The sequence below is a fragment of the Gymnodraco acuticeps genome, unplaced genomic scaffold, assembly GCF_902827175.1.
Source record: "Gymnodraco acuticeps unplaced genomic scaffold, fGymAcu1.1, whole genome shotgun sequence".
Lineage (NCBI taxonomy): Eukaryota > Metazoa > Chordata > Actinopteri > Perciformes > Bathydraconidae > Gymnodraco > Gymnodraco acuticeps.
This window is the reverse complement of record NW_022990106.1, coordinates 247,853-392,031: the sequence shown is the minus strand read 5'-3', so window position 1 is coordinate 392,031 and position 144,179 is coordinate 247,853. Positions and strand designations below refer to the sequence as shown.

At 40.1% G+C, this 144,179-nt stretch overlaps 4 protein-coding genes across 10 annotated transcripts; 1 reads left to right on the top strand and 3 right to left on the bottom strand.

Annotated features, from left to right (window-relative positions):
- Positions 1-50,350: 50,350 nt before the first annotated feature.
- Positions 50,351-72,581, bottom strand: suclg1 (succinate-CoA ligase GDP/ADP-forming subunit alph). Its single transcript, XM_034216459.1, has 9 exons — positions 72,319-72,581; positions 69,791-69,891; positions 64,179-64,295; positions 63,798-64,010; positions 63,463-63,520; positions 62,816-62,899; positions 58,838-58,989; positions 54,603-54,791; positions 50,351-50,767 (listed from the first exon to the last, which is right to left on the bottom strand). Exons 1-9 carry the CDS (start codon positions 72,350-72,352, stop codon positions 50,741-50,743), a joined length of 975 nt encoding a protein of 324 aa, XP_034072350.1. The 5' UTR covers positions 72,353-72,581; the 3' UTR covers positions 50,351-50,740.
- A 1,015-nt stretch (positions 72,582-73,596) lies between these two features.
- cisd2 (CDGSH iron sulfur domain 2) lies at positions 73,597-77,973 on the top strand. The gene is made up of 3 exons (XM_034216457.1): positions 73,597-73,876; positions 76,235-76,449; positions 76,622-77,973. The coding sequence occupies exons 1-3, from the start codon at positions 73,774-73,776 to the stop codon at positions 76,709-76,711; spliced, it is 408 nt and encodes a 135-aa protein (XP_034072348.1). The 5' UTR covers positions 73,597-73,773; the 3' UTR covers positions 76,712-77,973.
- si:dkey-162b23.4 (sodium/hydrogen exchanger 9B2) lies at positions 75,905-102,126 on the bottom strand. 7 transcript variants are annotated; one of them, XR_004568983.1, is made up of 14 exons: positions 101,981-102,126; positions 100,255-100,568; positions 99,271-99,472; positions 98,840-99,010; positions 97,818-97,960; positions 96,912-97,039; positions 95,616-95,791; positions 95,147-95,253; positions 92,219-92,368; positions 91,875-91,983; positions 90,751-90,887; positions 79,951-80,134; positions 78,161-78,258; positions 75,905-76,308 (listed from the first exon to the last, which is right to left on the bottom strand). XR_004568983.1 is itself a non-coding variant. In XM_034216449.1 (13 exons), exons 2-13 carry the CDS (start codon positions 100,435-100,437, stop codon positions 79,488-79,490), a joined length of 1,782 nt encoding a protein of 593 aa, XP_034072340.1. In that variant the 5' UTR covers positions 100,438-100,568; positions 101,981-102,126; the 3' UTR covers positions 78,290-79,487. The 7 variants fall into 7 exon arrangements, 6 of the variants coding, with proteins under 6 accessions (XP_034072345.1, XP_034072340.1, XP_034072343.1 ...); XM_034216449.1 differs by lacking the exons at positions 75,905-76,308; positions 78,161-78,258 and adding an exon at positions 78,290-79,540 and having other exon boundaries at positions 79,912-80,134; XM_034216452.1 differs by lacking the exons at positions 75,905-76,308; positions 78,161-78,258 and adding an exon at positions 78,290-79,540.
- Positions 102,127-102,153: 27 nt separating this feature from the next.
- bdh2 (3-hydroxybutyrate dehydrogenase, type 2) lies at positions 102,154-112,253 on the bottom strand. The gene is made up of 10 exons (XM_034216455.1): positions 112,153-112,253; positions 110,093-110,190; positions 108,427-108,505; positions 105,442-105,538; positions 104,299-104,407; positions 103,904-103,964; positions 103,640-103,753; positions 103,299-103,357; positions 103,113-103,205; positions 102,154-102,708 (listed from the first exon to the last, which is right to left on the bottom strand). The coding sequence occupies exons 2-10, from the start codon at positions 110,162-110,164 to the stop codon at positions 102,655-102,657; spliced, it is 738 nt and encodes a 245-aa protein (XP_034072346.1). The 5' UTR covers positions 110,165-110,190; positions 112,153-112,253; the 3' UTR covers positions 102,154-102,654.
- Positions 112,254-144,179: the final 31,926 nt, after the last annotated feature.

Genomic DNA, 144,179 nt, shown 5'->3' with positions numbered 1-144,179 from the left:
AGATCGCTAAAAATAAATTCACTTTTACAAGATGCCTGTGTGCTTTGTACCAGGTTGTAATCATAAAAGTGATCATACCACTTGCTCGTTCTATCGCTTCCCGTCTGATGAAAGGACCAGGAGTCGCTGGATCAGACATATCAGGTAATATCATAGGTAATATACATGTTGTGCATGGAACATAGTCAAGTTAGCTACCTAGCTAGTAGCGACGAGTAGCGAGCACGTTAGTTAGCATTACATTACTTAGCCTTGTCATTTTTAGTAGCCTTACCATGAAGTTATTATTTTATTACATGAAGTAAACCAAAATGTTAAACAGTAACCAAACATGATGGTAAGTATTTCGTGAAACTTTTGAAGAGTAGCCTACTGCGCCCTCCACCGGGTGCTAAGGAAGCAGTTCAGGGAGAGTCGAAGGCAGGCATGGAGCTTTGCATGACATTCTTCTGGACGTGTTTCATTGTGATGACAATCTGTTTGTTGGAAAGACAGTCGTTGTGTGCTTATTGAGAGAAAATTGTTAGAAGAGATAATTATTCAAAGTGTTGTTACTTTAAAGTGTTGTTACTGACCTTTTTCTCTTTACCTCACCTGTAACTGCTGAGACGTTGAGGAACATGCACACTGACCTGCTCTGGCAACCTGATTTCCACTGTACGTAATAGTATTTGGTTATGATATATTATTTATATACATCAAAGGCACAATGCACCCCCCAGAGACACACATGTATTGAGTGTGATATTTTGCATAGGTCATGTGAAATCATCTTTACATACTAGAAAACTGTAGGAGCGGCAACTTGTTTTGAAATTGAATTTTTAATATCCGATAATAAAGTTGATCTGTTTTCTTTATTCTTCTCTCTTCCCAGCTCCATCACCATTCTCTGTTCCTGCAGGTCCTGCTTGCTAATCAATGCTCATATTTTTTTACACAATTACAAATAAAGTCATTGTATTGTATGACATGAAGTTGTGCTTCATTCGGAGTCAATCATAAATTCATTCTGCCTTCAACTGCGCAATGATTGTGGACTGCACCGACATCCATGTAGCTGCCCCCCAGTAAGATGAACCAAGCAAAGAGGGTCCCCATCATGCCCAAGGACATCCAGCTGGCCCGCCGCATCCGCGGAGAGAGGGCTTAGACTGACCTGAGACCAGCACACCCAAACACAACAGCTCTTTTAAGAGCCACATACATTTTCAAAGAGTTGCAATCCTACGTTATTATAATGATTAAACTGGTTCATGTATCACTTAGTTTACTGAACCTGGATGAATGAAAGAAATGAGTGAGGTAGTGGTTTACTGAAGTTACAAAGACATTAATATATGAGTAACAGGTCAGTGTAAACACAAGCTTCTGTCAATTATGGATCATTCAAACTATTTATATAAAAATATGTAATAAAGTTCTAAAACAAGTATTCGGTATATTCCTTGATAGCTTTTGGAGAAGGTTGTTTTTAAGTTTACTAAAATCTATCGTTTCAACTGTTTCACTTTATAAAAAGGGAACAGGTGAGTAGAGCATCATTGAATTTCTTATTCTGTCAGTAAATTATCCAAATGAATGTTTTTCATTATTTTAGTCAACCCTAAACAAATTGATTGTACCTTTTAATGATGACCTTACATGGTCGGCAAAGTTAAATTAACTTCAGAAAATTAAATCTGTTCTGAGAAAAAACTAATAAATGTTTAAAGATAGGAACTTGCCATCCCACTGAAAAACAGTCCGTAGAGATTTAAAGGCGTAGTTGTAGTTCAGTCCAACGTTTCATTTGGATTCATTTGACAACAGTCAACTATTTTCATAAAGAATATATATATTTTTCAAAGTCAACTTTATTGTCAATCTTACTCAGTTTGAGAGATCAAAAAGACGTTTAAATACAATTATACAATTTACAGATATGTATACAAATATATATATCCTATATACACCATCATGTATAATGATGGTGTATGATGTAGAAGGAAGTGTGGTAGATAACAAGTAAATATAGAGTTACATACAGATCCATGTTACAGCAAAAGATGGAATAACTAAGAAGCACGCAGTATAATAATAATTACATGCAACAATTAAATAACTGCTCAGCATCTCCACCACAATCCCAATCTGCTGTGTCCTGTTTTCCTCCCCTCTGCATAACACCCCATCACACATACGAAACACAACGCAGAGTCCGAGGGTGTTAAGAGTATGTTTATTGAAATGTCCTCCTCTCTACTGGCCAACACAGGGAGCATATGCTGGGTGTAGAATTGTTCCAGGAGGAGGAGATTTCCATGCCATGCAGGGTCTTTGGGGATGGGGATGATGATCGCCTCCTTCGTGGTCCACACAACAAAGTAGCAGAGACTCCGGTCTGTGATGTGCAGCTGCCCTTGGACCTGGTGCCAGTATGGGTGATTCTCCTTGAGAATATATGACCCACCCTCCTCACGGAGACAGAAGGATGGTAACTGGACTGCCTCCGTGATGGTCATGTTCCTCTGGCTGTGTGGACACTTCACCTCCAGCAGGGCAGATGGCTGCACAAGTCCATCGGGTGATGCTCCCAGAACACCCGACTCACTCACAAAGAGACCAGACTCGATTCGAACACTGTCACTTGATAGGCCTCCACAAAAGCCTTCACCCCTTCGGCCTCGTTTACAACCCCCCAGTTGACAGTTGGCGATGTCTCTGGCCAGTGGGTTGTATGTCTCCTCTCGCTGATGGTAAAGTTGAGACACCGGCTGGACTACTTTGGAAGTGCCAGGCTTCCTCCACTGGCACTCAACATCTGTGGAGCTGATCTGCCACATGGCAAATATTGCCAATGCTGCAGCGTGGCTGCATTTGTACATCTCCTGTGCACAATCACAGACAGCGCTCTGTATCGCGCCATCGTCTCCCATGCAGATCTGTAAAAATAAAGTAAGTACCATTTGTTAGCATGCTATAATAGATTGAATGAGCAATAATACAAGGATGGTCCGGATCTGGGGGTGGGAGGGTTTATTTTTCCATAGTTTTGTCCTCTTGTCTGTTGTTATTGTTTGTTTTTCTGTATTTTTTGTAATTTGTGTTGTATTGGTTGTGATTGTACATTGTATTTTTCTAAATGTGTATGAATACGTTTTTGAAAAACATTTGATCAACAATAAAAAAGGATTTGGTCAGGATCTAGACTCAGTGTGTAGTTTATTAATTAATCAATGCTCTCTACATTAGGAAAACACATACCGGTGTACCAGAGGGAGTCACACACAGCTGTGACTAGATAACCAAAATCCTTGAATCGACACGCAGCAAATATACTCAAATGACACAACGAGAAAAAGGAGATCACACATACAGTATAGTCGATATAAAACTGGCCGCTTCAATCTGAAGAGCAACTAAAACAAAACACGGGAGTGTACCTTGTTCTTGTGAACACTAATGTTATCCACAGCATACACAGAGACCACGAAGTTCTTAAGGAGAAAACTAGTTGCTAAAACAAAACACGTTAGTGTACCTTGTTAGCTAATGTTAGCTAGCTGACATTAACGTTACACATTGCACTCATATTACTCACCGAAACCTTGTAAAGCCGGTCCCGCATGCTGGCTCTTACAGAACCGACTAACTCCCCTTTCATATAGGTACAGCTCTCAACGTGCCCAGACTTGTAGTGATTTTCACCTCGTAAAATACTTTTATTCTCATTCTGAAAGAATGTGGTGAAATGTGCTAACGTGACGGCCATCTTTATGTTGGTGACGCGTATTGTGCGAGACGAGAGACCTGTAGTTCACTGAGCGGTTTCACACGAAAAAATGTGTAACTTCACAGTTTTACGACACATTTTTATTTTTTTGACTTGCAAAATGTTCTTTTAAATTGACAAACATCATATGTGTCATTCGTGGCACAATTCAAACGGGATCAAAAGATAACCTTTCTCTCTCCATTGACTTCAATGTATAATTTTCCGCTTCCGGGGTCCCATGGAGGCTTTCGGAAGGGGAGGGACTTCGCCTCTCTATACAGTCTATGGTGTAAGCCCACAGTATATAACGCGGCCACGCCTCCTGCCTGTCATCCTTTTCTCTTCAGCGAGCGAGCAATCACTGACAGAGAAAGTAAAACGTTTGAAAGAAGAAGGAAGAGTTATCATACCTTCATGGAGTCGCCACTTCTAGAGACCCGGGGGCCGGGCCTGTTCTTCGTGCCCTGGCTTAATGGCGGGCGCCGATCCCCACCATCTCTGTTTCGAGTGTTTGGGGGACCAGGATATGGCCGAGGCGGTGCCATTCACGTTCGCCATTCCAGCGGGGCGGATGGCTCTGTTTGCCGGGAGGAGGATGACGAGGACTTCTCGTTATCGGGCATTTCCGGGTCCGTCGTCCATGGAAGTCCACCGCCCAGGTCTGTACTTCCCCCTAGGACTCAGTGATTCTCGAAGTGTGGTTTGCGGACCTGAGCGCCCTCTAGTGGTCCATGAGTATATTGGTAACATTTCACATTTGAAATAAATTAATTAATTTGAGTTTTCCGCACTCTCGTGCGAATATTTCCGCGATTGAGCGAGCTTAAGTTTCACTTTTGATTGCATCATATAGCCCAGCCAACACCTTCATCACACATGTAGTCACTTGTTTGTACCATTTTCAGGCGATTTGTAATCTGTTCTAGAAAAACGATGTTTTGGGATATTTGTGGAGTTAGGTGGTCCGCGAGTGTTTTTTTATTGTTTAAGTGGTCCTTGGTATGAAAAAGTTTGAGAAACACTGCCCTAGGTGATGACCATGGCGGCGGAGAGTGGCAGCCCATCTGCTCCCAGCAGGCAGCAGGCTGGGCAGAGAGCCTCTGCCCTGTTGCCGCGTGACAGGGCGGTTGCAAATAAACACGGGTGTGTTGGGCGTCTCGCTCATTGCTCTTCCGCAAGATGCCCCCACTTCACCGGATCAGAGCGATTATTTGGCCGCAGCATCGGACGAATTAATAGCTTGGTCTGCGGTGTGGCCGCCGCTGCTTGCCGTGTGATGTCCCTGGGGGATCACGCAGCATGGCACTTTCCAAAAAGACTGATGATCTCCTGGGAGCCCCCAGGTCTACGGAAGGGCTCTTTGGATCAATTTCCTTGGTCACGTGGATGAGGAGTAGTCGCAGCTTGGCGTATGCTGCTTCTTGCTCATCCTCAGAGGACAGAACACTGTCCCACACTCGCCGCCCCGCTGTAAACTCCAGTAAAGGAAGCAGCAGGTGGGTGCGCTAGTGAGTGGAATAAACCGCAGAAAGTGCTGTCAAAGCACTGTGCGGGTTCAAGAGACGTTATTGCCGGCGTGCTGTTGTCAGAAAACACACCTTGCCTAGTGTTATAGCTCCGATTTATGCATTTCACCGTCTGTGTGACACGCCGTGTTACGCAGAGGTGACACAGATGATGGTGGGCCAGCCCTGGATGGTTCCTCAGGTCTGGGGAGCATTGTCTCAGGAAGTGGGTGCAATAGGGGCGTTACCCACTCTGGGCCAACCTCTCCAGGCTTGGCTCCTGCAGGGAGGTGGTGCTGTCTAACAAAGTTATTCAGACTATCCAGGCAGCAAGAGCAGGATCCACCACAACCTGTTACAGGACGAAGTGGTTGGGATTCCAGCGGTGGTGTGAAGAAAGGAATCTAGAGCCTCTATCATGTACATTGGGCTCTATTCTGTCCTATTTACAGATACTGGTGGACAGGGGGCTTGCTCATTCCACAATTAAAGTGTATGCAGCAGCCATTTCGTCCTGCCATGAGAGATTTGACGGCAGGTCAGCCTTCAGTCAGCCGCTTATGACGAGGTTTTTGCAGGGGGTCAGGAGACAGCGCCAGTGGTTCATGCCTCCTCCCTGCAATAGGATCTGCTGTTGATGCTGGAGGCTCTGGTCACAGAACCATTTGAGTCTCTGGAGCACTGTCATGGTAAACAGCTTTGCTGCTTGCCCTGACTTCGGCCAAGGGAGTGTCCGAGCTGGCCGCTCTGTCGGTGCACCCGAGTTGCCTTTTGATCCGGGGTGACCGTAGCGGGGAGACACAGACCGAACCCCTCCTTGTTCGTTCAGATCGATGGCTATACAGTTAAACAGCTTTATTCTTCCACCCCATATTGTGGACAGGGAGGCTAAATTGCACCTCCTCTGCCCGGTGCGTGCGCTGGCATGTTATGTAGGGCGCACGACTTCCATTAGGCGCACTGAACAGCTGTTTGTGTGCTTTTGGGATGGTGTGGCCAGTAAAGCTCTGTCCAAGAAACGCCTGACAGGATGGCTCTGCGAGTGCATTTCACATGCCTATGGACAGGCGGGGAGAGCCTTCCCCACTGGGGTCCATGCGCACTCTACACGTGCACGGCTGTATCAACAGCCTTGTTCAACGGCGTGAGTGTGGAGGGCATATGCACGGCGGCGTCTTGGTCATGCCCCTTCATAAGGTTTTATCTTTTGGACATGTCTGGCTCCTTTTCATCGTCTGTGCTTGCTGGGGCAACACAGGACTGGTGAGGGGGGGGGCTGTGGGTATACCTCAGTGGGTATCTGACCCCCCCCCTGGACATAATGCACTTATGTTTTCCCATGCTCCTTAGGGACCAGGGAAACATGGTGTGCAGTAAGCCCCATACAGGGCTGGAGGGCTGCCTGTGGGTCGGGCGGGGAGAGCCTTCCTCACTATTTTCCATGCACACTCTACACGAGGTAAGCGTCTGTGAGTGTGCTCTATCCAAGCTGCGGCCCCGACTTCTCCACGGTCACAACCGGCTGAGAGGAAGTTGGGGTGTGGTGGCTGTTAACCAAAAGTCGGTCAGGGGAAGTGTGATGGGTCAATGTTGTTGAACGACAGGGCGTTTCTCCATCAGGGCTCCACCCACTGTACCCATAGAGTCCAGTAGAGGGCTTCGCCTGTGCTTACAGATGTAGCACCTCATTTCAGACAGTTTGAAACGCGAGGGACGTGGCCGGCACGGGTTCTGCCCTCGCTCAAAGGAAAACCTCCAGCATGACTTGAGACCGCCCCCTTGATAAATAAATGTAATTATAATGAAGGCAGCTGCAATGGATCATTGATCCACCAGGGGGTGCAGTGGGGTTCCACACTGGAGCTCATGTGAAATAAACTCTGACACAGTAGATTTATGTCTGGTACTACTGCATAGCGGATCTTTGTTAAGATCCATATGTCACAGATAGGATCATACTCTGGGCTAAATAAGAGACATGTAATAATTTATAAAACATCACTATTTAACAAAATAATGTTGTTTAGTCCACAACTACTGTACAAAAAACATCAGGAAGCCCGCCGGCTCCAAAAACGAACGAGAGGAAATGCAGCCCGGCTCTCGATTTGTAATCCTAATGTAATCATCATCTTCACCACGATCATTTATGTTCGCCGAATTGACATGAAAGCACTGACAAATATGAATATACTGTAGTCAACTTCATTAAAACGTTATTAACGTGCCTAAACTCAGTAATTCACTAAAAATATTTATATTTTAATGGAGCCTCGTCAGGCAGAACAGGATCTTGATCAGCATGAAGGGTGTTATTTTCCCCATAATGACCAAGTCGCTGCACATTATCCCGCTTATTACATGGCCACATTCTCAACAAAGTAACGACAGGACTCCCAATATTAATTGAAATGCTTTTATGGATTTAGAAAATGTTTTTATTGATTTAAAAAATAGTTTATCATGTATTGATTTGAATTGACATGCATCCGCTAAGAAAAATAGTCCGTTGTTACCGTTTTTTAAACAGTCTGAATGAAACGGCAGCTCTCAGCCTAATGGCCCATCAGCCACAGCTCCCCCCCCTTCTCCAGCAGTTAAGTTAACTGTAGGTTACTCTGAGTGACAAGCTTACAGTTAGTGAAGTAACACTTTTTTTTTGTGAGTCACGACCTGGCTGTTTCATTCTAACATAACGCTCCAAATGTTATTGTTTCCACTCGGACTTCAATACAGCTAAAACAATGTTTGGTTTCTCTCCGTCTCTTTAGTAGCGCGCGCAACTGAAAGTCTGAGAGGGTGAGGATTGTTCACAGAAAACAGAACACGAATCGACAACTCCACCCTCTGCTCACTCCTTTCTTGTAAAATACAGGTCCAGCCAGGCAAAACAGTGCACTTCTATTTCCCGCACTACTGTGACAGACCATGGGGCAGGGTCAGCCACTAACATAACATATGAACGTTAGTTTTTAACTGAAATGATCAAATAAAGTCAACATTTCACAGTGTTTACAAACATTGACCATACCGTTCACCAGCCCCTATGCCTATGTATGTTGCGAACTCTTTGTTTAAAACTAATTGGCCATCGGAATGTGTATGTCCCTATGTCCCAACCCCCCCCCTGGTGATCTCTCTTCTCCAGCAGTCTGGTTTGTGTTCGCATATTTATGCTGTCGCAGTTTCTGTTGTATCGCGCATTGCCGGAAATATCAAACATTTAAAGGTGGGGTAGGTACGTTTCAGAAACCGGCTCGAGTGCACTAAAATTTGAAAGTACACAGCCGAAAAGAATCCGCCCCTTCCTTCAGACTTCCTTACAGAGCACCTCCTCCAACACACATGAACGCGCAATGCACGCCCAATGAGGGCACGAGATACATTTGTGCGTGCGTGAAAAAGGTTCCCCACCCCTGCTGTAGACGGTGTGAAAGCACCTATTGTTTTAAATAATGGTCGGAATGTGAGCCTTCTCAATTACCGTGGGACAGCAGAGAACTCTAAACAAAAATGTTCAATCAATAAATAAATACATCTTATCTTAATAATATCTTCATATTAATAGTAATAATAATAATAAATCATACAGTATGTGTCCGAAAGGGAGCAGGAGGAAGCAAACACCAAAAAAATATTACAAAAAATATACTGCATATTAAAGAAAACGATTGTAAAGGTAAAAGTATGAGCATAACAAATAAAGAAGTGTAAACATTTACATTATTATTATGATTATTTAATATATAAAGACTATATATTATTGAATTACAAGATTAGATATACTTTATTTGATCTAAAATATTGATGTTTTTTCGTTATACTGTAGTAGCCTGTGAAAACCATAACAAATATGTGTTCAAATGCTCTTCACTAAAACACAAATGGGGCGAAGCCTGCGAGCTAGTTCAGGCAGTCAACTCGAGCACTTATGCTGCATTCATACATAACGCCCCCTTGCCACTCTACAACCAACCAAACAGAGTCTCCTTAATATGCCGCTCTATTTAACCTGCCAGATCTCTCTCCATGCATTGCTTGCTGCTGCAGAGACCTCTACGTCGCTGCTGCTTGCCTGCTGCGTTCACTTGCTATTGCTGCGTTCATTTGCTATTGCTGCGTTCATGTTCCTGCTGCTGTGTTTCATGTTGCTGCTGCTTGCCTGCCGGTGCTGTCCTTGCAAATGTCTATTGCAATCTCCGACTCTGGAACCGAATCATCATACGCAAGAAGCCGTAAGAAATGCCTCATTCCCGAAACACAGGCTAGCGCAGAGTATGGTTCAGACCCCGCTGGAACGAGCCACAGCACGACACTAGTGCTGTAGCGACGCGTCGACGTCGTCGACGCGTCGACTTCAAAATATCGTCGACGACATATTTCCGCGTCGACGCGTCGCCACCATAGACTGTATGACGCCACACACACACGTGGGTCACCCAAAGCAACAAGCAGTTCGCAATCGCACTTCTAACACAATGGAGACTGAAACGGCTACCAACTCCTCCTCACAGGATTGCGCACGAAGCCCTCAAACGAAAACATCTCGCCCCAGGTCTTCAAAAGCATGGGAATATTTTAAAGTTAGTCCAAAACGCAAAGATATTTATATATTTATATCTCACTGAGACTGCTGCTTGACCGGAAGCAGCAGCTAGCTGTGGTGGCAACCATTAGCAGCTAGCATTTGCTCTCCGATTTAAAATGGAATTATGGATTATAAATTCAATAATTTTTTTATACATAGACGTTAAAAACCTATGGATTAACCGATTCAGCCGCGTTTTTTCTCATTTTAATGCCATTGAACACGTATTTTGATCAGATTGACAGCTACGGCGGTGAGACGATCTCCCTAGAAGCTCTGTGAAGGTACGTGTTGTGATGACTGTATTTGCTTCCCCTGTCGCGAGTCCGGATCACTCAGTGATGATACTATGTACCTACATAATCTGTGGAGTCTCAGCTTTAATCGGATATCTTGTATGTGCAGCTACGATAAGTAATAAAGGTACTTTTATCTTGAGTTCTGTGCCAATGTCCGTTAGCATTTTTTGCTCAGGGGTCATTTAGATGCTTCTTATGAGACTTGTGTTTTGTTTTGGTAAACATGGTTTGTATCGTCAGTTAGCTGAGATTATTTCCGTTAATCTGGTATAACACATTAATAGGTTCTTAAATATTAAGATCTCCTGAGACACAGTATCGTGAAAAAATTTTTTTTTACATTACGTTTTTTTTACATTACGTTTTTTAGGAATTGAACAACAGAAAAATAATCGTTCGATTAGTCGACTAATCGATCAAATAATCGCCCGATTAATCGTTTTCAAAATAATCGTTTCCCCCCAGCACTACACGACACACATTCAGGTGTCCCTTCCGTCCTCATTTCGAGTAACTTTTAATATCCTTTGGGCCAGAGGAAGTCCCGAGTTCTACGCCAGCTCCGGTAACAACCCCTCTCTTGTGTGTCGGTCGGTGGGTATTTAAACACCAAAAAAGGCAGGAGCAAGCTGACTCCGGCATTCCCAAAGTACCTGCCATCCTGTCCTACCTTCTCGAAGTAAAATCAGCGCTTGAAGCCTTTAATTGCACGATATATTCCCGTGAACAAACTCGAATTCCTCTGCCTGCAATGTAAACAAATGTTTCTACTTCCGCGTTCAGCCACGTTGTGCCGCTGATGTCACACTCTCGAGGATTCTGGGAATTGGAGTCCCAGAACCAGCCACGAGTTCTAGCTTCCTGCCCCCTGCAGCAACAGTTCCTTAGGAATCGCATCTTGGCAGGTATATAATACTATTCTGCATAAGCAATGTTTTATTATGGAAATATTTGGCCTGCAGTAAGTCATATTTGAGGCAATTATAGAGAAGTTGTATGTGTATAAGTATTTATACTAGGCCTACTATAAATCAATGAAATAAAAAACGGAAATAAATTAATAATTTCCATCACGTGAATATGAAGGGAAGCTCGATACATGTTTGACCATCATTTTAGACTTCAATCTCCTACAGTGTATTTTCTATGAATACCATGAATTATTCTCTGCCAAGCGGCCATGTACATTTAATCACCTACCAAAGAAGAGTTTTTCCTTACAGGAATTAAGCTCTACCTGCAATATCTTCCCCTCGCTGGGTGTGCCTTAGGAGGCTTCATGCTGCAAATCGTTTCCAAGCTCTTTCTAATCACAGATGTTCGTCAAATGACCTTATCACAGGCTTAAATCGAGGTTTCTTAGCAGGTTAGGCTGGCTCCCAGGGACCCATGTCTGTTGAAACCTGCACTCAAGACTGAAGTTTGCACTGAAGGAGCCAGGAGTATTACACGTGCTGCTATTTAAACGTTTAAAAACACGACAGGCCCCTAGCCTAGTGCTAGGAGGAATTATTCTAGCAACGTTTCTTTATTGAGCCGTTAGTTCCTCATGATTAATCTGTTAAGAGTATTATTAACTACTAAAGATTTTTCCCGTTTCTTTGCTCCGTCGATGACATGGCAGGGAAAGCAGACATCCCATATGCCTTCTGTGGCATATATATTTTAAGGTTTTACAATCAAATGTGCATTTGGTTTCCATAGTAGCCCACGTTTCTTTGACACATTACATTACATTGCATTTAGCTGACGCTTTTATCCAAAGCGACTTACAATAAGTACATTCGACCAGGAAGACACAACCTTGAAGAAAACAGAATCATATAAGTACATCAGGTTTCATAGAGCCAAACATTTCAAGTGCTACTCAACTGGCTTTAGGTAAGCCAGTCCTTTATTAGTATAAAAATGCTTCGTTAATAGTTCTAACGCTCGAAGTGGAGTCGAAAGAGATGAGTTTTCAGTTTGCGCCGGAAGATGTGCAAGCTATCTGCCGTCCTGATGTCAATGGGGAGCTCATTCCACCATCTTGGAGCCAGGACAGCAAACCCACGTGTTTTCGCCGATGGGAACTTGGGTCCCCCTCACAGCGAGGGCGCAACGAGTCGTTTGGCTGATGCAGAGCGTAGTGCACGCGCTGGGGTGTACGGTTTAACCATGTCCTGGATGTAGGAAGGGCCAGATCCATTCGCAGCATGGTAAGCAAGTACCAGTGTCTTGAAGTGGATTCTAGCAGTTACCGGAAGCCAGTGGAGGGAGCGGAGGAGCGGAGTGGTGTGGGAGAATTTAGGAAGGTTGAAAACCAGACGAGCCGCTGCATTCTGGATGAGAACACCTCATCAGAAGCATTATGCTGGATTCTCTGCAACACCTGTAAAGCACCCCTTGGTGTCCATCTTTTAACCATTTCCTAGTTGTTAACTTTCCCAGATAAAACTTTTCAACAGCTAGGCCTACCTCTTTCAGAACAGGAACTGGAAGCCCTTCCACACGTCTAGAATTATCGGTATTATTCTCGATAGTGTGCTGATGCAAGCTTCACTGCCACCAGACAAGCTGTCCCGCATCAGAACAGCCATAATTACAATTCATGTTATTTATTTAGCGCCTTTCCAAATGTTCAAAGTGCTCTACGTTATACTACATATTAGACTTGTAATACATTCAATACTGATTACTGCCTTCAATTATGGTCTCCCACTGGTAGTCTCTCTAAAAGAGATGTTTTATATTTATAAGGAACAAGCGCTAGCCTTTCTGTTCAAACCTTAAGGCACCATAGTCTTAGGTCACGTTCACACCTGCTTGGTAAGTACTATTGAATCGGTCCTGTAGCGTTAACCCCTTGATGCGGTTCGTTGGATTGGTGTGGAAGCAGTCCGATACCTCTGCTCCGCCTAAAAGAGGTGGTCTCGGGTCGCTCGCTAGTAAACTCTGGAGAGATTCATTGCTGGTGTGACGTAGTCCGCATCAAAACATGGGAAACAAATATTTGCGCGTCATCGCTTGTTTTGCTATCTATGCTGTGTGCAACATCCAGTAACCTATAGGGTCATGCATTCATTTTGGTGACTGCTTACCTCACTGGTCCCCTGTGTACAGAGAAAAGGCAGTGGTACAATCTCATCAGAGCCACCTGTCATCGGTGAAACCTCCTCACTGCATAACGTCTCATTATGTGTTATAATGTTTTTAATGCACGTTGTCTGATTTATAATCCTATGCGCCGGCCGCAGAGTCTGTTGATGTACTCTCCAGATTAACAGCAGTATGAAAATAACCTGCCATGCTCCATGATGCAGGCTACTGTAGAAATTGCTGGGATCTGCATTTTATCTGCTTACTGTCCCGCCAATTGTTGAAAAAGCATCTCCGTACAATGACTTTAGTTTACAGTTCATAGTCTGTTTGAGGTTGCCTGGGTGAACGCAAACCCAACCTTCTGCAAATGAAACAATGTAATACATGTAAAGACGCGGACTATTCGGCATGAATGCAATCTTAGAGATGGCTATTGCTCAGATCTTTGGTCCTTAGCCCCTCTGCGACGAGTGGAAGGTTATGTTCATTCTTTTATAATGACCTTGCGGTGTCCTCAGATCCTCTCTAGTTACTTACAGATGCTGCGCCTTCTGCTGGTTCGGGGATTTCACAATGAGTGGTTTGCCCCACCAGCTTGCCATGCCCTTCGTTCAACCAAATGTCTCTGGATCTACACGTCAAGCCCCTCAAGGATTTCCCATATTCTGCCTCCATGATTCAAAGCATATAATTGAGCTTGGTACTTTATCTTCTTCTGTCCCAACCTCCTCTGTGTACTTATGCAATATCAAATCAAATCAAGTTTTATTTATATAGCACATTTATAAACGATTTATGGTCAAGCCAAAGTGCTGTACATATAATAAAATTAGCCTACAGTAGAGACACTTTACAGCAAATATAACAGCACAGATTGTTCAGAATATCAGTATGAGAAAAAACGACACCCTCTATCCTTAGATGTAGATGTATTCAATAGATATAATAGTTGTTCATGCATTAATTGTATTTTCATTTGAATCCTGCAATCTTCAAGTGCTAAGTATTAAGCCACGCTAGAGTTAATTAATTTGCTCCTCAAGGGCCTTAAGAAGGCACGTCCTCCACGCAATGATAAAGACTGCCTCTTAACTTTGCACCCGTGCAAAGGTTAATGTATAAGTTCAGGCAAAGGGTTTCACTATACATTGATAAACGTCAGAGGCAGTTGTTACAGCTTTCTATTGGTTTCTCAGGTGGTGAATATACACAGACCTCTCACCTTTTAATCCTCAGCATAATCTCTCCCTTACTGAATTAACTTTGGAGATCAAATATACACACTTTTTTGAAACATTAAATGTCTGACAGTTCTGTCTGGGGAGTCAAGGAACCCCGAATAATCATTGCTAAAACTAACACCGTTTTCTTTGTCCTTTATCTTCCATGCTGAACTTCTCGCATCATTGCCCTCTGACACATGGGTCGGCACCCATGTTTATTCGATGGCTGCAAACCCAACGACGAGGGTTCTCCTCCAAGCTGCGTGATCTCTACCTAATCTGCGACCTGCCCCCAGATCGCTATTCCCACTGTTTAAGAATCTGCACAGCCACAACCGCAGCTCTATATCCACCTACCTCAACCCTGAGTATCCTGGGCCGTTGGTCATCTTCTGCCCACCAGCGCTATATCATGCCTCACATGAATGAGATCCTTGCAGCACAAACAACCATGAGCTCTTGCACTATTCGATGATGAGTAACGTTCAAAGATGTATATCTGTAGAATTCTGTTATTGCATACCAGGTGGTTGCTGGGTTAGATTATATTTATTTCATTATAGGATATTCCCCTCATAGCTGCATGCTTGGGGGGGAAAGCTCATTGTCGCTGCCTTAAAGACCTTGACACAGCAGTCTTGATAGGTAGTATATTCTCCTCAAACCCGCGGTGCTGGGGGGGGGGTCGGCACTGGTCACTTCCAGGCCTACACATAGCAGTCTCTCTAGGTAGTATATTCCCCTCAAAGCCGAGGTGCTGGGGGGGGGGGGGTCGGCACTGGTCACTTCCAGGCCTACACATAGCAGTCTCTCTTGGTAGTATATTCCCCTCAAAGCCGCGTTGCTTAAGGGGGATGGCTTTTCGGGCTGTTCCCGGGCCTTCACATAGCAGTCACTAGGTAGTATATTCCCCTCAAAGCCGTGGTGCTTAAGGGGGACGGCTTTTCGGGCTGTTCCCGGGCCTTCACATAGCAGTCTCACTTAGTAGTATATTCCCCTTAAAGCCGCTGTGCTTAGGGGGAATGGCCACATGGCAGCTCGCCAGGCCCTCTACTTATCAGTCTTACATCACCAGCGTCAGGCTCGGGCTACGCAGTTTTGGGGGATAGTATCTAATCTCCACGCAGTTTTGGGGGTTAGTTATTTAATCATCACTCATCGTGCTATGTATATCTATGGAGTGATGATGCCCGAGCCTAGTCGCCAAACTCAACTATATGCTGCTTCTAATAAACATGTTAAAGAAACACGTGAGTTGTCTGACTGAAATGGGGCGAAGCCTGCGAGCTAGTTCAGGCAGTCAACTCGAGCACTTATGCTGCATTCATACATAACGCCCCCTTGCCACTCTACAACCAACCAAACAGAGTCTCCTTAATATGCCGCTCTATTTAACCTGCCAGATCTCTCTCCATGCATTGCTTGCTGCTGCTATTGCTGCAGCTACCTCTACGTCGCTGCTGCTTGCCTGCCCCCCCCCCCACCCCACCACCACCCCCAGCTTCCACCCCAGCTTCCACCTGTAGGCTCGGGGGTTAGTTATTTAATCATCACTCATCGTGCTATGTATATCTATGGAGTGATGATGCCCGAGCCTAGTCGCCAAACTCAACTATATGCTGCTTCTAATAAACATGTTAAAGGAACACGTGAGTTGTCTGACTGAACTGAAGTACTGAAAGTCCATGAAACTTGTCTTTCTGTATTTGTGAATGAAGCGCCTTCTCATGGTTAAATCCTGAAATTGAAAATCTGGTTTCCAATATTGGAAACATATTTAAATGCCTTAAATACATGTGCACTTGCTGGACATCTTTTCCCTTAACACTTTTTTAATGCATTTCTAAAGCTGTTTTCTCACAAGAAGTCTGAACCACACTGGAGAATTAAGCGTGCACATTGTGTGGAGTTTCCCTGTCCCACATCTTGTTTAAAACACAAGATTGTCAGTTTGTGTTTTACTGGACGTTATTCATTTAGAAAGGGTGAGGGATGGCACCAGGGTATAACATGCAGGAGGCCTGACTAGACACGTCGGCCCTTACTGACAGAAGCTATATGTATCTTGTCGTAACATGGACATCTGTGCTGCCATTTTTGAGTAAATTACCCTTTTTGTTCACTCTCAGAGGTTTGTTTTTACTCATCTTTGTACAAGGGGGCTGTAAAAGTAAAAATGTCAGGGTTGCAGTGAAGGTGTGAAACTGTCTTGTGTTTCTTCACACTTTTGCTTGCTTCTGCAATGTAAATATGTACTCTAGAGCATGCCAGTATATTACTACATCATCCTGATGTTAAATTACTCTTCAAGCTCACTGCTCATGGTAACCAGGATCTATTATATGGGAAGAAGGGTACTGACTAAACTGCATCAATGACTATAATATCATAATGTCATTACAGCAGTCATGATACTTTTATTTCACATGAAATGATTGTGTGAGTCATGATACAAGGGTACTACTTTTTTAAATCAGAGTACTGAATATCAAAGATATAACTGTGATATGTCTCAAAGGGTGCAAACAGTGTTTATTGTAAGCTTTAAATGCATCTGCAAAAGTTTTGTTTGATTGAAATCAACCTCCATGGTAAACGGGGGTTTCATGTTCACCCTGCATCATCTTTGAAATGGCGCCACATGTTCTTCATGTTTTTCGTTTGTTTCTTTTCATGATTATTTCAAAAGACACCAACAACTTCAAAGGCCCCTGTTGTCGGAAGACATTGTCTCTCCTTACCGTTGTGTCTCCAGTCTCCTGCCCAAACACAAATGGAATCAGATGAATTACTAAGGCGACAGGCAGCTGGCAGGAAGTGTCTCCAACAAGAAAAGACTACCATTAATATGGAACAGTTTATTTACACAAGAGAGTTCACTAGAGAGAGGTGAACAGCTTTACTCTACAATCCCTATAGCCTACGTTTTCTTCTTTCTCCATACCATTGTAACTGAATACATGGACTTTAAGTCTTCTCTAAACACCAGCTTTTCAGTATTTCACATGTGAGTCTTGATTGTGAAATGTCCCCTGAGACAAATGTAAAATGTGTGATATTGTGCTGTATAGATAAACTTTAATTGATTGATTGATTGATCGAAACAAGAGCTATGGCTTGAGAACATTTCAAACATTCACATATGAGGGTCTCAAATGTGTTATATTTCTGTTTCTTCTATGATTATTATTCCTAGATGCAATTATTGCAATACAAGGTCTTAATGAGTCATAGTTGCATGGACTTCTCTTCAATTTGGCAAAATCTAACTTTTTATACGAGATGCGGTTGCTTTAATGAATGGCAAAACACAATAAGTGCCAGCAATGTGCATTTAGGGTTCTATTAGCATCTTAGTTTTGATTCACTTAAGAAATCATATCAAACGCTCTACCCTAGAAATATAAATCATACAGTGCATCACTGATTTGTTAGTCATGTGTAATGTGTTCTCTGCTTGCTTGGACGATTTCTCATAAAATATTCTGTTATCTTGCTATTAGGAGGGGCATTAGTTGCATACAGATCATCAGATGGGAAAGGTATTTACATAAAATAACACAAATTAACATTACTACTTTTGAATAAAAGCATTTATAATCTTTGAAAGATACAGCAGAGCACACCAGTTGTTCAGGCATCACACTCTGCAGATTTGCTTTAATTTATGCAGCATAGTTTCTACTTGATATGAAAACCTTGAATGCCCCGCACACACACCTAATTTCACACACTTTCACACACACACTTTCTCACACACACACACACACACTATAGAGAACCCTCTTTACAGTATATGTGCCTCGCTTCTTGGAATTTAATGAGAAGGTAAAGTCTCTCACATTGCTCAGTGCTGCTCTGTTTGGCAACCACAACAAAATTATCGTTGAGCATGACAGAATAAATAAATCGCTAAAGAGGAAGCAGAAATAACATTGCAGTGCGGTGGGAGATATTGCCACCTGTGCACTTTCCTATGCTCCAACCCTGATGCTCTACGACTTGTGAGATATTTCCCGGCGGTGTTATGTAATGTCTGGACAAATGTTACAGGACATCATGTCTCACCTGCTATTTGAACACAGAAAAGGTGTTTCAATTACCTCTGCCTCTATTATTCTCCTTCTGTCCAAAAATACTATATTTTTGTTCTAGTGTCTATTATTATATATGTTTGGTCAAAGTCAGAGGCAAGGGCAAAGTTAAAAAGTATTTTTCAATTATGAAAAGTACCACGCTCATAATCAGTTCTACACATTATTCATTATCTAAAGCCGTTGTTATTTTGGCACTATCACATTGGCCATGGCAGAGCTATGACTTAGTGATTAATTATTATTTACCCCTTTGCAAACTGTTAACACATTTCCACCACTCTTTACTCATTTTACTGTCCCAACATGTCACGCTGATAATCCTTATATCAGCTGTCCACCCACTACCGCCACAGATAAATCCTTTCTTTCATTTATAAAATGTTATTTATCTCTAATTCTGTGGTTTCCACTGATAGGGAAGAACTAAGACAAATGGTCAGTTTGGACCTTTGCTCCACAAATGCCTGCATTTTTAAGTTTTCAGACAGAGATATTTATTATTAGCATCATATTAGCTTACTAGCAAAATGGCTTGCTGACGCCTAGCGATTTATTTTAACAATTCGTTAGCAGTACAGTACTATTGTTGAATGTGTCAACACAAATTATTTATTACAGACGTTAAAAGGAACTCTGGAGTATATCACTTGATAAACATTACATTACATTACATTGCATTTAGCTGACGCTTTTATCCAAAGCGACTTACAATAAGTGCGTTCGACCAACAAAATACAAACTTGAAGAAAACAGAATCATATAAGTACATCAGGTTTCATAGAGCAAAAACATTTCAAGTGCTACTCAACTGGCTTTAGATAAGCCAGCCCTTTATTAGTATATAAGTGCTTTGTTAATAGTTATTTCGCTCGAAGTGGAGTCGAAAGAGATGAGTTTTCAGTCTGCGCCGGAAGGTGTGTAAGCTACAGTACCTGCTGTCCTGATGTCAATGTGGAGCTCATTCCACCATTTAGGAGCCAGGATAGCAAACCCACGTGTTTTTGCTGATGGGAACTTGGGTCCCCTTCGCAGCGAGGGTGCAGCGAGCCGTTTGACTAGTTGGGCATTTTAAATGCAACAGGAGCATGTACACTTTAAGGTTTTGAGGTCATTCACTGTCCAGTGCAACACATTTATAATACTTTACAGATAAAAAAATGGCCCAAACTAATTCACAACTTACACCTGAGTGATTGTTGCTAAAAGATGTTAGTGCCCTGCTCAATTACAATATATAAAAAATGACACATGTATGACCAGTGCATTTGGAGTGTTTTCAATTAGTCCTACTGGATGCTATTGGTAGAAAACTGGAGTTGGTCTGTTTTGAATTGAAACACTGACCAACTCCAGTTAGTGCCAAACAAAGCCCCAGCTGCACAACCACCATTAATTAAATTAAATTAGAGGCGCATTCACATGCACATTGAGTGCTAGCTTTCCAAAACCCCTTGGAGAGGACCCCCAACAGATTGTTTACCTGTTTTCGGCCGACCGCGTTCAGCTTCACAGCTGTGTCCCCAGTCACCTGCTGAGGCAAGGAGAACAGTCAATGGAAAACATTATAGTCACCAATGTTGAACCAGTTCCAATTCATAAATAAATCAGCAGTTTAGTTTGCAAAAAGTAACAATGTAATCAGGTTTAAGAATATCCCTTGTGCCCCTAATCACATCCACAAAGGTTTTCACATTGCCACAATGCTTGGAATTGGTAAATAAGGACAAACCACCAATATTAAATCATGAAAAAGAGCAAGATATATTATTATTATATTATTTGGAAAACAAATATGGTAGAAACTGCAAAAATCTTTACATCTCTACACATCTTTAAAGCAGGCATAGGCAGGAGGTAAATGAACAATAAATGCTCAGAACAATGATGGAACCTACACAATGAAAAGGGACAACCGTAGAATGGAGACATTGGATGAATGGAACAAGCTTTGAATATTAAACAAATAAGAGAAATACATAATTGAGGCCATTTTCAAAAAAAATCCCCAAAATGTAATGGATAAAAACAATATCAGCCATGTTTTGTTGGTGTGTACACCTCGGCCTCAGATGAACTACAGTGATCAGGGCCGGCCCTAGACTTTTGGGGGCCCTAAGCGAGCTTTGGCTTGGGGGCCCCCCTCACTCTAGCGCGTTCTCACTACACACAACACGGAACCAACTTTTGTCTTATGATGTTAGCATAAGCACACATATTGTATAAATAAGCATGTAAACACTGTGGACCTAATACTCCCCCGGGAAGATTATTTTTTAAATATTGAAGTTAAAAGCATCAATCTGGTGCACTTTGAGAGCAAAATTAAGAGATCTATGGATACATCTCTCAACACCCATATGAAACAGATTTTTCTTTATGGATATTTTACAAATCACTCCCCTTTTAAACTGTATTCTTGATTTGTCATATAGTATTTCATAACTGTTTTTTATTTATTCTCTCTGGCTGTCCATCTCATAATGTTCACATAGAAACTAGCTGTCAATAGGAATATCATTCAGAAGAATTATAAGTTCATGCAAAACTCTGTCACAAAAAGAGGTTGCACATTTAAATTCAGGTGTTGTTATGGCAACGTCAGTGGCCAAACAGCCACATGTACTGCTGCAAATACGCAGGGTTGCCAACTCTCACGCATCTGGCGTGTGACACACGCTTTCACTCTCAATCTCACGCTCTCACGCTGCCCAAACTATTCTCACGCCAAAAACAAGATGAACCGGCGATCGTTTTTGGTTGGTTATTTACTATGTTGAGTTGACAGCTGCTCAAGCAGTCGATCCGCTCCCTCCCCGCCCCCAGCACTCTTAACAACGTTAACAGACAGCAGAGCAGTGGGAGCCGGTTGGTCAATCCCCGACCCGTATTGAGCATGCGCAGATCTAAGATCCAGTAGAAATGATAAAGAAGTAAAAGTCTGCTGCTTATTCATCATCATCAGCTTTATTTAAAGAGACTCTTGGTCCATTATTAAAAGACATACAACACTCAAATATAAATTAAAAAAGGCAGTTATACCAATGTTTCCACAGAGGTGACTGGTATCGTATAGCACTGAGACACAGATTTGAAAGCAGCATAATGACAGAGTTATGAGAAACATTCAATCAACAGATTAATTTGTACATCAGATTTCTCAAGAGAGCATGGAACGTGTTGACTCGTGCATTACTACACGTTCTACTAGGCCAAAATAGAGTCAAAGAGTATATGAGAGTGAGTGTGTTAATTAATATATTTGGAAGTTTGGAGTAAGTCTGTAGATTTGTTTGTGTGTGTGTGTGTTTCATGTAGGCCTCTCACGATAATTAATTGTGTTGGATACATTTTCCCAGAAATGATTGCGATAAACGATAATATTGTCGGCACCGTCGTATGACCATTTTAGACCACTGACATAATGATATATATAATAATAATTCAGGTACATCCTTTCAAACTGCTAGTCACATCCTCATGTAAATGGAAATGTATCGAGGTCAGAAAAGTTATCGAGTTCATTTTTATTTATCGTACGATAAGTCAATTAATTGCTTATCGCGACAGGCCTATGCACACAATAAAACAGTGGAAACAAACATGTGTTTGACATTCATTAGTGAATGAAACTTTGTGCCCTTTATGGTCTGTGTCCAATATTGTGTATTTGTATATATTGTGTATATATTCTATATATATGCTAAGGTCTCGTTACTGACACGATAGCAGTCATTTAGTGTGCATATGTGTAATTAAACCCATGATATCAAAATCTCACTCCAGCCAGGTACCCAAAGTTGGCAACCCTGAAATACGTTCAAACATGCTGTCTACACGTAAAGCAGTGGCAACTATGCCACCATTTCAGCTGACTTTTTCTCAGAAATACTGTCACATAACATCCATATATTTCAGTGCTAGGTTGATGCTTAGCTAAGCTAACTATGAAACACTTTAACTGACAGGACTCAGGATCAACTGTGTACTGTAAGGTAGCTTCTAGCTTCATGTCGAACAGTAAGTCAACATTTCCCAGAGAGCTTTCTTTGAAATCACCAGGTAACGCTAAAAAACATTACATTTAGATTGTATGACAAATTGTTTATTTAATATATCTGGCTAGCTATAGCTACTTGCTAACGGTTTAGCTTACCCCCGCGATTCAAAGTAACGTCAACGTAGATGTAATTTATGCTTTGCTTACATGTTCGCATAACTTGGAAGTTTACTGACATTTACATACCTTGTTTACCTGGCTCAAGTGGTAGCTCTAGGGTTGTTGTGTGAACCACCACTTGAGAATTGCCATCTTTTTTAAGAAAAAATGTTCTTATGTCCATCTTCAAAAACTCTGAGTCCGACTGACAGTTTATTTTAAACATTGTCACAGCTCACAGGATAGGTACCTGTCAGCCAATAAAACAGATGTTTATTTCCATTCAACTCTCAGGTTGGTCTGGTGTCTTGCCTCGGTTGCATTCACTGAACACGGGAAATGACATCCCTGCCATCCTCTCTAGTGTCATGATGAGGTTCAGGTAAAGCACGGTTAATGTATTATATGATTGACTCAATAATATAATACATGACTTTGAGAGTAGGCATATTAACAACATGTATTAAACATACTTATCACGGCGACGGTGTACTGAGATTATTATTATTATTATTTTATTTTTTTTGCTAGGGGCCCCCTAGTGGCTGTGGGGCCCTAAGCGGCCGCTCATGTCACTTAATGGGTCGGGCCGGCTCTGACGGTGATAACACAATGATAGAAGGAGGATGTAAAACGTCTCAGCAGTGACGAGTGTACACCAGAGACCACAGAGACATGTCTACTTGGTCCCCTAAAGACATACTTACCTTTGATGTCAGCATGTTTTCTCTGCTTGATAAAATACAGTATAGCGAGACTGCAAAGATCTCACTGTGAGGACACATTATTATAAATCAAAGTAGAGAGAGCAATGCCATTTTTTTTCCTGATGAGTTCATTGAATACCTTCAGCTGTTTGTTAGCATTGCAACAAACTGTAAATGAAAAGGAACAAGGTTATTGTGACGTTTGCCTATTTTTGCATTTTAAAGGTCCCCTATTATACTGTTTTTCATCAATATATTACAGGTCTCAGTTATATACAAAACATGTCTCTGAAGTGTTTGGCACGAAATACCAAACAGATCGTGTATTGTAGCATCCCATAAACCCCTATGTTTCAGCCCTGTTTCAAAAGTGCTGATTCTCTGTCTGTTACTTTAGATGAAAATAAGGAGCCACTCCCCACGCCCCTCTGAGAGAGATTTGGTTAAAAAGAACACAATGGTGCTCTAGGAAGAGATCGAGGTGATAACGTGGGGGGGTGTTACCTTGGTTGGTTATTGGCTAATGATTACACAAGCCAACACATCGTTATGACATCATAAAGTGGCCAAAATCTGATCAGCTCATTTTCAGACAGGTTTTTATATAAATGGATCAGGACAAAAAGTGAGAGAATATTTTTTCCTGAAACTTTCAGAATCTCTTTACACAGAGGAGACACATGTTTATGTATAAAATACATGACAAAGTGGATTTTGCATAATAGGTGACCTTTAAATCACTGACAAAATGTGTAACCCTTCAATTGCAGTCCAGTATTATCCTGTTAGTTCTTACTGAATATCTGCTAAATGCTGCAAAAGGCACCACTTTATTCACCAGCTACACTTTTTCTTCAGTTTGGTGCTGTACAGGTAGCATATAGCAGGTTTATCAGAGCTTTTTCACTGAAAATCACTGCCTGCTGCGGCTGGAAACGAGGTTGATGAGAGTGCGGAGAGTGAAGCAAAAGGTCCGTAGAGATGAGGGGAACTGCAGAGTCAGGTGGTAATTCGCTTCACACTGCTTCCTTTGGCTTTTAACTTAATTATAGCAGCAGCACCTTATAAATCAGTCTTCCTCAGTGCTCCATCGCTAGCACAGAGTTGGAAAATTCCTCAAGGCCCTAAAAGAGAGGAGTGGTCTTTCACTCTTCAACTTCAATCAAAGGTTGCTGAGCCAATAGAGCATGAGAGAAACTTTTGAAGTATTTTTTCTGAGAGTAGCAGCAAAGAATTGACCACAGAAAACCTGTCATAGTGAATTATCAGGAGTGTAGATCACATATTATGGCCCGTGAAGTTTACCTTTCCCCCAGGATGCTTCAGTCTGCCACGGTTAGTGTATCTCAAGATGACATCCTAAAGCCTAACTGAGGAATTGTTGCCGGTTCTAAATATGAAAGCCCCCCTGGTCTATAATGTCAGAACAATAGTGTAGTGAAAACACTGACTGACTTCCATGATGTCATTACATTACATTACATTACATTGCATTTAGCTGACGCTTTTATCCAAAGCGACTTACAATAAGTGCGTTTGACCAACAAAATACAAACTTGAAGAAAACAGAATCATATAAGTACATCAGGTTTCATAGAGCAAAAACATTTCAAGTGCTACTCAACTGGCTTTAGGTAAGCCAGTCCTTTATTAGTATATAAGTGCTTTGTTAATAGTTCTATCGCTCGAAGTGGAGTCGAAAGAGATGAGTTTTCAGTCTGTGCCGGAAGGTGTGTAAGCTATCTGCTGTCCTGATGTCAATGGGGAGCTCATTCCACCATTTTGGAGCCAGGATAGCAAACCCATGTGTTTTTGCTGATGGGAACTTGGGTCCCCCTAGCAGCGAGGGTGCAGCGAGTCGTTTGGCTGATGCAGAGCGGAGTGCACGTGCTGGGGTGTACAGTTTAACCATGTCCTGGATGTAGGAAGGGCCAGATCCATTCGCAGCATGGTACGCAAGTACCATTGTCTTGAAGTGGATTCTAGCAGTTACCGGAAGCCAGTGAAGTTAGCGGAGGAGCGGCGTGGTGTGGGAGAATTTAGGAAGGTTGAAGACCAGACGAGCCGCTGCATTCTGGATGAGCTGCAGAGGTCGGATGGCACATGCAGGTAGACCAGCCAGGAGGGAGTTGCAGTAGTCTAGGCGTGAGATGACGAGAGCCTGGACCAGAACCTGCGTCGCTTTCTGGGTCAGCTGGGGACGTATCCTCCTGATGTTGTAAAGCGTGTATCTGCAGCAGCGGGTTGTAGCAGCTATGTTTGCAGTGAAGGACAGGTTGTTATCTAGGATCACACCCAGATTCCTTGCAGTCTGAGTCGGGGAAACAACAGAGGTGCCGATGTTGATTGTTAGGTCAAGAGTGGGAAAATCTTTTCCCGGAAGGAAAAGCAGTTCTGTCTTGTCAAGGTTGAGCTTGAGGTGATGAGCAGACATCCACTGAGAGATGTCAGCTAGACAAGCAGAGATGCGTGCGACGACCTGGGTCTCTGAGCGGGGAAAGGACAGAATTAATTGGGTGTCGTCAGCGTAGCAGTGGTATGAAAAACCATGCGGGCTAATGACAGATCCGAGCGTGTTTGTGTACAGGGAGAAGAGGAGGGGACCAAGAACAGAGCCCTGAGGGACCCCTGTAGTTAATTGACAAGGGTCGGACTCCGACCCTCTCCAAGTAACCCTGTAGGTGCGGTCTTTGAGGTATGAGGTGATGAGGGAAAGTGCAGAGCCTGAAACTCCAAGTTCTTGGAGAGTGCGAAGGAGGATCTGATGATTCACTGTGTCGAATGCAGCAGAGAGGTCCAAAAGGATGATGACAGAGGAGAGGGAGGCTGCAAATTAGCAGTGTGCAGTTCCTCAGTGACAGCAAGGAGGGCAGTTTCTGTGGAGTGACCTGCCTTGAAACCAGACTGGTGCGGATCCTGAAGGTTGTTCTGATGGAGATAACAGGAGAGTTGTTTAAAGACAGCGCGTTCAAGTGTTTTAGACAGGAACGGGAGGAGAGAGACAGGCCTGTAGTTTATAACATCTGACGGGTTGAGAGTGGGTTTCTTTAGGAGAGGGTTTACTCTTGCCTCCTTGAGACTGTTTGGAAAGTGACCAGAAGTTAGAGAAGTGTTGATGAAATGGGTGAGAAACGGTAGAATATCAGGAGCGATAGTCTGAAGGAGGTTTGAATGGATAGGGTCCAGAGGACAGGTGGTAGGGCGGGCAGAGGTAATGAGGGTAAAGAACCTCACTTGGAGAGAGAGGGGAAAAGGAGGTTAGTGTGTGGGTGAAAGGAGGGTCTGGTGACCCAGCGGTGAGTAAAGGTGAGTCAGAAAAAGAAGAGCGAATATCATCAACCTTTTTTTTCAAAGTGGTTAACAAAGTCGCTTGACAGAAGGGAGGAGGGGGAAGGGGCTTTGGGGGGCTCCAGGAGGGAGGAGAAGATGGAAAATAGTTTTTTGGGATTGGAATTAAGTATGGGAAGGTCCAAAAACTTTTTGCAGCTCAATATACTCATTCTATTTATATATATTTATACTCTGCACAAGCATCAGTACCAAGAGTATTAAATACAACTGTACACTGAGGCACTGCTGCAACATACACTGCTGATCACATCACTCCTGTGCTTAGACCTTTACAGTGGCTCCTGAATTTACTTTAAGATTGCACTTCTGGTTTACAAAGCACAGAATGACCCGGCTCCAGTCCACATTTCTCACTTGCTCACTGTTTATCAGACGCAGACCTCTCTGATCATCTGGTGGAGGAATTTTTCGTTGTTCCAAGAATGGAATCAAAATCTGGCCAAGCGGCTTTCAGCCACTTTGCCCCGACGCCGGGGAACAGCCTGCGAGATGACCTGAGATGTGCCCCTAATCTTATCAATTTAAAGGGTCTGCTCAAAACATTTCTCTTCTGCCAGGCTTTTTATTAGTTTTTATCCAAAGCCCTTGTGTACGTGTGAGTGTGTGTATCGCACACATTACTGTGTGCGTGCGTGTGTGTGTGTGTAGGGGTTTTGGCTGGAAGGAGGCTGGTTTAATCTTGTGTCATGCATTTTGGACTCAGTATTTTACTTTGGCAGTGTTGTAGCTCATTTCAATCTTTATGTATGAATATAGCTGAGAATAGAATGTAAGAAAAGCATAAAAATACAATTGCAATTACCCCAGGTTGGACTATTTGTAGCCCTTAAATGTGGTGCTACGGCCAATTAGTTTAGCTTTGGGTAAATAGGAAAAGGAGGACACGGCTAGTCTGGCTTTGTCCAAAGGGTAATAAATCATGTATCCCAGCACCTCGAAAGGTCACAATTTAACACGTAATATTTGATCTGTGTACAAAACAAAAGTGTAAGGTCTGTCTGACTCATTGCTTGCCCTCTAGACTTGTTGTTTTCTTTGCTTGCACTAAAGTGAGGCACACACACGAAGACATCTGCAAAGAAATGTGTGGAGGCATTTTTAATTCAACACAAAGAGATTGTGGATATAGGTGACACTGTTTGTTATTTTTGTAACTGCATTACAGTGCCTTAGCTTGTCAATCAAGTGAGGCAGTGGAGGAACAACAAATGAACACAGCGTCAATCTACAGTGAATTTTAGGCTCACATTTGAATGTATTCAAACTAAAAACATGTTAATTTAAGAGTGTGACTTGGGGTATAAAATGTCATATGGCTATGTGTTAATGCAAAAGTATGTATACCTGTTGTCCTCTGGCCATTTAAAGAAAAAACCCTGCCATCATAGAGAGAGGTGATGAATCATACAAATGGGGACGCTCAGACAGTCTCCGCTCTTGCAGTTGATTGCACACACAACATGTGACGGATTAAGTTGTTTGAAGATAAAAAGCACTGACTTTAGAAGGACGTACTGAGGGTGTTTCAGATGACGTTAGATGATCCGAAAAAGCACCTTCTTTGAAGCATACAGATTATTATGTTGTTTTTGTGGACATTGCATTGATTCAGCTCTATAGGCTGTTACTTTTGCTATTGTTGCTTTGGATTGCATTACTTGGTGAGGTGTTTATGTTACTGTCGCCTGGAATGTGAACAAACACCACTGCAGGTTTGAAAATGCACAGGAATTATAGTGTTGTTTTTCCCCTACTTTTAGAAACACTGTCAGTGATTTGGAATTTGTCGTGGAGAGCACACACAAATCCATATGCACGGCTACTCATACCACACAAACACACATTGTTATACTTGTGTTAGCATTCACAACAGGAGCCTCTTCAAAATGTCATCAATGACAAAAGAGCAGCTCTACATTCATTTACTTATACAGTTTTAGAGAGTTAGAGATTATAAAATAAGCAAATAACAAGCGTTACCTCCACACTTAAGCAGAGTGATTCCTGATTATTCATGTTTTAAGCTGATGTTGGAAACCTGACAGATTATGAGGATGGCTAGGCCAAGATGAAGACTTACATTATTTTGGATAGATTTTTTGAGTCATGATTGATTCCCCTGGAACCATAATGAGATATATTCCATCTACTCTGTGATTGATTTAAACAACACTGTCAAACTCTTCCTTCCTGGCCAGTGCTAATTTAAAACAGATGGCATCACCCCTTTTTGGCAGGCGCTTTGGAACAAGCCAAGCCATTAAACAAGTGAGAGTATGTATACATTATAATGGTCTGCTGTGATTGTTTTTGTCCTCAAAGGACCCATTGACTACTTGTCAAATGACAGCAGAGGATATACAGTAGATGTCTAGAGGTCATACTATCTGAAAGGGCTCGCCAGGTGAAGCTCTGATCTTCCCGGAAACTTAAAATACAAAATGATTACGACACTTGAATTTATGCTTTTCAAGTGGCACCAGACCAAACACTTAAAGGTGATTGCATCGTGTTCATTTTGGACTAATTGGCAGATAAGAACCTGGTACATGATTGAAAGACTACCTGCTAATGACGATAAGATGCCAACAGATTCAAATACAAAACAGTTTCACAGAACTGGAATCAATGTCTTGTTGTTTTCACAGCAAACCTAAAAGGATAACTATAGAGTAAGGACAAGTCTCAAAACATTCACTTCTGTAGTATAATCATCCCTAATTAAGTCATGAGGGAAAAAATATAACTTTGAACGTTATCTCTGTCTTAACATAAAAGTCCATGCAAGCACTGTGCCATTAGCGAATGTACCGATAAAGGCACTTGAGCAGTCAGCCCTACGCTCACTGAGTCTGCCTGCATCTCCCTCTGGGTGAGAGCTATCTTGTAACTCTCTAGCCAAAGCAGTGTGATGAAGCTGGCCTGCTCAATGAATGCAGATACTGTATATTTACTCAGTGTTGCTTTGGGAAACATCAATCCAATGGGCGTTGTCTCCAAAGTTGAGGGATCATTGATCCACAAAACATGCGGAATAATTTAAGTGTAAACATTTTCCTGGCAGCGCTTATACCAGCGAGAGGGCAAAGCTTTTAAAGGGGAAGAATCTAAGTAAAGGTACAATTGGAAAGAAAAAAAGACGACACAGCAGCAACAGAAAGGGAAATACAAAATTATATATAATATATCATCATACTTTAATACAGTGCCATGTAAAGCTCCATGGTAAACTTAGCCTTGAAAATTGAATGTTAGCTCAACATGAGCATTATCTTATGAAAAATAATCCTGATTAAGGTTACTTTAGAGTAACTAACTTGAAATGGAAAAAGTGGCATTTGCGTAACACTAACAACCAGGGGATGACAAATCAATATGACGTACATACTGAATGTTTCAGAGAGTTTTTATTTCCTGCTGTTGAAGGCACTTAATGTCACACTGGGTTATGCAGGACAGGGGTTGGACCAAATGCAGACGTATAAGGAGGCAGCGGGTGAATCAGTGTTACTTGGGGGTTGTAAGAGAGGTTATTTGCTTTACTTATTCATTTATCGACTGACGAGTGGCTGTTTTTTTTAATAACTAATATTTTTACAAGTTGCCGCTATCATTTGATGTCAATCATGGTAATTAATTTCCGACCAAAACACACTAAGCTGTTTTTATCAAGGAATATATATATGTATTGATTGACCCATTTGATTGTACCATTTGATGTATCTGTAATATTTTACATTTTTGCGTGATCATCTTGCTTTGACTTGCATTTAAAGGGTCAAAGATTTAACAAATGATGATCAGTTCACTCAGAAAAAAAAACAGCGGTTAAAGTCTTTCTAAAGTTTGATGTTAGCAAGGTTGTCTCAGGCTCAGGAGATTACAAATTCATAACACAAAGCTGCAGGAAACTTGAAATATGTGGCCACTCTGACTTAAAGTCAGGATATCTCCATCTACTTTAATTCTGACTATTCTTTATTGAAATCTGTCTCTCGGGAGTTCCCCAACATTGTAGATTGTACATTTCTGCATCACTGAGAGAACATTGAGTTTGTACACTTAATTAAAACAACTTCATAAAATGTTTCCAGTTTCCTTCCTGGCCAAGCGACCATGAATCATAATGGAGCAACTCATTCCCATACACATCCACAGAGCTACAGTAAGTAGATGGCAGTCTCTCAAGTCTCACAGCTTTAGAGGAGAATAGTTTACTTGTATCAGAGAGAAATAACTTAAAGAGCTCAAATGTGTTAAAGATTTAACACATGCAGTCAGTCTGTATTTCATCTAAACTAAAAGAAGTCACCAGCTGCAGTTGGAAACACACTGACATTAGCTTGCAGAGACACACACATACTATGCCCACTGGCCAACATATTTTACTTGACTTCGAACCACCACAATTATTGCAGTTACTTTTTCCCTTGGATCTAAATAAAAAATCAAGAGATCGCAATGCATTTTTTATCTTCATCTCTGCTTTGATTGTTCGTTTACTACACAAATCAGTGCCCTGTAACGGAAATTGCAATTAGATCAAGCAATCTGATTGGTTCTTAGCCGTTATATAATGAGCGTATATCACGGGTAGAATTGTAGTTTCACAACATGTCAGTATCCCTCCGCGTCTGAGAAAAGCTACAACCGTTACAACTGTTACATGCAGTTTGCTTTTCAAACTGGGACAAGAAAACAGCGGAGAAGTAACGGTGCAGAAACCCCTCCTTTTTACGCAACGGTCCAGACATAGACATCAAACGGCAAACACATATTCAGTTGCCAGTTACTTTGGCATTAGGGCTGTCACGATCTGTCTGTGTTGTGTTTTGTCTTGTCTTTTTCTGTCTTTGGTTTCCTGTTTTATTTTGTAAAAGTGTTCACCTCCTGTTTTACCTGTTGGTTTCTGTCTGTTTTCCCTCCCTGACTGACTACCCGATTGTGTTTACCTGGTGCCTCTGTGTTTTCTCCTCCCTCCTCACCTGTCTCTTGTTGTTTGATTAGTCATGTGTGCATTTAGGTTCTGTGTTTTCGTTAGTCTTTGTTAGTTTCCTTGTTGTTGTTTTGACTGTGTTCACAGGGAAGAGTTATGTTTGTTTCTTTAAGCCTTGAAATAAAGGTGTTTTTTCTGAGAAATCTGCGTTTGGGTCCTGCCTGCTTCGCTCATCCCTGACAGAAGGAACTAACCAAGGATGGGCCCAGCAGATCCTTTTGAGTCGGAATTACTTAGTTTTTCCTCTTCTTTGGCTGGCTGTTCTGATAAGTGGAGGGGAGTGTCAGGAGTTCAGCAGTGAGAGGCTGCTCTGGCTGAGGCACACCAGATGGCTATGGAGAAGCCAGATTTAGTGAAATTCTTACCTGGCTGGATTTTAGATTTCCTCTCGGTGTGTTATCCCCTGCCTGCTAGCCCCAGCCATGCTGGCTCCCTGCCTCCTAATTCCCATTATGACACCACACGCATCGGTGTGTTCCGTCTGGAGTCAACCCTTGCTTCTGCCCCAGTTCCTGCTCCTGTCCAAGAGTCGTTCTTTGGAACACGTCTGGCTTTTGGAGGTCCACGGAGCCTCCAAAAGAAGTCGCAGGTCCAGGCTAGCAGCCCTAGCCACAGAAGCCATGCTTTGGGCTCCAGTACAGGCCCCAGCAGCCATGGTTCCAGCCCCAGCAGCCATGGTTCCGGCCCCAGTTCTGGCCCCAGCAGCCATGGTTCCAGTCCCAGTTCTGGCCCCAGCAGCCATGGTTCCAGTCCCAGTTCTGGCCCCAGCAGCCATGGTTCTGGCCCCTGTTCTGGCCCCAGCAGCCATGGTTCCGGCCCCAGTTCTGGCCCCAGCAGCCATGGTTCCAGCCTCAGTCCTGGCCCCAGCAGCCATGGTTTCGACTCCAGCCCCTCGTCTCCGGCCGACGCCAGCTCCCCGTGCCGTCGGCATTCCGGCCGACTCCAGCCCCCCAGTTCCCTCTCGAGTCACCTCTCGAGTTCCCTCTCGAGTTCCATCTCTAGTCCCTTCCCGAGTCCCTTCCCTAGTCCCTTCCCAAGTCCCTTCTCTAGTCCCATCTCAATTCCCTTCTCAAGTCCCTCCTGTAGTCAATTCTCTAGTCCCCTCTGCAGTCCCCTCTCAAGTCCCCTCTCCAGTTCCCTCTCCAGTTCCCTCTCTCGACCCTTCTCGAGTCCCTCCTCTAGTCCCTCCTCTAGTCCCTCCTCTAGTCCAGTGCTTCTCAAAGTGTGGTCCGCGGACCACTGGTGGTCCGTGAGCGCCCCCTAGTGGTCCGTGAGTATATTGGTAAAATTTCACATTTGAAATAAATTAATTAATTAAAGTTTTCCGCACTCTCGCGGGAATATCTCCGCAATGGAGCGAGCTTAAGTTCTGGCCCCAGCAGCCATGGTTCCGGCCCCAGTTCTGGCCCCAGCAGCCATGGTTCCAGCCTCAGTCCTGGCCCAGCAGCCATGGTTTAGACTCCAGCCCCTCGTCTCAGGTTCTGGTCCAGGCTCTCGTCATCTCACGCCTAGCCTACTGTAACTCCCTCCTGGCTGGTCTACCTGCATGTGCCATCCGACCTCTGCAGCTCATCCAGAATGCAGCGGCTCGCCTGGTCTTCAACCTTCCTAAATTCTCCCACACCACGCTTCCGATAACTGCTAGAATCCACTTCAAGACAATGGTACTTGCGTACCATGCTGCAAATGGATCTGGCCCTTCCTACATCCAGGACATGGTTAAACCGTACACCCCAGCACGTGCACTCCGCTCTGCATCAACCAAACGGCTCGCTGCACCCTCGCTGCGAAGGGGACCCAAATTCCCATCAGCAAAAACACGTGGGTTTGCTATCCTGGCTCCTAAATGGTGGAATGAGCTCCCCATTGACATCAGGACAGCAGATAGCTTACACACCTTCCGGCGCAGACTGAAAACTCATCTCTTTTGACTCCACTTCGAGCGATAGAACTATTAACAAAGCACTTATATACTAATAAAGGGATGGCTTATCTAAAGCCAGTTGAGTAGCACTTGAAATGTTTTTGCTCTATGAAGCCTGATGTACTTACATGATTCTGTTTTCTTCAAGTTTGTATTTTGTTGGTCGAACGCACTTATTGTAAGTCGCTTTGGATAAAAGCGTCAGCTAAATGCAATGTAATGTAATGTAATGTCTCCGGCCCTAACGTGTAAAGTTTTACAAGCATTTGTACCAGTGCTTTTCACAAGTAGACTCTTGCAGGCCAGAGTAGCTGGAGTGATTCAACAACAACACAAAGACATATGAGAAGTGATCAGGACGAACAGAAAGAGGAAAAGGAAAAGAGAGTTCACTGAAGAGACCAGGAGGGTCAGAGCAGGAGGAAGCTAGGAGGAGATGAAGAGACCAGGAGGGTCAGATCAGGAGGAAGCCAGGAGGAGATGAAGAGACCAGGAGGGTCAGAGCAGGAGGAAGCCAGGAGGAGATGAAGAGACCAGGAGGGTCAGAGCAGGAGGAAGAGGAGGAGATGAAGAGAGCAGGAGGGTCAGAGCAGGAGGAAGAGGAGGAGATGAAGAGAGCAGGAGGGTCAGAGCAGGAGGAAGAAGAGGAGATAAAGAGACCTGGAGGGTCAGAGCAGGAGGAAGAGGAGGAGATGAAGACATTAGTGAAGAAGAAGAAATATATGTGAGGAATAAAGAGGAAGTGTCAGAGAGAGGGCCAGAGGCAGGGATCAGGAGGCAGAGGAGACTCCAGCTGGACCACATGGTATGTTCTTATTCTCCTTACATATTCCATTACAGCAGCTCAATCTAGCAGCTCTTAGTATTGACAAATATTGATTGAAATGTGTTGCTGCACAGGTCACCTCTGAAGAGATGGGTGATTCATAATTAAGTACTTACAGTATGCATAATTCTGAGTATTCTCTGAATCGGGTGCCTTTTGGGTCTTTATATCTTTGAAAAATGAAACCAAAATGTTTGGTCATAACATCTGGTAGTGGACTACTTACATGTTCCCACCTCAGGCACAAAATATAAATAATTACTAGGAATTTCCTTGAAAAAATGTAACAGGGTTGAAGTTTTTGACAAAAAGTAGGCATGAGACCTTGTTTAGCTAAGATATGGCACCACATGGAAGTCAAGGACATTACAAAATTATAATATTTTGCAAAACTATTGTTTATTTTTGTAATAAACAATTATTTACTATTATTAATTCATACAACATAGTTGAAATGTTGAGCTTGTCAATCTTAATCTGAAAATACAAAAACTGAAATATAGGTAAGAGAAGAAACTGACACTTTTGTGATGTAATTCCTTCAATGCAGATCACACATGGACTGATCCATTATTTTAATAGGAGGGTAAATGGTATGGCGTGACGGGGTTGAAACAAACTGAGGGACAATATTGCAATTTCATAGTATTTTTTCAGAATGTATTTTTGATCAGTTAAAGTTGACAAGCATATGATTATATTAGCAGCAACATTTTGGGATAATTGGCCATTTTGATTTGTTAAATATTAATTTAATATGTAATAATGCTTAGTGAGGACATACAAATATGTCTGTCTAATACTAAGACAACCAATTTTAAAAAAACTAAATATATATATAATTTTACATTGTAATGCAAAACAACCTGTTCCATTAATTCATTGCTTTAAAATACATGTTACATTACATTACATTACATTGCATTTAGCTGACGCTTTATCCAAAGCGACTTACAATAAGTACATTCGACCAGGAAGACCACAACCTTGAAGAAAACATAATCATATAAGTACATCATGTTGTAGTTTCCTTTCATTTAAAATGGTTGAGGTAAGCTTGGGGACTCAAAGGACACATTAAGAACACTTGTGTTAGGGCATGAATTAACAATAAATAGGTTATATACAGTATAAAATACCACGTACTGTCCGCCCTCCCATGCCACCCTGGCATGACCTCTTGTCCCCCCTTTGCCCCCCCATGTCAAATGTTCTAGAACCGCCACTGCTGATCGGCATAACAAAAATGGCTGAACAAAAATATAAATGCAACACTTTTGTTTTTGCTCCCATTTTTATTGAGATGAACTCAAAGATCTAAAACATTTTCTATATACACAAAATAACCATTTCTCTCAAATATTGTTCACAAATCTGAAAAAATCTGTGATAGTGAGCACTTCTCCTTTGCTGAGATAATCCATCCCACCTCACAGGTGTGACATATCAATATGCTGATTAGACATCATGATTATTGCACAGGTGTGCCTTAGGCTGGCCACAATAAAAAGCCACTCTGAACCACACTTCCTACATGGAACGGTTACGGCGGGACATGTCCGGTTCGCTAGTCATTAGTAAAATGTCCCTGTGCAACATGTTGTTTAGTTAAAATATATCTATACATCTAATATGACAGTTTATAAGCATTGACAACATAGTTAAAGGATGATGTACTTACTTTCGTGATGTTGGGAAAAAGTGAATCTCTCGCTCACAGCGTCCGCAGAGTAGCCCCGCCTACGGAGAAGCTGATTGGTCAATTCTTGGCATAAGTCAATTTATATGGCATTTTCAACATTCTTTCTCTCCTCTTGTTATCCTCTCCACTGCGGGGATTAAGAGGAAGCCAGCATGCTGCTAGCTGACCCAATACATATTATAGGAGGGTGAGTGGAATAAATGTTGGCACACCAAAGAGTCCAGTGCTGCACGGTCCGATTTGTGTAATGTTATCTAATCAGAGTATTGCTCTCTATTCACTGTCTGATTTCCTTCAAATTGCTTTAGTCTCCAGCAGTGTGTGCAGAACACAGTACTGTATGTACAATTTGAATGCCATTATTTAGATGCAGGCGTCAGGGTCAGCAGAAGTGATATATTTATTAATGTCCCTACCTGACGTCAGCATTTTAGTCTCTTCCCACACACTGGCAAGCAACAAACTGTAAAGTGAAACAGAACCTCCGCACTGTGAGAAACACATTTAAATGCAGCATTGTGGATGACAGCCATTCTAATTAGCCCGTTTTTGTATAACACGCTAGAACACAGTGCGCACATTTTCCTTTGGTGGTGTAAAAGCAACCTTTTAGCGAGGAAGGTTCCAGGAAGTTCAACGAGAGAACTTGTTGTCTTTAAGGAAGGGGTGGAAAAAACACACCAAATGAGGCTCAGAGTTCACAAGATGTACTGCTGGAATTAGGACTCTTCTTTTGATGTTTGCGTTAAGAGGTCCAAAGATAATAATCCTCTCTGGGACTTGGGAGAAGCCTAAAGGTCCCATGTCATGCTTTTCTGGTTATTACCCTTCCCCTTGTGTGTTATGTAGCTTTGTATGCATGTAAACGGTCTGCAGAGTCACAAACCCTCAAAGTAGCCTACACCCTGTAGCGAGTAAAACTCTAACACAGAAAAGACCTGTCTCTGCTGCCCCAGAACGCCTCGTTGGGGACTTCTGTTTTTCCATTGTTTACTTCTTGGGTATAGTGACGTATTTCGGGTATAGTGACATAACATAACATAACAGCTCCGCAGATTGGTTCAAACGGAGCCGTTAAGTTTGGACCAATTCGCGGACTTCTTCACACTCGACGGGACATTGCGAGGCTCGCTGCTGCGAGGAGCGGGACATTGTGAGCTGGCTCACTGGTGTGGGGTCTGCGAGACAGCGAGACACCGCGGAACTCAGCCTGGGCCCACACACAAACTCCCAGCCAGGCTGCGGGTGTGTGTGTGTTTCGTGCTGGGTTTCGCTGTGTCTCGCTGGGCTCACAGGGAGGAGGGGGGGCAGGAGCTCCAACAAGCCGTTTAGGACAGAGAGTGAATACACATACTATACAGAGATGCTGTGTGAGAAACCAATGTGAGTTTGGAAAATTGCACATTATAAATGTATTTTAGTACCTCAAAAATTGAATTATGATCAGTAGAAATGGCCAACACAAACAACATGTTATTATACTGTAAGTGATGGGCAGGGCAGAAGTTCAAAAAACATGTTGTCTAGGTCCCTCATTTTCTTAACAGTACACAGAAAGGAAGATAATTACAGTGATTATTTCAACATAGGAGTGCAGTTATTGCTATAGTTTGGCAAAAATCACTGTTCACTGTTGCTCCGTCTGTGTTGCGTTCCTACGGCACATCCATTGACATTGATAATGAGAGTAATTTTGTGGACTTTATTTGTGTATCCCCATATGTCAAGGAAGCACAAGTCCAAGTGATTCCTCTCCCACTTATCTTAGCTTGTCGTTAACCTGTGTCCATGTCAACAGATAACACTGCAGGGATTTCAACATCCATGCATTCTGGTTCACTTAATTAACCTTCATGCAATTAGGTTTGATTTTTTCCCACTCCAATTGAACAACAATAGGGCTGGCTTGGAAACAAATTGCAAGCGATATCAACCGGTTGTTTTGGTCCACACCAGGGTACTATTACCGCGTTTACAACTGCCCAAACAAACCCCACCTGAGTTTGATTAAAAAGGCATAAATGTTGTGCCTGACAATAAAATCTCAGCCACTTAAACACACACACGCACACACACACACACACACACACACACACACACACACACACACGTACGTAGCTAGCACCTGGATGCTTCCCACTGCTCTGTTCCATCCTTACATTTTCATTTAATTTGTCAAGAGATGTCCCAAGGCTGCTATTGACTGTTCCCCAGGCTGTGACCTTTAATTCAGACGTGCAACTCTAATTAATCTGAGCAGAGACATATATTAAGAGGTTAAAAGTACACTTTAAGCTGGCAGCCTTCCTCTCAGACAAATACATTTCACACCGGGAGAAAGCACCTAAAGCCTATGTACATATTCCGACAGCAAACGTATGAATGCAATAGTCCCCGAGCTGAGAGCTTTAAGGAGAGCTTGAACTGATAATAAAGATTTAAATAAATGGCGAGAAGAACCTGTGCTCTATCTACGGGATATAATATCTGTGGGAATAGTTGGCAGAGAAATTCATGAGACAAATATTTGCACCAAAAGATAAAAGTAAAGAGCCAGGGATTTGAGTCCCACACCTCGCTGAGCACTGCTGGTTTGGTATTCATTTCCCTGGATGAGAGCAGATTATTCCTCTGTGACTCCAGCACATCCACTTACAGCCGTATTTCTAAAAAAACAGACCGGAATATAAAACTGGATACAACTTGCTTGCTGATTGATGGTGAGCGTGAGATATTCATGAGGAAAATGCACTGTCCTAAAACATGACGGTAGATCTACTTCAAACCAGAACATGCATTTTTCCTCCAACAGCCATTAATAAACATAGACAGCACTGCAAGGAGATGTCAGATGTGATATTGGAGTAAACTCATTTTGACAGCACAACTAGTTTTGTTTTTTTCTCTTTCCTTTTTTATTTATAAAGCAGGATTGGCAGGAAAAATAGCATTCACCCAATTATTTTTTTTTGATGAGATCTGGGGATACTTAAGTGAGTGTGAGTGATGGACTTAAATCATGGATGAATAACTGATGGCTGAATGAAAAGAAGATCTCTGAGCCTGTCTCGCTGCCCCCCCTCTCCTGCTCTCACTTGTTGTCCTCTCTGCTTCGAATGCAGCAAAGTATTTTCAATGAGTTACCATAGAGATGATTATTGCAGTTGCTGTTGTGAGAAAGTTGGCTCAAAACCCCAGAGATAGTAGCGAGCAGATATGCAGAGCAAAGGGAGAAAAAAGATAAATAAACAGACATTGCTTGGGAGCAAGTATGAGTAGGTTTCCTAGGGTCAGGAACATCAAGAACAGCCTCTACAAGAATTTTCAATTATATTAATATTTATTCGGCTTTTCATTTTGTTGGGATGGAGAATGTTCACTTCCTTGCTTATAAAATCTCACAGGCAAGGGTCATGTCAGGCCTTGGAGGGCTCGTCACCGCTTTCGTCCAAACGCCCTTGAGTAAGACACTTAACTGGGTTGCTCCACTGGAGCCACTCAGCGGTCAACAGTTGAAGACTGCGGCTGCACGGTGCTGCTCCCAGGCGTGAATGTGTGCAACTGTACCATGAATGTTAAGTAGGGCATGGTTGGAAAAGAGCAAGCACGCTCAGTTGACTTTCCCCTAGATAAACAAAAGTAAAGAAGAAAAAATCCAAAGCTGCTGTATTTTTTAAGGTACAGTATGTCATTTTTCAGCACACTGAGCTGTGAGTCAAAGGTTAGGGCTTACAAAACCAGACTGAATATAGACTCAAAGCTGACGTACGCAAGATACAAAGAGAGAAAAACATCCAAAGGATAAAGCTGGTGGATTCAGATATTTTGTAAATATAAAATCTAACCTCTGTCTGGTTTTGAATTGAGGTTATTCAAAGAAGTTGTGCATGGCCTTACATTATGTGAATGCTATGCGATGGATTTGTTTGCTGCTTGTCAACCCAGAGCAAAAATGTGTTCTTCGGCCACCATTGACCCCTGTTTCTCTCACTCTGTGTGCATTTTGTAGGCTATATATTACTTGTGGATTATGACATAACTAAAGGTTTGCTGTCCAATAATTTGATTAAATGCAGATACATTATTGATATTTACCAAGTAAGATGTATTAAAAATGAAATAATGAAGATCTAAAATAATGTTTGAATGTTTATTTATTTTTATATCAGGTGTCAAGTAAGCTATTAGCCTAGCTTAGCAGGAACACTGGAGTCAGCAGTGAAACAGCTATCTAACACAAAAAGCTTAATATTTTCACATAGTCATAACAATTTGTGGTTGAGAACATTTGACCAGTACAGAGACTGTTGCTCACAAGTGTACAGGCTTGCTGATGTTCACCAAGAAAACAGATACATCATGTAAGGATTAAACAAAAATAAACATGTTAGTTAGCTGACTTTAGAGCAGCTAGTAGGAATGTTCTGAGCTCTGGACAGGGCCAGGCTGTTTCCCATGCTTTATTTGAAATAGCTTTCCCTGGTTGTTAAATCCCACATTGCATTAATATACTTGGCTTGAGTCTTAATGCTAATAAGCTAATTACCATATTCATTTTATATTTAGCATATATATTTGAGAGTGGTATCAATCATCACATCCAACTTTCTGCAAGAAAAAGGCCTGCTATTTGTCCTTAAAACCAGGTAAAAGAGAGGCCAAGCCTTAAGTTAAGGGCTAGCTGTTACTGTGTTAATGAAATTACCGCAAACCAATGTCCATACAGTGAATGTGAGTGTTTTGCGGGAGACTGGGGGTCTAGGGCCAGCTTTAAAAAATAGAAAATAGAAAGAATATGTACAGTGAAAGACTATGAGAAAAGACCAACTCCACCTTATTAAATTCGTTTTTGGGGCAATAAAAAGTCATACAATATTTCCATATCACCCTGAGACACATACACTCAAACCACATTCCACCAGACTGCAGCTTCAGTTATAACTCAGGTATATTTCACCAGGTAACTCTGGGGTTATAAGAGTCCCTGTAGGGAAAGTGCTCACATTTTCTTCCTTTTGTTGGCATCAAACCTGTGACCTTTAAATCACAGGAGATTCTCACCCATCCTTTTTTCCAAAGTGTTGTGATACAGTACAGGAGCCTTTTCTTTCTTTGATTTTAGTCTGGCTATCAACTTGCCCTTAGAGACTCTCTAACATACCTACACTGGCACTATATTTAATAAAGGCACAACACAGAGAAAACCTAAAATCGTGTTAAGTCTAACATTGCTGGATTTGCTGTGTTCACTCTGGGAATGATGGATATGCGGCAGTGTGGAGGTACTCCACTGCGGGGATTGAGTGAGCTGAAGGAGGAGATCACTGCTTTTTTGATGAGACTCTGGGCTCTTATGAATCCATTAAGCTGCAAAATGCAACTCACTTCAATCTGCCTCTTATCAAAAGCACAGGTAAACCTACCTCTGTGCTGCGAGGAGCTCCGTGGGCGCCATCAATACATCAATCAAGACACGATACCCGGCTCGAGGCAGCTCTTACCAGTAATCATCCTCTTCACTCATCCTTTTTGGGAGTTACAATATCTTTTTCATCAGTGGGGCTGTGTTTATTGAGGCCCAGAGGGGCTCTGAAGAGGGCCGCAGGTGAAAGGGCTATGCTCGGCAATAAATGTCTGCAAAATGGCAACAAGTGGATCAATAAAACCATGACACAGTTAAACAGCATTCCTTAGGTTGCACAGATCCTTTTAAGGGCCGGCTATTTTGTTTATCTCGTTAAAGTTGAAAAATGAATGCATTTTATAATGTGCCTCGTGTTCTACAGCAATCAGAAGGCATCGCCCGGAGCTGCTAATCATGACACGTAAAGAGATAAATCCATTCTGCGGCTGCAAACAAACAAACCAATGCATAACTGAAATTGAAATAAACATTCAAGTTTTAGAGGAACTTATATGCATTACACATTCCTTTATGAACTGAGCTTAATGTAAGCTCTGGCAGGATATCTCTACAACATGAACAGTGTGTGTGTGTGTGTGTGTGTGTGTGTGTGTGTGTGTGTGTGTGTGTGTTGTGTGTGTGTGTGTGTGTGTGTGGTGTGTGTGTGTGTGTGTGTGTGTGTGTGTGTGTGTGTGTGTGTGTGTGTGTGTGTGTGTGTGTGTGTGCGTGTGTGCGTGTGTGCGTGCGTGTGCATGCATGCCCAGGCTTCTGCTTTGTGATTTTGCACAACAAAGGAATGAACGCTGGCATGAATAAAGATGATGAGACGATGTAATGTCGGGTGCAGATTGTGCATGAAATCATATCCAAGCACAGATGGTGTAATGGTTCTGTCAAGGCATAGTTCTGCTTTTTAGATTTCACATTCTTGTCAGCCCTGTTCCTATTTTAGCAAACACCATTTGTGGCTGACAAGGGAACTAAAGGCCACCCATGTTCATATCACAAAATGTACCCCTGCACACCAAAAACCCATCTCTCCTTGGGATTAACCCACACAGGCTGCCATTCCCACTGGGAGCAATCCTGATTAGGAGCGGCAGCAGCAACTGCTCGGACATGATAACCCAGCGTGTGATTCCACCATTACAGTCATTATATGGACACCAGCGGAGAAGCATGTGAACCGATTCCTCCCGCTCACCTTTACTCTACCGTGATGTAAAACTAGAATGCAACTTTATAAAAAAACACTATTTACAAAGGGTAAATAACTTGTATCTAAGGCCTATATACAAATGCTTTATAGATGAGTTAAAGCCATTAGTGGATTCATTTGACTAGCACTTTCAACAAGGAAAATCAAATACTTTACATAAGACAATAAAAGGCATTAGGACCAGACATAAAAAAGTAATATAAAGAGATGTATAAAATAGTCTTAAAGAATGCTTTTATCTGGTTAAATCCTCCTTAAGTTTCTCACTTTCTAATCGATAAAAGGTTGCAGGGTGTGCTATTATGTGTTTTAAAAAAGTCATTAATTGTTGTTAAATGGTTATAAATGAAGTATGCTGTTAAAGATGCTACTAGAGTGGTAATAAATGGACTTTTATTTGTATTTATGCCTGGCAGCCTTTGCCTGGACGTTAAAGGCCCTGGAAACGTATTTCATCAGCACCTTACTGTGAGCAATAGTGTCCTTTATGAAAACACAATTTTCGCTGTCAATGTGATAAGAGTTTTGGTTATTTCATAGAAGTAATTTCTGTATTCCTGCTTCTGAGCTCACTTGTTCGAAGCATTGCTTATTTAGTCATGAATATTTAATGTTTTGGAGAAGTACTTACAAATTGAAGCCAAGTTTTCAGGGGCTTTATGGGAAAGATACAGTTTTCAACAGCTTAGTTTTTTTATTTTGTTTTTTATGATTTATATCGTCACACTGTACTCCCAAGCAGCGCAAGAACAAATCCAGCATCTGACAGAAATAATCAGATGATAATGCAGGCTGACAGCTTTGCCGGATTAGCTACCACTTTATATAGAGTGAAGCTTGAAAGTCAGCACACAGGTACCAACTACAGTTTACAGACTTTCACATACCGTATCTGAAGTATTCACGTTTTTCCGGAACAAAGAGGGATCAGTTTCTACATTACATGAAATGTCTACATTACATGAAATGCAAAAATGTCAGCTTGTTTACCCTATGTTTGCACCAGTGTAGCTACAGTCACATTGCAGCGTTCTCAGAAGTTCTGTAATACAACATTATCATGATCATTGCCATCAGGCTATGAAAACAAAACCCAAGTTATAAAGTGTTATCAAATTAATAGTTCACTTTCTAACAATCATGATACTACAATAAGTGAGAATAAGTGAGGGAAACTCAAGTTTTGTTAGAAAGTGGTACGAAAAACAACTATAAAAGACTCCATTCTTTTTCGTCCTTGAAACGTCTCCAATAATATGTATGAATTTTTCAAAACATCAATTATGTAAAAGGAGCAGCTCTCTGTCTGTATGAAGTATTGTACTGTGTCTTTTCTATCATCATAAGCCAGACAAATACAACATTTCCTGTCTGAAGAAGAAACCAATCCGCAGCTGACTTGAAAACTTGAAAGGAGAATGGGGCTCCGTTCCAAGCTCCCTATACATCCGCTCCTCTGTCCTCATTCCTGCCCTCAATTCCCAAAGCAATCTCAAGTCAGTGGTTCTATTAAAACAATACTGCCTCATGCAAATTGCTACTGTCAAGCCCCCTGGTTTTATTTCTCGTCCTTACTGCTGTTCTCTAGTGCTTTAATGGAGATTGTGCCAACCAGGTTTTGCAGCATACAATAGGATCAATAGTATCTATAGAGCAATCTGACAATGATCGCTGGCACTTTGAGGCTGAAAAGAGCAATACGGGACTTTGAATGCATGAACACTTCATTTAGCACCGGTGCCAACAGAACAGGTAATTACAAACAGGGGCCACAAATCTAACCCGCAGCTATACAGCTTCCAGATCGCACAACTCTTTGGTACAGCAACATAATTATCCTAAATGGCAGGTGGCAGGCTGTGCTATTGATATGTTTCAACGGCAATGTTAATGACTCTTCGTACACAGCATGTTAGCTCCCACTCATCCCTGAACACAGTGAAGGGAAAAAAGCTCTTACCTCTTAACGTAAGATTTACCTTGTCGGTTTCATTAGCAACCATTTAATTAAACGACTGATTTACATGCTGGGCACTTTGGCACTGCTCAACTTCTCCTCACATACATTAGTCATAAAGTGTTGCAGTGTATGCAGGGGCACTCGCAGAGTACCCTGCTGAGTTCATTAGGACTGTCGTCTGCTGCGAGGAATATTCCTGTTTCTTCAACTCGGGTTGACTCAGCTGAGGCCAGCACTCTTTTAGTAATGAGGCCTGTGCTGTAGGTCTGTGGGTGGGTCTCAGTCGGCCATCCGTGCATTTCTGAATAAAGTTAGCTCTTTGGTCTGAGAGAGTAAATTGACAGCTCAGAGGAGGAAATGAAAACTGAGTATGGCTTTGTTATAGTGAGTGGAAATGCTAATTTTGCTGCCCAAAACTTTTTTATTGATAACTGTTACGTCCCCACTAGGGATGAGGAAGTGCAACACACACCAGTTGGAATTGGTAATAGTTATAAGTAGTTTTATTATAGAACAGGGTGAAACAAAATGGAAGGCACGCAGCCTGAACAAACAAAAGGGCCAAAAGGGCGCCGACTTAACTAAAGAACAAACGAAGGAAGGACTCTAAAAAAAGGAGCCTGTGTACATACAAAGAAATAGATAATAACGAACTAAATAGAAACTAAAATCCTCACTGTCAAAGTGGTACAGTCTAAATAAAGGAAGCTGTAAGAAAACACAGCTGAGGCAAAGTACAACTATCACACAATACTAACTACACAAAACTAACCTAATCGCGGCACAACTACTTACAATAATACTATTCAACACTGACCACACAAGTTAACCACTGTTTATCACATTTGCACACAACGAGAGCAACTAGCGAGAGGCATCCGCTCACACAGCAGAGCCTCCAGAGTGATGATTGTCCCCAGGCTTTGTAGTCATCTCCCGCAGGTGCGCGCCGGCTGTGTGCTGCAATTGAAGTGCGTCGGGCCCGGAGTGCTCCAATTACAATCTTCTGGAGGCGGACCAGGAGATTGCAGCCAATGACGTCAGGGCACCCGCACAGCTAATTTACATATAAGACAGGAGACGACCAGAAAGGCAGCAGCCGTAACAATAACAAATAGATATTTTAAAACCGAGACCGGCATGTAGGCAGAATAAATAGAATGATAGATGGTTTCAACACATCTAAAATAGCTTCCTGCTTTTTCCGACTGCAGCCCCCGCAGATCAGCATCGACTAGACGGATTGCTAATGGTCATGTCAGGAATTCGCATCCCAAAGGTCACAAAAGATGTCTTCCTTTCAATTGAACTTTTGCCATTTTAAATGCTGATCTTAGCAGCCAGCTATCTTCTTCTGACCAAAAGGAATATATCAAAACTAAATCAGTGCTGCCAAGTCCAAGGCAAGGCAAGGCAATTTATTTGTATAGCACAATCCATACAGTAATGCAATTCAAAGTGCTTTACAGGATCAAACAGAGAAAACACAATACATTGAGAAGAAATACAAAACACACAAAATAATTAATTAAAGGAAAGAAAACCATGTTTAACAGTTCAAAAATTAGAACATTTAAATTTGAAAAGCCATATTAAAAATAAATGTTTTTAGACCTGATTTAAATGATTCTAAAGTGGTAATTTTCCAAGGTTGAAAATGGTCATTCTAATTTTGTTGCAAAAAGCAATTTCCATTGATAACTCAATGGGAACAAACAGACTACATCAAAACAAACATTTAACCAACTCAATACCAATTACATTTTAAATAAAAACCTTGAAAGGTATTCATCACTAGCACAAACAAAATTATTTTTGAGGAGATATCTCATTCAGTGCAACTTTTCTTACTAAATGACTACATTCTACGTTCTCACTCCACTCTGAATTTATGTGGCTGCTATTTCTGCTCGACATATTCGGGTCGACGGTGCCACGGCGGGGTGCCACAGGTCGGTGTCCCTCTTCCTGAGAGGGGCTTTACGGCAGCATCCCCCTAGCACCCCGAGGGCTCCGGCTTGGGACCTGCCCCTGCTGCCGGATGCCCTATCATCTCCTCCCTTCGAGCCCCAGGCCCAGGTGAAGCTTAAGTGGCTGTCCTTAAAGGCAGCATTTCTGCTTTCCATGACCTCAGGGAAACGAGTTGGAGAGCTACATGCCCTCTCCGTGAGCGATACATGCCTGAGGTGGAACTCCGATGGCTCGGGTGTTGCCCTCTGGCCGAACGTGGCGTTCCTGCCCAAGGTGCTTCCACTAGCCCACTCCAATCGGCCTATCCAGCTGGCGCGCTTTAACGTCCCACAGAAGAACGGCACGCCTGAGTTGCTGTGCCCTGTGCGTGCCCTAGAGGCGTATATTGGTGCTACGGCCCATATACGACAGTCAGAGCAGCTCTTAATTTGCCATGGCGGCACGAGAAGGGGCTGTGCTCTCTCTAAGCAGCGACTATCCCACTGGGTTGTGGATACAATCTCACATGCCTGTGGGGCCAGTGGCTGCCCCCCACCATCAGGGGTGAGATGTCACTCTACAAGGAGCATCTCAACGTATTGGGCAGCCCTGAGAGGGGTGTCCCTGGAGACCATCTGCGCTGCGGCGTCGTGGGCATCGTCTGGCACATTCTCCAGATTCTACCGGGGTCAATGTCGCCACTCCCCATCCTTTGGGCTTGGTCCTGTTGCCGAGCTCCGCTGCTTCCAGCTAGGTAAGCAAGTGTTCGGATTCTTCATGACATGGTTGGTATAGTCATCCAGTGCTAAAAGCACCGCCTCTGGCGGTCAGTAGGGACAAAATAGAACGACAGTTACGGCTGTAACTACGGTTCTATGAGTCCCGGATGACCGCCAGAGTTTCCGGTCACTCAGAATTCTTGTGTGCTCGCGAGAAGATTCTGGGAACCGATCCACTAGTGACGCCGGCCTATGTAGCCGTAGTCACGTGGGTCACAGGTGACTTTGTTGTTATTAGGTACTCGAACTGCGCATGCGTGCCGATGGACATATCCAGTGCTAAAGCACCGCCTCTGGCGGTCATCCGGGACTCATAGAACCGTAGTTACAGCCGTAACTATCGTTTTCAAGCATCCATCCAATGTCATATTTGCAGGATAGGCCATAATTGTAACAGTAAGTATTGTTTTTGTCAATTTCATTTCAATATCACCTTTATTTTTTAGGTAGGCCTACTTCTAAAGATTTTTCAGCACTATCCACAAGTTTTAATGTTCTGTCGTAGTGAGCAGCTTCTCCATTATTGTGGTGCATTGCATTGTGGGACAATAGTGTCCTACAGTGTACACATGCCGACTTTTTTGTAGTGATTTTGTTAATTCCCACAGAACCAAGACTAATACTTGGCAACCCACACATGATAAAGTCAATATAAATTAACTCAAATGTATTATCCTCTTATAACAACTTGAGGCATGCAATGAAGAGATGAACGACCACCTTAGTGTGCTAAAGGTCTGATCTGGCATCGTGGGATTATATTATGTATATTTTTGCTTTATTCAGCCGAAGGGCAAACCCGAGAAAGATATAAAATGGAAAAAAAGGTTTCTTGTTTTGTGTGGCCTGTGGTTAGGTGCAAACACTGAATTATTCACTTTGTGGCTGGCTTCACCTGCTGCAGCTTCAAACCCACTTAATTTATGTGCTCCAAGTAATCACAACCAATACAAATGACTTTCCTTAAAAGGTTTGGTGACAGTTTTGAACCTGCAATTTACATATACACCTGTAGATAAGTGCACTAAAATTGTAAGTTAAACAAAAGACACTAAACACAACCTGAACGCTCCCTTTACATCTTTTGTACAAGTCAAAGTGAAGCAAAACCGCTTTGCAACTTCAGAACGAGGAACTTCTGAGCCTCTAAACAAATAAGCTTTCCACTGTCAGTCATTATGTTAATTCGTTAATGCAGATTAAAAAGTAATTGTTAACTGTGTACACAGAATAATCTGCCTTTGCTGACTGCTGTGGAACAGATAAGAATAGGCGGCAGTTATGTCCAGTGTAGGGCATTATATGCTTCATTACACTCTTTTGTTACTACTGTGCTCGTGTAAAAAGATTCAGCAGTAGCAGAACCCGCTGTAACCTTATCTGCCCCTTTATTTTCCCTCCACTCAGTCAAATTTCATCTGCAGTAATGAGGTGTTCATTTAACCTATGGCTTGTTCGTAGCACTTCGGAGGTTTGTCTTAATGAGAGACTAATCTGGACATTACTCACAGGCTGCATGTTGAGATGTCAGTGGTCATTAGCACATGTTGACCTTCTTCTTTCTTTTTCCATCTGTAAAACTCATAACATGTTAAAAATACTACCTAGAGTTCAAGTTTAAAAGCTGTGATGCTTAATAAATTACACAACAAAATAAATAAATCACATTTTGCAAAGATGTGAGACTTTCAATAGTAGTTACAACTAATTGTTCATATTGTCTGCGATATTTGCTAAATTAACAGATTTGACCATAACATTACAGAACATTGATTAAGGCCCATCACTATCCCAAATAAAACCAGTAGCCTACATCTTCTTCACGTTTAAACACTAAAACTAATTACTAAAAGCCTGTCCACACAGATAGTGGAAAAGCAAACCTCTCCAAGTAAAATATTGTGTTATTTAGATTCAGTGATGAATGACTGTAGCAATGCTAGCCAAGATGCTAGTCAGTCTCAAAAGCTTCTTTCCATTATTGATGTACTGGGCTGTTTACTCGTCATTAGCATTTTGTTCTCACTGTTTGTTTGATCTGGATTAAGGGGAATACAAATGTTGCTAAATGACAGTAAGAATGCTAAAGGGACAATAAACTCACACGCCTTCAACTCCTGTCTCATAACATTGTGGAGCAGTTTATTCTCCACCAGAGGAGGTTAAACTAGATTTTCCGCCTCCCAGTTGTATGCCTCCATCAAACAGTGGAGTTGCAGTTTACATCAATGCCTTTCAAATATCTCATCAATTTACAATGCCATCCTGTTAGTCAGCTGTGGTTGTTTTCAACATTGGCATTCTAATTCTTCAGGTATGTTTAAAGACACTTTTTGAGAGGTCACAGTGACTTTTGAGCATGGAAATCAGACTCAAATCCTTGAGTCTAAGTGCGCTTTTGTGCCAAATTGAAAGGAATTCCCTTCAGCTATTCATGAAATATGTCATTTAATAGAATGGGATGTATATAGAGATCTAGGAAGGGAAATACAAACTATGACAGCTGCATTATAAGAATAGTATAGAGCCATGACTATTTCCAAATGCCTTGATTTAACATTAGGGTGTAAAACGTTTGCAGAAAATACTAAGACTTATGGTATGAAAGAACCTTCATCTTAACACTAAACCTGGTTATATGTAATGGAAAAGCTTGTCATCATTATACCCACTCAACATCTGACACCTTTTGTCTCCCCGTCTGTTCTCTTAGATGTCAAGTTCATTAAAAGATGTAAAAAACTGGAGGCCGACAACTTTATGTAATAGTTAGATCACATCTGTTTCTCAAACGTGCCATATGAAAGGATCGAAACGACACAGCAGGGAAATGATAGACATATTTCTTATTCAGGTGGACAGCCAGTTAAATGAGTGATGAGCATGTCATAGCATGTGTGTACAGAACCAAACAGATCACTAAGGTAAGCATCATTTGGCTGTCATAATGTGGAGGAGGAACAAACACATCTATAAAGCTTTGTATACAACGACTTCTCTAGGATAGCATTAGGAGGACACTGTTTTTATTTTATTGTGTATGTGCAAGGTACAAGTTCATGGCAGAAATTACAATATAAACACTGCAAGTACGCATCTTGGTTGAAATAATGGCGGTTAACAGATGCTGTCGGGCATATCCACCTCCAGAATCAGGCTGTTCATCTCGATGTCAGGGTTGGGGAGGCTAAGAGGTCAGGTGCCTTCTCGCACAATTTACAACATCTTCCTCTTCTCAAACTCCTACAGGAGATGGGCAAGAAAAAGAAAGGAAGAATGAGACACAATGCAAAAATGAAGTGAGACAGAAGTGAATGATTTATTCATGCAAAATTCAGTCTCTGTTTTGATCCCATGTATCAGATTTGCTGTTGAGCCGGGGAAAGCGAGGCGGCTGGAGCTCTGGAGAGCCGGTTGAGTTTTTTTTCCTTCCTGGAGTGCATAACATGTTGCGCTGAACGTGTCAGTTAGTTCCAGTTGTCAACAGTAAAACAGCTCACTTCCTGTGATTAACAGAGGCTGCACATCTGCACAGATCTGATTTATGAGAGGTTACAGTCACTGTGTTTATCAGCACAGTCCAACCATGTGACTACAAATGAGAAAGCATTATGTTAGCCATTAAAAAGGATGTAGCTATTTACATATTCAATTTAGGAAATATCACGCAAACCGTAGGATGATAGAATATGTCGTTCCCCAAGAATTTCCCATTCCACAGGGGGAAAGTCACTTTAATGCAAATGTCATTTATCAGGTCTGCAGAACACACAAGCTCTCAGGCACATGTTGGCCCGCTCCTCGGCGGCCTGTGGAAACCTGGAGGACTACTGCCCCCTTCAGGAGGAAATATATTAGGAAGTGCTTGAGAGGCAATATTGGCCCGCACTAACCTCCACTTTCTGGGAAGGACGGAATAAAGAGAGAAGACATTTTGCTTTATAGATGCAGTGGGGTGAAGGAGAGAGAGGCGCAGGGATCAGTAATTAGGGATAAAGCTGTAGAGGAAATGAGCAAAAGAAGAGCAATGGGATGGCGAGACAGAAGGGGGAGGATGGTGTTGTGACATACGCAGACAGATGCTTTGTTAGTCCACAGAGGCAGACAGTAACTCAAGGGTAGAAGACAGGAATCATAGTGTGGATGTAAGGTGGCAGAGTTGTTTGTGACAGAGAGGAGGAGGAAAGACCCAGACTGGGATGCCTGACAAGTCAAGAGGAAGAGTGGAGGTGGGAGTAAAATGGAGGTTGCCACTCGTAAGGGCAGGTGAAAATATGTCTGAATAGAAACTGAAAGAAGAGTCAGATATTTACATGCTGGCAGACGACAGCCTTAACACACCTGGAACCAGATGTGTGAGGCATAAATAAGCCCTGCGAGCGCCGCCTTGAACTTTTGAATATATTACACAAACAGAATCTGGAGATTAAATGCGTACTGCTTCTGTTTGTCTGCTCCCATCCCAACACATGTGAATATTGAGCAGGATGGAATAATATTATTATCTGCTGCTGCGATTAGAAGCTCCAGATATTTTGTAAACAACTAAAAAAGTCACCATTATTCTACCTTGCATATGAATCAGGCTCTTCTCAGATGAACAAGTAGAACCACAATATGTTTTCTGCTCTCTTTTCTCTGCACTGAAAACTCCTTTGATATCACTGCACTGCATAATTCATTCAGTTATAATGTACTATTTTCCAGTTGCGTTGCATCTTTTTGAATAATCTTTTGTGACTAACATGACATGTAGGGTTATTTGGAGAACATTAGTAAAGCTGAAATATAAACAAAAAAACGTGTTTATTTCAGGACAATGATACATTTGTGCCAAATAAGAAGATTACCATTTGCACAATGTCTGTCCTGAGCTTATTAAAAATACAATGCTTTAGTTAGGGAGCTTCATAGACAACCATCAAATCTGCTAAATCACAAACACCCGAGTGACTGACAGCTTCATTTAGTAATAAACATTTCAAATCAGAAACAATTTAGTATATGTTAAGACACATAAGATATGAATACACTATATAGATACGAAACGTTTTTTGCATTTCCTGTGCCCAAGGTCCAGGAGGGATTTATTGTATTTTTAATTATCTCAGTAGTGACAGTGTAAATTCAACAGTTATTCCATGTATCCGTCTTAGAAATGTTAAGAGAAAACAAGTTCTGATGCCATCAAATATCATTTTTTGATCAAATGGCTGGAAGGATGAAACATTTTGAGACCGAGCAATGCTAGCTAAATGGACTGTACTGATATAGCGCTTTATCCAGTCTTTACGACCCCTCAAAGCACTTTATATATGTAATTCACCCATTCACACAGAGCAGTGTACCTTACTCTAGGAACTAACATACACACTCACACACCGTTGGCCATGCCATCAGGAGCAACTCAGGGTTAAGTATCTTGCCCAAGGATACATCGACCCACAACCTTGTTGATGAGAGCTCTCCCTCGCAGCCATAGTCTCCTCAGTAATTGGTAACCCTATCTCACATGACGATGAATTTTTCTGTTGTTATTATGAACGAGGAAACAACCGCCACTTGAAAAAAGACACAATGAATGAATGTATGAAGGAGGTTATTTCTTACTTTTTTTTTTTACCTAAATCCATCAACTGTAGCTGTAAGTATGATGCTTATACCTCTAATGGATAAGATGACGCATGTATCTAATGCGTCTTCACTTCTCCTGCAGGTGAGACAGCAGAGAAGCTCCCCCCTGAGTCGGGGGCCGCGTTGTTTCTCTCGTAATGCCTACTTGCTTCTATTACGGCAGCCAATGAGATTAACAGAGATGTATGAACACAATGTGCAGCAAAATGAACAACCACATTGCACGTTTTTCATCATTACACACAATGATTATGAATTAAACTTCGAGAACAAAAACGTGTGCAAATCTATATCGCCGTGCAGGAGCGCCAGCAGTGCTAATGAAAGTAAAAGATGATGAATGGGTGTAATACATGCTTTCACATTTTATACATCTTGTTAACAGTGCTTCCCCAAAGATAGATGGGAATAAAGAAGCAGGGCGCCAAGTCAGCCACTGTCAACATGCGATTATTAATTTCTGCCGCTCTCTTCTGCCTTTCTTTACGGCGTATTCAAAGTTCAATCTCAAATATTGCTACGACCAGAATATATTTTTTCGTCCTAAATTGACCCTCTTCAATTTGTAACTGCTTGGTGATGAAAGATGGTGCCACAAGTGACCAGAATCACAAGATATTTAATTTTTACGGTGTAATTACGATAATTACATAACGTCAGCTCTAATGAGCTAACATATTTCTCTGTGTAATGAAAGCATAATTAATCATATGATTGGTTTAGTTTATTTGTGTAAAATGTTACCATTATTAGTATAAATGTTTAAATGTCATGCCAAAATCATGTAACATCGAAAATGTAATAACACTCCAGACAGAAATTGAAGATGGAAACTGAAGTAAGGGAGAGGAAAAGAGATACAAGTCAGAAAGAGATTAGATTTATGGAGGAGGCCCACAAAAAAATAATCAGACCATCTGAGCCCAATACCTCTGGTATTTTTTGTAATGATTATTCAGACATGAACTCCTGTTGCCTTATTGTTTATTTAGATGTCAAAGATGTAACAGGAATGTTAGAGGAGGAGAGATTAATTATGATGAAAATATTACTCAGTCCGACGTAGTCAGATTGTCAATTTTAGGGTACAAGCATAACGGTTTTTTGGAAAGACCTTATGTCAATGGGAGTTAAACATTATGTAAATATTATCAGCAAAACATACTTTGAGTATCAAAAGTAAATGTACTCATGTATATTTAGATGTAATCTATATCATTGGATTATTAATACTCAATCGTAACCTGTAATTAAAGGTAGAAGGTCAGATAATTGTGTGGAGTAAAGAATTAAAATATTACTCTCTAAAATGTTGTGAAGTAGCAAAAATTTGAAATATTTAAGTCAAAAACATGCCGCTCATACTCATAGTACATAAAGTGTTGATGATGCCTTCTCTTTCAGCCGGTGTATAAATAATATCTTGCTGGACCGAAGGACTCACCTTGAAAATGGTGCTGCCCAGCTGAGCAGGGGACATGCTGACCACCACTCCAGCTGACTGGAGGGCTTCAATCTTCTCTTTGGCTCCCCCCTTCCCACCAGCGATGATGGCGCCAGCGTGGCCCATCCTGCGGCCGGGGGGGGCCGTTAGCCCGGCGATGAAGGACACCACAGGCTTTGCATTAGCACCCTGGACAAAATAGAGGGATACAAAAAAAAAACATGAGCATAAAATTCTGTGAAAATGGACTAAAACAGAATAAGATCCAGGGAAAGAGTGAGGATGTGAGTGCAGTTAGCACAGCGACAAAGTGTATGAGGAGGAAGGAAGGGAGAAAAACTAGAAATAGATGAAAACAGCGAGCATTAGCTTTCTGCACCTGCATTCTATTCATTCATAAGAAATTAAACACCCCATGTCCTCCCATTACAGATGATAACAGGCTTGTCTAACCAGCCAGCTCTGCCTCGGTCTGCATTATTAAAACAAAGGGTCAATCAAGCCATTTAATTGCATGGGTTGGTGTATGACCAGAGAGGGGCTCAGCCCCCTGCCACTTCATATCATCTCATTCCTGAGATGGTAATTAGTCATGCAGGCACTGATTAGCTCGGTGGCTGTCTGTGCTGCCTGCTCGCTGATGGATGTTACGTTCAACAGTTAAGATCATTTCCAAGGTGAAGAGAGCTAATAATTCATCTTCAGCAATAACACCATAAGCAAGACACACACACACACACACACACACACACACACACACACACACAACACACACACACACACACACACACACACACACCACACACACACCACACACCACCACACACACACACACACACACACACACACACACACACACACACACACACACACACACACACACACACACACACACACACACACACAACACACACACACACACACACACACACACACACACACACACACACACACACACACACACACACACACACACACACACACACACACACACACACACACACACACACACACACACACACACACACACACACACACACACTAGAACTGCGCCGCTAATGAGACATTAACACATGCACTGTTATGGGGAAATTAAAAGAAGGAATATCACTTTAAAGTGCTCTGAACACGTTGCAAGCATCTGTTCTGCAGCGGTGAAAAATGTAAGCACAAAACAAATTAGCACCGAACCTCGCTCAGTATTCAGGAGTCAAATCACGTTCTTGATAAAACAAACCACCCTCATGTGAATCAGGTCTTAAATCTACCTCAAACGAAAAGGGTTTTAATTACTCTATTAATCCCTGCCTCCCTTGATACTGAGTACTAACAATGCATACAGCGAGGGGAGTTATGCTATCATTCACTCTACCCGTCTATTGTTTTCCACTGTTAGCAGTTTGGATATATTACCTTAATTATGAGACCAATAGGGTAGTTCCCCCACCAACAGGCCTGTAGGAGGGCTTTATTATATGAACACAAAAACAGCACTGCTCCAAGGGGAGAAATTGTACTCCAGCTTAGAAAGGCAAACGGAGACAATTACACGGCCCTATACACATGACGGGTAGGCATGAATAAAACTGGCGTGTGTTCGCACACACGGCGCTCACCAACCCTTTTCTCCAGACTACATCCTGCGTTAGTTCTCTGTGTTGTTTCACAGAATTAGGAGGGCTTTAGCTAAGCTCAGTGGAGACAGGCCAGGCTAAAAATCAAGGGGCTGAAATAGAGAGAAATTCAGTAAACCTCTATGGTAGCTTGGGTGCCAAATACTCTACAACCTACTTGATATGCATGAAGCAAATTCTAATATGGTTCTTCTGAGGAAAACCTTCTGACTTCAGAGAGCCCATAAACTCTGGCAGACCTTTGATACAGGTGACTTTTAAGACCATATTATGTTGGCAAGCGCCTCAGACACTGATGAAGATTGAACCTTGAAATATGCCCTGCATCATAAAATCTGACAGCAGAGCTTAGTTGGAATTATAAGGTTGTTTTCTTGAATTCTACAGAATTAAGGTGTCGGCAGATAAAATGTCTGCGGTAATTCAACTGTACGACTGAAATCAATACTTCTTCACCTTTTGCTATAGTGTGTCTCTTCCAAACAGGAGTTCAATAGATGTAATGTTGCATGACACAAATCAACCAAGACACTGGACTCTAAATGTATCAGAGCAGAGTAAACGCTTAGTTTCCCGTGTGGCAAGATTTGTCACGGGAGTGTAAAATGCAGAGTGTTAAAGGAACTATTTTCTCTGTTAACCACTTAGTGTGAGTAATGGCGTCCCGCTGTACATGAACACAATGTTCTGCTAAAGTTAAGTCTGCTGTGATGTTGAAACCATTCTTCTGGTTTGAAGTGGCCGCGGGCGCAGCTAGTAAAGACACAATGTAACTTTCTTCTGGGGGCCATTCACGATTAGTTGACCCAAAATCTGATCACGGTGCCCGATAACCAGATTGGATTATTATTTTGTGTCACTCTCTCACTTGATAGCGTTTTGTGTCTGGATGACTTTTGATTTTTACTTACCATTACAACCTGAACAGATGAAGCTTTAATGCATTTTGCGTAGAAGATTTTCTACCCCCCCATCTTTTTATTAGGGATGTAGCTCAGTGGCCATGAAGGAATATACCATGACATATTTTATTAGAGCCAACAAATTGTGTTTTAAAAGTTCCTTCAATGGACACTAAACTAAACCTATATAAAATCCCTGAACAGATGTGAGAAGCATTCAGAGGTTAACATGGTTCTTCAGAGTCAGCCCAAACATGTTTTTCCATCCCATCTCGTCCTCGAAAGCAGTGGTTCTCAAACTGTTTCATACCAAGGACTACTAGTTAGTGTTTTTCTAGAACAGATTACAAATCGCCTGAAAATGGTACAAACAAGTGGCAACATGTGTGATGAAGGTGTTGCGCTGGGCTATATGATGCAATCGAAAGTGAAACTTAAGCTCGCTCCATTGCAGAAATATTCGCGTGAGAGTGCGGAAAACTTTTATTTATTTATTTAAAATTGTACCAATATACTCACGGACCACCAGTGGTCCACGGACCACACTTTGAGAAGCACTGCTCTAAAGCAGAGGAAAGTGTTCCATTATGCATGAGTCTGAGACATATTGGCAGATTACTCTTGCCAGTTCAAGACTGCAAATTAAATGCTCAGGTCACTTCATACAACATATCAATGCGCTAAAGGTCTTGTAAATAAAAAAACCTCCTAAATTAGCGAAACTTGATCATCAAGTCACTATTTGGTCGTATTTATTTATCTATTCTGTCTGAGCTCACCTGCTGCTTCTTTCTAGCAACACTCTGCTCCACATTCATAACAAATGCACACATGGGAGCTCCTTTTGGTAAGGGTATTTGTGATGTGAATCCAAATGTATTCAAATGAAGTACATTTTGAACCAAAGTGTTCAGACCTCTTTGTGCTCTCCTCAACCATTAAGAAATGTTCACTGTTTTTGAGGATGTTCTACTCAATTGACTTTCAGCGGAGGATCTGCAGCTTACTCCTACACTCTGCTGGGCTTTTTGAGCACGTGTTTCATTTGAACTGCCCCTTGCTGTCAACACTGAGGGCGTGGGGGGGGTGTTTGTACTTTATTTGTTGAACGAGAGAAGTTATTCTCCCGAGACGCCAGCGGGAGATTTGCATGCATTAGAGCAGCCGAGGGCAACTGAAATCCATTTCTCAGCTCAAGAGCACCATTAGACCGCGCGCATGCACAGAAACAAACACAGACACATACACACCGACACAATTGACGGATTAAAAGTCATGTGCAGGTAGAGAATTGCGAAACAGGGCTGGTGGAGTTAAAAATGTCAATTTCTAGAGCGCAACATGAGCCGATAATAACCTTGCTGCTCTTCATCACATGTGGGCATCACTGAAGGTGCATTGCTCGTCAACACTGTAGATTTTTGGAACATTTACCGTGATTCATACCTTTACCCCAGCTGTCACTCTTTCTATTTATCACACGGACATAGAGAAGTGAGAGACAGCCTGAGGCAGTGATCAAAAACAAAGGACACATTGTTCTAGACACACGATGCTTTTCAGTGTTCGCTACAGCTGGTAGGCTTGAAAAGGCATGACTAAGAGCTAAGGATACATTTGTTATGATCACAGAAACATGTGCTGCAGCAGAGGACAGAACAAGGAGAGTGAGGTTAAATCATGGGTGTTTTTCCCTTACAGTATTGTGCTGTTTGAGGTACTCCGCTGCATTCTCCTCAGCATTGCCTCCAATCTCCCCAATAAGGATGATGCCCTCTGTCTTGGGATCATTCAGGAACACCTCCAAACAATCAATGAAGTCCGTACCGTTGAATGGATCTCCGCCAATACCTAGCAGGAGACAAAACACACACTAGTTGTAGACTGCTAAAATTCCTGTGAGTATTTGAGGATCACATGGCTGTTCAGCAAAACAAGAGGCAGGTGGAACTCATATCTTTGGCACTGCCTGAAATCTTTAATGTGAGCAGAATTAGGTTCAGCATTACTCGTCATCTAACACACAACTCAAGAGGCTTATGGAAGTACTTCATAAATGTGTTTTCTTTTTACACATTGTGCCACAGAGAGATGTAATGTATTTGCTAAAACAACTCAAAAGAAAAAATACCTGTCTCTTTAGCTGCTAAATGCTCCCTTTAGTGCAGAGCAGCTTAGGTGTAGTGCAAAGTGGGTTGTTAAGAGTTTTTTATGAGCTGCCTGCTGCGTCTGGAAACAACTCTGTGAGAATCAAAATAGTTAAGTCAGAAAATCTAATCAATAAGCTGAGAGATGCTAAATTGCTTCATAGATGTGAGTAGAGCATAATTCATTATTCTCTGTAGGTTTGAAACCCATTTGTTAATTTACAAATATCGGTTGAAGTTGTTTTAAGGCTTAAACAGAACAGTGTGTCGTACTTTTTAAATAATGTAAACATTGACTGGGGTTATAGGTAATGCATTTTTTTTTTACTTCACAGTCACTATAAAAGTTTGTTTGATTTCCTTGCTACCCAATCAACCCTTCTCTCTTTATTGGAATGTAATGACCCCTCTCTATGGGCTCAGAACAGTCTCATAATACACACAGAAGGATTCACACTTGTGTTTTTCAATGCACACACAAATGTGTTCCGTTTCATATACATGTAAATAAAATCCAATTCCAGAAAAAAGTTGTACATATGTATTTTTGATCCTCATATTTGTTTTCCGTTTAAATCCTCTGAACCTGCAAACAGCTTTCTGTGCACGGATCGCTGTGCATTCGTGTGTGGGTTTTTTTTAGACTCCCCTGACGCTCACCCGATTCGTACTTGTAATTTTTTCTATCTATAGCCAATCAGATGTCTCCTTCATTCTAAGCCAATCACATGAGCGCACCCCCACGAGGGTATGATTTCTTGCGTTCATGACGTAGCGCTTCATATACGCATTTTGCGCTGTCCGGTCAGCTCGCTAAACAGAGGGCGGAGCATCAGGTGATTATGTAGAGCTGCGTGTCTCCATCAGACTCAGCAGCTGATCTGATCTCTCTCTCCCGTCCGGTTATACTTCACTCGCGTTTATGTCCATATCGATCAGATCCAGCTCTCCTGATCGGCCTTTATAGAGAGCACCGATCAAACTATTAAGAGCCGATAATGACCGGCGGGGCTCCCCCCGTTGACAGTTCACTGTCTAGCACTGGCTTCGTAGTGCACTGATCGATTAGGCTAAGCTAACCTAGCTGCTCCCTCCACACTCACAACAACTTCATACAGACATAAATAAAGCAGCTGTATTCACCATACAGGAAACACCCATTTAAAACAGTTTTGCCTGCCGTTTTTGTGCACACAAGCATTCATCAATGATTTGGAAAGTGGCGCTGTACCTTAATAATATAAATGAGATTAGCGCCTGCAGGCAGGCTCCATGGAGCTGTCAGCTCCGGACTGCACAAAATGCGTACATGAAGCGCTACGTCATGAACGCAATAAATCTACCCTCGTGGGGGCGCACTCATGTGATTGGCTTAGAATTTAGGAGACATCTGATTGGCTATAGATAGAAAAAATTACAAGTACGAATCGGCTGACCGTCAGGGGAGTCTTAAAAAACCCACACACGAATGCACAGCGATCCGTGCACAGAAAGCGGTTTGTGTTTGCAGGTTCATGTGCATGCTCATATGAATACATAAGACTTTTTTCTGTATTTGGATTTTATTTACATGTATATGAAACGGAACACATTTGTGTGTGCATTGAAAAACACAAGTGTGAATCCTTTTGCGGATCATGAAATACAAGTGTGAATCCTTCTGTGTGCATGTGTGTATTATGAGACTGTTCTGAGCACATACCTCTCGGTTCAAGAATACATGACTTGTGACTGTATTCCCAAATTTCAAGGGTCCTGTTATCATTTTCAAATATCATTTCCACAAAATATTATACCAGGATCTATAATAGCATGGGCAAACCTTCCACAGATACATATTAGAAGACAAAATGTCCACTAGATTTATATTTCTCCAATAAAAAAAAACCTGGCAGGACCAAGACGAAAAACGACATGAATAATTATCACAGAGAAGCACATTAGCAGCAACAAAGATGACGGTGATATTAAATATTGTATTAGCTGTAATTTGCAGCAGCCCCTAGGTCAGTCTCAGACTTAACAAGTCATTAACAGAACTACCAATAAACCTTCTTAATGAACTCTACAATATTTAATACCGTTGCAGCGCTGGCTTTATGAAGTCTGGTTGGAGGACACCCAGTAATTAAAATGTCTAAATAATAATGAAGCAGTTGTTTCTCAGTTGATTTTGGTGTCCAACGAGCCCTCACATGGAGATTTGTTGGAAGTAGATAACAATTTTGTTTTTGTGATATGGTTCATCTTTATACTTGTTGCATTGCCAAGAAGTAATAAAGCTGGGTTTCATCAGAGTAAGTCTGCATGATATGATGGAGTTAAAACAGATTAGTCCCAGTATGCACTGCAGCATCAATAACAGCCATGGTAGAGGCTCAACCCATCATTGTCACTGAGCATGACAATAAGGAGGATAGACGAGTGAAGAAATTCAGTTAGTAAGATTCACTTCTGACAGCAAGACAGGAAGAAACATTGTTCTAAATAATGTCCCAGCTTCAGGTTGAGCTATAAAAAGTTACAGGAACAAGGCTGGGGAGATTGTGGGGCAGAAAGGTAGGGTAATAATGAATTCAACATCTTTAGTGGGGAATTGTAGAAATTAATGTATTACCTGCAAGTCATACAGAACCTGTTCTATTATGATTAGGTTTTAAAACATTTAGCTGCTTCAGGAAATTAAAGTTCACTCATCAAAATGGATAACGAAAAGGAAGAAAAGAGGCAGCTCAAAAGCATTTATTAAATCCATGCTCCATGAATAGTTTCTTCTTATCTTCTTGACAATATTCATTGAATACTTTATAGCAAAGGTTTGTCAGTTTTGAACTTCATGTTTCATGTTATAATGTGAAATGGAACCACAGTAGATGAGACGCAATTGCTTTAAAATGTTCAGCACAAAGACATTTAAGGGCTTGATCAGTTTGTTTAATCTCAATGGTGCCCTTCAAAGATGGCAGCTACTTCAATGTTTCCATTGGACAGGAATATTTTGAGCAACGATCGTGAAGTTATTAAGTGCTTGTTTTCAATACAAAGGGTTCTTTGCCGGAATGCGTCAAGTTTTGGTGCAAGGTGACTTAACTGGATTCACCTTCTTTTTTCTTCCTCAGTGGAATTGTAATGAGAGTTTGTATCCCCTTCATCATAATTGTTGAAGACGGATGTAAGGAAACATCACAACAGCCGTCTTTTTACGTCTTATAATTCAGGCCTTGCCAACATTCACAAAGAGGCTCAAATTAAATGTGGGCATGTGATGTTGAGTGCCTGGTATAAAGTGACCGTCCTGTCTCCAAGCCAAATGCTACACATACTTAAATGAAATTCCCTCCATTATTCTCTGTTCAATTTCCTCCGTGTCGTCTTCCAGCACCCATAAAGCGATCCACTGTATCAGGATCAATTTGTTCTTTCAGTCCCAGCTAAGTGCTTGTTTTAATATCGCCTGGATATAAAACTAAGAGCTGTGTTACTGTGTGCTAAATTTAAATTCAATATGCCCCAGGTTATTGGTTACTTACCAATGCAGAGTGACTGGCCCAGGCCCACTTGTGTAGTTTGATGCACAGCTTCGTATGTAAGAGTACCCGATCTAGACACAATACCTGAAAGGAAAAGTTTACAAGCACACATTTTATGATATTTCTTGTAAAATAAAACAAAATCACTGCTCCAGTCAGGGGTGATAAAATGATATAATGCAGATGTCTTTTTCTGTCTAACATTGACTGAATCGTTGACAGCGAAGACAAAGAGATCACAGCTCAGTAACAGCTGTTGTGTCTATGCTTTGGGAGTAGCGGCAGTCGATTTAATATAAAAACAGACGTATTGTAAAGGTTCACTGGTCAACAGCAGCACACATTCCTCATCAAGCTGTCAACAACAGAAGCTCAATTTAAGTATAAATTAAGGACGTTGTTTAATTTGGAAAAAACAAAAAGGTATATGAATATAATTGAGTCTTTTCTGATACATTAGACTTCAAGATTCCCTCAGTCGTTTCTATCTATAGAATTAAACATGTTATTTAATTAGTTATTCAACTAATATTCCTAAATACAAATCTCCCATAGCTTGAATGTATAAATTAAATACTTAAAGATCCAAACAAGGAATTTAAAGTGTGTCATTTTATTAATGTCATCGACAATTTAGCGAAACTCACCAATTCTTCCCTTCTTGTGAATGTGGCCTGGCATGATCCCGATCTTGCACTCTCCAGGCTGCAGAAAAGATACACATTTAATGTTTAATTGTAATTGCCATGCATTCACTGCTTAAAACAAAGTTAACATTATATATTTATTTAAGTTGTACATTGTATTTGTCTGCTAACATTGAACATTAATCAAAACAGTTTAAAATAAAAGCAAAAACAAATGCATTAAAATCAATAATTCTACTGCATCCTAGAGAGGAAGATGGTCCTTTCAGCCACAAACAAATACATAAGAAAATACATGCAAAGGTATACGTATGTGTGTGTGTGTGTGTGCTTACATTGATGACTCCTGGGCAGTTGGGGCCTATGAGGCGGGTGATGCCCTGGCGCAGGAGCCTATGTTTAACTCTCACCATGTCCTGCTGGGGGATGCCCTCGGTGATGCACACCACCAAGGGGATCTCGGCATCGATGGCCTCGATAATGGCTGCTCCCGCGAACGGGGGGGGGACATAAATCACGGTGGCGTCTGCCCCTGTGCCCTCCTTTGCCTGAGGCGAGCAATAAAGGTATCGGTGGTGCATTAATAATGAGAATTCTAAAAGTTATGAAATAGTGCCACCTAATGTTTCTTTCAAATGTAAAAGCTTTGCAGTCCTTCACAGGATACAGGGAAATAAAAAAGGGACACCCATAGATGGATAATGAGTCACACATACCTCCTTGACTGAATTGAAGACGGGCATCCCCAGGTGTGTCTTCCCCCCCTTTCCCGGGGAAACACCTCCAACCACCTGCGAGCCATAGTCGAGAGCCTGCTGACTGTGAAACGTTCCCTGCAGGGAGAGAGGAGGCAGCGTGTGAATGAGCGTAATGGAGTGAGGTGCAGCCGCTTTCTGTAGCGCCAACCTTGAGATATCATTACAGACAGAGAGGAAGGAGGAAATACGCTGCCACCCAGGATTAATCACCTGAGCTGCTGGGTAAAGGGATGGATGCATAAGCAAGGCTGGATTGCTGGTTGTGGTGACTGATGTTGCACTCTCTGACCATTCCTGTGTTTTCTTTGAGAGCTCTATTTCTGTTCACAAAAATGTTCAAAAAGAGGTAACCACAAAGCGATATTTAACTGAAAATACTAGGGAAATGTTTACTCAGAATTTTTCTTCCACACTTGCCCCTGCTAACATCTCAGTAAATGAGCTAGTAGATCATTTTAATTCAGAAATTAAAAATGTTATAGATGCCATTGCTCCAACTAAGGTAAAGGAAGTGTCTGGCAAGAAAATATCTCCATGGAGAAAGGCCATGACCGTGAAAACAGAAAAAAGAGAATGTCGAAAAGCTGAACGCAGGTGGCGAAAAACAAATCTCCAGGTTCACTTTGAAATCTATAAAGAGAGACTTGGCCTTTATAATTTGGAATTGAAAAATGCACGGCAATCGTTCTTCTCTGACATCATTACCAAAAACAACGCACGTGCCTTGTTTGCTACCGTCAACAGACTAACTAACCCCCCAGTGTCAGTAGCCTCTGAATTTCTATGATTTTGCCTCCTTCACTGACAAAATTCAGAAAATCAGACAAGCAGTCAGTGCCTCTGCATCAGGAACAGCAAATGTGTTGTCTCTATCTCCACTTAACATCAATTCAAACACCATGACACAATTCCATCAGATTAATGATAAAAACCTAGAGGACATTATACAACTTCTGAAGTAAACAAATCTCTTCACTCAGGTATTTTTCCACAGGCCCTGAAAACTGCAGTCATTAAACCGCTCTTAAAAAAGAATAATCTAGATGCTTCAGTAATGAACAATTACAGGCCCATATCAAACCTCCCATTTCTAGGTAAAATCATTGAAAAAGTTGTTTTTCAACAGTTGAGTAATTTCTTGCATTTAAATGACTGTTTCGATGTGTTCCAGTCAGGCTTTCGTCCAAACCACAGCACTGAGACTGCTCTTGTAAAGGTCTTCAATGACATCCACTTAAACACAGAGAGTGGCAGAACTTCAGTGTTAGTATTATTAGATCTCAGTGCTGCGTTTGACACTGTTGACCACAGCATATTACGAGACCGACTGGAAAACTGGGTGGGACTTTCGGAAACAGTTCTGAATTGGTTTGAATCCTACTTAAAGGACAGAAACAACTTTGTTTCTATAGGTAAATACACATCTGAGTTGACAAATATGACATGTGGGGTTCCTCAAGGCTCCATCTTGGGGCCTCTTCTCTTTACCACCATGCTACCACTGGCTCAGCTAATGAAGAACAACAAAATAAGTTACCATAGCTATGCAGATGACACACAAATGTACGTAACCATTTCACCAGGAGACTATTCTCCATTTCAAACACTGAGTAAGTGCATTGAACAAATCAATGACTGGATGTGTCAGAACTTTCTCCAATTAAACAAAGATAAAACTGAGGTAATGGTTTTTGGAGCCAAGGCAGAACGTATAAAAGTTAGCGCTGAGCTTCAGTGTGCAATGTTCAAAACAACAGATAAAGCCAGAAATCTAGGTGTAGTCATGGACTCTGACCTGAGTTTCAACAGTCACATTAAAACAGTTACTAAATCAGCCTACTATCACCTAAAGAATATATATAGGATTAAAGACTAACACAGCAGGATTTGGAAAAACTTGTCCATGCTTTTATCTTCAGTAGACTCGACTACTGCAATGGTGTCTTCACAGGTCTCACTAAAAAATCTATTAGGAAGCTGCAGCTGATTCAGAACGCCGCTGCTCGAGTCCTCACTAACACTAAGAAAGTGGATCACATCACTCCAGTTCTGAAGTCTTTACACTGGCTTCCTGTGTGTCAAAGAATAGATTTCAAAATACTGCTGCTGGTTTATAAAGCACTGAATGGTTTAGGCCCAAAATACATTTCTGACCTCCTGCTAAATTATGAACCATCCAGATCTCTCAGGTCTTCAGGGACTGGTCAGCTTTCTGTCCCCAGAGTCAGAACTAAACATGGTAAAGCAGCGTTCAGTTATTATGCTCCAAATATCTGGAACAAACTCCCAGAAACCTGCAGGTCCGCTGCAACTCTTACTACTTTTAAATCCAGGCTGAAGACTTTTCTTTTTGTCGCTGCTTTTAATTGAACTATTCATATCTTAGACTGCACTGTAACTTTTATCCATGTACTTTTTCTTTTAATGTTTATTTTATTATCTTTTCTTTTTAATGACTGATTTTAAATGCCATTTTCTTAATGTCTTTCATTTTTTGTAAAGCACTTTGAATTGCCTTATGTTAAAAAGTGCTATATAAATAAACTTGCCTTGCCTTGGATTCAGCTAGTGGTAAATATATATTCAATGAGTAGAAATCGAAATGCTCTTGTCAGATAAATAATGATGTAGGCTTAGTTTAATCTCCTAGCAAAATATTGGAAAAACAGATTTAAAGCGGCTTTGGATTTTCTTTGACACAGACTTTAAAATATCTTCCAAAAATATTTGACATACAGTCACCTGCATGTAAATTGATCACTACATTCATGAGGCAAATGAATGTCCAGACCTATATACAGTCTATGGTCCAGACACATATGTAATTACTAACTTCACATAGGAGCTTTCCTTAAAGTGTGTAAACCTAACAAGTTCCTTGTAGGATAAAAAGTATAGATTATATTGCCACAATTTAATTGAATTGTCAATATTGGCACAAATAACCCTGTGAATGTGGTCAGGCTCGTTAAGGTGCAGGATAGCACTGCATTTTCACTTTGTTTCAAACAGATTTACCTTTAATATAGAACACTATAGCCTGACTTGTACTGGAGTAAAGCTTACCATTTTTAAAATAGTAATTTTTTCATTACCAAATAAGATAAACAAATATTTTCGAATGTCCTGTAATTAGTTTTTCAAAGAAACTTCTAGTTTCAACTTTATATTGTTAACCTTTTGTATCTCACATATTCACTGGAGGCTAAACAGAAAACTCACAGAAAAATTACTTTGCCAGACATTAGCCAAAGGGGAAGAATGTATTACAAAAAAGACACTCAAGACATTCTGAATATTTTCATTTGATGAAAAAGTGAAGCTAAAAAATAGATTGACTTTAGATTGACTTTTAGTTTTCATTATTGAAAATATCTTGTTATCCAACCAAAGCATATTATGGTTGGAATATGTCTCTCAAAGTAAACATTATACAGCTTCTATGAGGAGCTTATACAGAACACATCAAGGGATAACAGTGGAAACCGTATGTGACAACCTTAATGTGGGTAGCTAGTAGCTACAGAGAGAGACACTAGTAAGCTCAGCCTATGACTTGCCCTTCGTAGTGTTTGGTACTAATTATAACATGAGGAACCCTTGTAAATGAAAAAAACCCAGATAAAGCAGTAATAGCCCTCAAGAGGGTATAATGCTTTTTAGGAGGTAACATTTTGTGAGTGAATTTCAGTTGTACCTTCCTTAGAAAATGAGGTCAGTGTCAATAGATTTTCTGGTGAACAAATCATGTAAGTCTGTTAATTATTACTGAAGATGCTGAACCAATGTAGACAAAGTAGCAAGGGTCAAAATCACAAGAGCAAATGAAGGACCTTCATATTTAATGTATAACCGGGCTATTAAGAGGAATTACAAGCCATGAATCAGCATTTTCTCCCAAACATTGTAATATACTCCGTTACCTTCTACTAACTTTGCACCATTATTATCGCAAATGTTAAGACAATAAATTAGAAAAATGGCTTGCTTATTAAGCCAGAGACACCATAATGGGCAGTCAATAACACTTGCTTCATTTCTCATCCCTTTCTAATTACCCGGAGTGTTCACTTGAGCTATATATATATATATATATATAACAACTTTTTATTATGTTGAAGAGAAAATGGAAGATGAAAAATGTAATGTGCGTGAGGACAGAAGGGGGAGAATAAATCTGTAAAGTCAACGTTTCTAGCTTGTTGAACACACTTGCCAAGATTTTTATACTCCTTGACTGCATACAGTTCAAGTGATTCACTTCAGCTTTTATTCATGCTCTTGAAAAATAACTGGTATGTATAATCATTGACTAAACCGATGACTCTGGGTAGTCATGGGGGGAAAAACAAAAGTCAAAATAAAAATACATTTTTCCAAGCTGAAATAAACAACTGAAAATGACTTGAATAAATTCAAAGCAATCTTACAACAATTGCACCACAGAATGAACCGATCCAAGGCCAAATGTCAGCATTCACACATATCATGAACATTATCATAAATGATACTGCACATAAAATAACAAATATTTTTTTTAATCCAGTATTGACTAGTTGTTGACACAGTAATAGGCTATATACTTGATATGTATTTAATAATTAACATATTTCACTTAATAGGATCTTGTACCGTCATTCTTTTTTCTGTTTTGTGTGTTTGAGGCCACAAAAATGTTTTTCCTAATTGTAATTGAGGGTCTTAATTATGATTTAAAATATTATAATTAAACCCATTGATTTTTGCCGTATAAATAAAATAAACTTCAACAATCTAGACAATTTATTAAACACTGCAGGAAAATCAAGGTAAAAAATAATAGCATGTTATGGAAATAATAAACTTTTATAATCCCTCATGATTTTTGAGAGGAGGGAGAATATTTTGTGTGTATGTTTGTGTGTGTATGTTCGTGTGGGTGTTCATGTGTGTGTGTTAGGGCTGTGCAATTAATCTTATTTGAATCGCAATTACGATTTTGGCCTGCCACAATTACGAAAACAACATAATCGAAAAAAAACGATTATTTTGCTTTGCTAGGTTGTGACGGTGCACTGCAACATATTTGATCTAATTTATTTTTATTTATCATATTTATATATGATTAGTAGCTTGTGGAAGTGTGCTCCAAAATATTTGTTGATCTTCTTTATTGGTATTTATTATTTTGATATTATGTATTTAAATGTAAATATATATGTATCATTTATTTTAGCATTGGTTTTTCAGTTGAATTATACGTTCAGGGTAATCAACAGTTAAAAAGATACTGTTCAAATTATTATTTGTATTTGTTTTAAAGTTCAATAAATGGATGTTTTCAAAGTCAATGAATAATCGTATTTAATAATCGTGATATCAATTATTGACCAAAATAATCGTGGGATTATGATTTTTGCCATAATCGAGCAGCCCTTTGTAAGTGTGTGTGTGTGTGTGTGTGTGTGTGTGTGTGTGTGTGTGTGTGTGTGTGTGTGTGTGTGTGTGTGTGTGTGTGTAGGAAAAACTGAGATTTCACAAAAATATCACAGTAACCCATCTGTTTATGGTAACAAGACGTCAGTACAAACCTGCTTCCCTGTGAATCCTTGGCAGATGACCTTTGTGTCCTTGTTGATGTAGAGGTTGGATCTTGAGGCTGTGTAACAGTGCCTGACTCCACTCTGCTGCACTGAAAAAGTAAGAAATAAAAACATTTAGAAAGTTAGATCTCCATATTAAAAAATATCAGCAAACGGCAACACATATTTCCTAATAGCCAAAATAAGTAATTACCTTTTTGAGTGATATTTTGTAGAGATAAGGGATTATGTTAAATAACAATTAAAATATGGGACCAGAAAAAATATATGAAGCAACCCTATTTTATTGTGTTATTGAATTATGTAATGAATACATTCAAGACTGAACAAAACTCCTAAAAGTCTTAACAGTATACTTTTGAAATAATTGAAAGTGCTTAAAGGTGGGGTAGGTCATTTTGGAGAAACCGGCTTGAGTGCGCTAGAATTTGAAAATACACAGCCGGAAAACATCTGCCACTTCCTTACAGAGCCCCTCCTCCAACACACTCGAACGCGCACATGACCAATGAGGGCACGAGATAAGTTTGTACACAGATGGAAGGCTGACAGGCAGGTAGGCCATCCAGTGGGGCCGGCTAAAATGATTGGTCGTGCTTTTTACAGTACTACGGCTTCCACAGATGAAATGTTGTTATGGATTTTTTGTCAAAGCACTTAAGATATTCATTGCTATCGGGATGTTAAGAGCATTCCATGGAATATAACAAAAAGTGTATCTCGAGCCGGTTTCTCAAACTTACCTACCCCACCTTTAAGGATCAAACATAAAAGTGGAAAGTTGTGTACAGCTATTGGGTCTTGCTGACTCCACTCTGCTGCACTGAAGAATTAAGAAATACAAACATTTAGAAAGTTAGATCATCCTATTAAAAAATTCCATCAAGCGGCAAAACGTATTTCCTAATAGCCAAAATAAGCAATTGCCTTTTTGTGTCACATAATAGTTTGCTTCAGGATATTTCGTAGAGATAAGGGATTGTGTCCTCCAAAGCAAGCTGCTTTTATTTATTTTTATTTCAAATGTATGATAATGTTATCAATGTCAAGGATAGTACACATTAGTAGTAGTAGTACACCCTAACCCATTTATGTTTGGTCTACTGTAGGGTAAGGGTGGAAGGGAAACAATGGTGCTTCAACACATTTATTAAAATGACTACATGTTACTCACAAATAATTATTACCCAGCTTATGGAGTATTTAGACCATTTTAACTTAATGTTTTGACTTTCTAGCCCAAACATTTTCTATTATGGTTCAGGTCAGTCCCACAGCTCTTATCAACTCTGTTTCCAGCAGCTGCAGAAAGTACGTTTCATATCCCAGCGATATGGGTCAAAGTGTAAATAAGGAGGCGCAGGACTTCTATGGGTGCTTCCCGGCCCCTTACTCGAACTCTGCCTTTAGCTGTCACCCCTTGACCTCTTGACCCAGAGTCTCATTACCTAACTAGAAGTATGGTCGCAACATTTTCCACTAGAGTTGTTGAGATTCCAAATAAATCAGACAAATCCTACTCATTGTGCCTTAAAACATCCAGTGCACTAGTTTAACACAGGTGTAATGAAACCTTAAGCTCATTGATGCAATTTCAAAGGTTAATAGGCTTCCCTCTGTCAAATGTCAGAAGGGACAAGAAAGGCCTCAAGCATTGGCTGCCTGACCATAACACATAAAACGTAACATGGGGTAAAAAGAAGAAAACAACTCTGATTATGACTACTGTAATGATCCTGTGTTTAGGTTTGAAGCTTGTCAACCCACTGGTATTCAAAGAATGGACACAGTAACATATGTTGGTTACATATGAGCACTCTAAACAGAAGCTTAAGGTCGCAGTATTCTCCCTCACTATCTGAACTTTGGTCTTCTTTCAGAGACAACTTATCAATGACTGTACAAAGTTCAGTTTACCCTAATGTGCCAGGAATGTTACACCTCCTAAACTTCAGTTATCATCATCATAATCCAGCAGACTATAGTATTGCCAATGCATCGTCCTAGTCAAACTAAGGTGTCAGATATCGAAAAGAAAAAGTCTGTGGGATGTAACGTTAAGCATGCTGCAAACAGGCTCACTAAACAGCTATTTCCCAGTTGCTGCTTTCAATCACAGCAAGGTTACAACTAACATTAGCTTCACATGGTCTACCAACACAACTTGAGCATAAACGCTTAATTGAGTTGAAAGGACATGCAAGGTCAAAGATCAATGCTTGCTCTGGCCTAGTGGGTTATAGTTAGATTTCAGCTGGACGCCAAAAGCTAGCTATCTGGCTAACTGTCAGTGAGTTAAAACCTATGGTTAAAACAACACAGACTGTTGGCAAGCTAGTGTGGCTAACTAGCATGGAAGCTAACTTACAGCCAACCAAGGGGAGCTTTGCTAGCTAGTGCAAGACTATGCAAAGCTCAGTTAATGTATAGCACGCAGTCAACAACTTTACTTTCGTGACAGATACAAAACTGGCAAACATTTCACGTATAACTCTATAATTTAGTAATATACTTACTAAGCAGCCTCGCAAACAACCTGCTGTGAGACATCTTCGGTCATTCACCAATGACACGGGAGGATGAGGACCCGACACACGACTCTTAGCTGACTAGAATGATCCCCTTCAAATGTGATTTTTTAAGAGCTAGATTTTATTTTATAATTTAACAATGCACTTCGGGCTTTCTTTACTAATATACAATAGCCTGCTGATGTTGAATGTGAACAAAGTATTTAAATATTCCAGGCGAAAACGTCGGCTGCTTCGTTTTGCAAGGCATTCTGGGTAGTGTAGTTATAGTCATAATGGGTGAAAGAAACCTTAACTGCACTAGAGGTCGCTTCAACCAAATGGACAGTTCGAGTAAATGTCTTAGACCCTGAGCTAAAAAATAAAATTAGGCTGAAAGTTCTTTTTGACCTTGCACTCAATTTTCATATTTAAATCAAAGGTCCACATTCCAGCATTTTGCATGTCTTTTAACAATATGCTGCAGATGTTTATATATATTTACCTCAGAAATATAATTATACATAATGCTATATATATATATATATATATATATATATTATGGATATATTGAGAGAATGGTTCTAGCCTATTTTACTATCTGGCTGCTGGGAGCTTAACCAAAGACCAAAGACATACTGTCACTTTGTATACAGACTTTAATAACAGGAATGCTAAGTCTCAGATGAATAACCCTGTGAGGTGAAACCATGTAATAAAGGTATTCTGATTCTATACCAAAACTGTAATCCAAAGTGGCGAAGGTTACTTTGCAAAAGTTTGATTGTTGAATGCACTATTGTAAATCATAATTTCCTAATCATAATACAGGAAATAATGTAATGTAAAATATGTAAGCGTTTTATTTCTTTTTTTTCCTTTCAATCAGCATGAAATTAGCTGGAGAATTACTTTACAGAAGAAGAGGCAGATTAAAAAATATCCATGTTAAAATGTACCTTGTAACGAATCTATGTTTTTTTATTACTTAAACTGCTGCCTCTCTTAGACAGGTATCCCTTGAAAAGAGATGACTGATCTCAAGGACTTACCTTTTAATTAAGGATTAGTAATACATATATATATTGTTTTATTAACATCAAAGTTCAAAAACAGTTTTTTTCATGTATTTATTTAACCGTATAGAGTTCTCAAAAAAGGGAAGTTTACGAGGATTCCTTGAAGTAGACCGAAACCACCTCTTTCCACTTTCACGCTAAATTCAAGTTGTCCAATCAGGAGCTACCAACTCCTCCAACGCCGATTGGTCACGCACCCTAGCGTCACAGTCGTTGTTACGTGTATTCACGAAACCCTCAACGCCTGTTTTCTCCAGTTGTTTCCACGGTAATACTTTACGTACCGGTGGAAAACTACGCTCAGAAATGAACGCAATGACATAAAAGAGTCCCAGGAACTACCCAAGTCAAACACAAAACCTGCCACATTGAACAATTCAAGATGGTTTTAGAATCCATTTCAAGGATAATAAAAGTCCAGCTTCCAGCCTACCTCAAGAGGCTTCCGCTTCCGGAGACGATCGGCGGATTTGCCAGGTTAACAGGTAATTTAACTGCAGCAGTGTTCAACTTCTGACTGTCAAGTGAAGATGACTTCTGAACGTATGGGAGACACTGTCTAGCACAGAGCTCTTTGCTATAGCTATCCTGCAAAGTGGAAAGTCAGTCATAGTCGTGTCGTAGTTGTGTGTCCTACAAAACATGTTGCATATCCTGACGTGCGGATTGTCTTCCAAATACACCCTTTATCATAGTTAGAGTTTATTTAGCAACAATTTAGTAATTACTTTAAGCTTTAATACACTCTTACGTTTGATTGTGTTTGAATACTGTTACAATGCTGACCCTATGTGTCTGAATTTAATAGGTTGCAACCTGTCCACTGCTGTGCAGTGATATCCTGTAGTGTTAATCCAAACAATTGTAAAGGAAATGCTACCTATGTTGCCTCTAGCACAATATATAACCATGTCGTCTCAGCAATTGATGCAAAGGCTGGAGAGTTAGTCCTAGACCAGAAGTTACTGACAGTCTCAACACACAGGCTACCTCAAGATCATTGTTTCACAACCTCTTCATGTCTTTGACCCTATTCATGTTTTCATATCAGTGAAAGCAGAGCTGCAACAATGTACTCAATCATGGGTTATTTCAAGCAAACCTTGGTCACCTTGGTCTTGGCATGACTTTTAAAAACACATGTTTAATACAATATATAATAACAATTCATCCTTAAGTGGTTAACAGAAATACAAGCATGGAAAACGTTATGATATTCTTTTTTAACAGCAATGGGAAAGTTCCAGCAGGATTGGTTTTGGGATTATTTTGAATACATTAACCAAATGTCATGGGATTGGTCTCTATGGATGTCACTATCCATCATCTCAGAGTTCAGGCTGTCAAATTCCATAGAGCAAGATAATCAGTTTTTAAATTTAGGAAAAAAGAGAGAACAGTTATCCATTCTCAGTATCAGCTAATTCTCTTCGATGAGTATCACGATCAGAGATCGGCGAGGACTTTTTTTGGAAGTTTAGTCTCAGAAAAACTCTGCTGGACTACATCATGAGTGTGTTTTCTGTTGCAAGTGACATCTTCCAACTGTTAAATCAAGGACACCAAAGCTGATTCACGAACGTCTTTGCAACTCTTTTACAAAGACTCAATACACTTTAAACATCTTATTGTTAAGTTTTAAATCAAGGAGAGCACAAAAGTGGTTCGGAAAGCCTGAGTGAAAACCTGCCTTAAAGCAGATCCACAACTTCAACATGACCTTTCAGCCAACACAGATCCCTGGAAAGTATCAGATTTGTCCTAAAAATAGCCCCAAAAAGTGAAAAAGCTGAGCTCGCTTGCATGACTGAAACTCTTTCATGACAAATTGACATGCTACATTCATATGAGTAATTTGTCTCTAAGAACTCCGTAAAAGTAAAAACCTGCATGAAACAGGACGTTATATTTTATATTAGCACTTAATACTAATTGATAAGGCTTGATATAATTGGTTATTAGGTCAAGATGTTGCCTGAAGTTAAACCTGTTCCTGAGGTTGTATCTTCAGTCATAAATGAGCAATTAAGCTAATCGGTGCAGATTAGAAGATGAAAGATGTATCCAGTGCTCCTACATGTGATTATAATTCCTTAAAGATATTAGCATTGACCCATTATGCATCTAAATCCTTTTACTGGAAAATAATTTTAATAGCTATAAGATTATTATAAAGAAAGTTCCTGGAGCTGGGCTAAAACTCATAGCTAATACTATATACATTGTGGTTAATCTTCACCATGGTCTGTCCTCTCCATGTATGTTGGACTTTATGATGGGGTTTTCCCAAAGCACTTTTCTGGCTCAGTGTGGAATTCCCCCCGATAGCTGTGTATCACTCACACTAATAGAGTGGAAATACAGAGAAGAGGTGAGCTTGTCCTCCAATGTGTTACCCTAGCCTAGAGTGACCACACTGGGATGAGGATCTTGCACTCACCTTAGAATCATTTGTTTTGAAAATAGATGTAATTGCAGTTAACACATTTCACATATAACTTTAATCTCTCCAATTTTTGTTGTTCAGAATTGTTTCACTTTTATTAATCTGACTGTATAGAAAAGGGGGGAGAGAGTGAGAAACAACATAGGTCCCAATGTCAGTATCGAACCTGGGAAGATGCAGTTATATTTTCCTTACACGTGCTGTAACCACAAGGCTACAAAAGCACTCCATCGCTAGGTTGTTAAATGTCTTATTAATATCATAGTACTTGATGTCAGATATTATTGGTGATTGCTTTTTTTATGACTATTGACTGTTGACTCTGTCTTGTGTTTCAACATTTCCTAACTTCAGATAATACATTTGTATAAAATATATGTTTTTAATGTGTGTGTAGTGTCTGAATGGCTCCGGTTGCTGCCTCTCCTGGGTATCCTGGCTCTGCTGGGCTATCTGACCATTCGCCCCTTCCTGCCGAAGAAGAAGAAGCAGAGGGACAGCCTGATCAACCTGAAGATCCAGAAAGAGAATCCCAAAGTGGTCAACGAGATAGACATCGAGGACCTGAACAGCTCAAATGTGTGTTACTGTCGCTGCTGGCGCTCCAAAACTGTGAGTTGAATCTCTTTGCATATGTATTCGTAGTGAGCAATAACTATTTTTAACTATCATTAGCTAAGTCATACTGTCTCCAATCAATAATTATATTTGTTACTATGCAGGATAAGGAAGAGTGTGTCTGAATTTTGCTGATCAACTAACACTAAGTTGTTTCCTTTTCTAGTTTCCTGTTTGTGACAAGTCACACTTAAAGCACAACGAGCTAACTGGGGACAACGTGGGACCGCTCATACTCAAAAAGAAGATACTATAATTGATCACTGATGGAATGTTCTTTTCACCTCCTCTGTCTTTAGTTTTTATTTCTTAACATGATTCATTTGTGTTCCTTTTCTCACCCTGTTGTCATGTTTATGTTGCTCTGAAATGTGGATGACAAGTCTTTGTTTGAAGTGATACACCTAGAAATACAAAACGGAACAGAAAACTGTATTTTAGGAACTTTACATCACATTGTGCAGTAAAGAAGCTTTTTCTCCTACTTCTTTTATAGGCATATTTTCATAGTTTACTTTTTTTTGGTTAACAGCAGCCTTTTTATATGTCTGTAACTTTAATTTTAGCCAGGTCTCAACTCTTTTGGAATCAATTACAAAACATTGGGACCACTTTGAGAGGAAAACTTGAAACATAATTGCAGTGACTTAATTTGTATAAATTAAATACTTAAATACTAGTCCAACCTCTGATGAACACTTTGTTCTGTATGTCTTCATTTTGGATGTTATTTTGGTATTCTTTAACAAACCATCTCTTTGTGCCAATATACTCTTCACTCTTTCACAATGTGATATATTCTCTTATAAGTTATTGTGTGCATGGGAAGCTATTTGGTATTCTTCAAATTCATTTTGAAGCATTTGAGTTTTACATTTTGTATTCAGCTCTGTTGCCTACAAACATTTCAAACCACTGCATTGTTGATAAATATCCAGTTACACAGGTTTAACCTCCCTACACTGTCGAGGTTTCAGAAAGATATTTGCTCTGTACTGTTTTTCAAGATTCTGCATTTTATAATGGCTGTATACAGCTGACCTCCTACTGGAATATTCCTACTTGATTGATCAGCAATATTTTATACATAAATTGCTTGTATCATCAAAACTGTATGTCCATGATGATTTCTATTAATAACTGTTCATGAACCTTTGTAGGATTATGGCTTGAATTGATTCATTCTGTGCTTAATGTGTAAAAAAGGAATAGTCGACAGAACTGCAGCTTCGTTGCCTTCTCTATATACTACGACGGGATGATTTATGGACCCTTGAGCTGAAGTAGATTTTCAATTAAAGATAATTGAGCATATCAACTTATCACATCAGTTTCTATTTATCTGCGGCTCACTTTTTCAATAGGACTGGCATGCAGAGCATAACTTTGGGGTCATATTTATAAAGAAGTGCATTATTTTTGCCACTTGTCAATAACACACACAAAGAAAACATGCACTAATGCCATCAAATGTCCTCATGCACATGTATTTTGTGAAATAAAAGCAATAGAAAACAAGACTAGGACTTCAGTCTGTATTGGCTCTGAGGCTGATGCAGTGTGCTACATGCTACATGCTTTGGTGTTATATGCTGATGTTTAGCACGTATCATTTTTGACCATGTTAGTTGGCATGCTTATTTGCCGATAAGCACTACACAAAGTTCAGAAAAGGCTGTTGGGAATGTCATTCATAGGTATATACCATTTTATCAAACCCGGACAAGGTTGTTTAGTTATTTCAGCCTCAGACCAAGGTGGTGACCCAACCGAACGACCAACACTTCCATCCCTAGAGCCACGCTGCAAGTATGGATAAAAAGCAAACAGATAAGAAGCCGAAACCTCAAGGGACAGTGAACAAATTAAAATAGGACATGATTGTTGGTTGGTTAGTGAAATTGTAATAATTGTCATAATTTAAGCTATCATTCTATCACTATCACACAATACATTCAACATACAAGAGAAGAACAATTATTGATGTGTTTTATCATTTATTACTTAAAGAATATTTGGTAAAAAACTAATGCTCAATTCTTATACTTTGTCATAAATAGTTTATAATAATACATCACGAGGCAATGTCAATACATTCAAATAAAAAACATTAAGTTCCACTGCATACTTCTGTAATAAAAACAAATGTAAAAAATATGAAAAATCGACTTTGCCTTACAATCAACGGTATGGTTTACATGAACGTTTTGAATATGGAAATGGTCATTGTTGAGTATCTGTGAAAATGGAAACCGACATAGCGAAATGTAGCAGAGGATGGGTGTTTTAGCAGCATTTTGTTTAAACCGTAGGAAAGTGTGGTGAATTATTTAGATTTTTCTCCTGAGTATGTCAACTACACAAAATCCGTCTTATCACCAATACACGGCTAATACAAATTATTTCAAACATACGCAAAAATAAAACAAACACATAGCTTTAAAAATGTTGTACTGTGAGCAAAACACCTACAGACTGTAGTCTAATTTAAAACAATACAATATTACTACCGTCAGTGCATTGAATTATGTAGCGCTCAAAAGACAATGGCTTCTAATTAAATACAGCATTTCCACCTGTTCAAGTCCAAACACAGTGACAAGTTAACTGATATGTCATTACAGTCATACAAATGGAAAAAAGTGGATTTATTGAACATGATAGGCAGAAAATAATATCCGCTTTTTCAAAAATGTAAACCATATTCATGCCTCACACTAATATATCTGAATAAAAGTGAATTGGGGACCAGAAACATAACCACCTCTTACAGAGTCTCATACAGCATGACTGTGCACACGCTTGGATGTGGGTCATTTGTTTTGAGCCTGAGGCCTGGAAACCACCAGAGGCTATAAATACAGAGTGATTAATGTGTTCCTGCAGCACGGCAAACATCAGGAGCTGACCGGCAGATGGAGAGACAAAAGAGAGCCACTCGGTGGCTAAAGGAAAGCTCAAATATCCGAGGTGTGAAAGCACCAAGGAAGTCTCCTTAAATGTCCCTGCTTACTGGATGAGCACAGGTGATGTCAGAGTGTGCTTTCATAGGTGACAGGAGATTCATTTTCATCTTCACCTCCTGCTGCAAGGAATTTTCCAGATGGAGAGTAGACAGAGGGAGAAAAAAGTCATGAGAAAAGCTTGGGTAAAAGACTTATCACATGCTACACAGACTCTGTTGTAAACAAAGAAAAGTGTACAACCATGTGTTCAACGTTTGCACTGTGGTTAATCCAGTGTACCTACACTATAACAGAAACAATGCCACTGTTGTGTGGATGTAAAATACATGGATGAATGACAGGGTAAATAGAATCTATGCAAATCATTGTCTGACTGGACGCATCTATCATGAAGGTAAAAAGTATATTCAGTATTCAAACAAAAAGGTGCAGTGACGTCCGAGAGCAGTGTTAAGCGGAGTGGACTTGATGAATGTAGGACTTTACCTACCTAAGAAAAAGGCTGATACATTGGGTTTGACTCGCTCACCACAGGCAGAGTTCTTTGGTTTCTGCAGCAGACGAGGTCCAGTGAGCCCTATGATCAGAGCTCCTACAGGGGCAGTGAGCAGGATGCCCAGCACAGCCACAGTAAGCACATCCATGCCGTACTTCTGCAACACCTTGTCGTCCTTCGACCGGGCCATGTCCAAAGCTGTGGAGCCTATGGCCGCCTGAAGAGAGCAAAACAAAAACAGTGATTTCTTCCATTCTCAATTACAACATAAAACACATTTAAATGTCCATACAGACAGAACATGTTTTGCAGATATGAACTACAGAAATGATTTCCTGTAAAAATTCTAAACTGAGCAGAAATTAAAACTCCCAGAAAAGCAGAGATGGCAAAAGTACACACATCCTTTACTCAAGTAGAAGTACAGATACTCGTGTTTAGAAATACTCTGGTAAAAGTAGAAGTACTGACTAAACTTCTTTACTCAAGTAAAAGTAAAGTAGTATGGGCTTTCGAAATGTACTTAAGGTAAAAGTACCCATAACTACCAGCTGTTTTAAAGAGTAACTGACCTCACTTTTTATTAATAGAACAATAATGTCATTGTTAGCTAATGAATGTTTCGATGCTGAACAGCAGTAAAATGACAAAGTTCTCATTGGTCCCTCTTGTTTAGAGAAGACCTGTTACGGTGTGTGTAGGAAGCAGGTCCCAAATGCAGATAAAAGTGACAAAAATAACTCCTTTATTTCAAGGCTAAACTATAAACAAAGACTGAACAGAACACTCACCGCAGACCAAGTCATTACACAAGACGAACCGACAAAGACAGACAGAAAAACCAGAACTTAAATACACACAAGACTAATCATACAAACAAGACACAGGTGAGGAGGGAGGAGAAAACACAGGGACACCAGGTGAACACAATCGGGTAAATTAGACACACCAGGAAAACTAACGACAGGGAACCACAGACAGATCTAAACCAGACAAAACACAACACAGACAGAAAACCAAAGACAGATCTAGTCAAGACAAAACACAACACAGACAGATCGTGACAAGACCAGGAAATGATGGATACACGGATCGTGTTAAAATCAATAGGCACGCAATGACTATAAATAATAGTGATCACGCTGTAGCAGGACAGGGAGAAAGTAAACCCACTCCTAAAGATTCCCTGAGAAAAAGGGGAGTGGCTAATCAAGCACCCCTGAGAGAAACTAGAGGAAACAATCAAGAGAATGATTGGCACCTGTGTGCTGTTAAAAGGAGGACAGCATGTCATTCGAAAGAGGGAGAAAGAAGCAAGAGGAAGTCGGAATCGAACAAGGAGAAAAGTGGATTCTTGAGGACTTCATCTGCTGAATCAGGCTATTTTTTGGGAGTTTTTGCCACTGAACCCAGGAGCTGTTGGGGAAACATTCAACTTTCCCCTTCCAAGTTAACCCTGCAATCCAGTGAGCTATTCTGGCCTGTCACCCTCAGATAAGTGGTTCTCACTAGTGATGGCAAAATGAAGCGTCGAACCACTTGGACAATTGTGTCGGAAATAGGTTCATTTCTCGAAGCTTCAGTTACAGCGACCTCTCCTGGCGAAGTGCAAGGCTGCAGTGGGTTTAACGTATCTTTGCCTTGAAAAATATTCGATGCACACACACACACACACTAAGACTGAATATCATGTTCTATTTCAATCAATCAATCAATGTTTATTTATATAGCCCAATATCACAAATGTTACATTTGTCTCAGTGGACTTTACAGTTTGTACAAAATATCAGTATGACACCCTCTGTCCTTAGACCCTCACATCGTACAAGGAAAAACTTCCAAAGAAAACCCACAGTTTAAAAGGGAAAAATGGGAGAAACCTCAGGGAGAGCAACAGAGGAGGGATCCCTCTCCCAGGACGGACAGACGTGCAATAGATGCCGTGTGTAAATTGAAAAGATAATACATTTGCAACATAGGTAGTCCAAATGTTTGGAAATGCATGTGTGTATAATAGGAAAATGAATCCACGAGGATATCCATCCAGGACCTATGATCCAGGGCTCGCGATCATCCATGACTCCGGATCCCGGCGTATATAGACACCAAAAAGAAAGACATTTGGGGAAGCTGGGTTAATCGGAACATGAGAGTACACAGGTATAGACAGAGAGAAGGAAGAAGTAAGATGTCCCCCGACAAACTAAGCCTATATCAGCAAAACTAGGGGCTGAATCTAATCAGCCCTAACTATAAGCTTTAACGGATAGGGTGTCTGCCGCCCGAACACAAACTGGAAGCTGATTCCACAAATGTGGAGCTTGATAAGAAAAGGCTCTGGCTCCCATTGTACTTTTAGAGACTCTAGGAACAACCAACAACCCTGCATTCTTGGAACGCAATGCCCTAGTAGGACAGTAGGGTATAATGAGTTATTTGAGGTAAGATGGCACCTGCCCATTAAGGGCTTTGTAGGCGAGAAGAAGAATTTAAAATTCTATCCTGTGTTCTATAGGGAGCCAGTGTAAGGCAGCCAGAACAGGAGTAATGTGGTCCCTTTTCCTAACTCTGGTTAGTACACGAGCTGCAGCATTTTGAATCAGCTGAAGCGACTTGACTGACTTCTTGGTACACCCTGATAATAAAGAGTTACAATAATCCAGCCTTGAAGTAACAAATGCATGGACTAGTTTCTCTGCATCGTTTTGAGGCAAGATATGCCTGATTTTTGCAATGTTACGTAGATGGAAGTAGGCGGTCCTTGAAATTGATTTTATGTGGGCGTTAAAGGATAAATCCTGATCAAATATAACACCAAGATTCCTTACAGTCTCACTGGAGGCCAAATTAATGCCATCCATAGTTAGTATATCCTTAGATAATTTGTTTCGTAGATTCTTCGGGCCAAGTACAATAACTTCAGTTTTGGTCGTGTTTAACATCAAAAAGTTTAAGGTCATCCACGTTTTTAAGTCCTTAAGGCAGTCTTGAATTTTATTTAGATGATTAATTTCATCAGGCTTGATTGATAAATATAGTTGAGTATCATCCGCATAACAATGAAAGTTTACAGAATGATTCCTTATAATATTGCCTAACGGAAGCATATATAATGTGAACAAAATAGGTCCGAGCACTGAGCCCTGTGGCACTCCATGGCTAAGTTTGGTTTGCGTGGAAGATTCATCATTGACACATACAAACTGAGAGCGTTCAGATAGATAGGACCTAAACCAGTCTAAAGCAGTTCCCTGTATGCCAACTAAGTGCTCTAGTCTTTGCAATAAGATATCATGGTCGATAGTATCAAATGCAGCACTGAGATCGAGCAAAACAAGAATAGAGACACGTCCCTTGTCAGAGGCTATTAGAATGTCATTTGTGACTTTAACCAGAGCTGTCTCTGTGCTATGATGTGTTCTAAAGCCAGACTGAAAATCTTCAAATAAATCATTGTTTTTTAAGTAATCACACAACTGTTTTGCGACCGCTTTCTCAAGAATTTTTGAGAGGAACGGAAGATTGGAAATAGGTCTATAATTGGCTAAAACCTCTGGATCGAGGTTGTGCTTTTTAAGAAGCGGTTTTATCACTGCTACTTTGAATGATTGTGGAACATAGCCTGATAATAAAGACATATTCATAATATTTAATAAATAAGTGCTAATTAATGGAAAAACTTCCTTCAACAGCTTAGTTGGAATTGGGTCTAACATACACGTTGATGGTTTAGAAGAGAGAATCATTGAATTTAATTGTTCAAGGTTTATGGCTGAAAAGCATTCTAGTTTACTATCTAGTGTAATATTAGAACTTACGTTTCCGGGAGCTGTTGATAACACTATACTGGTCAAAGGCAAGAGGTCATTAATTTTGTTTCTAAGAGTAACAATTTTATCGTTAAAAAAGCACATAAAATCATTACTACTGAGTGCTATGGGAATAGAAGGCTCAATCGAGCTGTGGCTCTCTGTCAGCCTGGCTACAGTGCTGAAAAGAAATCTTGCATTATTCTTATTCTCATCTATTAATGAAGAGTAGTAGGCTGCTCTCGCTTTACGCAGTGCTTTCTTATATTCATTGAGAGTAATATGCCAAATTAAACGAGATTCTTCAAGTTTAGTGGAACGCCATATCCTTTCAAGTTGTCTCGACTTTTGCTTTATTTTGCGGGTTTCGGCATTATGCCATGGAGCTAATCTATGTTGTTTTATTTTCTTCTTTTTCAAAGGAGCAACAGAGTCTAATTTTATTCGCAGCGCATCTGTAGCACTATCAACAACATGATCAATTTGGGGTGGTGTACATTTTGTATAAGTTTCCTCCCTTACATGCAGACATGCTATCGAGTTAAGTATTGGTGGAATCTCTTCCTTAAATTTGGCTATAGCACTAACAGATAGGTTTCTGCTGCAGGAGCTTTTGACTAATGCTTTGTAGTCTCGTAACAGTACTTCAAAAGTTACTGATAAAGCAGGATTATGCGGTTCGACTAATAGTTGCTCAATTTCAATACCATAAGTCAGAACAAGGTCGAGAGTGTGATTATAGCAGTGGGTTGGTTTATTTACACTCTGACAAAAACCAACAGAATCTAATATAGAGTTAAATGCAACAGTAAGGCTATTTTTATCATCGTCAACATGAATATTAAAGTCACCTACGATAATTACTTTATCTGTTTTAAGAACCAAAGTTGATAAAAACTCAGAGAATTCAGATAAGAATTCTGAATAAGGACCTGGTGCACGGTACACTGTAACAAATAAGATTGGCTGCAAAGTTTTCCAGGTCGGATGCGTAAGACTAAAAACGAGACTTTCAAAGGAGGTATAATTTAATTTTGGTTTAGTATTGATAAGTAAACTTGAGTCAAAGATTGCTGCAACTCCACCTCCTCGGCCCGTGCCTCGGGCAATATGAGTATTGATATGGCTGGGTGGAGTGGCCTCATTTATGCTGACATATTCTTCATGTCTCAACCAAGTTTCAGTGAGACAGCATATATCAATATTATAATCTGATATTAAATCATTTACCAATATTGCTTTAGATGCTAGAGATCTTATGTTTAAGAGACCACATTTAATATTCCTGTTTTGTTGCACTGTAGTAGTTGTTATATTTACTTTTATTAGGTTATTATGTATGACACCTCTATTAGGTTTTACCTTAACTTGTCCTTGGGCAGTTATTTGCAATTAAAGATTGATAATTGTGTGTATTGGGTTATTGAGAAGAGACTAGAGAGTGCTTGACATGTTTTTGGGCGGAGAGGGCCTTTTATCAGTGATTCAAGTTGAAAAGCAATGATTAAAATACGTCCATTCCGGGATTTGAACCAGCTGCGCGGAGGACATCGCCGCATTCGGGCCGCCGGCTGTACCCACTGGGCTATCTATTGCTTGAAATATTTAACTGTTTTTATATTACTGATAATTGTCTTTTTGTTCACAACTTCTCCACATTTCGAAGTGTTTCCCGAGCCAGAACGACCAATCTTTCTTCCTGGCTTGCTCTATAATGATATAAAATGCAATACCAACAACAACTCAACAGCAACAACGCAAACTACGACAACAACCCACACATTGTGCATTGTTTAGAGCGGTCATAAAGTGTTGAAGCACTCAAGTTTGAAACTGTTTCAACCGGTCAGAATCGAGACGAGGCAGAGCATTGAATCGCGTGAATGGACCGTGAACCAGTCAAGTGATTCATTCAGGAAATGAAGCAGTTGCTGCTTCGGACCTCACATGTCACGTGATTTGAAGCAAGCTTCGAAGCACTGCTTCTATGGAATAGGAAGTCCAGTGTTGAAGCTCCGTTCGAAGCTTCAGTGTCAAACTGCAATCACTAGTTCTCACTACACCAATATCATTTCTCCTCCTCTAGCACTCTACCCACACACACACCCCACATTCTGGACTGGAAAAGCTGAACTTTACAACTTTACTTTCACACATCCTTATCCCCTGAAATACACTCCTAAACTGAGTGACAAAGGACAAAACAGACTTATCCCCTCCCCCACACTCACTCACAGTCAATCCCCAGGATGTATTGATGTTTTGTGAGTTAACTTGGCTTATTTGTTTGTGTATGTATTGGAGTTAAGTTTATCTGGTAAATGGTCTGTGACATGAGTATGTTTGTTTGATGTACTGAGTTATTATTTGGAGTTAACAAAAATACAGACATTTGATGTTGAAAGTGAATTGATTTATTATTTTTCCTTTGTAAAATTCAGTAGCTAGGTCACCGGGCTATCCCTCTTTTTCTGTGTCTAAAAAGTTTAATTTATTCGGTCAGGGATAAGACCTACGCTACAGAAATGGCAACCACGAAGGGACACAAACCCCTGACATAAAGTTAAAAATGAAGAAAATAAGTTAAAAGTGAAAATAATTACATTGTGCTTGTTCTTCATGCATATTTGCTTGGTGGGTTTTGTATATGCTCTGCAATATTTATCCATCTGTCATATTGCCTTTGACTGTTTAAGTGTTTTATTTATTGAGGAACTATGTGAATGTATGTTGTACACAGTTCATACACTTCATTCAGAGATAACCACCCACACACATCATTATGGCTGATCTACCACCTGCTTCAGGGTTGCCCTCAGTTTCACATGACATAGAAGCCCCTGATGTGCAAACCCCAACATTTACTCATGGTGCAGGTAGTGCACACTTGTTTTCTAACTCCAGCTCAGCCTCTAATAGGGACACCTGACCGCCATAGGCACCCATGGCCGATCTCTAATCCTCATCTAGACCCTGTCAATCAATCTCTTGCGTGGGAAACTGAAGATGTGCATCACTCATCGAAAACAGGAGAGGGTGCCCTAAGTCTATCATCTTCCTCACCATATTCACTATCTCAGTGTCAGCATGAGTTTCCAGCATATATCCCTACTCCTGCCCGAGGTTTGAATTAGATTGCAGAAAAACACCAGCAAGATTGGGACATGCTACATAAAGAAATGGGTGAACAAAGTCGGTCAATAAAATAACTCACACTGAGTTTGAGGGGAGTACAGGATTCCACGAACGAGCATCTCAAGAGTCTTGCAGATCAAATTAGTGCAAATCATCGTCAACTCATCACAAAGACTACATCTCATAAAGATCGGGTGGAAAGAGAAATGGATAACATCGTGAAAGGAATCAAAATGGTTGTGGAAGAGGAACTGAAAAAATCTGAAACCTCGCAGCTAACACAGATGCGCTTCATGATGGAACAATTCCAAAGGGAAATTCAACAGGAGCTTAACGGTTGTCTTACCGATACTCAAAAAAGTATCACTGGGCTATCAATAACCATGGAAGTAAATTCACAATGATATCATCAAGTTGGCTTCCAATCTGAGAAAAGTGCAGGTGGAAAGTAAAGAACAAATACAACACCTTGAACAAAAAACCTCTGGTCTTCAAGGCGAGCTGGACTCTCTGAAGGAAGCAAAGTCCATTTCTACTTCTTCCAGCTCTAACACTTCTTGTCTATTGGATAAATCCTCAGCAACGGCAACTGTTATCAAAGGTGATCATATTAGGTTAACTTTTCCAACATTTGGAGGGCCTGATGATGATCCCGACCCCCTCAACTACTTGTCAAAATGCCATGACTTTCTTGCCTTACATCCCTTATCGAGCACGGATATTCTTGCAACCTTCCGAACTGTACTTCTTGGTACTGCTCGTGATTGGTGGGAAATCGCTAGAAATAAAGTAACCTCCTGGAGTCAGTTTGAGACCGTTTTCCTTGCAGCTTTCCTCTCAGAAGATTATGAGGACGAGCTAGCTGAACGTGTAAGAACAAGAAGTCAAAAGGAGAAGGAACCCATCAGAGATTTTGCTTTCTCTTATAGAGCTCTTTGTAAAAAATGGAACCCCTCTCTCACAGAGGCCAGCATTGTGAAAATGATTCTGAAAAACATCAAACCATTTCTTGCCAGTCAGCTCAGAGGTCAAGTTGAAAATGTTGAAGATTTAGTCCGTCTTGGTCATCAACTAGAAAAGGACCGTGAACAGCAGCAAGAATATAACAAGCGAATGAGTGTTAGGACTGTTAACCCTGTTCCTAAACCTAACCCCTCTCAGCCTGTGGATAAACCCCACCACTTTGTTGTGTGCTGGAGATGTCAAGGTAACCATGTTCCTGGTTCCTGCCCACAGTACAGTTCACCTGGCACTTCCCCTAATCCCTACTGGCAGCAAGCACCTAAGGCACCTCAGCGATTTTCCAAACAAAAAGGGATGCCTGGAAATGGTTCAGTGTCAGTTGTAAAATCGGGAAAAAAAGAACAATCAAGCCACCCCCAAGAGCAAGAAAAGTTGGATGTGTCAAATTCCACTTCTACAAACAATCAGCTGGGCACGTCTTCTAGTCCCCAACAGCTAGTTGTACCGATTTCCATAGGTACCTGGCGTGGAAAAGCAATAGTTGACACAGGAGCCAGCTACACTCTCATTCATGAGTATCTCTGGATGGAGTTAAAGGGATCAAATGTCGACCTCCAGCCATGGGAAGAAGGTCCTTTGTATCTGGCAAATGGTGAAGCAGCCACTCCCATTGGATGGGGAAACCTCTCTGTAAATCTACAAAATCAAGTGTCCACTCTCCCTATAGCTGTCCTTGGGCCCAAAGCTCTAGCCTATGGTGTGGTCCTTGGTCTAAATTTCATTTCAGATACTGGAATGATAATTAGTGTGGCTGATAAAGAGTATTGCTTTAAGTCCAACCCCTCTGTTATCTACCCCTTCCAGCCAGGGAATGCCAACATCCCTTGAAATAGATATTTAAAAACAAACCTAACACTGCATCAGCCAGGGCAAAGTCTTTCCCTAATAAGCTCCGTTCCACCACCCTTTCTCTCTTTGGAACCGGTGCGACTGGCAGTCAAAGATTACATCAACATCGCTGTGTCAGATGCAAACTTAAAAGATGGAGAAAAGAAACAATTACGACAGCTCCTTGAGTCTAAACCCCAGGTCTGCACAAATCAGCCTGGTAAAACCGATGTGTTGAAGCACACCATCTATTCCACAAACTGTGTACCGATCAAGCAAAGGGCCTACCGAATGTCCCCTATGAAGCAAACCATTGTGGAAGAACAATTAAGAGAGATGATTACTTCAGGAGTCATTGAACCTTCCCATTCTGAATGAACATCTCCTGTAGTTCTGCCACCAAAGAAAGATGAAGGCCACCGATTTTGTGTAGATTTTAGGAAAGTTAATGCTGTCACAGAAACTGACGCATACCCTTTACCAAACATTAACGAAATCCTCGAATCACTTTCTGGAGCTTCCCTTTTCTCCACCATTGACTTAAACAGTGGGTACTGGCAAGTACCGATGGATCCAGAAAGTAAAGCACAGACTGCCTTTGTCACTCACTGTGGCTTGTATCATTTCAATGTCATGCCCTTTGGTCTAAAGAATGCTCCTGCCACCTTCCAAAGGCTAATGGAGAAAGTCTTAGATGGCCTGCGGGGAGTAATCTGCCTGGTCTATCTTGATGACATAATAGTTTATTCATCATCTGTGACTCAGCATTTTGAGCGCCTGCAGACTGTAATGGAGCGACTTCACAAAGCCAATCTGACAGTCAACCTAAAAAAGTCCAGATTCTGTATGAAAGAAATCAGATTTCTTGGCCATATTGTCTCTGGAGAAGGAGTCAGTGCGGATCCTGACAAAGTCGAAGCAATAAGATCCTACCCTGCACCAACTAATCTCAAGGAAGTACAGAGGTTCTTGGGACTAGCAGGCTGGTATCATAAATTTGTACCCGACTTCTCAAAAATTGCTCAGCCTTTGAACGACCTGAAAAAAAAAGAGACCTTTCATCTGGAATCAAGCATGCCAGCATTCCTTTGATCAACTGAAGTCCAGTTTGATCTCTCCGCCTATCTTGGGTCACCCAAATCCAGATTGTCCTTTCTTTGTCTATACAGATGCAAGTGGTATAGGTCTTGGAGCGGTGTTGACTCAGAAAACGGAAACTGGGACAGAAATAGTTCTCGCCTATGCCAGCAGAACCCTAAACAGAGCTGAAAGGAACTACTCTGTCACAGAGAGGGAGTGCCTTGCAATAATTTGGGCTTTGGAGAGATGGCAACATTACCTGGAGCTAAAGCTATTTACAGTCATTACAGATCATTCTGCTTTGAAATGGGTTCTGTCATCAACCAAAACCTCCAGCCGCCTCATCAGATGGGCACTAAGATTGCAAAGGTTTGACTTTGTCGTGGAATACCGAAAAGGAAAACTAAATTGTGCCCCTGATGCCCTTTCAAGGATTTCCCCTAACTCTGGGTGTTGTCTCTTCTCCAACAAAACAGAGTGAAAATGAGAGTATTCCTATATCCCTCGAAAGAATTTGGGAAGAACAACAGAAAGATCATAAGGTGGAGAAAATCTTGACTCAGCTAGCGGAAGGAAACAGACCCATGGAACAGGATTTTAGCGTACTTGAGGATAACGTTTATCACAAGAAACAGATGTCAGAAAACCATTTCCATTAAACTAAAAAGTTTAATTTATTCAGTCAGGGATAAGACCTACGCTACAACGCCACCAAACACAGATTAAAACTAAAGTAACAAACCTGTTTTGAAAATGTAAGAAGTAGAAAGTACAGGTATTTGTGTTAGAAATGTAAGAAGTAAAAGTAAAAAGTCGTCAGAAAAACAAGTAGTGGAGTAAAGTACTGATACCAGAAAAATGTACTTAAGTACAGTAACAAGGTATTTGTACTCCATTACTTCCCACCTCTGCAGAAAAGATAAGTGAACTGCTGACAAATGTTTAATCGCTGACGTACCTGCACTGTGGCTTTGGGCATCCATGCGAGGGCAATGAACACTTTTTCCTTCATGTTGAAGCCCGCACACAGCACACAGACAAAGGTGAACAGTATTCGAACCAGCAGGGCAATGAGCAGAGAGGCTATACCCAGACCTAAAAAGCAGAAAGACAAGATTCATACAGATGTGTTGCACAATATGACTTCTATTCATTAACAATTGTATATCAGCAGCACTTCCTCTTAACAGGTTTGGGTAAGGAGTGGCAGATTAGCAGTGACATATAGAAATACACACAGGCTGGCTGCTTACAGTATGTGCTGCTTATACACGGCCCTACTAGAAATACGTTTAAACTGTGTGTTATGTAGGGTGCATGTGCCCATACATCTGTCATATTTACTCTTACACCTCGGAGTAAATGTATAGTACACAAGGAAATTAAACTGAGAGCATGGAGGACATTTGTAAATGGCCTAACAGTACTGAAATACTTTTTAATAACAGAGATGTTTCTGATTTCATGTATCATAACACAGAAAGCCTGGCTGTCATAAAGTTGACAGTAGAAACATTTCAAGTAAAGGGTTGTGACAGTATGTCAATTCTGGTATATTTTTGACCAGAAGCTGAGCAATGCTAGCCATCTGAGAGAGAGAGAGTGCAGTCTAAACTGGAATAATAGAGGTTTAATGAATTACCCACCTGCTCATATCTTTTTAAAGCACCACACAATTATTTTGAATGGGAGGTCAAGGGGATTATTTGTTACTAACATGTTTCTAAAGACGATGATGCTCTGTAGTCATGTCATATTTTTATTCATAACAAATCATTTTACAAGTAAATGATGTGTAGTTGTGTTTAATATACAGCTACTTGTAGAACACCAAATGATGTAGTTTTTTTTAACCATTTGTCGTGGCTTGGATAAGATTACTTTTTTAGAAGAATTCTCAGGTATGTTTTCCAAAGGTAATAGTATTACCTCAAAACAGAGAGGGACATCTAAATGTTCTAGGGGCCTTGTTTTTGCTTATGGAAATATATTTACATCCATACAGCTTCATTTGAATCCCACAAAGTGATAACAGCCACCTCACTGTCTTATGTTGTGTGTGTATGGGTGTGGTCGTCTCACCAACTGTGTATGCCTCCAACTCAGTGATACGAATTTCTGCTCCTATCAGTCCAAAGAGAAGAGGCTGGAACACGTCCCATGCCCAGCCCACCACTTCCTCCACACGTGCCTTAAAACAACACAGAGACAAATTGAGTTATGTTATCTTTTACATGCTTCAGTGTAGACAACTACTAACAGCCCAGTAGGTTGGTAAACAATGTGCTCCAATAATTCCTTATGATATACACTTTTCTGTCGAGTTAATCGTGTCGAATAATTCAACCCAATAGATGGAAAATTGCAAATATCGAGCTAACAAATATGCTGTATATAAAACCGATGTGGCATGGATATGTTGTTACCTTTTCTGAACCCCAGCCGAGGCCAGCCAGGAAGGCCAACACCAGTGTGCAGAGGCCTCCAGAGCCCGGAAACCCTGCCACACCGCTGCCAAACACGGCAAAGACGGACAGACCCAGCACCAGGAAGGATCGCTTCATTACTACGTGTTTCTGTGTGAGAAAGACGCTCAATTATTAAATGTAGAATATCTTAACATGAACAAATCTCAAAACACAAAATGCTCCATATAACACTTATAAAGTCCGTTTGAGGTAGTTAATGACATTTTACATAATGGTGGTTGACACTTTTTTTACGCTGCTATAGAGAGCTACATTTCTCTAGATATTGAAGTGACTATTATTTTGTATATATTGATTGTTGTGCTTTTATTTAGGTCTTAATGTGTGCATACAGTGGGGCAAAAAAGTATTTAGTCAGCCACCAATTGTGCAAGTTCTCCCACTTAAAAAGATGAGGCCTGTAATTTTCATTCTAGGTATACCTCAACTATGAGAGACAAAATGAGAAAAAAAAAAAAATCCAGAAAATCACATTGTCTGATTTTTAAAGAATTTATTTGCAAATTATGGTGGAAAATAAGTATTTGGTCAATAACAAAAGTTCATCTCAATACTTTGTTATATACCCTTTGTTGGCAATGACAGAGGTCAAACGTTTTCTGTACGTCTTCACAAGGTTTTCACACACTGTTGCTGGTATTTTTGGCCCATTCCTCCATGCAGATCTCCTCTAGAGCAGTGATGTTTTGGGGCTGTCGCTGGGCAACACGGACTTTCAACTCCCTCCAAAGATTTTATATGGGGTTGAGATCTGGAGACTGGCTAGGCCACTCCAGGACCTTGAAATGCTTCTTACGAAGCCACTCCTTCGTTGCCCGGGCGGTGTGTTTGGGATCATTGTCATGCTGAAAGACCCAGCCACATTTCATCTTCAATGCCCTTGCTGATGGAAGGAGGTTGTCACTCAAAATCTCACGATACATGGCCCCATTCATTCTTTCCTTTACACGGATCAGTCGTCCTGGTCCCTTTGCAGAAAAACAGCCCCAAAGCATGATGTTTCCACCCCCATGTTTCACAGTAGGTATGGTGTTCTTTGGATGCAACTCAGCATTCTTTCTCCTCCAAACACGTCAAGTTGAGTTTTTACCAAAAAGTTCTATTTTGGTTTCATCTGACCATATGACATTCTCCCAATCCTCTTCTGGATCATCTAAATGCTCTCTAGCAAACTTCAGACGGGCCTGGACATGTACTGGCTTAAGCAGGGGGACACGTCTGGCACTGCAGGATTTGAGTCCCTGGCGGCGTAGTGTGTTACTGATGATAGCCTTTGTTACTTTGGTCCCAGCTCTCTGCAGGTCATTGAATAGGTCCCCCCGTGTGGTTCTGGGATTTTTGCTCACCGTTCTTGTGATCATTTTGACCCCACGGGGTGAGATCTTGCGTGGAGCCCCAGATCGAGGGAGATTATCAGTGGTCTTGTATGTCTTCCATTTTCTAATAATTGCTCCCACAGTTGATTTCTTCACACCAAGCTGCTTACCTATTGCAGATTCAGTCTTCCCAGCCTGGTGCAGGTCTACAATTTTGTTTCTGGTGTCCTTTGACAGCTCTTTGGTCTTGGCCATAGTGGAGTTTGGAGTGTGACTGTTTGAGGTTGTGGACAGGTGTCTTTTATACTGATAACGAGTTCAAACAGGTGCCATTAATACAGTTAACGAGTGGAGGACAGAGGAGGCTCTTAAAGAAGAAGTTACAGGTCTGAGAGAAACAAAAATCTTGTTTGTTTGTAGGTGACCAAATACTTATTTTACCGAGGAGTTTACCAATTAATTCATTAAAAATCCTACAATGTGATTTCCTGGATTCTTTCCCCCCATTCTGTCTCTCATAGTTGAAGTGTACCTAGGATGGAAATTACAGGCCTCTCTCATCTTTTTACATTACATTACATTGCATTTAGCTGACGCTTTTATCCAAAGCGACTTACAATAAGTGTGTTCGTCCAACAAAATACAACTTGAAGAAAACAGAATCATAAAAGTACATCAGGTTTCATAGAGCAAAAACATTTCAAGTGCTACTCAACTGGCTTTAGAAAAGCCAGTCCTTTATTAGTATAAAAGTGCTTCGTTAATAGTTATATCGCTCGAAGTGGAGTCGAAAGAGATGAGTTTTCAGTTTGCGCCGGAAGATGTGCAAGCTATCTGCCGTCCTGATGTCAATGGGGAGCTCATTCCACCATCCTGGAGCCAGGACAGCAAACCCACGTGTTTTCGCTGTTGGGAACTTGGGTCCCCCTCGCAGCGAGGGCGCAGCGAGTCGTTTGGCTGATGCAGAGCGTAGTGCACGCGCTGGGGTGTACGGTTTAACCATGTCCTGGATGTACGAAGGGCCAGATCCATTCGCAGCATGGTAAGCAAGTACCAGTGTCTTGAAGTGGATTCTAGCAGTTACCGGAAGCCAGTGAAGCGAGCGTAGGAGCGGAGTAGTGTTTTTAAGTGGGAGAACTTGCACAATTGGTGGCTGACTAAATACTTTTTTGCCCCACTGTATGTATAAATGTGTATTTTGATTGTGTATATATGGGTATATACATATTTGTATACATATCTTTATACATATTTTTAAATATATGTTTTCGTATTCAGGATTTTGGAAAATGGTATTTCATCATGTGTTTATGTAATTGAATTTAAGACTATTTCTGTATACTTCCTAATTTAGGTACATTCAAGGTGCCCTCATAAACATTCCTCAGCGTTAATCATTTCAAACCAGAAGTGGAACTAGATTTTTCAAGCCTTTGTTGGCTGTACCCAAGTTGTTTCACACAGGCTGTGGTGTCAAGTGGCGTAAGGGTGACTTAGCAAGGTAGTAAAACCAGCTAATATCAGAGTAATGCCTCAAGAGCAAGTGTACCTGGTCCATACTGGGAAAGTACTGGATGAGGAAGCCAAGAAGAATCCCAGCAACCATCCCACCGCCCACTTCTAGCACTCCTCGCAGGATGTTGAACCAAGTGGAGCCTAAAAGGATCAGCAAGAGAAATATGAAATAATAGTATAAACTGAACCAAACTCTGACAGTTTAACGCTCTTTAGTTATGTCCTACATTGTGGTAAACTGCAGATATGAAACTCAAAATGTCACTTGGCGCAAAATATCAAAAGAGTAAACTGCACACTCACACCCTCTGCTGAGCTCCTGACAAACTACAGATAGAATCTTTTTATGTCAGATGCTTCTCAGTGCTGACATACACTTCAGTACACTGAACCCAATGCCCCTCCCCTGGAGATCAGGTGGTTTAGCACTTTCTATAAGAGAACATTGAAGTCAGCATTATTTATCTTCACTCCTCCACATATGAACTCATAAAACAGGTTACCTGTTGCGAAGGCCACGCTCAGACATGTGGTGAACCCTGTGATTGCGAGAATGTCATCAAAACTGCCGGCAGCCATCAGCAGGGTGGGGATGCCCTGCTCCACGCCGTAACCGTCCTTCTGCAGCAGCAGCATGGAGGGAACCACAACTGCTGGAGACACAGCGCCCAAGACAAAGCTGCAAGGTGGAAATCAGAAGATGGATCACTTGAAACAAATAAAGGACAACTTTTGAAAGCATCAGCCTATTAACACACTTTGTAGATATCAAAAGGCAGGCATTCCTGCAGCATGATATGTAGCTTATACTGTAGCTGTGAACTGATATTGGCCAAAATGTAACACATGATTTTGATTATTTGACAATGATCATTTGACTGCATGTAAACATACACTAATTTTCTTAATTTTGACAGGTCCAATCATTAATATTCTGCTAATTGTCTTTGTCCAAAATTCATATTTTTAAGATGACACACTAGCCTCCAAAATGCCCTTTTGTTGGCACTGGCCATAATTTAAGTTAGCTTGTACAAACAAACGTTATAACCCCTATCCTCTGACGTGAAGGCCATCTGAGTAAAAAGCCTGATAATGCATTTCACCTACTTACGAATGCTGACTAAACAAAAAGATGAAAGGCACTTATTTTCCAGGAAAAGATTGGCAAAGAAAAGACATAATCCATGAAATAATCTTGATTTCAATTGTCAATGTGTTTGCCTTTTGCCCAAACCCATTATACATCAGTCAAAAAGTCAGAGGACACAAGGTTAGAAATGTAATGTGATCTAGAGACTCTCAGGGAGCAGTGTGTTTTCTTGTTTTCTGCTTCATGGGAACATGTTCCTTGTCGGGAACACTGTGTTGTACAGTAACAGTCTAACTTATCTTTGTCATCAAAGTTCAGCCTTCCATATCTTGACAGGCGAGACACTTTCACTGTGTTGTAAACTGCTCCTGATGCTCAGTGAGCTGAACAGTCTGCTCAGTAGGTAATGGAAATATGGTTTGAATTACAATTAGTTATCTTATTTCTGTTAAAAAAAACATTTTTAAAAAGAGGACACCAACTAAATCAGTCTGCATTTAAGTTGATTTCAGATTAAATAAAAGCTTTTAATAAAAATGTAATATTTTTTTTGTTCATTTTTAATAGTACCCCGGTCTCTCTTTGTACTGTCTTTATCCTCACTGTTACGGGTCTGCCCTAGACATACTGTAATGAAAATACACAGCTTGTAATTATGTAGAACACTAAGCTGGAGATGGAAGAGAGTGGTCGGTGATGTATTTACCCGAGGATGAAGCCCCAAACCCAGGGCAGGCCCATGAGGAAATGGGAGATCAGCGCTGTGGTGCAAGCCTCTATAATGCAGGGCCCAGCTGCCAGACGTAAACACACCGCTTTCAGTTTCCTCAGAGCCTGTCAACAGACACATAAATCATTCAGTTTGTTATAGTAAATTAATAACCTTTAAGTAGAGATGATGAGAGGATTAACATGTGTAATGATGCTTAAAAGTGCAGAATGATTTGTTGATTAATTGACTGATGCATCTGAAAATGGACAGAAATTAGCTATTTTGCAAAAGCAGAGTTACCACTAAAATACGTTTGTGGTTGTGAGATAGCAGTACTGTTTTTCACCTACACAACTTGCTGTTTTAAAAATAGGTGTCGTTTACACTATATAACTGTTCAACAACAGTGTCACACATTATAAGATATTTCACCAGGAGGAATATGCGATAATACAGGCGGCTTTTCCAGGTCTCCCCTTTACCGTGTCTTCAGCTCACACTGGGAGAGACAGTGAATGAGAACACATGGCCACACATAGCCTATCCACAAGTCTTTACTATTAATAGCACACAACTTTGGTCCATGCTGCAAATGTAACACATAGCACATACAGGTCACCTCTGCAAAGTTTCCCCTCAAGGTCTTGTGCTCTTTATACAGTTAAAACATAGCGTTTGTGCGCCAATTTGCGTCTGATCTGGCACTTTTGTTAGGAAGCGGAAAATCAGGGACAAGGTCGTGAACAGGACAAGGCTAAGATTTGCATGCTTTTCCCATATCAGTGGAAATTGAATATTTTTGGATTGTGCAAAGAGATGGGACCAGTAGTTTATTATCATATGTCTCTAATCATTTCTGTGTGCAGATACTAAGATTCAATACTGAAGTGTGTGGCGTACCATGGGATCCAGACCCAGACCAGCTCTGGCCAGAATGACAGCCAGAGCGATGTTCCTCAGTGATGCAGACCACCTGTAGTCAATGTACACCCCGTCTGTTATAACTGGGATGTTTCTCAGCAAAAAACCCATCAGCAGCATACCTGCAACACAGCAGAGAGCGTGAGAGACGAAAGATGATCATTCAGGATTTACACAGATAGAGAACAAGAATAATAACCACCTGTTGCTTTTTGAACTTACAGCACTCAATATTGGACACCTGAGGCTCTCTGTAATACTGCGATGTGCCTTATATCTCTAATAAAAATGCTACACATACACATATTGAGAAATGTAAAAATGATGCTGCATTTAAGAACATTATGATTACATCTATATAAATGGGGTTTAAAATATAATCAGAGAAAGACCAGTAAATATTTAAAATAGTTAAAGAGTGAGAGAAGACTTTGAACTCATCACAATATTCTAATATTGTTAACAAAAACAGACGCTAAACAGGTATAAAACAATACTCTGTTCATGAAAGACACAGGAAATCAAGTTTAGATAGACAGAACGTGGAGTGTGTTACTATATTGTACTTCAATCTAGCTTTTGATGTTATTGCAAATAAGGAGTGGCTCCAGGTTCCTTGATTTTTATCTTGATTGGGGCGCAGCAGATGGCATGGTCAGGTAAAAAGTTCTTACATTTTTTTTAAACTAACAGGACCCTTATCATGTAAACTACCAATTCAACGAATATAAGCAAAACACAATACCAGCCAAATACTAAAGTGGCTAATGTAAACCTGACCTTTAACGGAACAAGTGAGTAACATGGTTGTAGAGTTAATCAGGAACTCCCTTTTGACCTTATGTGTTTTTTTTATTTGTTTCTCTTTTTGAATCAATGACAAAGGTGGAATGACTCAGTCAGTAGATTGATTTGTCACCAAATGTTGCAATACGTAGTAAATGAAGCTGCAGTACAGGCACATAATCTGACCGGCACATAAAGCATAACCACTAAATTACCAAGGAGAGGTGGAAATGGCGGAAGTTTGGGCAGACGGATGAGAGCCACCACTTTGCCACCAATGACTGCGCAGATGAAGAGGATTGTGATTCCGAACAGGTTTCCCCCTGGAAGACACTCATCCTCGGTGATAGACCATACCACTCCAAAGAGCACACCTGCCAGAAGGACTGCAGGAAAAACAGGAGACAGATGTCAGATTATTATTGGGTCATGTCATGTGTCCCTGTCTGTATCCATGTGTTTTTTATAATGTGAACTTAAAATAAAGCGAGTGTGTGTTAATATACATGTTTTCATCTACCACATTGCTGACATTTAATAGTTCCAAATGTAAAAGAAAGTCTGCAATTGTTCAGTCCTATTTAAAAGTACAAAGTGACAAACAATTCATTTTCAGGTCACTGAGACAAGTAGAAACCATGCTTACCTTTAGTAACAAGAGAGGCCAGGAGTCCTCTTGGGGGACATGGACAAAATCTAGCGAGCAAGGGGCAGCAGACCACGGGCGGGTCTGTGTTTGTGGCAGCATCCACTGCAGGGTTTCGTGGGATAAAAAAGGTGGTCTCCTCCGTGACATTTGGACTAGAACAGCGTCGTACCACCACTTGGATCTGGTTCACATTTAGGTGCTGTAAAAGAAAGGTCAGAATACTTGTTCTTTTGCCTGGTGGACATTGTGTTCGTTAGTTGCCTTAACTCCCACATAATATAAAGGCTGTCCATGTAAAATGAAGCTTTAAAAACGCAATTTCAGTTAAAGAGTTTCCTTGTGACACATTGACAAATATTTTATTATATTTTTGATGAAAGGTTTGAAAATGTGTTGCGTATGTACCCAAAGCCTCTTTACTTTCTGAACACGTATTAGGTTAATATCTTGTTCCTTATTGCTATTGTTGATATAGTGGTACGTCATGCCATTAGACAATAGATTATTGTTTCTTGGCAAATAATAGAGAGATATGAACATGTTGATAACTGCACCTCCCTGAACACCTTCCTAGTTATATTGCCCAGGTGGGTACATTAGCTCAAAGATTTGCCTTTGCCATTGGCTGTATTTAGGTTAATTATAATATTCAAATTACAGCAACAAATTATGAACAAATTATCTCTTACAGAATAATGAATTTTACAAGGTTAGAGGGCAGTGTTTTTAAACATAGAATAAGTCAAACAACAACCTCGATTGACTACTGTGAGTGACAAAAAAGCAAAGCCAAATGGCAGCAACCACATCATTTATATGTAGCTTTAAATTATTTGGTGTGTTAATAAAAGCAAATAGCTGTTTAATTTACCCATAAAAATACAATACATAATATTAGTTTATAAAACACCCTTTTCAGTTTTGTCAAGGCCGTAAAAACAGATAACATTGTCAGAGATTGTAATGATTAAATTACTATACCTCCACATTGTTTGTTGCAGGCAAAGGAATTAAGTCCAGTAGTGGGCCGGTTGTTGGCAGGGATACTGGCGTTGGTGTTGGACTACGGGCTGGACTACGGGCTGGACTACGGGCTGGACTTGGTGCTGGACTCGGGGCCCGGGTGGGTTCCGGAGTAGCAGGTTTGGGCTGAGTGTCCTCCATGGCAATAGGCTACAGTATTTCTGGTCCACTCACTTCTTACTCACAGTACATCAACTGTAGGGGTGGGGTTGCCCATTGATGGGCGGTTCCTTCACTTCTGCTTCTGTATGTCAAGCTCTGACTGCAGGCTCCTATTCATACAACACAGCTTTATCAGTAGAGAAACAAATTATTGTTTACTTAATAAACAATAGTGAACAGTGGAGTTAGTACAGGTGTAAGATTGGATTAATGATTATGATAAATGTAATATCACACATGACAGGATTGTTGTGTCAAACATACAGGCTTAACAGAGAATATGTAAATGTTTTATTAATTTAATATTGTACTGTAAGAGGTCTCTATGGGGAAAGAAAACTAACGAGGCTTTAAGCCTCATGATCCATGTCTAAATGAGGATCTATGAGGCTAATGTGTACTGTGTTTACTTTGGTAAACGCACTGTTAGTGATGACTTGTAACTCATTACAATGAACATACTAAACAATGTGCTCCATGTTTAATAGCTTGAGTCCACGCTATGTTATGCACAAAGGTTTACAGGTAATGTAATTTAGACTAACGCTACTACAATGTTGTGACAGTTGCTGATGGCAACAGACGTTAGTTAATCCACTGCGATCAGACCACACTAATCGATGCTTACAGCTCGACCATATGGCACATCTAGCTAGCGGATGCTAGAGCAACTAGATTAGAGTTAACTACATTGTGAACAACATATCTTTCAGACTGGCATTGGTAGCCATTTAGCTAGCAAGCAAAGCAAGTGTTTAAAGGTGTGTTTGTCCTGCTGAAGCGGTACCATAGTTGAAGCTAATAGAGGGGTAAATCCACGCCCACCATAAATAATGCTAATGTACCCATTATCGGACATGTATGTTAACTCAGAGGCAGCTAACTAAGCGTACAATATATGGTACAACAGTAATACACGAGCACCTGTTTAGTTATTATGTAATGGATCTGTGGGGCATCGATCAGTTCGCCATGCCCACCGTTGCTTTGCTAGCGCTATATGTTGTGTTTAGAACGTTGCTTTCGCCCACCAGCGCTCTGCTCTGGGTCACCGATTACTCCTACTCTTATTTTATAGATTAGTACAAGAGGTAAATTAGCACTGTCATTTCACTTACAGCCGTGTTACAGAGCAACGTAAGGTACGATATAGTTTGGAAATGTTCACTATACAGTAATGGCTTCAGGCTGAATTAGCCTAGTTAACGTTAGTAAGGGGTAAACTCTCCATAACGCGACGCTTAACGCGGCCGCCACGGACTCGTTAACCCGGTTGACGCAACGTTACAAATACTTTCTTCTCAGGTACAAATCGGTTCAATCATCAATTTCGGAGAGCGAGGTCTTGTCCGATATTGGATGCTTTGCCAGTAGCAGGTTGCGTGCTTCCGACCAACAAGCTGTCAGTGAACTCTCCACACCATATCAATATGCACGGTAGCTAACTAGAGACCTCGATCGTGACCCCTCAAACGGGATTACAAAAAGAAATTAAACGCTATTAAAGAAAACAAAAGCTCACCTTATATCATAAACATGACCGCGTGTGAACTTTCAGTGTGCAGGGTTTCTGGCAGTCATGAGGCACATAGAGCAGCTGGGCATTGGGAATGAGGCGGATTAGTGATGGCAAAGCATGTCCGCGCACAGGATTGCATGGGGGAAGTAGGGTCAAACAGAAAACACACTCAATAGTATTGGTGAAGACTTTTAATAGATGTTTGAACCTATTTCATTATTATTCAAATTAAACTTTTAACGATTGGTTTGTCAAATACTTCACAATTAATGCATTTGTAATAAGGTGATTATTACACCATTACACTTTAGCTGTGATAAAACCAATTTATTACAATGTCAATCAACATCACTATGTTGGCATTGCACACATTTGCAGCATATAACATTTGATTTGGAAAATAGGGCATGTCACAGAAAAAGTCAACAATAAGCAAAATCATATAATCAATCAATCAATCAATCAATGTTTATTTATATAGCCCAATATCACAAATGTTACATTTGTCTCTGTGGACTTTACAGTTTGTACAAAATATCAGTATGACAATATGACACCCTCTGTCCTTAGACCCTAATGATATAAATGATTTAACTCAGATTTAGTGCGTTTTATTTGGGCTTCAACTAAGAATATTAAGTCTCCACTACTGTCACAACGTGCTTGCAACAGTTTGCTTAGAGTCTCCATCCTCCATCGATGATTTGCTCCGTTCCAGTCACATAGGTAGACTGTGAAAAAGTGGAGATACATCATATCATTTGTACATGATTTCACTGCTAACCAATAAACAAACATGTGTATTTGCATGTATAACTAAGTAATATTAAAAGTGGTGGCCATAAATCCAAGTATTCCCTCCTTCTCAATTACCTTTTTTTTTTTTAAAACGGAAACCAAAAACAAATCTGCAACGTTTTTTGATTTAAAAAAAAATCCCACCAAAAGGATCTTTGAGTCTAAAGACATGCTGACTTTTTTTTTTTAATGTTAACTCCAACTAAGTTTAAATCCTCTCAAATGTCTAGAATACAAACAAAGTAATTGGACCTCCGTGTAGTTACGGCTCTGCAAACTTTGCCTGAATGTTGATGTATTGTACCTGGACCACATATGTATGCAAGCACTCACTCACCTCATCTGAGGCCAGGTATACACACAGGTGAGCCACCTCTTCAGCTGTGCACATTCTGCCAGTTTTCTGTCTTGCCATGAAATCCTTATAAGCCTGCAGAGTTACAGAGAGAGAGAGAGAGAGGACTTAAAGTTGTATAATTTGCTCCAATACCCAGGATTGTTTCTTGTCGAAAACAATAGATACCTGTTCTGGGTCAGGTTGGGCCTCGATCCTACCCCTCAATGATGGAGTATCAACAGTTCCTGAAAAAAAAAGAAGAAGTCATGATTGGGTTCAATTTAGGTCTACTACACAAATGAGTTTGCACAGCATTTATTGAGACTGGCTTTGAAGGAACAAACTCAAGGTGTGTATATATTTGAAATTCAGAATGTCCTCAAACATGATAATAACAATGATAATAAAACATTTTTTTTTTTAAATTTTCAAGTATATCTATGGTTAAATGTTATCGAGTGACCTCGAGCAATACTAGAGTAATCAAAGGACACATGGTTTTATTGTGAAGGGTGTTTTAAACTTACCAGGACAAACACAGTTACAGCGAATGCCTTGCTCAATAAAATCAGCCGCTATAGATTTGGTGAACCCAATCACTGCAGCCTTGGAGGTACTATAGGCACACCGGTTCACAACACCTGAGTGAAGGAAACACACGTCACTCAGACGCAGAGCAGCAATCTGAGCTAAGAGGATTACAATGAACTTGGTCATACTTCAATGACTTAATGTCCCTTTAGTCGGGCAGGACACATCTACAATCATCTACGGAAGCTTTTTCTTTTTACCTTTAATGCTCGATGCAACAGATGCCATGTTAATAATGTTTCCTGACTTCTTTGCCAACATCTAGAATGACAAAATACATTTGAAAGTTGTCATGTACACATGAAAAAATGTGTTAAATTAAGGCGTTATGCAGCATTCTTTAAGAGATTTGTGCTTTGATCCAAGCTAAAATGTTGCTTTGAAGCAGTTTGGTTAGTTTGAGACTTAATCTAGATTAGTGATAGGACAGTCACCACCCATCATGTCACAGGCTCAGAGTAATACAGCTAATCCAAGCGGACAAAGGATGAGAACAATATGAAAGCATATGTCACTCAATTTACAACAGCATCTATTTCCTTGTCCTAACAACAGGATGAACAGCGATTAGTATTTAGCAAAGTAAACAGGTCACCTTAGGTAGGAAGGCCTTGCTCATGAGGAACATGCTCCGGATGTTCACGTTCATTGTGAAGTCCCAGTCGGCCTCTTCGCAGTCCAAGACGGAGCCATGGTGCACAAACCTGTTTGAAGTAGATGACATGTTAACTCTGATTACAAAGGATGGTATTACATGTAACATATATACATATGGCTCTTACTATGAGGTAAAAAATCTCAAATGTCAATCAGAAAAAAAACAGAAGATTGAAGAAATAAGTATAATATTTCGCCACCTAAACAGATTCTTCCCCCCCGCTACCAGCCCCCACTGACACTTTACCTGAGCCACATCATGGACTCTATGCATTACATTAATGCACACAATGTACAACATTATTTTTGTATTACAGCTGATTTTATTCCATATGTTATTCCTCTATTTCATTCCATTGTTATATTTTACTATATATTTTTAATTATGTTTTATATTTTTCTAGTTCTCTACCTGTGTTTTTAATTATTGTTTTTATGCACCACGACACCAAGTCAAATATGTGTAAACCTACCTGGTAATAAACCTGTTTCTGATTCTAATTCTGATAATAAATACAAAAGTAAACTGCAAATAAATGCTTGTTAAAATGCTGCGTTCTCCCCCATAACATTTTACCTTGACTTGTGTCGATTTAGAGACCTTTGTTAAGGAGATTGACTAAAGGTCAAGATAAGGTTAAACCTTAAGGTATAGGGATTTGGGAAACGTTGTTAATCATGGGACGGATACACGTGCTGAATGTCAAGACAGCAACACAAGTGGAACAGTTAGGCACAGTTTATGTATGTCAAGGAATATGACTGTCAAGATTCCGCGTATTTGTTATGTAAAATATTCTAACAGGGGTATGTAGTGCATCTTGTAGGGACTATTTACAGCAGTGTATTTAGTCTGCTAACGAATATGTATGGCATCACGATTTCACAATGTTTGATCAACTCAAAATAAGCTACACTGCCCATACTAAAAGGTAATGTATGAACATTTAACCCAGCGAGGCTTACTTGTAATGAGATTTTCAGACAATAAAAATTGAATATCATCAGACTTAATGCCCAAAAGAAAGTTAATGAGTATTACTCTGGTAATTCAGAACAACACACAGGAAAAAAAACATACCCAGCGACATTGAGCAGCACATCCACATGATCATGTTCCTTGGCCAGGGCTTCGACTTGGTCCTTCTTAGTTACATCCACAACCTTGGTCTTAATCCCTGTTGGTGAAGAGGAAAAAAGTGCATTTGTTGTGGAGAACAGAGCAATTATTTGTAATGCTTGCTTTGATTCAGCTCACATGAAAAAACGAATTGTCTTTATGATGTCTCTAGTCATTCACATTTTATTGGAGGAGATGCTAGTTTAAAATCAGGCCGCCAGTCTCCTAAAATAAACAAGTGAACAACATAGACAAAAGCATCCTCTTTTTCTGAGGCTTCACAATCTGCACAATAACACACATTTACAACCGATTGCTATTCTGAAGAGCTTATTTTCATGCTGGCCAGTTAACAGAAATATGAAGGCTCCCTCACACAATTTATTTACAGGTGATGTGTATTATTATCACGCGAGTCAACAGCGTTAGGGGATGCTTTGGTTGAGAGCGATCTGCAAGGAGGTGTTAAGAGGGGAAAGAGTGTTAATAGGCGCTTTCACACTGCGGTACTTTTCCCACAAAGGTTCATGTGAACTTAGTTCATGTGAACTCTTTTATCGCGTTCACACCAAAAAGAGCCGGTACTAAAATTAGTTCATGTGAACCTTTTTACCCCCTCGAAAGTCCCTGCTAGAGAGCAGGGACTTTCGAGCGGCTCTTTTGTGAGAAAAGAGCTATATTTCTGATTGGCTGGAAGGATTGCAAACCACGCCCCGCAAAACTCCCAAAAAGTTTTGTGAAGCCGCCATTTTATTATCCTCGCATTAGCATTATTAGCATTAGCCCAGCGTAGAAACGCAGAGAGACTAACTTATGGCAACACAAAATAAAACATGGGAGCGGTGGAGATGAGGAGGTGTCGGCGTTCTGGCGATTTACTCAGAAGGCTTCAGTAGAAGCTGCTGGGACTCCCAGCAGCTTCTACTGAAGCCAGTCCCTAACTCCGGGGACTTCCGGCCGGGGACTCCGGGTGGCAGTATACGCCGTTTAGTGGTTTGCGGCCTGCCAGTAAACCCAAAGCAGAAGAAGAACAAGTGACGTCAGCGGCTTCATTTGCCTAATTCACCCCCAGGGACTTTTTACAGTGTGAACGCGATCTGTACTTAGTTCATGCGAACTAAAGAGTTCACATGAACTAAGTTCACATGAACCTTTGTGGGAAAAGTACCGCAGTGTGAAAGCGCCTAATGATTCAGACACCGGCCACACGAGGACGAAAACGGCTTAACGCATAGGATTAACGCAAACAAGCTTCCGTCCACACGCAATAGTTATCTGGATAGTGTCTGCCCACACGAGACCGCTCCGTTTAGCTCCAACCGCTGGAGAAGCTGCAGTACATATGCAGGAGCCTGTACGTGGCGCTGTAACATCCTCCACAAAAGCAGAGAAGAAGCATGGTTGTCATGGTTGCCCTTCTGTTTATTCTCCGCGGTGGGGGACGAGGGAACCGGGCAGTTTGTTGCCAGTCAATGTGTATTAAAGTTGAAATCTTCCGACAAAATTATAAAAGTGCCGGTCAAAGGTCTTCTTTGTTATTTATTGAGCTTTAAAACAAATGAATAACGACTCTATATAATATAATAATAAAATACACGGAGCCTCTCTTTTTCCACCCTCTCTTCGGACAGCGCCAGTTTCATGCAGCAGCTGATCCAGTAATGAGTGACCCGGCCGACAGTAAAAATAAACATATTTATAACTAGGTAGTTTGAGAGGTGTCTCCGTCCTGTCAGATTAGACTTCACTCGCGTTTATGTCCATATAGAGAGAAAGATAAATAATCTGAATTCAGTGTGCAGTTTACTTTGACACGGGGGTGAGCAGCAGAGGTGGAGAGAGGCGGGGCTATTGCGCAATCATTATCAGAAAATGATCGCTGAAGCTGCAGTACATATCCACAAAAGCAGCGAGTAAGATCCCCCCCGGATGTGTAAGTCTGCTGTAGATGTTGCACAAAGAACTGTAGCATGGTCAGTAGCGTCCGGAGCACGATAGCAACTCTGCGATCCGCCATTGTTGTTGTTGTTGGTGGCGAAACACATCAGCAATGGCGCGGGGTACGCGGAGGTGAGCAGCAGAGGTGGGGAGAGGCGGGGCTATTGCGCAATCATTATCAGAAAATGATCGTATAGGGCGTACACACGGAGCTGTTTGCATTGCGTATGCCGTTCTATCCACCTTAGGACCCGTTATCGTTTCCTCAGTCGTTTAGTGCCGTATGCGGTCGTCCTCGTGTGGCCGAATGGTCTATATGACACTAAACAGTAACGCAAACGGCCGTTTTTGTCCTCGTGTGGCTGCAGCCTCAATCCTGATCCAGCTGATGCAATTTTCAGCAATAACTACTGATATGATGCAGGTAGAATGGGTTGGTAGTGATCACTCTATTGTTCTGTTCACTGACTATGTGAGATGTGGAGACCAGTGAGCAGTAATTCACTCGCACAGTATAACTTATCTTAAAGCAAATGCAGCATATTAAAGTCTTTGCTTGCACAAATTATTCTTGTATCATTTTTAGTGATGCAGTCATAGTAATACTTATATTTGGTGATTTTCTTAGCATTTTATAGTAGTAAACTGAGTATCTTTGTCAAAACAAGACATCTGATGCAGCACCCCTGGCTCAGGTTAGCTGTAATAGGAAAGTCTCACTAATGTTAGACCAACTAAATGTTCAATAAATAGAGAAAATAACAGCATTATTAATACAAAAACACGATCGCAGACCTTTAAGAAGATTTTAAAAACAGGACTTGAAATGTTGATTGCATTAAAACTATGGGCATGTATCAAATGCATCTTCTTAAAGGCTCAAAGGTACAGAGGTGAATGTTGTGACAGAATTTGAGAAAAAAGGAAAAACATGCCTCAGTCATCCTGGCTTTATTGCACTGGCTGCCCAGCAGATGGCGGCCTAAGACCAAGGGAAATTAATCTTACCTGGAATGCTGTCCAGCTCTTTCAGCTTCTCTCCATTGATGTCTGTCGCTGTGACTTGAGCTCCCTCCTTTGCAAATGCCTACACAGATGAAAAACACGAGTCAGAGCCGAGCAAATTCACAATGTGTGGATATGTTATGCTATAAAACCTCCAGTTCAGTAGGACTTTGTAGAAGGAAAACAAATCATTTGGTATGATCCTGCAACTTTAACAAATATGTTGTATGGCTATTGCCGTTTGGTTCAATAAGCTTAGATAATGAAAAACCTTAAGACTGGGACCAGTGAGGCAGGTATGATTTTCTATTTCTTATTAAAGCTGAATTTTCACCTGAATGCACATACTTACTTCCTCTAGAGGCAATACTTCAGGTCACAGTGCTGACACCAAGATCTCATTATCACATATGATAGCATTTCTAACCTTAACCCTTAAACATAATTTGAATCCATTCAATTTCCGGTCACTTGATAGCTGATGGAGTTATTGCACTGTTAACCACAGAGCAGACCCCATCAGTAAAACACACCTCTAAAAGTGTAAATGAAAAAAGCTGACTAGCCCCTCAAATATACTATATACTGTGTGATTTGAACCTGATGATATTAGACATAAATAGTCCTATCCTTTTTTTGTATTATTGGCCACTGAACAAAACACAAATTGCTGTTTTTCAAGGCACAGGTGTAAAGACAACACTTTAAGCTGATGGCTGTGATGATGACCCAATCTGGATAAGGATATGTGTGTTCGATTTTAGTGTCATGCTATCTCTTGAGCAAGACTATCACCACACCAATCGTCCATAAGGGTTACCCTAACCTGTGTCTCAGGAGCCACTATTAGAGCACACTTATTTGAAGTATACAATTGTTGACTGATAGCATATTTCAACCATTGCCCACAGAAGGTCTATAATATTCATGCAAGCTGAAAAAGGTAGTTTCTATAAATATATTGATTGAATGAATATATCATTTTGTTGTATTGTACTACTGCAATCTACCCGCTACCACACTTCATTCTACAATGTTACACTAATTTGATTTTATAAATACTGCTTGCTCACCTATTTCCCCTGAATGTGAACTTCTGTCAATTGTAATATATATATTTATTTATTTTTTGTTTTATTTTAAATATTATGTGCATGCCTTTTTACTTGTGTGTTATTTGAATTTTTCGTCTCAATCTACAGTATACTTTGCTGTAACAATGTAAATGTCCCCTCTGTAGGACGAATAAAGGAATTCTGATTGATTACATTATTACTATAACAGCTTTTATATTTATTTATGGGACTCAGCTTGTTCTCCTGAGCAGTAAAAACAAACAGGAAAACTAGAACTTAAGCAGGCAAATAACCACATGCAGTGTGTATTTCTGTAACACAGTCATTTGGAAGATAAAATCTTTATGATCACTGTTATTAGTGCAGTGCTTCACTTATGTACCCTTCCAAATGGCTTTTAGAGAAGATATATAACATTTGGCAGGATGTCAGTACCATTAAAATATTAAATTTGCATTACACAAACACTGGTTTGAATATGTAATTATGCAAAATACACAATGCTTTGACACCACATGATAGGCACTAAAACATTTTCCTGTGTGATATGGTTGGACACGTATAAGTTGGAAGTTCTCATTAAAGCTCATTACTATTGCTGCAGCACGTCCAATCCCCTGCGCAGCAGCCGACAACACAATTACTTTCCCGTCGAGGCGTCCCATAGTGCACCTTTCACTGCTGCTGTGATCTAAACACACAAACAGAAAACAGAGTATTGTACAAAAACAACGGGTTCATTTTGATATCAATTGATCTCTTCTCATTATATATATGTTTCCTTTTTTGCAATCAATAATTATTAACAAATGTGTTCGTTCACAGAAGATTAGTTTACCAGGCAGTATATAACCTACAGTATAGCAGCAATTGTGTGTGGTGCAGTATCAGATTGATATTAACAGGCCTTATTAGGAAATGCATCATTTTATGTTATATCCTTGTTAGAATATCTATAATATTAAGCCATGTTAAACCTTACAGAATACAGAGCTAACCTCTTGCAAATAGGCACTTGTAAAATAAGTGCTCCCTTATTCTATTGTTTGAATTGTTGCATGCAACTTTTGCCTCTCAACACTCACTTTGTTACAATGGAAACAACAATTCACACATATTAATGAGAGTATGTAAGTATTACCTAAAGAGAAAACTACATTAAGATTCTAAAATAAAGTTACAAAAGTTGTTCATTTTCATCAGGGCCATCTCCACCCAACAGTGGCAACTGTGTGGAAAGCAGTTGGAGAGCAGTTTCCTGACACAGTTTGCTCTCGTCAGCCCTCACCATGGCCCTCACCAGTGGTCTTAGGAAAGAGACAGCTGGCTGTTACATCAAGTTAGTGAGAGATTCTCCCCTTTCTTTACCTTTTTCCCTTTAACAGGCAAAAGACTAGGGCTTACAACATCAGTGCAAAGTAAAGTAAAAATAACTTCTCAGTGCCACTTGCTGTTTCTCTCAACACATTATTCTCAATGTGTATGCCTGGCATTGAGATTGCAATCTTACACACAGTAGTGGTTTGACATGCTTTGTCATTTTATTTAGTTCCTCTGCAGAGTTCTTTTGAATAAAAATGCACGCTGTATTATTTGTATTATATGGTTTCATTCAAGTGCAGACACATACTGTGTGCTCATGTGCAGCCAAGAGCAGCTAAGGCAATGCACCTGTCAGATTTTACCCGCTTTGTCAACAATGTGGCTTTTAAAAGTTGAATCAGTAAGTACAGACCATAGACTGTATATATAAAAGGTACAGACCGGACCCTTGACTTTTGTTGCTTTAAAATCATGTGTAGGCCTATGAATAATGTACAAATGTACACAGGCCAGTTTGAGTAATATGTATTTGTGTTAAGGTTGATGCGGTCTTTAATGCTAGATATATAAATGGCAGCTTAAATGTAGTATAGCCTGAGGGTATACTATAACTATGTACACAAGCCTATCAAAAATATTATCAGAAATGTCAACATTACTTTTTAGGATTTTTAAACACGGATGTAGTTGTTGTACATCTCCAAGGTCGTTTAAAAAAAATAGAACAGGACATTTCACACTGCAGGCATCATCCAATTTTTTGTTGAAAACAACATCATTTTAGAAAGAAATGGCACCAATTAAAGTGTGCCGAATAAGCAGTTGATGTTTGAATGGTACGGGGGTGTACCCTTACCCTATGGGGTGTACAAACAAATATCACGTGATCACTCAAGCTTATGTTCAAGGAGCGTCTTTTTATGGAGCAGCCTCCAACTTCTGGAAGCCATTGCTGTTACCATAAAGTTAAGAATAAGGCCGCACTATGGTAGTGCTGTGTTACAAATGTTTGCTGGCTTGGTATTATTTTGTAATATGCACAGCTATGTTCCGGTGTAAAGTGGTGCAAAGACATGTATCTTGTTTTACTGTTGCACAGAATATAAATCGACTAGGCAACTAAGGCAAGTATATTTCCTCACCCCGAACACCTAACTGTAAGTGCACGGTGAACTCTCCAAACACACATGTATTTACTGCTGCATGGAAACAGGCAGGTTGTAGCTTAACACATTGTGAAGAGTTCCACTGTTGAATTTGTACATGTAATGTTCATAGGTTGCACATGATGATTCAAGTTAAACAAGACTAGAAAACGGATCAAACTCACCCAGTGTTCAGGTCCGACACATTGAATAACAAAGTTCAAAAGTAGCACCGCGTGACACCTTCTGCATGTAATGCTATTGGTTCTAAACCCGGAAGTGTTTTGTCGTTTGAGAAGATGAAAATTAAAGCAAGAGAGTGCAGTGCCTTCTTTACCTAGTTAGCAGACGCATGTTTAGTCAAATACATTTATATTCTTTAACATACATTTATTTACATTTATTTAACTGTGTGTGACCATTTAGGGAAACATTTTAATATGTGTAAGAAGCTATTTGTAGAGGCTCCTGTTTGATGCATGCGTAGGCTACGCTACTAATATATGGGATTAGTTTTGTATCATAAAGATAAAGCAACACTTTCTCAGAATAAAGCAAAACTATGAGTTTAAAAGAAAAAAAATCTGAGTCAAGCAAAATAAAATAAATTTCAAAAATAAAACTATAAATTGCAAACAAATCATTTTTGTAATCATGTGAACTATAAGTCTTTTTTCTTTGTTTTAACATAGGTTTTTGTTTGCAGAACTGTTTCTTCTTTCTCAATGATCAGACTTTTGCTCTCGCTGCAGCTTTCTCTTTTGCGCTCCCTCATTTTTTGTTTGAGATTTTGACACAAACCTCCCAGGTGGGCGGGACTTTCAGGGGTGCGTTCATTGGCTACTCAGTTTTTGAGTGACAGCCCAGTCCTCCAGCGATTGTACAGTGCAGGCATCTGCGGCGCGGTAGCTGCCTGCGCGTGGACAGAAGACCCCAGAAGAACCAGCATTTCAATTATTATAATACTACAAGTGAACATATATGTAAGTATTGATCATTTGTGCTATACGGTCTGTTTCTTTATTGTGATAAGTGAGAAGTAAAGCTGTGCTATGAAAGTTAGCTTGTGCTACCTTTAGATCCATAACAATGCAAGCTAAGTAGCCTAACAGTTAGCTACATAGCTAGCAGTGAGTGAGCGTTCAGACACCGGCGCACACACTCAAACGGACTCGTGTGCCTGACTCTACCAACAGGTTTTCATGATTCTGTTTAGATATGCAAGTATAAGCCATGATAGCTTATTTTATTAACACGCTAATTTGATATGAAAATCAATGGAGGCTGAGTTAACTTTGTAGGAAAACCTACCGTCCATGAGCTGTGTTTTATTTGTTAACTTCATATTTTTCATTTCCTAAAACATTTATTTTCCTCTCATATTAACAGTGTGGATTATTGAGACAGCGTGGCGTCCAGAGTCTTATCCCGTTTTCCCACTTCCTCTGAAGGGACAGCACGGAGGGGGGGCATGAAGAAAGACCTGCACCAGCTTCATCCACGCTGGCGTTGCTGTTATCACTGGCTCAGTGTCATTTCATTTGACCAAATGGCTTTACATATACATTTAATAGATTTTATTATTATCCACCTTTTTGTTGTATGTCCTTTTATTTAAAACATTCTTTGAGACTTCATCTTCTGGTTCAAATTTCAATAAATGTAATTTGTATAATCACTCTTTTGTCTTTATTCTACATGAAAATATTAGAGATTCCATTCAAATCTGTTGATTATTCAGATCTTCCTCAGGCTAGGAATAGTATGTCGAATTTTTAATGCTAAACGTATATCATTTTCTCACAGGATATAGAATGAGACAACACAGTTTGTATCCATTGTGTATGAATGCTTCAGCTCTTCAGACCAACATAGTAAGATGTGAGCATGTTCCTAATTGTGTTGGTATGCAGCCTAGGTCTGGTCTGTTTAATAAAGTAAATCTGCCACTTTTATATTGCAGAATTTGTTCAATTAAAGCAGTCTTTAATTGTTTGTCCTAAACATAGCAATATATGCTTTTGAAATGTAACATGTCTTGAAAAATAATAGTATACAGTTTATATTGTGTATCACCTTTAGCTTAAAAATACATAGATGTGTTTTTTTAATCTATAAAATAAATAGACAGACACTTTATCAATCCCACATTGGGAAATTATTTAACAGCAGCAGTGTGTTCAGGTATTAAAATATTTAAAGTTGGAATAAAGTATGAACTACACATCACAAGTATAATGCACTGCAATCCATAAAATAAGTCGGATATGTTCATGAAAACCCCCCAGGAGACACCAACACTAACGTGGCCGAGTGGACTCCGCAGTTTGCTGCATGAGTTGCACTGTATGATCTGTGGTGTAGTGGGCTGTCACTCAAAAACTGAGTAGCCAATGAGGACGCACCCCTGAAAGTCCCGCCCACCTGGGATGTTTGTGTCAAAATCTCAAACAAAAAATGAGGGAGCGCAAACGAGAAGAGCTGCAGCGAGAGCAAAAGTCTGATCATTAAGAAAGAAGAAACAAGAACTGCAAACAAAACCTATGTTAAAACAAAGAAAAAAGACTTATAGTTTACATGATTACACAAATGATTTGTTTGCAACTTATAGTTTTATTTTTGAAATGTATTTTATTTTGCTTGACTTAGTTTTTTTTTCTTTTAAACTCATAGTTTTGCTTTATTCTGAGAAAGTGTTGCTTTATCTTTATGATACAAAACTAATCCCATACATTACACATGTATACCTAGGGTGCAAAAAGCTATTCAAAATAAGCAGGAGTTGACCTCTTGCAAGTGTGAATTGTCATGATAATGAGATCAACTTAAAAAACCTTGAAAATTGACCTTTGAGATCTGTTCAACGTCCTTTTATTACCCCTAAGGGTTAATGGTTTGTGGAAAGAATATTATAGTTGAGGTTAATAGTCAACTGAAAATGACCCTTCCTGTCCACCAAGTCAAACAATGATCAGCCAATTGTAGTTTCAGTAACTGTACAATTGTTCAGTGCATGTCTGACATTTGAGGATGGCAGTTTAATGTTAACCTTGTAACTGGACCTCCAGTCTGTACATTTGACATTTTAGTTGTTGTGGGAGTTTCAGTCATCTCACATGATGGACATACAGTGTTTACCCAGATGGTAAATGATACATTTTCCAATTCCTTCAAGTGATCAGAAGAAACTATTTAATTTCATCTGCTGCTGAACATGTTTTCAGAACTATGATTCAATGGATATTAGGATAAGACTGTTTTGATAACTGCTTTTCCCAAAGTCAAGAGTAACTTTGAAACTCTATTTTCCACTCTACCCTCAATGGGGCCCCATTATTTATCAGTAAGCCTTCTATTCTTTTTTAAATCTTTTTAATTTCTACTGTTGTCCTTCAAGTATGATCTGTGGTCAGTATTACATGTTTAATGGCTCTTAATGCAACACAGTTTGCATTTTTTTTTTCTTGTACATATCTTTTTTTCAGTGTTAATTCCACCCTATTAATTTAGTTATTTTCATTGGCTTCCATCACAATTAAAGTGCAATTTTCATTAATCAGATAGAAGAAGAAAATGTTTACACATCACAATCTCTCATCACATAAATGAAATCACTCGACATGGTGCAGCTGCATGCAAAGGTAATAATTGCACCTTATCTTTCCAGGCCACAATGACACTGCAAAAGCTTTTGAAACAGACCGCTCCTTCAAATGTCACTTGCAGTTTCTGGTTGATGATAACACTTTTTAAGCAGTGTGAAATTGTGACTGAAATACGGGAGCTGTTGAAAGACAGCTGGGGTCTGTTGAATGCTAAAATATGGATTAACAATTTTCTACTTGCCAAAGACTTGTCCAGCCTGGCAGCTGTTCTTGAATGAGGCCAGGGGGCAGTGAGGACACTATGATTTTCTTCATCACCACAGTTAAGTGGACGAGGAGCCAGTCTGTCACACACCCAGGTTACACTTCAATCAGTGGACAATAACACGCAGAGACAGAGTAATTACATTGTCTCTGCAACTGGTCGCATGTTGATGTGGAACATTATAGTTTCTGTTTCTTAATCTCAGGTTCATCTAATGCACAATGTGCATGTGTTTCATCACAGTAAATGCTTTGTGTCGTGGGTGTATAAGAGATGTGTGATTTTATCAACAGTGTTTATTAAACTATTTTATTCTCTGTAGATTCTCTCTGTTTTTTCAAACAAAGAAATAAAGTTTTCTTGAGGGTTTTTATTACTTCTCTTTCTGGTTAGTTTGTGCTAGCTTTATAAATGGCAGGCATAGTTTTCACATTCAAAGCACTGTCATACCTGCGATGCACATTGTTTTGGAGTCAAAGCCTTTCTGCTTTCTGTGGAGTTATCCAGCATGGTATTCCAGGCTTTTCGAAATCTCATGAATTTCAAGACAACATTATACAGCCTGGCATTATATGTCTACTACCTAGTTATAAAGGCCGCCCACTGAACCAATGAAGTTTACCCACCATTATCCATTGTGCAGATAACAAATGATAATGCCCATTTAATGGGGTGTTACAATTCAAAGCAGGTTTGCTATCTGACAGTTGAGTTTCAATAGTTATTGTTTTTTTTGTTTATATTAATTAATTTATGATGAATTCCGTTGTTTTTTTCCTTTATGTTTTTTACTCCACTGGTTTTACACATAACAGTATGTTTCAAGTCAAAAATAAGTACTACATAGCCTATGAACAAAAGAGGGACGAGATGCCTTTTATTGAAGGTAAGGCGCTCACCTCACAATACAAATATTTTTGGACTAGATGTGTTTGGATAGCCCACTTTTGTAGTGTAAAAAACTGTACTGTTTAATCGTGGAAACGTTATAGATAACTGCAAACCTTTGTTACATTTATTGTATGTTAAAACGAGCAGTCTTCAAACTGCATCCACGGATGAAAAGCAATATAAAAAAGTGGATATGGAGCTTGATCCGAACTAAAAGTAAGGATATTTCGGGCTTTGTTGCGTTTCTGACCATCTTTGTGTCTCTTTATGAAAAGCAAAACTGAATCACAGTATACCCTTTAAGAATCAATATATTCCTATAAAGCTGGATCAGAAAAACCTGGATCAAATATTAAATTACTTCAAATACATTTAAGTGACTTTCCCCCCACCACAAAGCTTGAAAAACCTTTAATCCAAAACAATCTGTCAAGACATTGTACACAATTGTAGTAAATTCATTTGGAGCCATTACAGTATATAAACATTTTAAACTTCAATTCCCACATATTGTATGAACACCACACTGCATAATGTTGGATGTACTCGACCTCTGACAGGCTTTGCTACAGTTCACAGCTCTGGTCAGGCCTGTGTGGAATAAAAAACATTAAGATTGTATCACTCATAAGGATGCTATTACAGACAATGACATGGAGCACATAAATAGCTTCCAGCAAAACAGAGTTTTTATGGGAACGCACAGACAATTTTCCTTATAATGAATAACAATTACAATATGAGCTGACACATTGATTACAAGGTCTCACGGAGGCCAACTCGGCTTCTTTCTTTAGCCAAGTGTAATAATTATGTATATATTAAGCAATATGACATTCAGCAATGCTAATTTGAAAGCTTTTTTTTTGTTCATATATCTTCTTGAAAAAGTATTGTAGATAATAACAGCACAAGCATTCCTAGATAAAAAAAACAAACAAGGACAATATTAAATCAGGACTGAAGCTTGAGCTCTGAGCCAGATGAACATGAATAATGCTAAACTCAAATACAATTATATAATTTGCATGAATCCCTGATGCAGGCCTCTTTTATATGCTTTCAGACAGGAATGAAAAAGGTCACTAGGCTTTTGAAATTGAATCTCTTCAGTTACACGCATTAAAAAGCATTAGCAAGGAGGACTTACTGTACACACACTTCCAAAGTAGATACAGTAAGTAAGCCACATCACGGACTGCAGTCTTCTCCTAAGCAGTCTAGCAGTCAAGTGTAGAGATTAGATCACTTAAACACAACAAACTCGAAATGGTGAACATGTCAGGAAACAGTTGCCTATTTAAAATCATGTGGAGTTATTTCCCTGGCCACCAAAATAACATAAGTCCCTGAGGGAAATATCTTTGTATTTAGCAGCCAAATTGTCCTCATAACATGTCCACCATCCAGTACATGAGCCCGATACCTGCTATGACTAGAAATTAAAATAATGAAAGCAGTGAGACTGAACCAAACCAGTCAAGGCGTGGGTCGTTAAATAACAAATAAGTGGAAAGAAAGCTTGGTGGAAAAGAAGGGAACTGGAGAGTCAGGATACATTGGAGGCACACAGAGAGTTTAATGATGTATCGACTGGAGAGGATATCAAAGCTTAATGACATGGGTAGCAAGGGAATAAAGTATCCACACATAACTGAACCTAGGAAGGAAAACAACATATAAGGCAATTTCAAAAGTGGCATGAAAACGAAGGCATGAAATAACGTTGAAAACCCGACAGGGAATGTTTAGTAATCCAGTGGTCTATATAAGTTATATAACAGCTTGCAGTTCAATCTTATTATACATGACCTGTAGACTTTTACAGCTTTAAGTCAGTGATGTGTGTTGTACTGCCAAAACGTGAGATATATTCTCCACAGTGTGCCTAAACGTATCCTGCATGACTGAAACTGCTGTGGCTGCTGCTCTGATAACATGCTGCCCATTATCCACCTCCTGTCTGGAGTACACTCACGACTAGCACCATTTAAACAACGATGTTAACCCTTGTATGCTTCAGACTTAGGTCACAACACAATGCCATAAAATATGTCAAAAAGATGGTCAATCATTTTGTTTTCTGAATTTGGTATTTAAGTTGCAATTTACATTACTGGACTTATAAACATAAATGATTTTGATGTATGCTAAAATAAATAATAATGACTTTACTGTGCATATTTACATTCACATCCACACTATTTTGAACTTGTATCGCTTCTTTTTCCGTCTATTTCAATCATAAAGACATGAGATTTTCCATTTGTGTTCTGTTCAAAGCTTTTAGAGGGATGAGGTTATGTAGGAGGCAACATGGTTGATGGCTCAGTTTCTAGTGAAAGTAACCGAGCAGGAGCCTTGCACAGAGGAGTGACGCTGATTGCCAGAGATTCCCTGGAAATCCCATCAACAGTTTCCAATCTGCCAGAGTCCGATTCTATCATTGCAGGAATATGACAACACTAAGTAAAGATGGATGGTTTCTATTTCTGCTTTGACAGTCAAACTGAAAGCCAAATGTCCCATTGCTACTGTTTGCACTTGGCTTATCTCAAGCAAGGACATTCATTTGAAACGTGAAAAATGTTGGATTTGATGCCAGTTTTGAGATGTAACTTGGCCAAAGCAGAAATATATCACCAGCTTTAATAAATAATTCTGTCTTTTGTTCATAGGCCCTTTTTTCCTCACCCTGCTATTTGGTAAGCTATCTTAAATCCAATACTGATTTCAGCACCAGGCCTGTGAAAACAGAGATATGAGGATTATTGGCAGAACCAGGCCAGAGGTCAGCCAAGCAAGCCTGTGACTTCACAAATCCTTTTTAGCGGTTAGTTGGAATAAATGAATGAATAATATTTATATCAACACCAACTGAAGTGCTCTCAGTGTAAATAAATTGATGGATTAGTTTGACATTTTAGTAAAATTCACTTTTTCCCTCCCATGTCGAAGGTTAACAAGATGAAATGGCTAAAAGGGGAAAATAATCCACTTATGAGCGCAGTTTAAGATCCCTAATTAACATGGTATATCTCTTTTGATTGAACGATGGCATTTTTGTGGATTTACCAGGAGTTATTTGGCAAAACTTAGGCAAACAGCTGTAGTTGCAGTAGCTGTCACAAACTGCAAATGATATTAACCTAACAAGTGATTTATTCAGATTATTTTGAATGCAACACAAGTAGCCTATGCTCAAATCAATTGTGGCTTTAATTAAACAAATGTTGTTTCCCCTCATTTCGTGAGGGACGTAGCTAGATAAATTGGTTGCCAGATGCCAATTGATCCTGCATAGTTTGTTTCTACACAAATTGAGTGCATCATTTGTTCAACTTGTTGAATGCTGTTATAGCCCACTAACAACGCCCGCTCCTGCAGTTTAACCCTTTTTCTTCTCGCTTGTTTTTCTCCCACTTAGCAGTGCATGTGGTTTTTGTACTGAGAATTCTCAAATAGAACATGCATTTATAGATTTAATATTTCTTCCAATGGTAGTTCTTATTTATAGTAAGTGATAGCTATCATATCCAGGAATCTTGTCACCATGAAGAGAAGTGTTGAGTAGAAGAAAAATAGATTTTAACACAGAGAAAGCAAGAAAGCAAATAAGCGTACTTAACAAAATACGATATGATAAAATACACTACTCCTTTAATCTGCCATTGGTACATGACAGCACAGTATTATATCTTTATATGCTAGAATAGAATTGAGAGGGATGAAACCCTCTTTTAATGGTCACACATGCAGAGCACACAGCACACACAGTGAAAGTTGGCCTCTGCATTTAACCCATCCTAATACCAGGAGTCTAGTACTAGGAGCAGTGGGCAGCTGTTGCACAGCGCCCGGGGAGCAATGGGAGTGAGGGGGGAAGGGGTTGTCCGGTGCCTTGCTCAAGGGCACCACGGCAGGGCAGGAGGTGAACTGGGACCTCTCCAAGTAGCAGTCCATACTCCATTTTTTAGGTCTGGTCGGGGACTTGAACCGGCGACCCATACAGCTCCCATTCCAAGCCCCTACTGACTGAGCCACTGCCGGACTAGGAGTGACTGGCAGCTCTCAGAAAGGAGGCTCAGAATCAGTGACATTGAGAGATGTTTTGCCAACAAAGTGAACAGATGTTATTTTGTGTCTGTTTTTCCAGAATGTGAATGAAGGATGTAAGATCTCGAGGCAGAGGAAAGGGTAAAGTAGAATTCAGTGACATAGGATTTTTGAAAAGATATTATGTTTTTCCAGAAGTTTTGGGTGTCTGTGGTTTTGACAGTGTATTTGTTCCATGTGTCAGTATCTTTAAAACCCATTAAGTGAATTGTGTTTTGTGTAATGGTGTTCTGCGTGGTCCTTTAGAGATTATTTTGGGGAAATGGTCATTCATGCGATGCCATAACTTTAAGCTAACTGCCTTTGCTTTCACTGCCCTGCGAAACAGGGCATGAAAGGTAATGTTATCAGAACACTTTTAGGACTTGGAAACACACGCCTACAGACCTTTCTCTGGGTAGTCAGGATGTATTCCTTTACCAGTAAAGATGAGAGTGTTGCCCCAAGCTACACATATGGTTTTATTTTCCTCGATGACTCAATTGTATTTGTGTTGCAATTCATTGACAGTACATTCAAATGTGGTTAAGTGCTTTTGCAGTGTTTTTTAATGGAACTCCATGCTCTCTTTAAAGTGCTATTTGTAGCTGTGTTTATTCTGCAACAGGTGGATGTTAACAAGTCATCTGTGTCTATGGACAAGCAGCCAATAGACACAGAGCAGTTTCCTCTTTGTCTCTTGTGAATGGCTGCTGGGGTCTGTGATTCTGATAAGCATTGTCACAGTTGTCAATAAAGCACACAAGTTTATCATAAGCAAGCTGGGTAGCAAATTCACACAGAAGGTTTTATGGGAGGAATCTTTTTGCCTCCTTTTGCCTTCTCAGTTCTGGAACTGTCTTTTCCTGCAGAATTCCTTGCAAATCTGGTGAAATGTTGTTTATTAAACTGAACCTATATAGTCTAATTTCTATCTCATTTTAGGCTGAGCTTATTTATTCATCTTAAGTAAAAGTAAAATTCCCTCAGTGAATAATTTGTTAGCCTTGAGTTTTGCTACATCCATGCAACTCCTCACAAAAAACACAACTAAACTACATGTGTGGGCTTTCTTCCACAAAGAGCAGAACAACTATGTTTCATAAGACTTGTAATCAGAAGACCAATAGTGAATACAGTAATCAATCTACTTAGACTCTACTTATTATTGTATCACTGATGATCACCAAGAATACCTGCTGTCTTTTGTATAGCTGTCACGCTGTAGCCAGCTTCAAATGTAAGAAATCAGAAAGAGTCTAGCACTTTATGATCATAAAATATCTAGACGGGTTTTCATGTGTCAAATATATTGGTGCATATAAAATTGCACACATGTCATGATGAACTGCCAACTGTTATCAGTTTAATATGGACTATATTTTTCTTCTCCAAAATGTGTGGCACACATTCTTCTCCATGTCACCATGGCAAAAACAAATTGACCATGACAAAACCAAAAGACCCAATTCAATTTTGAAGGCTGTTTTTAAAGGCTTTTGTATTTTCTTTTGCAGAAGAGTGACTCTTTAATGTCAAAAACAGGTCAGAATGAACTACTCAGAGCTTTGCAGTCAGCTGTGACGCACACCTGACAGAGAAGAATACAACTAAAAACTGCAGTCACTAATTACTCTATAGATTAAGATGATTTATTATTGTGAATTATTTCCAAAACATGCACATGTACTGTCTGTCTTTGTGAAGCCCTTTGGTGCAATACATTGATTTTTTAAGCGCTCTATTGATTAACTAAACATATTCCTTGAAGATTTTACCAAAAGGAAAAACACATGATTGTTTATACAATATGATACTGTGTTTTACATTAAACTACACCAAAGAATATAGTTTAACATTTGCTCCACATGTAGAAAATACGTAATTAATTCACTGCTGCCATTGACCAACATGGCGACTTTAGCCCAAAAGAAAGTCCCATTAGCAAAGACAATTGGATATCCTGGATATGAAAAACACCAAGTTATAGTCATTTAAGTATGCACTCTAGTGAATGTGAGGTTTTGGGCATAACAATAAAACTAGAATGAACTAGATTCAGGCTCAAAAGGCGGCAAGTTATGATCCAAAGCAATATTAAGTTAATTCCCTTTTGCTCTAGTCATTGTCCTCTCTATTAAGTGGTGAGCACCAACCGGGTTTCATATATTATATCATTGCAGTCTATCTTAAACATTCACAGAATAAATTAATGATTGATCCTGCATACTAACAGTACCAGAGGATGCAGTAAAAAAATGTTCGAGGCAGTCATATAAAAGTGGTAGAATAAATCGATTGACTATTGTTGCCTGGGAACAATGGATGATAACAAAATAAAAAATAAAGCTGTGGTTTATGTTGCTATAATATATGTAAAAGTACTATATCACTTCATCTGCTGAATAACTCAGAGGGGTCATTGGAACCCTTTGGGTGTGTCATTATACAAATAATGTGTTGCTTTTGCTGAGAGCCTATAGGATCTGCATTAGTTTTTGGATCATGGCAATTTTTTACAGCGATGAACTAATACATTTCATTTTTTTCTTTCAAAAGCTTCTACTTTTTTCTAACACTCTTTTTGTGTATGTGAATTCAAAACAGCATTAGGATATGATGCCAGTCGGAACGTCCCTTGTGAATCTGATTGAGAAGGTTTTTACTGAATGCTTTCTGTCATTCAATTGACTTGCCCAGCCATCTTTTTCATACCCTACGTTATCCTCTATTTCAATTGGAAAATAATATTTATAATTAACATCATACTGTATGAAAGAAAAGTTAAAACTACCAAGTGAGACCATAACATATATTATAATAGTTGGATCATTTTTCTCAAAGCATTCTATCAAATCTGAACTTATTATACAAACCAGTGGAGTCACTGCCTGCTGTCCATATCTTTAAAAAAAAAGATGGAGTCAAATGCAGACAAATGCGTAAGCACGCGCGCAACTCTGCCCTGATCAGTGCATGACTCATCTGAGCATATGTAGGGTTGTCTACATGTATCACCTGATTGGCTGCTTTCATGTGTTGTTTTGTGTAGGCTCGGTGAGTCTCAACGATTGGTCTATTCAGTGTCAGCTTCTGAAAGGGAGTCAAAGTCAAAGCTGCAGTGGCAACCGGCTTTTGTGCTGTCAAGCTAATAACTAAATAATTTGTAGCTGTCTTTCAGTTTACCATAAAACATTACTCATTTCCCATTTCAGCCATTTCTGAGTTCCACATATTTCCATTTATGAAACGGCCTCCTGTAGTCAATGTTATTCACAAAGCGTCCTTGCTGAAATGTGCAATGCTTTTGAAAAGCCCCTTTGATCTTATAAAGGATCCAAAATGTCTTCATTAAATATTCCTGTCACTTCCGACAGATGTGCTTCTCCTCAGTAGTGCAGAATGTCCTCTCCTTGTGCTGCCAACACTTGCATTACTAACGCTATAGGCCATTCTGCACTATTACAAGCCTAGCTAATGAATTATCTTGACAATCACACTTTAAAGGCGGCACCCAGGGAGGAAATAATGTCCATATTTGGAAACCTTCCCCCATAGTGATGAGGGCAGGTTACACATTCCCTAAGGTTCTTAAAACATAACATAAATAAGGTTAAACTGAACAGCAAGTAAGAAGGGTTAGTCTTAATTTGATTGCAAAGCCACAAATACAAATAGCAACAGTTTCTTGAAAAAACACGTTTTACCGTAAACAAATACATATTCCATATAGCTTATTTAAAACATCCATATAATAATTTATTGATGGGGCATCAACAGTTTCCTTGGCATACAGTATGATTGTTTTTAAAACTAATTTCACATCTCATTGAAATGCTATTCCATATTGGAAATGGAAACAGAAACGATTATTAAAAATAAATAAAAGAGTGTGTCCATTATACAGCATAGATACATACATGCATGTACAGTATCGATCCAATTTTCAAAATTTAGAATTAGACCATTTTTAACTTAATAGTTATGGTTCACCCTACAGATAACGTTCTGTTTGTTCGAGCCTCATATACAGTATGAACTTATTGATCACCAAAGGCCTGACAAATATAAAAATAAGCTGAGAAACATGTGATTGAATAGTTTCCCGCATAATATATTATCAAAGCAGTCACAGACGCATGTTTTTATCCATCTGAAGTCAAACACTTTTTATTCAAGCCGTCACAATTCACCAGCTTTTGATACAAATGTGTATTAAATTACAGTATCTGGATGCCATTGCATGGTTATCAACCACTATAATTGGTCTGCGTACTCCCAGATCTAAGAAGGCAAAGATAATAATGTCCCTGCCTGAATACACTCAATTAGCACCCAAAGGTATAAATAAGCCCAACATATAATGATGTTATGAGCGAAAAGCAGATGCAAACAGAATAAACTATAGATGTTGACTCCGAAATATCTTCTAAACTCATGTGGTGTAAATGTCTTTTTAACTGTGAATTTGACAGTAGTCAAATTTCTGTGCTGCACTTATGCAGTATAGAGCCGTGGGGAGTTAATAGAAACAAAAATATTCAAAGCGCAGTGCAGCATTTGTCAAAAGCTCCCCTTTAAAATGCCTTTGTGGAGGAAAATGTACAATAAAGAGAAACAGTCTAGAAGAGGTAACTAGAGAATATACTGTAATACGTCAGCCATCCAACTCGCCAACTCAACTCTCAGAAGTACTGGAGAGTACAAAGGTTAATATAGATCTGGTCTCAATGTCAGCAGTGGCAATTATTCCGGCAAAAAAACAACCTCTGAATGACGACAGTGGACTGAGGCAGACCTCTTTAAATAAGCCCTGACAGCAACATCTTAGCAATGTGTGAAATATGTCAAGGGCCCCTCAACATTGATCTCACTAAAAGAGTTCCTGCCATGCACACCAGCACAGCGATTACCCTTGAAAACGCATGCCAGCTTGTTAGTCTGTTAGTAGAATTTTCAAACTGTGGCAAAAAGAGACTTTGATGACATGAAAAGACGCCACAGGTCCTGTGGAGGGGTGTATCGAGGTCAAGTGATGAATGTAGGTATTGGAAAGAGAAGAGTGGACATCATTGGGCCTAAGTGGCATTCTAAAATAGAAATATTGGCACACACTTAGGTTTTGTGGTTTCATTCCTCTCAAGGAAAAAAGATGTGGATGGAGATCTTGTAGAACAATCACCAAAGAAGTTGCAATAGACTTTCGCTTTATGGCACTTCTCCAAAATGTCATTCAAAAAGCAATTACCTCTCCAGTGCCGAACCCTTTGCTCTGATTTTTTTTTCCGCACAATGGGATGTCTGTTTTTCAGAAGCCAGGCTATTAATAATTGTGGCAACTGTAGCATTCAGACCATTTCACTGCAGTGTTGCTTTTAATAAGCAATGTTGCATATACTATATCATCAATATTTTGAGTTTACTTTATGAAAGAGCAAGCAGAGTCTTTAAAAAATGTATTAGAGTTGGAGACCAGGCAGACCTTATCGGTTGAGTGGAGGAGTAAAAACGTGTGAGAGCAACTCAATGAGATTTTCTTTCTTTTTCTGCTGTTAACTATGAAGAAGGGCACATCAATATAAAAACAACAACAGTCAATACAACTATTTTTGTTATCGCAACATATCGCAGAAGTTAACTTCTAACCTTTAGGTCCAAACCGTTACAGGATGGGTTTCAGGAATGTCAGTTTAATGGATCTGTAAAACCCATATATATATAAAATGCTAATTTGATGCTGTTGAAAGCCTACTTCTCGGTCTGAAGATATGTTTTGGAATATCAACATAATAATAAAATAGTTTTTGAATGAATGAATAAGCAAAGTTAATAGGTGCATGTGAAATGTAAAATGCATGGACAATGTTTTCAAATGATTCCCCCCAGATTTGCCAATGGCAACAAAAGCAAAATGGTTATTAAACTGAAGTAACTTTGTTTAGTTAAGGGAACAATTTACTTTTGTCTATTGAAAAAATAAAAAGGGTTGTCAATGTTTCACATTCACCAAACTAAAGCTCAGTGTTAATTCTATCTGAAAGACTATCTTGACATTTATTTAATTCTCAATTGTCTTTCACTCACTCCTCTAACTGCTGATCATGGGCAACCACTTTTTTAGTTAACCAACAAGGTGTTGCCCCAATCTCCAGCAGCCAATCATTGTGCTGCTGACAAACTTTAAATCTCTTCTCCTTTCTTTTGCTGTCAGCTGTCATCTCAGGTAATATTGCTGAAGCCCTCCTCCACCCCATTCACCTCCTGTTTTCACATCCGTGCCCGGGTTAAGCTCATCAGAAATCCACTCTTCATCTACTCCAGACTTCATTTTATATTATATGATATTACAATTTGGTCTCACCACCATCACTATGGACATTTCATCTTGTGCACATGTCAATACATTTACTCAGAAATACGTCTCTCTTGATTGAAATGCTTCTGTGGGCTGGAAAGATCATTCCGTCGAACACAGTACAGTATATGTTTGATCCAACATTTTAAACGGAAATTAATGTTTTGATAGCACCATCCACTCCCAGACAAAAGTAAACGATCTCATACAGATTCTTCGTAGCAGTCTCAGAAGCAGCAGGAAGACAAAACAACAAAGACTCAGTTTATTGATTGGCATCTCCTGATTCATCAGATGTACTCCTATTCAACTCCTTCAGTCCTTTCAGGAATCAGAGAGAAAATGGAAAGAGCTGGCATTTAATTAACCACTGACGTCCAATTCATATTAGACGTGTTCCTAACTCAGCCCAAAACATTTTTATCTTGACAACCCAGCGCCGCACAATGCCTCCGGATCACATCTGGGCCCTGACACAGTGTCATACTCCTCTACGACCTTTCACTGGTTTGCCAAGAACAATCCACACCACAAGCCCTGCTAATAATGAAGATGACAGAAAGAGAGAACGGCGCTCTTTTGCCCTGGGAGGTGAGGCTGATGAGGTCAACAAGGTCACAAAAAGTTTGCCTCTGCCGGACAACAACTCGCTCTCAAACTGACACCTGTTGAAATAAAAGTGAAGGAATTAGGTCCATGGATTTGATCAATAAGGTTCGACTCTAGACACATACCTTAAACTATAAATATATCATATATAAACAAAATGCAGGAGCCTCTCTTGCTGTTTTATTTAAGAGATTCTGTATTGCATCCAGCATAAAATCAATCCAAATATTGCGCTAACCTTTTTTGATGACATTACAGACCTTACATAATTTGGATGGATTTTTGACCCCACAGATTGATGAACCCAGAGACAGTAGTGCTCACTAAGCATGTGACACTATGAAGGGTGCGACTATAGAGTCCAAATATTAAGATATTCTCCCTACTAGATGATTCACGGATGAATGATGAATTAATGATTCTTTCGATGTTTTAATTGCAAGGCATGAGCATAGTAAACCGTTCTCATCAGGTTGTTTCAGTTTCTGTTTTATTTTGTACTTAAACTGCATTAAAAGTTGAGATAACGGGGCTCATTTCGAAACAAACAAAAACACAGCAAAATCCTCAAAAAAGTCAACAAGAGCTTCACAGCTTCTGAAGTATACTCAAGCTCTTAGAAGTTGCCTCCCAGGCCGTTCAGGCTTTTTGTCGAATCACTAAACAAGCTCATCAATCAAAGACCGGCTGGGCCAAGTTTCCCTAAATTGAACAAGATTAGAAAGTAATACAGGTTTTAGGTGCAAAGCCAAACAGCTCGCTGCACCCTCACTGCGAGGGGGACCCAAGTTCCCATCAGCAAAAACACGTGGGTTTGCTATCCTGGCTCCAAAATGGTGGAATGAGCTCCCCATTGACATCAGGACAGCAGAAAGCTTACAAACCTTCCGGCGCAGACTGAAAACTCATCTCTTTCGACTCAACTTCGAGCGATATAACTATTAACAAAGCACTTATATACTAATAAAGGACTGGCTTATCTAAAGCCAGTTGAGTAGCACTTGAAATGTTTTAGCTCTATGAAACCTGATGTACTTATATGATTCTGTTTTCTTCAAGTTTGTATCTTGTTGGTCGAACGCACTTATTGTAAGTCGCTTTGGATAAAAGCGTCAGCTAAATGTAATGTAATGTAATGAACAATCTTTCAAAGTATTATTGATTCAAACAAACCTTTCACAGCATCAGAAAATATTTAACATTATGTTTCTGTCACTAGGAAGCTCTCATTCAAAACCATCACAAAAGGCAGAATTTTAATGCGGTAGTGAATAATTTGAGCTGAATATTAAAAATAGAAAAAACACAAGCAGTTTCACATTTAGAATAAGTATTTGCCAATTGTGTAACAGGACCAAGGGGCTACAAGCTAAAGGCTAACGTTTGCTCTGCTGTTTTTTTTATAAGATATAGACGTCTGATGACTTAAATCCTTCATCCTGTTAAAGTTTAACTTAAAACCACTTAAATATAGTGGTGTAGTGGGCGTTGGACGCGGGGGTACGCCGTACCCCCACTTATTTGGAGCATGATCTTTTTTTTAATAGTCTAATAAATATAAAAGCATTGCCAATGTTATCAGTTGCAAATGTGTATTTGTTGTAATAATGACATCATACATTTCAGAGTAATTATAATAAAAAATAAAACCGATTTCCTTAAAACATTATGATTCGTCATCACGCTCGTGACCCCGCGGCGAGCTGGGGGTGTGTGTGTGTGTGACACACCCACACCGAGCCAGCTCGCCGCCCGCCGATTTTGCGTCAGCTCTTTCCCTCAAGAATGCTAACGAAAAAGCTCTATAATGGCAGGCAAACATGTTTTACTTTACTTCTTTTCTAAAAAGAATATAATTCACAAGAAGAAAGAGGCTAGCAGCACCGAAGCTACAAGTGAAGCTGCCACTAGTACTATATCATCAGAAGAGACTAAAGACGTGGATAATGCTAGCACTAACGTTAACGTTAGCTGCGCTAGCAACGTTCCCCTAGCTAGCTCAAGCTCACCTTTCCCAGAGGTATGGACGGAGGAGATGTGACGGAGGAAACAAGAGGCATACCCGTGGCGTGGATAGACTGCAAAGCTGGGAAACTGGGCTGCAAAGTTTGTTCATCCATTTCGGATTTAACAGTCTTCAAAACCCAGGGTGTGTGTGTGTGTGTGTGTGTGTGTGTGTGTGTGTGTGTGTGTGTGTGTGTGTGTGTGTGTGTGTGTGTGTGTGTGTGTGTGTGTGTGTGTGTGTGTGTGTGTGTGTGTTACGTTCCCTACTGGGCTAGGGGAACCAAAGGGAAGCAACACAACCAGAATGGGATTAGTAATAATTATAAATGGTTTTATTATAAGACAGTGTGAAACAAAATGGCAGTCATGTAGCCTGAACAAACAAAAGGGCCAAACGGGCAAAGGTTGATAACCAAACAAAAGGAGGACTCTAAAAGTGAGTCTATTTACACATCTGAAATCACTAAACACTAACGAAAGGAGGCTGCAAGAAAACACAGCTAAATAAGGCAAGTAAACACACTACTCTAAACACATATCTCAACACGACACTAAGCACATATAGGCCTATAATCACACTAAACACACTACACGAGTTAAACACAGTCTAATAGCTTAAGTCTAAAGTGTCCACAACACAAGAGCAAAATGTGTGAGGCGTCTACTCGCAGCAGAGCCTCCAGAGTGATGATTGTCCCCAGCTTTGTAGTCGTCTCCAGCAGGTGTGCGCCGGCTGTGCGCTGTGATTGGAGTGCGTCGGGGCCGGCGTGCTCCAATCACAATCTTCAGGGGCGGACCAGGAGATGGCAGCCAATCACGACAGGGCAATCGCACAGCTTATTTACATGCAACACACATTAACACAGTTAAGAGAACCAGGAAGGCAGCAGCCGTAACACTCCCCCCCTTAAGACACAAACCCACAGGTTTTGTGAACTAAACACACTAACGAAGCTACCCAATATCACAAAACAAACCTACCTAATAACACACACTAACATCACAAAACCTCGAAGACATCGAGGCGCTTTTACAGGTACACATTGGTATTATACATGTACTGTGGACAATACCCACAGGAGCAAATCCGGGTGAAGTGTCTTGCCCAAGGACACAACGGCCTGACGCAGTGGCGGCAGGAGCGGGTTTCGAACTGGAGTTCCCCAGCACTCCCCCTTGATCTGATGATCGGATGCACAGACCACTGCCACCCGTAAACACCTGTGTCATGGAACACGATGATGTCCTAACTCCAACTGACATGCTCAGAGCAGCAGACTTCAGATAATGGTTAATGGTCCTGCCCTCAACAGCTCTACGTCAATTATGGGGAGTCATCATATGCCGTTTCCATGGAAACGCATCCCTCGCCATAAAAGACGATGTCGCTTTATATTAACTCCTATGAAAATGTTCAAAAAGTGCTCAAACTTTACATGTGTGCTAATAGTCCAGCTGTGACGACATCTACGGGAGAGTTTTGAGATTTCTTCAAATGCCATTGCCATGGTAACACAAGGCTTGCCATGAAACACAGTTCTCTCATAACTTCAGTGAAAATGCTCCAAACGGCCCAAAACTTCACAGGTTTTGTAACTATGCAGCCATCCACACATCTAAGCGTATGATGGGGTGTCATCAAATGTTGTTGCCATGGCGACAGATCACTTGCCATGAAACCCGATGTCGCTGTAATTCCAATGGACAGGGTCCAATCGTCCCCCAATCTTCACTTGTATATCACCGGTCCATGCCTCAACAGCTCTACGCCAAATCTGAGATCTCACCATATGCCGGTTCCATGGAAACGCATGCCTCGCCATAAACGACGATGTCACTATAAATGTTCAAAAAGTGCTCAAACTTCACATGTGTGCTAACAGTCCAGCCGTGAAGATATCTACGGGACATGCCGTTGCCATGGCAACACAACTTCAGTGAAAATGCTCCAAATGGCCCAAAACTTCACAGGTTTGGTAACGATGCAGCCATCAACGCATCTAAGTGTATTATGGGATGTCATCAAATGCCGTTGGCATGGCGACATATCATTCACCATCAAGTTAGTTCAAAAGTTTGCAGTTCAAATATTCTGCTGCTTTGCCAAGCCTTTTTACTTTCTTTGCTTCTCTCATCACACATTCAAGCCCCCAGTGTTCATGTATCATTTCAATCTAAATTTTGAATTTTCTTCTTACACATTACATTTCAGCATAGAAAATTCAGCATCAGCTTTTCAGCATAAAGCATTCCCACTAGCAATTTCTTCAGGAATTGCATTCTCTAGTTTATGAATGATGTTCCAAGCAGTTGGGTCTTGTATTGCAAACCTTTCTCCTACAAAACTACATTCCCATACAACTAAACTGCATTTCAAGGGACATGTTTCATCTTCCAGATTATAGTACCACTTTCAAATATGTGTGGGATTGTAAATTGAAAGAAAACTAATACAAAAAACGACATGGTTATGTTTAAACTACTAGGTTGTGTATCACTAACATTAGGTTTAGTTAGGACACAAACACTTGAGGTAAAGTGTGATGTTGGTGTTCTGCATTCGCCTCGAATAACAATTGATAACATGGTTACTTGTAAGTTAGCATCATCTTAAGGATACCGCACTGAGCATTGTACTGTACAGGTAAAAAGGTTATCTTAAAAAAAAGCTTTGCCCCGAGATGTTAATAATTTCTGGATTTTGAAAACAAAACCAATCTGTGAGGATAAAGCAATGTAGTGACAGATGCGGGTGTTGTGTGACAGTCTGGATAAACAGTAGTAGACCTTTCTCAGCGGCACAGCACACATTTTGACTTTTCAAACACTGCTGTAATTAATCACATAAATAATGGCTCCATTCCATGAAGGTATTTGTGTTACATCTGTCATTTTTGTGCTATGAAAAAACATAGTATATGCTGCAAGAAATTATATCAACAGGGATTTATAAGTGTATATATAGCTAGGACATTGAGAGTGAGGTATAACAACGCTGCAGTCAAAGTGTGTCTGTCTGCAAAGCAATGTCTGAAAAAAAGCACTTGAGGAGCTGTTCATGAGTAATAGCCCTGAAAAGAATGCTTAACTCGAGCTGCATCCTCTTGAGCCGCAATGAACACTTGATTTGAGAGTAAGAATGTGAAATGGAGACTTCAGACTGAATAAAAGTCCACCAGGAGTATGAAACCGTAGTTTTTCTACAACGTTTACCGAGCATCAGTCAATTGTTGTTATGAATCACCAGAAGGGTGATTCTACACTTACCACAAATAAATTATGGATGTGAATAATTTAAGAGCAGTTTATTAAGAGCCCCTTACTTAATGCACCCTTAAATAAATAATGTTGATAAAACCCAGCACTCTTTTGAGCTCAGCATTCTTGTGGTGATGTTATTATGATTATTTTAAGATTAAAATAGCAGGTTGTATTATCATTTCTAGCATTGATATTACCAACCAACCAAAGATAATCTTGATAAAAACACACTGAGAGGATTTGTGGCAGTAGCATTTAAACATTGTTAAGATTAATGCCTTACCTAATTCCATGGTGACTTTCCACTGTCAGTGCAAAGCAGGACATACTACAGTATGAATCAATGATTAGCCAACATTAATTAACTGATGGCTACAGGACACCATCCTGTGTATTGTTGAACCACACTCAGTCTATAATCTAATCTCCAGTTTGTTCTAGTATATGTGTGGGCAGGGTCTAGAATACAAACACTTTTAATCAATACTTATTAAAATCAGATAAATGACAGAGATATTAAAGGCCAAATGCTCCATGGATACACAGATTTCTGCTAACACTAAAACATGACGTAAACTCCCCTAACATCAGTCTACCACAAAGCTAAACAAAATCTTAAATCTAAATCCGAATGTCCAGACTTTTCCACATTGACAGGCTCAATGATGCAACAGTTGCCTATTCAATTAATACAGATAATGTGTTTATATTTAAAATATGTGTAGTAGAAAACAATGTTGGCCTCTTGTAGGTGGAACAGTGGGGGTGAATACCCATTGTACTCCTGTCAATAATTTACTTATAATTTTAAAGCAATTAACCTCTATGGCATACATTCATTCTTAATCAAGCTTTGATGCAGCTGTTGCTTAGAATTTGCTCATTTCTGTTTCAGTGATTAGGTACAGCATCTGAGCATGACATACAGTACATTGTGAAGAAAAACGCATCTCTCTATTCATGAAAGAGAAAGACAGGCTGATTCAATTATGTCTGGATCTCCTTTTATAGCTTTCACATTTGTTTATATTCCTGTCTTAACTTGTAATGGTGTCTAATGATATCAGGGTCACAGTGACAATGTAGATTATTTTAAATATACAGCTGTGCTGTTGGGGAATGTGTGACATCGGCCAAATACCTTCTGCATACATGAAGCTTCTACATACCCGCCCCCTGAGGGTATTCTCTAATTACCCTGATAAATTAGTACACAAACTAATATTATAACCTGGCATTTTGGGGATATATAATAAACCACACAATAACATTGAATAAGGGCGAAAAACATGCCAGCTGACACGAAACCCTTATGGTCCCTCCCGCAGGCGACTGTCCCTGTGGAAACGCTGTGAACTACTTCATTATTAGCTTTGAACCATGATCTTTCATATTGTATATCAACAGTAACGTGCAGTATAAATGTCACTTCACATCATAGTTTTGTTTTGATTCCTCTCAAGTACCACTATTTTTTGTGGTAATGTGATAGATAGATTTTTTCAGATTTTATTCAGAACAGGTACTTGTTGGCCTACTTATAAATGTATGTATTTATATCACGCAGAGTTTCTGTGATATTACTTGACTTAGACATGCTTGCGATTATGAAAATACCTTTGGGGATGCAACTGGCTGCAAAACAAAAGGTAATAAAATAAGATAAAACGTATACATTGAGCTTCTTCTAAAGTTTGGACAGGTAAAAAATCTGATTGAATCGCAGATTAAACTAGAGAATGCAATTCCTGAAGAAATTGCTAGTGGGAATGCTTTATGCTGAAAATCTGACGCAAACTGCTATGCTGAAATGTAATGTGTAAGAAGAAAGAGAAGAATTTAGATTGAAATGATACATGAACACTGGGGGCTTGAATGTGTGATGAGAGAAGAAAAGAAAGTAAAAAGGCTTGGAAAAGCAGCAAAATATTTGAACTGCAAACTTTTGAACTAACTTGATGGTGAATGATCTGTCGCCATGCCAACGGCATTTGATGACATCCCATAATACGCTTAGATGCGTTAATGGCTGCATCGTTACCAAACCTGTGAAGTTTTGGGCCGTTTGGAGCATTTTCACTGAAGTTATGAGAAAACCGTGTTTCATGGCGAGCATTGTGTTGCCATGGCAACGGCATTTGAAGAAATCTCAAAACTCTCCCGTAGATGTCTTCACGGCTGGACTGTTAGCACACATGTAACGTTTGAGCACTTTTTGAACATTTTCATTGGAGTTCATGTATAGCGACATCGTCTTTTATGGCGAGGGATGCGTTTCCATGGAAACAGCATATGATGTCACCCCATAATTGACATAGACCTGTTGAGGGCAGGACCATTAACCATTATCTGAAGTCTGCTGCTCTGAGCATGTTAGTTGGAGTTATCATCGTGTTCCATGACACAGGTGTTTATATTTGAGCTAATGAGGCTGCTGCTGTGAGGAAATATCAGCCTGAAATTACAATGGGCTTTAATGGAGACATGTTGAAAGTTTTTGTCACTTCATGCCCTCAAGAGGCATTTTGTTTAATTATTATTGCTTAATTATTTGTCATTTATCAAGCTACGAGATGTTTTCCTACGTTTGTCATGAAAAATGATGTCTCAGGAATGTGTTACACGAATAATGTCAGAAAAATGTGTAACATTTTAAAGTTGGAATGAGGTTTCTGAGTGAAAGTATGAATGAACAGTTAGCAGTTGAAGTCGCATGAAGATTTGTTGAAGTCTGAAGAATTTCTCCATTGACTTCAATGGTTAAAAATGTGATGAATTATTTATGGGATGTATCTCTGGAATTATGAAAGTTATGAATGATAAAAGTAATAGCAATCGATTCCCGACCGAGCTGAACGTTTTGATGTTTGAACGGAGTTTCTGCGATGTTCAATGCAGTAGGAGAAGACCGGCAAAATAACGGCCGGAATAATAAGAATAAAGAACTTCGTGCGTAGAAGAACAGATAGTTGGAATGCTGTTAACAGCATTCCCACTAAAATAGCAAATGCTGAAGTCTCACATTGGTCAAGCTAACAGCTGTTTGCTGCATTTTGAAACATGCACAAAAGAGCTACGTACAAGAGCCAAATGAAAAGGAGACACAGAGGTTTTGGCTAAGCAGCATTAGAGGGATAGACTGCAGGAGGTAGAGATGGATAAATATGAAACCGAGAAACTGCAGGAAGAGGACCAGACGGCAAGCTTCAAAGAGCCAGTAGGACATTGACACAACAGATATCATCTATGAGCCAGCAGCCTCACTTGCCTGCTCAATAAAGAAAGTCTTATGTGCAGCAGGCAAGGATGGAGTCCAATATAGGAGGCAACAAACACATGCTGATGACTTGTTTGATGCTGGTGTTGACTGCAGCACAAGGCGACATGTTTGACAATGGGTGGGTTGATTTTCCATAGAAATATTGACACATCTAGATACAATGTTTGGTCCATGTTGCTTGCATCTAGCTTAGTTTAGAAAGTTCCTTTGCTTTCTTTTTTTTTGTCTTTTTTTCCCTTGCTTGTGTATTTCCTGTGTTAAAGTTTTTACAATTGTTTATGCGGCTGCTTATGTGTGGCTTTTTATCTTGTGTTTTTGTTGTGCTTATTTTGCATGGCACAAAACCAACAGCTCTTTTGGGTGAAATAAAGGATTTTGTTCTTGAACAGTTTTAAATGTGATATGTGGTTAGTAACTTGTACTATGATGTATTTATCATCGCAGCAGGTACCTGTACCTTTTCTCTAGCATATGGAGTGAACTCGCCCTTATTTTAAAACTTTGACATTATTTGTTTCAAACGTCTCAATTGTCACGTCCGACTTCCTCCCTTGTGTTTATTTCTGCTCATTCTGCCTCCATGTCCCTCCTTCCACACTCTCACTTTATCCGGCAGTGGCTCAGTCAGTGATGAAATAAAGAGACGATGGCCAGGTAAATAAGATTAAGCAGTTCCTTTAGCCCCCAGTAATGTTACATAAGTAAATGATATATGATGTAATTTAATCATGTTATTTCATATTTAAAATAAGTCTTAATTTTTCTGTACTAACAAAACAATGTTTTTTTAAATTAACAAAAGCATGTTGTATAGATTGATTCTTTACAATATTAGTGTTCTAATCTTAATAGCTGTGATTATAACAGTTTATACTCTCCTTCTTCCCCTAAACCTGCCCAGATGATGTCCCACTGACCCCAGGTCAGCACCTCCAGGTCCAGCACCACCGTGACCTGCTGGAATACACAATTAAACATTTTTCTATGACCTATTTTTTGTATTAATAAAATTAAACTGAACTTAAGACAGTTTAATGACCTAGAGATATCCTATTATTCCACTGCTTATGTAGACATGTTGGAAATAATGGTTAAAACCATTTTAATTTTGTATTTTCATCTTATCACAAAGTAGATGTAAGCATATATCCATCCTCTCTCTGCAGCTTCATGTCTTCTATTATTATAACTTTCATCATTGAGTCAGAGGAAATCAATCATGTTATTTAACATCATCAGCAGTAAAACAAATATCAGCAAAAGGGTGTTTATCGAGTTGTTTATTTGTATTGTATGTGCACCTCGGGGGTCCAGGTGGATTGCAGCTCTGTCCTGATGATCCGCTGTGCACTTTTCAGATTAGGGGTCCTTCTCCAGCAGACCCATTTCTCCAGAATTGTCCTAATTACAGAGAAAAACAAGAGAATTAATCATATTAAACACAGGGTTGCAAAAGTCTTATTGCAAAATGTAACTCTAAGCATTTCAGACAAACAATCCTTAAAGGATAATTTAAAATGATGCACTGTTTTGGTTTTTAAAAAAATAGTGAGATGAAATGACAGTCACACATCCCTTTGACAGCACTGCAAAAACAAAAATCAAGCAAAAGGCTGCTGTCTATTTTTGATTTTTTTATTAATATGGGATTAGGATAAATTAAATAAACTTTAACCTAAATAAACGATGATCAAATCTGGTGGAAATATTTAAAATAGTATTTTTTTTAGCCCTACCTCAAAGCAGCATGAGCTGAATAAAAAGGTTGTAATGTTGTCCCAAAGTTTAATAAACAGTAAAACATTGCAAAATGTCAGAGAAATAAATAAAGCAAACAGCTGCTACACGTCAGGGTAGCATTTTATAAATCCCACCGTAATGTAGGCTATACAGGTCTAAATGTTTTCACTTTGGTCTATTTATGTAATATAAAGTATAACTTATCTATAACAGAGCCAAGATCTCTATATGACTTTAGTAAACTTCTGAATTGAATTAAGAATAAGTGTGAACGAACAGTGCCGTACGTCCAGCTAGCTAGTAGTTAGCGTCACTAACGTCACGTATTTATCCGTATTATTTAACGAAAATGTACGTTTTAATGCCCCTTGGGTTTGATGTGTGTGACGTTAGTTAATTTAAAGTAAGTTAAAACCCAATACTCACATTTATTAGTGATTCCTCCGCTTGCTGCTGCTTTTAAATCCACTCTGCTGGGGAGACCGGACAGCCATTTCATTTGAAAAAAACATACTCTTCCCTGCGCGCATTGCACCCTGGGATATGGTAGACCGCGGAGGATACATCAGATGTATCCTTCAAATCTGGGAGAATAAGGCCGCATTCGTGGGCCGCATTCAGAGGAGTCTCGTCTTTTAAAAAAAAACTGGAACAGCCTTCTTTCGGCGGTGACGTATATGTGGTCTACAAATGCAGCCTCCGAAGGGTGCAGCCCCTTAATTAAGACACGGCCTACGTGTGCTGTGTGCTCTACATGTGTGACCATTAAAAAGGGTTTTATCCCTCCAATTCTATTTCTATCAGAAACCCTCCTTTTTACGCAGCGGTCCAGACATAGACATCAAACGGCAAAACATATTCAGTGTGCAGTTCCTTTGGCATTAGGGCAGGGATATCTAGATACTTTCCAAGGTTTGAGCTACGAGATGTTTTCATACGTTTGTCATGAAAAATGATGTCTCAGAAGTGTAGGGTTTGGGAATTATGGCAGGTGTAAAAAAAAATATGAAGGGGAATTTCAAACTGTCCTCCACTCTAACTCTGACAACACACTCTCTGCCTTAAAGAGCTGCGCAATGTTAAAGCTGAAGAAGGCCTCTTTACCAAGGTCTGAACAATGTTTAATATTTATAAAATGATGAATCTGATTTAAAAGTTGTTTAATATGAGTAATGTCACAAAGATGTGTAACATTTTAAAGTTGGAATGACGTTTCTGAGTGAAAGTATGAATGAACAGTTAGCAGTTGAAGTTGCATGAAGATTGTTCGAGTCTGAAGATTTTCTCCATTGACTTCAATGGTTAAAAATGTGATGAATTATGGCATATATCTCTGGAATTATGAAAGTTATGAATGAGAAAAGTAATAGCAATCGATTCCCGACCGAGCTGAACGTTTTGATGTTTGAACGGAGTTTCTGCGATGTGGAATGTGGGAGAAGAAGACCGGCAAAATAACGGGCGGAATAAAATTAAAGAATTTCGTGCGTGGAATAACAGATAGTTGGAATGCTGTTATCAGCATTCCCACTAAATAATAGCCACATCAGGTCAGGCAATGTGGGGCATATCCCCGTGTTTTGTTGACATTCACAGTGTCTGAGCTGGAGGTTTGGTTGACTCACCGAGGTCGAGGATTCAGGTCAATGCTCTGGGGCCTCATTTATAACGCCGTGCGTAGGATTCACGTGGGAAGGTTGCTTACGTAGTAGAAATCCAAAAAATAGGTACATAAATGTTCCGACATTTTCCGATTTACCAAACATTGCGTACCGGCGAGGAAAGTGCGTACAGCACTTCCTACGCCGGTTTCCCTTTATAAATCACAATCGACTCGAAATTCGGTGCAGCTTTTGCGGGCTTCACGTAACGCCCATAGGCTATTTGCCTATAAATAGTCAAAGAAACGCCCATTAATTCATTCATTCTGACTGACTTTATGAAGAAGATCGCAGGAAATGACGACAGAACAGCTAAAAAAGACATCTCACACCGTGTCAGATTTTGGTTATTTTGGGGAGGTCGAGATAAATCATATTGTTTGGTGGATGCCGTTTAAACCAGAGTAGCAGCATGGAGGTCGGATCGTTACCAAAATAAATAAATAAGTGGTCCGAAAAAGGTTCATGACAAAAAACATACACATAGCCTTCCTCAGGCAGTGTGTTTGTACCGGGGACAGGAGACCCTCCCCTTGATGAGAGACTGTAAGAAATGATCGGGGAATCCTTCCGGAGTGGAGTCATGACGACTGGATCTGAATTATGTTTTCGTATTTGGTGGTTTGTGTCCCAGTTGTCGATCAGCTGTGCGCAGCGTCTCCACTGCAGCAACTCTATATCCACCAGTTAAAGGAAATACAACTAATGTGTTGTGTTATATTAGCTGTACAATTTACCATATATGGTGTTCTTAGTTTCCATAACTCCTGTGTTTTATGAGCGAGTTATCAAGTCATGCAAACGGCATAAAACATGATTAAACATGGTAGTATATAAAACCATGCTCGTACAACCTATAGAAATGCAAAACAGCGTCATTTATGAGAAAACATTTCATAACATTAACACAACATATTCGAGGTGGTTTTAAATAACATATCCGTATTTATTTATTTCTCCACGTTATGTTTTTGTGTGCACTGAGGAGTCTCAAACAGGCGTTTGTTTAATCATTTTAAGATTGGCTTTAATCAATGTTTGAAAATGAATTCTTCATATGATAAATGAGAGGTAACATTTTGTTTATGGTATTATTTCCACATATTTCTCTCCATTCTTCCTTCTGCCAACGCGGTGTCGCAGTTTCTCGTCTCTCCCGTTTTTGTGCTTAGTGCGTACGCATGGGTTAGAGTTTGCATGGAGGACCGCACGTTTTCCCATCAAGTTAGTATTTTATAAATCGCATAGGCCTACATTGTGTAGAAACTGCCGTACGCCATTTTTTGAGCTTATATCCCTTTATAAATGAGGCCCCTGATCTCAAAAGGTTTCACTGGACCAGCTCAGTCTTTGTCGATATTTCACTTCCCATGGAGATCTGCCATCATTAAGTTCACTATTAACACCTGTGCCTTTCCTCAAAATGTCTTCCATGAAACCAAAATGGCCTCTGCCATAGGTGTTTCCAATCAAGGTAATTAAGATTGATTAGCCTCAGCTTAATATGACTGAGTTTGTGTCTACCTTTTGTCATGTCCTATATGAACACAACTGAAATTAATTAAATGAATGTTTGTGGTGCTGCTGTTTATTACATTCATTTTAAGAGTTCAATTAAAACAAAAACAACAGTCAGTTAGAGTTTTCATTCGATGCACACTGGTTTAGGGCCTGGGAAGGCTGTGATATTACTTCAGAGTTAGCTCACATGAAGTAGTTTCCCAATATGGTGTTCATTTGTTGTGTATTCAACCACGCAACTTTGGGTTTACTGGAAGTAGCCCAATGGTTTGAGTATAATGAGTCTGTTATTTGAATAACTATTTATCTCCCATTCTATATACTGTAAGTGAGCATAGCGGTTGGTTTAATTGTGTTTCATTGTGCTACAATGCAAGTAAATACCATTGAGCTTGCTTGTAATTGTTCTCAAGCTAATTTCTTTACATAAGTGAATTAATTCTGTCATTAGTTTAAACCTGTTTCACCTTTCTGGCAGAGAATGATTAAAAACCACATGGCAGAGACCTCGGAGACAGAGTAGCAGCTAGCAGTATAATGGAAACGAAAGAAAAGTTTATGAAAAAGAAAATGTGTTTTTTAGAGGATGGAAAAAATGTACAAAGTAAGACTTGTAGAGAGTTTTCCTGAGGGCGGCTGGGGAGATATGCCCTGTGTGCCCTAACAGGGAAAGACCCCACTGATACCACAACTCTGTTGACTATACTGGAAAATACAGAGAGCTTTTCATGTCAGAAATAGCCTCATTGATTGAACTTGTTTAGCAATGGCAATTAATTTAAAAGTCATTTTAATTTAGAGTGTATGTCTCGGTGTGACGAAGGTAACTTCGTCACACCGACTGGCCACTATGGACTGACGGCTTCAGGCCGGGTAATATTGCACTTTATTAGCGTGATTGCACAGTACAGTTGACATTACATATTTGCACATAATTCATACTAATTATTGAGGTAGTATCTTTTAACTGATTAAACCGTATTTATTGGAATGTTGTCTGGCAGGTGCTGGTCGGGTCCTCGGCTCCGCCTGGAAAGATAGGGGAGTTTGCGAGAGCGCCGGGAGGAGTTATGCTGGTGTAAGGATAACAGCGATTGAGTAATCAGGGTGCAAATAATATGTTGTCTGTGGCTGATGATTGTGTGCACCTGGTGTCCTGTGTTGTCTCCTCCCCCCTCACCTGTGTCTTGTTGTGCTGATTAGAGTGTGTGTATTTAGGCTCTGTTTCCCTGTCTGTTGAGAGGCTGGTAGGGTGTGTGAGATCCTTGTGGCTGCAGGATTGAGGCTGTGAACTTTGTGCACATGATTTTAATAAATGCCCACGTTGGGTTATATTTTTGGACGTTCTGCCTCTGCCTCCTTGCTTGGTCTGGGCTGCTCAACGGTCAGTCTCACACTTGGTAAAAGCATCTGTGGCTAGTGCAACATTTCATATTAGTGATTTTATATTTGTACTTTATCTAAAATGATACACACAACAATTCAACGCACTTGTTTCCATGTACATGTAAGCCAGCACACCAAGGGTTTCTCGAAGCATTTCCACAAATCTCTGTGATACAGCACCGTAATCTCTCTCATTATGATAATTCACGCCTTGATTCACGCATGATTTCCTTAAATATTTATTGAACCATGTTTGAAAGAGCAAGAACAAAGCTTTCACTCATGCATTTACTAAAGTTAACAAATGAACTGGAGGCTACTGGTGAATCATGCCGTTGTGTACAATATCATTTGCACTGCATAATAAAGTGGAGTTATGTAAATTCACAAAACCTAATAATGAAAAAGGAAGGGAAGAAAAAATAGATATTTTTGGCTTTTTGTGGTAGTGATTAGTGTTTTGGTGTAAAATCAGATTTACGGGATTGACACATGGACTATCAGAAACAAAAATACAAACCCCTATTACTGGTCAAAGTGACATTTCACTGCCACAAACCATTTACATGTCAGATTTCAGACTATATAGCTTATCAAAGCAGTTTAGGGCAGGAGGGAAAATGTCACATTCAGTTCATGCATCAAACATTAACCATGATATTTTCCACACTGGTTGAAAGCTTAGTTCTGCCTGCACAAACTCACACAGGCATCAAAGTAGTTAACAAAATAATTTAAAAATGATATCCAAATCACACGTATGGAAGATAGCAGCATATCCCCTTATCGATCTGAGAACAATGTCATTTATAGAGGTTTTTCAGACAAAAATAAAATGGTACAGCACATTTTAGTGAATCCTATTATACTATTTCTAATTAATTATTTGATAGTGGCTAATACCAAAACATGTAAATTGCCTTTGTTCTTAAACGGCTTTAAGAATTAGGATTGCTGTTAGACGCATTCACTGTAAGCAGTCTTAGTGGGCACACTAAAGAGCAAAAGGTTTTCACGATGAAAGGCATCCCCTGGACAGCTTTATGAAGCTGACTAACAAAGAGATCCTTCAATCATCTCACAAAGAAATGGTGGCAAGAACACTAACACATGTTTCTTTTGACAGGGGCAGAAGCAGTACATTATTTTAACCACCAGATATAAACATTATTATTTTGAAAGGAACAGTGCTAAGGACATTGACAGCTTTATGTTGCTTTGCTTCTCTGGTGTTGGGGTGGGTAATAGGCTTCTTAAAATGAACGACCTGTCAAGTAGTGTGACACAGAGCAGCAAACCAGCACTCCTTTGCAGCAGTCATGAGTTGTTGTGTTACAATTACCTTATTTAGAGTGTGGATCTAAGCTTGCTCTTAGAATAAAACAGCATGTCTCCTTTAGAAAACAAGACATGGTGCATTATGTTTTGTATTTTAGCATCTAGTAGAGTTGGTATTTACTGGGCCTCAACATAGGGAATACATTGAGCTGGAAAAGAGACTCCTATAATGTAGTACCCCAAGAGTAATGTTTTCTGGTA

Bases quoted from the DNA above. Each gene is read 5' to 3' on its own strand.
- suclg1 (XM_034216459.1), bottom strand. From the start codon at position 72,352: ATGTCTCACAGCAGGTTGTTTGCGAGGCTGCTTA. The intron at 69,892-72,318 runs GTAAGTATATTA...TTACTTTTTCAG, and splicing joins GTTGTTTGCGAGGCTGCTTA to TGCAGCAGAGTGGAGTCAGG. The intron at 63,521-63,797 runs GTAAGCACACAC...TCTTTTCTGCAG, and splicing joins ACTGCCCAGGAGTCATCAAT to CCTGGAGAGTGCAAGATCGG.
- cisd2 (XM_034216457.1), top strand. From the start codon at position 73,774: ATGGTTTTAGAATCCATTTCAAGGATAATAAAAGTCCAGCTTCCAGCC. The intron at 73,877-76,234 runs GTAATTTAACTG...ATGTGTGTGTAG, and splicing joins CGGATTTGCCAGGTTAACAG to TGTCTGAATGGCTCCGGTTG. The intron at 76,450-76,621 runs GTGAGTTGAATC...TTCCTTTTCTAG, and splicing joins GCTGCTGGCGCTCCAAAACT to TTTCCTGTTTGTGACAAGTC.
- si:dkey-162b23.4 (XM_034216449.1), bottom strand. From the start codon at position 100,437: ATGGAGGACACTCAGCCCAAACCTGCTACTCCGGAACCCACCCGGGCC. The intron at 97,040-97,817 runs GTACGCCACACA...GTCTGTTGACAG, and splicing joins GTCTGGGTCTGGATCCCATG to GCTCTGAGGAAACTGAAAGC. The intron at 92,369-95,146 runs GTACACTTGCTC...TTTCTCACACAG, and splicing joins ACTTTCCCAGTATGGACCAG to AAACACGTAGTAATGAAGCG.
- bdh2 (XM_034216455.1), bottom strand. From the start codon at position 110,164: ATGGGACGCCTCGACGGGAAAGTAATTGTGTTGTCGGCTGCTGCGCAG. The intron at 104,408-105,441 runs GTATGTTTTTTT...TACTTCAAACAG, and splicing joins GTGCTGCTCAATGTCGCTGG to GTTTGTGCACCATGGCTCCG. The intron at 103,358-103,639 runs GTAAGTTTAAAA...TTTTTTTTTCAG, and splicing joins CTGTAACTGTGTTTGTCCTG to GAACTGTTGATACTCCATCA.